This window comes from Salvelinus alpinus, chromosome 6, assembly GCF_045679555.1.
Source record: "Salvelinus alpinus chromosome 6, SLU_Salpinus.1, whole genome shotgun sequence".
Lineage (NCBI taxonomy): Eukaryota > Metazoa > Chordata > Actinopteri > Salmoniformes > Salmonidae > Salvelinus > Salvelinus alpinus.
This window is the reverse complement of record NC_092091.1, coordinates 66,893,903-67,016,604: the sequence shown is the minus strand read 5'-3', so window position 1 is coordinate 67,016,604 and position 122,702 is coordinate 66,893,903. Positions and strand designations below refer to the sequence as shown.

The following is a 122,702-nucleotide window of genomic DNA, read 5'->3' as shown; positions in this document are numbered from 1 at the left end:
AGCCTACTTGCCCCCAGAGGAGCGGATGACTCAGGACTGCCCCCAGCCCATGGACACCAACCTGATGGTCCCCGCGTTGCCCCTGGAGATCAGCAACAGGCCAGGTAATCAGCTGTGACATCACCCACTTAGAGCTGTCAGCGCCCCCACCAGCTCGTACTACAGGTGCAAGGGGGTTTCTGGGTACAAGTACGCAACCATGACACACTGCTTTTTATTTGTCGTGGTGAATCAAACTCAGTTTTAATAGGCTATGTAGTTGAAAATAACACTTGAAAAGTAGTCTGATGGTTGTTGGGGTTTGTGGTAGTGTTCATTAAAGTTCTCATGCATGCAGTAAAGCTAGTAAGAAAAACGGATGTAGGTGCTTTATCCCTCTGTTAAAATAAGGGGTGATTCATGTGATCACCTTCAAAATTGCACATCATGAGTTGGAAAAGACCAGCTAGAAAACAATTTCCTTCATATATTCAATAAAAAGAGAATTTATAGGGAATTTTATATGATCATTAATGCAGGGTAAATGGGAAAATAACATGAATGCGTATCCATGTTCAGAAAAGCAGAGTATCTCACACCATTTTGAGGCAGTAGGTTTTAGATTTTAGTATGATGAACACAAAAGCGTCAGTCTATACATGCAACCCAGAGGAAAGATCAGAGAGTCAGCCAATTAAATCTGGTCTCAGAGCAGTTTTTACGAGGCCTTTAAAAGCTTCTGGCTGACATCATCTCTGCCGGTGGTAATTAACTGAAAGCTCGTTAAGAACTTGTTAAGAATTGGCCTCACTAATTACATCCAACTTTTATACCTGCAACACTTGTTTCAAATAAAAAAAAACTTGTTGAGAACCCTTGTTTGCTACCACCTACCTCAACTGTGGTTCAGTCAATCGTTAGTTGCTGTGGAGATACTGGCATTCCTACACATCACACATCTGAACAGCCAGTCCATACGCAAAAGCCATGTATGCCACCAGTCATGCAGGCTATTTACATGGCAAAAGATAAGGTGTTAAAGGGGTTTGATTTTTTGGAAGTTCGAAGCAATTTTGAGGTGTCTACAGTTACAAAGTCTGTTGATACTTTCAGCAGCCAAGGTATTGGGCAGAATTGTACCAAACTGTTACTTAACGCTTGCTAAAACCAGTATTGCAATCTCCTTACCAATCTCCCTATATAATTGTTATGCATCCAGTCACGGTAATATCCCCACCCACACAGATGGATACTGCAATGGGTGTGGAGAAATGTCTCCCTGGAAGTGGTGATTGGGGAATTTTCTGTCCTTCCCCAAGCTGCATCCTGTGTAGTGTTCTAGAGGTCCGGGCCGTTTCCATTGTGGGCCGGGCCGATGGATCTAGGAAAAGCATAGACCAAATACACCTGATGGCCGCTACTCTCAGCAGAGGAAGTTAGGAAGGAGTATGCCGCTTGGATAAACTCTCCCTCCCTCTCCTTTAGAGAGAGGGGGCCAGCTGGCATAAAGCTCACTCAAGATACCGGGCAGAGAGAGACGGCACCAGGCGGGCATCGGCTTGGTCTATTGACTGACTGCTTGACTCAATAAATACTGATCCTAGACCAGACTAGACTGCCCGCAGTCAGTGGACAGTATTTGATCAAGACTGGCCCTGTCCAGACTGACCACAGTCAGTCTAGTGGGGTTGGATGGATTTGCCAGCATTGATTTTCTGTTTCTGTTGTATGCAAACATGACCTATAGCTCTCTGTGTGTACTCAGACTTAACGTCACATACCACACATTTCATACACCTTTCCCACGTTTTGTCATCAACATACAAATCAACATTTTTTTTCTTCTAATCCTAGTAAAGGAAGAAGGAGATGAAAGATTAACATCTGCTATATCAGACTGCAGCTCAAAGTCAGACTAGACAGACAGACTTGAACTTTATCAGAACAGAAGGCTTGATGCTCATGAGCCACTCTAGTCAATCTGCACGTGTGTGCGTGTGTGCTTAAATGTCTTACTGTGTGTGTGTGTGTGTGTGTGTGTGTGTGTGTGTGTGTGTGTGTGTGTGTGTGTGTGTGTGTGTGTGTGTGTGTGTGTGTGTGATCATACACGCATCTCACCCTTTCTGTGTGTGTTTGACATCCTGTACAGATGTTCAGCCGGTGGCCTACGAGGAGGACAAACACTGGTGCTTCATAGTGTACGACAAGCTGAACAACCTCCCTCTCATCCCTGTCTCCTCTCCTCCCTTTCCCCTCCCTGTCTCCTAGATGTTCAGCCGGTGGCCTACGAGGAACCTAAACACTGGTGCTCTATAGTGTACTACGAGTTGAACAACCGGGTGGGCGAGGCGTTCCAGGCCAACTCTACTAGCGTCCTGGTCGACGGCTTCACCGACCCGTCCAACAACCGCAACCGTTTCTGCCTGGGCCTCCTCTCCAACGTCAACCGCAACTCAACCATAGAGAACACACGGCGACACATTGGCAAAGGTAAAAATGGCCATGGATGGGAACACTCTTATATTGCCTTATATTATCCCAAATATAAGGCCATGGACACACTGTCCACAGGACTGGTTCAATTGTTAGTGTCAGTGTTTATTTTTTTTATTTCACCTTTATTTAACCAGGTAGGCCAATTGAGAACAAGTTCTCATTTACAACTGCGACCTGGCCAAGATATAGCAAAGCAGTGCGACAAAAAACAACACAGAGTTACCCATAGGATAAACAAAAGTACAGTCAATAACACAATAGAAAAATCTATATACAGTGTGTGCAAATGGAGTAAGGAGGTAAGGCAATAAATAGGCCATAGTAGCGAAGCAATTTAGCAAATTAACACTGAAGTGATGGATGTGCAGATGATGATGTGTAAGTAGAAATACTGGTGTGCAAAATATTTTTTTAAAGTAAATAAAAACAATATGGGGATGAGGTAGGTAGTTGGGTGGGCTATTTACAGATGGGCTATGTACAGCTGCAGTGATCGGTAAGCTGCTCAGATACAGTGTGTTATGGGCTGTGGCTAAAGAGGAGTGGTGCTGTCCAATCAGAATTCTAATGGATCAATTAAGAATCCAAGCAAGTTGCCAAAGGCAAGAATATTCTATTCCATTCTAATCTACTGTACTCTACTCCATTCTAGTCCCATGTAACCCTCTCTTCCCCTCTCCCCAGGAGTCCACCTGTACTACTGTACTCTACTCCATTCTAGTCCCATGTAACCCTCTCTTCCCCTCTCGCCAGGAGTCCACCTGTACTACTGTACTCTACTCCATTCTAATCCAATGTAACCCTCTCTTCCCCTCTCCCCAGGAGTTCACCTGTACTATGTGGGTGGTGAAGTGTATGCTGAATGTCTGAGTGACAGCAGCATCTTCGTCCAGAGTCGGAACTGTAACTACCACCATGGCTTCCACCCCACCACGGTGTGTAAGATCCCCAGCGGCTGCAGCCTCAAGATCTTTAACAACCAGGAGTTTGCTGAGCTGCTGGCCCAGTCCGTCAACCACGGGTTTGAGGCTGTCTACGAGCTGACCAAGATGTGCACCATCCGCATGAGCTTCGTCAAGGTAACCGTCATAGACATACATCCCATAATATAGAGAATATAATGTTAAAGGGTTCAGAATGAATGATGGGTCATGAGATGAAGACGAGAAAATTCAAAGAATAAAGGAAATACGATTGAAAGAGCCATGATGATAATACCTGTCCCTAAAGAGAATATCTCTCTTCCTCTTGCTCTCCCAGGGCTGGGGTGCAGAGTACCACCGCCAGGACGTGACCAGCACCCCCTGCTGGATTGAGATTCACCTGCACGGTCCTCTGCAGTGGCTGGACAAGGTGCTAACCCAGATGGGTTCCCCCCACAACCCCATCTCCTCCGTGTCCTAGACGAAACTGTCCCCAGGCCCCAGGGCTGTCCAAACCCAGCATTTAGGTTCCAGTGGAGGGGTGGGATGGGTGGGTTTCAGGGTGGGGGTCAATTCTAATTGAAATCAGTCAATTCAGCAAGTAAACTGGAATTTTAAGAGAATCTAAATTAAAATAGGAAATTCAGTTTATTTACTGTATTGACTGAATTGAAATGGAATTGACCCCAACCCTGGTGGGTTTGTACTTGAGGGATTATGTCTGAAATTGGGCACATTGCAGACTGGGATGTGTGGGGGGGACGAGATAGAAGCATCTGGAAGATACTTGATCTTTGTGACCAACTGTAATAATTATCAATCAGACTCAAATCATTATAAACTAATCATCAATTCAGCATTACGCAAAGTATCCTCCTCATATGGGGCCCATATTCAGAAAGAGTCTGAACGAGGATCAGTTTGGCCTTTTAGATCATAATGAATACATTTATATGGACTGGTGGGACCTGAACATAGATCAGCACTCTAATACGTGAATATGGGTCCCTGATCTTGTTCCGGCAGTTTTTCCTCTTTCTTTTCCCTTCCCCTGTTTTTTGGGTTAACATTGGAAACCCATACAGCCAGTTTCATGTGTTGCTACAACGATAATAAATGTGTACAGAATTGGAAGGATTGGAAGACAACCAATATGGATGAAAAAATGTAGAAATATTATGTTTCTTATGAACATTTTTAGAACGTATGAAAATACTGAGGTCAGTAAATACAAATGTCTCCCCCAGAACCCTAAAAATGTAATTTTTTTAGGTTTTGGGAAATAAAAAGAGTTGAAGAAAAAGACCCCTACATAAAATCCCTTTAGATTATTTACAAACCCTGTCATGAGGAGAAATCATGAGAGGGCATCAGTGGGAGCAGGGCGGGAGAGTGAGGTGGGCATTGTGGGATTGTGCTCACAGGACATAAGATTAAAAAAATTGTACATAAATAAATATTTCTCTTCTTGTGTTACACCCATGTTACAACTGAATTAAACGATTTTAATCGTGTTTTAGGCATACTCAACATTAGAGAAAAGTGCTGTGCAGTCGGTTTTGCAAACGCGTAGTTTGGTTTAGTGTAGCAAATCACCGTTTGGCTTGTTTAGGTAGTGACTGAAGAATGACACTAAACAGACAGAGATGGGCACAAGCGTATGATAGTTCAGTTTGACCCTAGCTGTGCATGGTACAGCAAAAAAAGAAAACAATCAATTGTCGAGTCACATAGAGCCCCACAGTGGAGGTGTCATAATACCCATAAAACCTAGTGGTCAAACAGGGAAATGGTTCCAATCATTTTTCCCATAGGGGATTTTAGAAACACTTCAAATAAGGGCTGTGTTTCATGTAGATTTTACCCCGGCGTGACGTTTTGATAACCATGTAAATCTCTCTTGGACAAGGTGACTTTTATCGGTATATTACGCAATTTACTCTCAGATTTGTAAATGCTAATTACCATCAAAGTAGACATCATGCAAAACTACAAATCCCTTCAAGCTCCTGCACGTCATCGCTAGCTGATACCTTTGCTAACAGGTATTGTCAATTTAGAACTTGCACAAGACACTTAACAGAATTGTTCATTTAAAGAAATGTAACCAATTTATTCATTACTGCATTTAGCTAACATTAGATAGTTAATCCAGAGTTTCTTACCTTTGCCTCGATTCGGCAGGCTCATCCAGATCATCATGGCATTTATAGTCCTTTATGATAGCCAAATTAGCAGCTAATTAGCGTTTCATTTTTGGGGGCGAATATATTACTAAAAGTCACCTTGTCCTAGAGAGATTTGCATGGTTATCAAAACGTCACGCCAGGGTAAATCTACATGAAACACAGCCCTCATTTGAAATGTTTCTTAAATCCCCTATGGGAAAAATGAATGGTGGAAAAACGATTGGAACCATTTCTCTGTTTGACCGCTAGGGTTTATGGATATTATGACACATTGTGTGGTAATCTATTGAGGATACATCTCTTCTGTTACATTCTCTGATGGCATCAACTCAGCAAAACTTACAAAAAGACAGTTAATAAAACAATGGCATCCTTCAGAACTTGTTGACTGAAAAAAAAATATTAGTTTCACTGGTGAGTGAGTTACTGATGGCCCTAATACATGATTTGATCATTTTATAAAAATGCAGACTGTTTTTTCCTTCAATTATTTTAGGCTTAGAAAACTCCATCCGCTATTACAAGTTGTATTGATTTTTGTATTTTTTTGAATATGTTTTCTTGTCGTTTCTTGTTATCTGCACTTTCACGGATTGTTGCCTCTTCTCTTTGTTTTTTTGTTTCGTTTTTTCTGTTTTTGCTGAGTAGTACTCCCAGAAAGCAGTTTTATTCCATGAATATCAAGTCTCTACTGGAAGATTCAATAAATAAAGTTGTTTCATTACCTGTGGCCTTATATTGTTTTCATTTTTTAAGAATAACAGAACGTTAATGTCAATGTCCAAACGAAATGTCCACGGATGTCAACACGTGTAATGTTGGTATCATAAGCTACATAACAGTTTCAAGTTGACGATCAAGAAAGTTCAGTATAAATATTGCATAAGAGCCAGTTTATGCTTGATCTGAAATGTGATCGGAGGCGCCGTATGGATGGTGTGGCGCAATCGCGGAGCCTCTGGAGGCACACAGAGGCCAAATTGAACTCTACCGCATCGCTGTGCGCCTCTCAAATGTTGTAACAAATGCGGAGGGCTCTGTATAGCTCCGCATTGACATGATTGGTTAATGGTAGATGGGGGCGAGAGGTCCTGTATAAACACAAACTCACTTCCTTGAAAACTTCCTTCACAACAGCTCTCCGCTGCTTGGTGAAGCCCAAGAATGCCCTGACTTCTGCAGAGGCTGTATCACCATAAATGCTGCATGGCCAATGCAGACGTCCTAATGGCCATGTAGCGCTTTTAAGCAAACAGAAGAATACACCATGATGATATTTAACCTCAAATAACATAAATCCCAAAATCATTCATATTTAGTCAAGACTGCATATTTTGCAAGTATGATTCTTTGAAGAGTGAGTTCTCATATGAGGAGAATGAGTGTGGATAGAGGAGTGGTGTGACCAGATATAGTGGAGGCTGATGGGAGGAGCTATAGGAGGACGGGCTCAAATTGTACTGGCTGGAATTAAATGAATGGAACGGATTCAAACACATCAAACAGCTCCTCCCACCAGCCTCCTCTGATATAGACTGAGGCCATGGTATTGGAAGCACACCTGTTGCAAGGCCCTTAGGTATAAAAAACCTTCGCATCACCCTTGGGGAGTTGGGACATGAAAACAACACATTTTCAATTGACACATGCAATTGACACAATTGACACAGCCATAAGACTCCTGAACAGGTAATCAAATGGCTACCCAGACTATTTGCATTGTGTGCCCCCCCCCCAACCCCTCTTTTTACGCTGCTGCTACTCTCTGTTTATCATATATGCATAGTCACTTTAACTATACATTCATGTACATACTACCCCAAAAAACCTCAACGACACCATTCTTTATACTTCTGGCCCTTCTTTGGACCTCCAGACGAGCTTCAATGCCATACAACTCTCCTTCCGTGGCCTCCAACTGCTCTTAAATGGAAGTAAAACTAAATGCATGCTCTTCAACCGATCACTGCCCGCACCTGCCCGCCCGAGACTGTAAACTCTCCTTCCAGACTCACATTAAGCATCTCCAATCCAAAATTAAATCTAGAATCGGCTTCCTATTTCGCAACAAAGCATCCTTCACTCATGCTGCCAAACATGCCCTCGTAAAACTGACCATCCTACCGATCCTCGACTTCGGCAATGTCATTTATAAAATAGCCTCCAACACTACTCAACAAATTGGATGCAGTCTATCACAGTGCCATCCGTTTTGTCACCCAAAGCCCCATATACTACCCACCACTGCGACCTGTACGCTCTCGTTGGCTGGCCCTCGCTTCATACTCGTCGCCATCTACAAGTCTCTGCTAGGTAAAGCCCCGCCTTATCTCAGCTCACTGGTCACCATAGCAGCACCCACTCGTAGCACTCGCTCCAGCAGGTATATCTCACTGGTCACCCCCAAAGCCAATTCCTCCTTTGGCCGCCTTTCCTTCCAGTTCTCTGCTGCCAATGACTGGAACGAACTGCAAAAATCACTGAAGCTGGAGACTCATATCTCCCTAACTAGCTTTAAGCACCAGCTGTCAGAGCAGCTCACAGATCAATGCACCTGTACATAGCCCATCTGTAATTTAGCCCATCCAACTACCTCATCCCCATACTGTTTTTATTTATTTAGCTTGCTCCTTTGCACCCCAGTATCTGTACTTGCACATTCATCTTCTGCACATCAGTGTTTAATTGCTATATTGTAATTACTTTGCCACCATGGCCTATTTATTGCCTTAACTCCCTTATCTTACCTCATTTGCACTCACTGTATATAGACTTTTTGTTTTCTTTTTTCTACTGTATTATTGAATGTATGTTTTGTTTATTCCATGTGTAATTCTGTGTTGTTGTATGTGTTGAACTGCTATGCTTTATCTTGGCCAGGTCGCAGTTGCAAATGAGAACTTGTGCTCAACTAGCCTACCTGGTTAAATCATTTTTTTATATATTTTTTAAAAAGAAATTAAAATTGGACCGACCAACCAGTGTTCCCGCACATTGGCTAACCGGGCTATCTGCATTGTGTTCCCTTCACCCACCACCCGCCAACCCATCTTTCACGCTACTGTTACTCTCTGTTCATTCTATATGCATAGTCACTTTAACCATATCTACATGTACATACTACCTCAATCAGCCTGACTAACCGGTGTCTGTATGTAGCCTCGCTACTTTTATAGCCTCGCTACTGTATATAGCCTGTCTTTTTACTGTTTTATTTCTTTACTTACCTATTGTTCACTTAACACCTTTTTTGCACTATTGGTTAGAGCCTTTAAGTAAGCCTACACCTGTTGTATTCGGCGCGCGTGACAAATAAACTTGGATTTGATTTTAATACATGTGTTCCTGTGTGAAATAGGACATGAACTGTATAAACACGCACAAAAATATTACAACTCAAGATACTAACAAGAAATTGTATGGCCACAATGGCTGAAAATGGAAAAATCTTGCAAAATACATGCAAAATTGTGCAAGAGTTATCCATCCCTAGATAAATGCCTTCTAAATTGATTCCCTTGAATTTTAATTTGAGTGAATTATGAAGACAAGAGCTCGACCGCGTGGCCTTGAGTAGTACTACTTTTCTAGAAAGGGGCGGTGTTCAACGTCACAGGAAGTAGGAAGTGAACGAAGCAAAAAAAAAAATACACACTGGGTTTCACTAGATAGCACAGCCACGAAGTCAAAAGATTTATGAAAATATTTTTATTTATTTTTGGTCTTACTTTAAGGTTATGTCTAGGCATAAGGTTAGCAGTGTGGTTAAGGTTAGGGTCAATGTTAGGTTTAATATCACATTTTAAGAAGATCAATTGTAGAAATGGGCAGAGTTTCTGACTGTGCTAGCTAGTGACGACCAAAACACTGGTAGGTCAACGTGTGGTTGCTTTTGAGTACCAAATGACAGAATTATCCTTATTTTCTTTATTCCAAAAAGTAATACTCAGTTATGAAAGTGTATGGAGCAATATTAGAGGACAACAGCAAAGACCAACGAAGCAGATTTATGTACAAATAGCTAGCTATCAAGGTGAGTTCTCCATTGTATGTACACGTTTTGTAACTGTTCAGCTATATGGCTACTTGTCAGTCAGTTACCGGTGTATGTACTGTATGTATGCATATGTCCATTCGTTTCTACTGGCAGAATTTGCTCCTGAATGCCACAACCTCAAACAGTCTACATAGCCCAAAGTGAGTGTCATAGAATAATCAGCATCAGCTTTGTTTTGGTTCTGTCTTGTTGAATGAACTGAAATGTGTCACAAACCTCTATTGAATGCCTGTTGTCGTCTAACGTTACATCATTATCAGACTCTCTTCCCTAGAGAAGGGACCAGTGCCAGACAATCATGGGACCGCCAGTACTCTTTCCGCTTCTCCACCGCTTGTCATACCCCTTACGAACTGTCACCCCAACATGGGGCCGATGCCTCCTCCGCCAGCTACCCCCACCATCCTGCACTCATACCCCTTGTACCCCCTCATTCCCTGGGCTTAACTCCCAACACATCCGCGGTATGTGTGTGGAATCCACCCTCAGCCACATCAAGGAGCTGAGTCCACCAGAGCAGAGGCTGTTGAATAAGCTGTATGAAGGACTGATCTCAGGTCAGCGGGCCAGTCTGGCTGAGTCCATTACCCTGGTGGAGACCCAGCACCTCAGGAAGAAAGAGCTGGCCCAGGTCCTGCTGCAGAGAGTACTGGCCTACAGGAAGGAGCAGGAGAAACAGAACGGAGGGAAACCCCTGGCCTTCAGAGTGGGTTAGTATGTGGATTTGTTATGTTCAACATTGTTGTGTCTATGCCTAGTACACAGAATGCACACAGACCTAATAATATGTTAACATTTGAACTAGTGGCTTGCAGAGTTCTTAGAGTTGGACCGCTTGAATTGGTGGCTGCAATGTGGGCTTTTTATTGAAGATTTTTGTACTCATACACTTGAGGTAGCTAAGTCTAAAATACCATATGGGGAAGAGTGTGGGCTTGGTGTACGTACATGTTTGTTCTCTGTGAGGTGACGTCTGTCTGTAGGTCTGTCTGGCCCACCCGGAGCTGGGAAGTCCACCTTCATTGAGGTGGTGGGGAAGATGCTCACAGGACAAGGACATAAAGTCTCTGTTCTGGCTGTCGACCCCTCATCATGCACTACAGGAGGTATGTTTCCACATCATTCTACATATTCATCGCTGTGTTTGTGCGTGGTATTTCATCAGTGTTGTGGGGTATATGTATTGGTTTAAATGGGTCTGTTAGAATGCCTCGTAATGCCAGACAGACTCTTGCACCGTAATATATGGGATTTTGTGAACATTGACATAACTATTCCTCCTTGTTCAATGTTGTTAAACATAATTTCCTCACAGGAGGTTGGTGGCACCTTAATTGGGGAGGACGGGCTCGTGTTAATGACTGGAGAGGAATTAGTAGAATGATATCAAACACATGGTTTCCAGGTGTTTGATGCCGTTCCATTTGCTCTGTTCTGGACATTTATTACAAGCCGTTCTCCCCTCAGCAGCCTCCTGTGTTCCTCACATATATCTTCTTCAAGCTAGGCAAAGGATTATTATTAAATATTGATAGCTATACTGATATACTACCACTTTTATACTTTATGTTGGTGTTATGCATAAATCCTCCCCCTCTCCCCAGGGTCTCTGATGGGTGACAAGACTCGTATGACTGAGCTGTCCAGAGACATGAGTGCTTTCATCAGACCCTCCCCCACCTCTGGAACACTGGGAGGAGTCACCCGGACCACCAATGAGGCCATAGTACTGTGTGAGGGGGGCGGATACGACATCGTTCTGGTAGAGACTGTAGGTGAGGAACTCAACTTTTGAGTTGACTGTTTTTAAAAGCCTCAGAAGGGACAAATCTTCACCTGGGACAGGCCACCTGCACAGTTTTTATTGAACCAGATTTAATCTCATTGTGATTCATGCTTTGCATCTTCCACATTACTTGGTTTCTAAAGTCTAAATGGCATGAAGGATAAAATGATGAAATGACATAACATAGCTCATAGTTTATTAATAAAATTCCTAAGGTAGCTAGCGTTTCATAAATACTTAGTTTCATTGTGTGTTGTGTCCTCAGGTGTAGGCCAGTCAGAGTTTGCTGTGGCTGACATGGTGGACATGTTTGTGTTGCTGATCCCACCAGCAGGGGGCGATGAACTACAGGTCAGACAGGCTGCACCTCCATCACCATCACACTCCCCTGTTACAATGCCATTAAAGAACCTGTGAAAATCTTGTGATATTTACAGACATTTTTGATCATTTAAATTAATAATATATCCATTGATTCTTGATGAATATAAATGTCTCATGAGCTTAGTTCAACTGGCTTTAAAGTACATCCCTGATTCCTCATGCCTTTCATATTTGGAAAAGAAACAAAATGGTTTCTTTCCACCCTGTTTTCTTCACTTATTCTGTCTCAGGATGCACTTAAGTATTCAAACAGGATCACAGACTGTCACACTGTCCATCAATCAGCTTAGACGTATAGACATAAGATTTACATCCAATTTCCCCGCTGGAGATCAATAAAGTTGATTCAAAGCACATCGTGTTGGTCACATACACGTATTTAGCAGATGTTATTTCTATCAAAGTGTGGACACACCTACTCATTACATTTTTAAATGATTTTTCTTCATTTTTATTATTTTCTACATCAAAACAAGTGAAAAAACACATGGAATCATGTAGTAACCAACAAAGTGTTAAACAAATCTAAATATATTTTAGATTCTTCAAAGTAGCCACCTTGATGACAGCTTTGCACACTTGGCATTCTCTCAACGAACTTCACCTGGAATGCTTTTCTAACAGTCTTGAAGGAGTTCCCACATATGCTGAGCACTTGTTGGCTGCTTTTCCTTCACTCTGCGGTCCAACTCATCCCAAATCATCTCAATTTGGTTGAAGTCAGGTGATTGTGGAGGCCAGGTCATCTGATGCAGCACTCCATCACTCTACTTCTTGGTCAAATAGCCCTTACACAGATAGGTGTGTTTGGGTCATTGTCCTGTTGCACAAACCAGGTGGGATGGTGTATCGCTGCAGAATGCTGTGGTAGCCATGCTGGTTAAGTGTGCCTTGAATTCTAAATAAATCACTTAGTGTCACCAGCAAAGCATCATCACACCACCTCCTCTATGCTTCACGGTGGGAGCTATACATGCGGAAATCATCCCTTCACCTGCTCTGCGTCTCACAAAGACATGGCGGTTGGAACCAAAAATCTCAAATTTGAATTCATCAGACCAAAGACAGATTTCTACCGGTCTATAGTCCATTGCTTGTGTTACTGTCTTATTGGTGTGCTTTAGTAGTGGTTTCTTTGCAGCAATTCAACCATGAAGTTGATGTTGAGATGTGTCTGTTACTTGAACTCTGTTAAGCATTTATTTGGGCTGCAATTTATGAACTTGTCCTCTGCAGCAGAGGTAATTCTGGGTTTTCCTTTCCTGTGGCGGTCCTCATGAGAGCCAGTTTCATCATAGCGCTTTATGTTTTTTGCGACGGAACTTGGAGAAACGTTCAATGTTCTTGACATTTTCCAGATTGACTGACCATGTCCATCATTACTTTAAGACTGTTGTTTCTCTTTGCTTATTTGAGCTGTTCTTGCCATAATATGGACTTAGCCCTATTTGGTTAAAGACCATCTTCTCTATACCACCCCTGCCTTGTCACAACACAACACAACTGATTGGCTGAAACGCATTAAGAAGGAAATAAATTCCACAAATTAACTTTTAACAAGGCACACCTGTTAATTGAAATGCATTCCAGGTGACTACCTCATGAAGCTGGTTGAGAGAAAGCTTTGCACACTCTTGGCAGTCATCAATGCAAAGGGTGCCTACTTTGAAGAATCTCATATACACTACCGTTCAAAAGTTTGGGGTCACATAGAAATGTCCTTGTTTTTGAAAGAAAAGCAAATGTTTTTGTCTATTAAAATAACATCAAATTAATCTGAAATACAGTGTAGACATTGTTAATATTGTAAATGACTATTGCAGATTTTTAATGTAATATCTACATAGGCATACAGAGGCGCATTATCAGCCACCATCACTGCTGTGTTCCAATGGCACGTTGTGTTAGCTAATCCAAGTTTATAATTTTAAAAGGCTAATTGATCATTACAAAATCATTTTGCAATTATGTTAGCACAGCTGAAACTGTTGTTCTGATTAAAGAAGTATTAAAACTCACCTTCTTTAGACTAGTTGAGTATCTGGAGCATCAGCATTTGTGGGTTCGATTACAGGCTCAAAATGGCCAGAAACTTTCATCTGAAACCCGTCAGTCTATTCTTGTTCTGAGAAATGAAGGCTATTCCATGCGAGAAATTGCCAAGAAACTGAAGATCTCGTACAAAGCTGTGTACTACTCCCTTCACAGAACAGCGCAAACTGGCTCTAACCAAAATAGAAAGAGGAGTGGGAGGCCCCGGTGCACAACTGAGCAAGAGGACAAGTACATTCGTGTCTAGTTTGAGAAACAGACGCCTCACAAGTCCTCAACTGGCAGCTTAATTAAATAGTACCCGCAAAACACCAGTCTCAACGTCAGTGAAGAGGCGACTCCGGGATGCTGGCCTTCTAGGCAGAGTTACTCTGTCCAGTGTCTGTGTTCTTTTGCCCATCTTAATCTTTTCTTTTTATAGGCCAGTCTGAGATATGGCTTTTTCTTTGCAACTCTGCCTAGAAGGCCAGCATCCCGGAGTCGCCTCTTCACTGTTGATGTTGAGACTGGTGTTTTGCAGGTACTATCTAATTAAGCTGCTAGTTAAGGACTTGTGAGCCGTATGAAATGGGTAAAACAGTATGTAAACATTACTAAAGTGACCAGTGTTCCATGACTATGTACATAGAGCAGCAGCCTCTAAGGTGCAGGATTGAGTAACCGGGTGGTAGCCGTCTAGGGACATTTTGTAAAGTTCAGGGCACAGTACTGAATGTGTGTGTGTCTTCTCCATTGCCAGGGCATTAAGCGAGGCATCATAGAGAAGGCAGACCTTGTGGTGGTCACTAAAGCAGACGGAGACCTGTTAGTTCCAGCCAGGAGAATCCAGGCAGAGTATACCAGCGCTCTGAAACTGCTCAGGAAGAAATCAAAGTCCTGGAACCCTAAGGTGGGTTGTATTGGGTTGAATGTTTTTTGTCTGAGTGGTAGTGGGAAGGGGTTTAAACCTATATATAAAAGTGCTTCAAATAGCTGCTCAGGAAGAAGTCCAAGACCTGGAACGTGGTTAGTGTTGGGTTATGTGGGTTTGTGCTCGTACTTTCATACGCACAGAATTAAGAAATACAAACAGGAAAACAAAACATGAAAAATGAGGCAATGCATATTGCCTCAAACTCCAGGTAACTGGGGGTTGGAACCTGACATTCTTCTTCATATCCTCTATTGGAGAGCTGTGTTACATTTCCCCTGAAAATCCTTTTTTGCCGCCCTTAACTCTCCACACGCACACATCACCAGAGCCGACAGGCCGTCCCACTGCACAGCGAGGTCAGCTGACCCGGGGGAGGGGGATAATGTGATGTCATCATCAGGGCACTCTAGTCTGTCGCAGTGTTCCCGGGGTGGGGGGGGGTGGGGGGGGGTGCTCTCTGCATGTCTCCCCGCCCTGGGCCGAGCGCTGTGGCGTTGTCTCTTTGTCTCAGACCGACCGTGCGCGGCCCAATGCAGCATCTGCCCACCTGGCACACTGCCAAAGTCCCCTACCGCCACCCACCCACCCTTCTCCCTCCATCCCCCTCTTCCTCTTCCTCCCCACTCTGAATAGAGAGCTGCTGTGTCATGCATTTTCCTGATTAGCAGCCCACCCACTCAGATGAAAGACTCCCAGACCTGTCTCTGGTTCTCTGTCTCTCTCTCTTCTTTCTCAAATTTTCTGTCTCTCTCTCTCTCTCTCTCTCTCTTTCTTTCACTCTCTCTGTTTTTCTGTCTTTCTCTCCACCTCTCTCTCTTCATCTCCATCTATCTAATCTCTCTCTGTTTTGCTATCTCCATTTTTCTGTCTCTCTCTCGCTCTCTGGCCCTGTTCCTCTTTCCACTAGTACCAGAGGCAGCAACACTGACTTCAGGACAGGATATATCAACCACAGTGATTTTAATGGGTCTCCACATGATTCCTCCTCTGCCATATCTCAATATTAGGTTCAGGGGAGGGTACTTTGGAAGGCTCCCTTCTAGCAGATGAATCATTTTGACTGTAGCTTTGTAAGACATTTCTACAGTATTTCCCGAAGTCAGAAACACATTTCTATTGGCACACTTGAATTGTGAATAGACCAATTTAGAAATGACTAGATAGAATACAGCTTGATAGTGTATTGTACCATTGAGATATGACTTCCCACAGTTCCCTTTTTGTAGTGCCGTCACTCTCATTCAAGCACTGGTCAATACTGAGTTGTTTAGTCCTTAAATCACTGGTGTTGTCTGAACAGGCCTGAGGTGAATATGGGAATACAGAGACCCCACTGCGTGTGTGATATCTGTGGTGTGTCACTGTGGCTGCATGGGCATATGGGGGGATTGATTACCAACTACATGGCGGTCCACACGTGTGTGTTCACATACAGTACCAGTCAAAAGTTTGGACACACCTACTCATTCCAGTGTTTTACTTTATTTGTACTATTTTCTACATTGTAGAATAATAGTGAAGACATCAAAACTATGAAATAACACACTTTGTATCGTGTAGTAACCAAAAAAGTGTTAAACAAATCAAAATATATTTTAGATTTGAGGTTCTTCAAAGTAGCCACCCTTTGCCTTGATGACAGCTTTGCAAATGCTTGGCATTCTCTCAACCAGCTTCATGAGGTAGTCACCTGGAATGCATTTCAATTTACATGTGTGCCTTGTTAAAATGTCATTTGTGGAATTTCTTTCCTTAATGCGTTTGAGCCCATCAGTTGTGTTGTGACAAGGTAGGGGGGTATACAGAAGATAGCCCTATTTGGTAAAGACCAAGTCCATATTATGGCAAGAACAGCTCAGATAAGGAAAGAGAAAAGACAGTCCATCATTACTTTAAGACATGAAGGTCAGTCAATCTGGAAAATGTCTAGAATTTTGAAAGTTTCTTAAAGTGAAGTCGCTAAAACCATCAACTGCTATGATGAAACAGGCTCTCATGAGGACCGCCACAGGAACGGAAGACCCAGAGTTACCTCTGCTGCAGAGGATACGTTCATTAAAGTTAACTGCACCTCAGATTGCAGCCCAAATAAATGCTTCACATAGTTCAAGTAAGACATCTCAACATCAACTGTTCAGAGGAGACTGCGTGAATCAGGCCTTCATGGTCGAATTGCTGCAAAGAAACCACTACTAAAGGACACCAATAATTAGAAGAGACTTGCTTGGGCCAAGAAACATGAGCAATGGACATTAGACCGGTGGAAATCTGTCCTGTGGTCTGATGAGTCCAAATTTGAGATGTTTGGTTCCAACCGCTGTGTCTTTGTGAGACGTAGAGTAGTTGAATGGATGATCTCCACATGTGTGGTTCCCACCGTGAAGCATGGAGGAGGAGGTGTGATGGTGTGGAGTTGCTTTGCTGGTGACACTGTGATTTATTTAGAATTCAAGGTACACTTAACCAGCATGGCTACCACAGCATTCTGCAGCGATACACTATCCCATCTGGTTTGCGCTTAGTGGGACTATCATTTGTTTTTCAACAGGACAATGACCCAACACACCTCCAGGCTATGTAAGAGCTTTTTGACCAAGAAGGAGAGTGATGGAGTGCTGCATCAGATGACCTGGCCTCCACAATCACCTGACCTCATCCCAGTTGAGATGGTTTGGGATGAGTTGGACCGCAGAGTGAAGGAAAAGCAGCCAAAAAGTGCTCAGCATATGTGTGAACTACTTCAAGACGGATGGAAAAGCGTTCCAGGTGAAGCTCGTTGAGAGAATGCCAAGTGTACAAAGCTGTCATCAACACAAAGGGTGGCTACTTAGAAGAATCTAAAATATATTTGGATTTGTTTAACACTTTTTTGGTTACTACATGATTCCATATGTGTTATTTCATAGTTTTGATGTCTTCACTATTATTCTACAATGTAGAAAATAGTAAAAAATAAAGAAAAACCCTTGAATGAGTAGGTGTGTCCAAACTTTTGACTAGTACTGTATGTGAGAGTATATGTATGTCTGTATGCACTGTGTGTATGTGTGTGTGTGTGTGGGAGGGAGGGGGGCCTGTATTACTATACTTGGGGGGACTGAAAATCCCCAAAGTCCACAACATGATGGTTAAACAAGGAAAATTCTCCCTTGTGGGGCCATTTCCCACATCCCCACTTGGACAAAGGCTATTTTAAGCTTAGGGGTTAAGGTTAGGGAAAATTACATTAAAATACATTTTAGGTCCCCACAAGGATAGTAGAACATGCTGTGTGCTCACTGGTCCTTAACCATATGTATGTGTGTGTGTGTGTGTGTGTGTGTGTGTGTGTGTGTGTGTGTGTGTGTGTCATCAGGTAAATTAGGATTTTCCATTGAAATACATTTTAGGTCCCCACAAGGATAGTAGAACATGCTGTGTGTATGTGTGCTCACTGGTCCTTAACCATATGTATGTGTGTGTCATCAGGTAGTGCGTGTGTCATCCCAGACTGGCGAGGGTGTAGCAGAGCTGTGGGGTACGATGGAGGCCTTCCACTCAGCCACCCTGTCCAGCGGGGACTTCCAGGACAGACGTAGGGCCCAGCACAAGGTGTGGATGTGGAGCCTGATCCAGGAGAATGTCCTGAGGCACTTCCAGGAACACCCTGCCGTCAGGGGGGAGCTACCCCAGCTAGAGGACAGGGTCACCAGGGGAGCTATATCACCGGGCCTGGCGGCTGATCTGTTACTGAAGGCCTTCACCTCTTCTTCATCATCCTCCTCCTCACAGTGACCTAGCTGAAGTGGAGATCTAATACCAACAGCATTATCCATATACTGTAATATTGATTACTCTTCTCGCCTTGTCTCTCAGATCACTGCTCTGTAAGGACAATTGATTGGTGATGAGAGAAGGGAAGGAATTCTAGGTCTTGGACCCCCTCCCAATCCCACACAACACACTGCCTTCAAATTGAAACACTGACCTACTTACTCATACCTACTTACTCAAGAGACTTGACATTGCAGTTTATTGGTTTATACTTGAAGAGTATCAATGGATGCAGTTTTATAGATGTTATCATAATCAATGAGTTGAATAAATTATGAAATTAATTAGATAGTTGTGGGTGTTTTCTGTTGCTGAAATGTTTGTGTGGGGACGTAGCTGCTGAACCAGGGCTAGGAAGCTTTGTGTGGGGGTGTAGCTGCTGAACCAGGGCTAGGAAGCTTTGTGTGGGGACGTAGCTGCTGAACCAGGGCTAGGAAGCTTTGTGTGGGGACGTAGCTGCTGAACCAGGGCTAGGAAGCTTTGTGTGGGGACGTAGCTGCTGAACCAGAGCTAGGAAGCTTTGTGTGGGGACGTAGCTACTGAACCAAGGAAGCTTCTGAACATGACAACTTTTAATACAAGCGTCATATCATTCCCGTTGTCCTGGTAAAGTTTTACATTTAATCCAGACAAAATGACCACATTTTTGCAATGATGCCTCTTGACCACCAGATGTCCCCCTAACTTCATAACCTCATCTAAACCATTATCATAATGATTGGCCTGAGAGCCAGCATCCAGTGCTCCTCCCCTCAGGATGTGCTGGGTGACAGGTCACAGAGAGGCTGCTAGGACACCAGATCCTTCTTCCCTGGAGCTCTGAGGACACCATGGTAATCCTTCACATCCATCCTCCATGCCAGTCAGAGCCTGGCTTCTAGCAGATACTAGGCTACCTACCTACCGCTGGGCAGAAGAATGATCAAAGAGACAGTAGTATTATCATAAAGCGTCCGTTACACCAGCCCAGGGCGCAGTAGGCAACAACCTCTGTAAATAAAATAAAAAAAACAGTGGGAATTGCCCTCATTGTACAGCGCCAGTGTAAAGTATGTAAAGGACAGTCTGTACATAGTGGGGGAAAAACTGCTTCTATGCTGCAGTCCATAGCCACAAACCTATGTTTGTTGTTAGGAAAGAATCCCTAGATTCTTAGTCAAATCCGTCCCAGTCCCCCCAGATTATTCCATCCACTTCAATCTTTCCCTAATCGTTTACATCTGTCTGTTCCGGAGGAGTGAGCCCCAGCCTCCAGAGTCTCTCTGCTCGCAGGTTGGCGGTCGTTTGCTCCTGTCTGCGCCTGGAGGAAGACTGCCCCCTGAATGCAGATGGATTCATTAGGCTTGAGTAACACCCTTCCCCTTCATCACGCTGTCTCTCTCTCACACACACACACACTGTACCGCTCTAGGGAACAGTCAGTTCTAGCTCAATCTCTGGACACACACACACACACACACACACAGCGTACACTAGGCTTCAGTGTAAACACCCTGATGCGGTTTCTCAGTGGAAAGATTAACTCAAATGCTGTCGTATCATGTTCAACGTTCAGCCATTTTAGCCCAAACAGACCAGTCCACATGTGTTTACCATTTAGAGACATTTCTTTAATGTAAGCACAGGACATGGACACGGCCTTTGATGGGGTTCGAGGGGGATTTTCCATTTCTCAAGACTTGGATTGATGTTTTTTCTGTCCGTCAGAGCGGCGGTCCATCCACACATTTTCATCCAACACACAAGCGTCTCTTTATTTGAAATTGTGTTTAATTACAGTCTAAACTCAGCTCCACTTGACAACATCTGCAAATGATGACTAATTACATAACAATGTACTCATTATGAATGGTTAGTAGTATAGAGCGTTGTCGTAGCGACATGACAGTCACATTCCTATGTGTATTGTTTCTACAAATAAAAACAACCAAGTCTTATTGTTAGAAATGGTAGTGTAGGAATCGTTGTGGAGACAGACCTATGCAGTCTGTTGTTGGTGTACAGAACCATGTCTTAGAATGATGAATGGTTAGTATAACGCGTTGTCGTGGTAACTTGTCGTGTGTAGCAATGGATAGAGACCTAGGGCTCTATTCAATCCGTATCGCGGAAATTCAGCACTAAAGCCCAATTTGAAATTGAAAGGTAATGTTCCCAAGTTGGCGGAGACGGTAAACGCTACATATGTCGGCTCAATCGCAAATTACCTTTCCATTTCTATCTGGAAATCTGTAATGCTTCAGTGGTAAGGATTGAAAGTAACCGCTCGGTGGTGTTTGTTTTGTTGTGGGTTCTGCTGGTGTTGTATTTGGGCATGTTGTCTGCTCTGATCAGAGAGAGTGGGATGCGTGACACTGAATGAAATGTCACCTGGGCCCTCCCACCACGCTAACGCTGGGCTCTTTCTCTGTGTGTGTGTGTGTAGTGTGGCCGCTGGTCATGGTCTGCCGATCCACAAAGCCTCTCCCTCCCTGCTGTGTTGGCTCTCTTCGTCTCCCCACAGTCCCCCCTGCTCACACACACACACACACACACACACCATCCCCACCTCCCTCTTTCATACACACAAACCCTCCACACACACATACCTCCCTCACACACACTGCCCTCCTCCTTCCATGACACACACACACACTCCTCCCGCCTGGGTCGCACCGACTCGGCTGGCTGCTCTGCCGTCTCTCTCACGTGACAGATGAGTGTGTGTGAAGCATTTCATTCAGGCTAACGGCTCAGTTTCAAGACTGCTGCAAAACGATCCAAGGACCCACAGTCACTAGTAGGGATGGAGTGGACTGGAGAGAGCAGAGAGGATGGAGGGATGGAGGGAGGGTGTGTGTGTCTGTGTGTCTGTGTGTGTGTGTGTGTGTGTGCATGTGTGAGATTTGTGCTTTTTGTTGTTTGTGTGCTCACCCTCTAAGCAACCCCCTCATTACACCATAGCATCTCTCTCTCTGCTCTAGCAGTAGAACCCTAGTGGCTGGGGGACCTGTGATATTATAAGGAGTGTAGGATGGAACGTAGGGTTAATCTATCTATAGGGTGTCTTCATATGGACGATGAGGCACTGATTGGCTAGTTTTTATTGCGTCTCACTACCAGTTTCAGTGGGGTCTAGTCATTCTACAGAACCTAGTAGGCAGATCATGGTGGTAGTGGGGTCTAGTCATTCTATTAAACCTAGTAGGCAGATCATGGTGGTAGAGTGGGGTCTAGTCATTCTACAGAACCTAGTAGGCAGATCATGGTGGTAGTGGGGTCTAGTCATTCTATTAAACCTAGTAGGCAGATCATGGTGGTAAATAGTAAAACGGGGCCTCTCAGGTGGTCAGCTAGTGTGAGTCTCCCCCTTTATTAAAGCACCTGAGGAAAACTCATTCTCATCCACACACTAATGTTCTCTTTCTCTCTTTCACACACAGACCTGTGTTTGCTGTGTGTAATTTGTTCGCCCGCCCGCCTGCCTGCTGCCTATGGGCCTGTGGATGATGATCTACATATGGAGAGGGAGAGAGAGAAGGAGCCTTCCTTGGCGCCCAGTAATTGGACTTTAGAAGCCGATTGGGGGAACTTGGTTGACCTCTGGTAATGGATTTGAGTGAATAATTATTTGTAGTTATGGTTGGAAGATGATATCGGAGGGAGCGGGAGAGAAGGATGAATCCCACTGTGTGAGTCACCACTGCTGTAAAAGAGAGAGATGGAGAGAGGGACGTTGCTGCCAGCACTCAATTAATGAAATCCAGCTGCTTAGGCTCCCCGCGCGCACTGCCTGATAAAAAAAAAAAAACGCCCTGGCTAGTCTGGTCAGGAAAAAGGGTTCTCTCACGCTGCCCCTTTCCAGCCAAAACTACAAACTACCTACCCATCACCCACCTGGATTGCATTGTTAAAATCTTAAAATCCGCCCCCACTCCAGACTCCATGTAAAATACATTATAGGGAGGGTCCATTATTTTTTTAAAGCCGGTGGTGGTGGTGCTTAGCGTTTGCGTGTGCGTGTTAGCTTATCTTAGCATAGCCAGCAGCCGCCATGATAATAGAACCTAATGAAAGCGATTCTCAAGATGGCAGCCAGCGCCAGTCCGCGCCACCTCAGGACACAGAAGGCAATCACTCTTAATCCACAGTCTAATTGGCCTGGCTGTGCCTCCTCTGGGCCTAAGTGAATTCAGCTGTTCGATTACTGCGGGCCAATAATCGGTCTCTACTACCCTGAGAATGTCTGGAATAACATCTGACCGACTGAGATGTCTTGTTTAAACAAAAGGAGGTCCGACGAGACCCGGTGGACACAGTGCATCTTTCAAAAGGTGGATGGACGTCTTGGACCCGGTCTCCTCCCTCTGGTGTGTGTATCTGTCAGTACTCAGTGTTCTCTGGCAGAGACAGAGACATCAACCCAGGCAGAGAGGTCCTGGCTTGGCAACTCACCCCCTCCCCTCTCTTCTCTCTCTGCCTCCCCTCTCTCCCCCTCCCCTCTGCCTCTCCCCTCTCTTCTCTCTCCCCCTCCCCTCTCTGCCTCTCCCCTCTCTTCTCTCTCCCCCTCCCCCTCCCCTCCCCTCTCCCCTCCCATCTCTTCTCTCTCTGCCTCAGCTATCTGCCATGAGAGGCTGTGTCCTAGATCAGTGATATGTAGGGTGAAAATTAAGCTACTAGCTCCCCCTTATTATCTCTGGCTGTACTCTCTCACTAGCCCTCATCCCCCTCTCCTCTCTATACCCTTCTCTCTCTCTCCCCTCTCTATCTCTACCCATCCCTCACTCCCCGTCTCTTCCTATCTCTCACTCCTGGCCCTTCTCTCTCCTCTCAATTCAATTCAAGGGGCTTTATTGGCATGGGAAACATATGTTAACATTGCCAAAGCAAGTGAAGTAGATAATATACAAAAGTGAATATCCCCTGTTCTCTCTCTCTCCGCCCGTCCATCTCTCCTGGTCCTGCTGCCCTCTTGCCAGTCTCTATTATCAGTGTCTTTCCAGTGGTCTCTCCAGGCTGGGAAACCAGTGGTCTATCCAGGCTGGGAAACCAGTGGTCTCTCCAGGCTGGGAAACCAGTGGTCTATCCAGGCTGGGAAACCAGTGGTCTCTCCAGGCTGGGAAACCAGTGGTCTCTCCAGGCTGCGAAACCAGTGGTCTCTCCAGGCTGTGCTCCAGTGGTCTCTCCAGGCTGTGCTCCAGTGGTCTCTCCAGGCTGTGCTCCAGTGGTCTCTCCAGGCTGTGCTCCAGTGGTCTCTCCAGGCTGTGCTCCAGTGGTCTCTCCAGGCTGTGCTCCAGTGGTCTCTCCAGGCTGTGCTCCAGTGGTCTCTCCAGGCTGTGCTCCAGTGGTCTCTCCAGGCTGTGCTCCAGACAGACCATGTTTTGAGGCAGTGCTGGACTACACTCCTTCACTTCTCCCTGGCTGCATACGGAGGTCAGCCTGTCACACCTGTCCACAGCTACACACACACTGTCTCTCTCTGCTGTGTAGGGAAAACTACCAGACAGCTCCCTGCACGCCACAATCCCAGACTCCGCTAAATTGATTCATGTAGAGAAGCAGAAGAAGAACGGTACAATCTTGTATTTTATTCCACTGTGCTTTGAGCCCAGTGTCTTTTATGATGAAGAAATTAATGCTACAGCACTTAAAGCCTTGGCAACCAGTAAAAAGTGTTCTAGACCGCGTCCCAAATGGCACCCTATTCCCTACATAGTGTACTACTTTTGACCAGGGGCTCTGGATCAAAAGTAGTGCACTATATAGAGAATATGGTGCCATTTGGGATGCAATCTAGTTTTTACTTTCTGGAACGGAGGAGGTTTATATTGGATAGTTGCTATTAACTACCGATAGACTGCACTCTGCCTTGCCCTCTCCTTGGCCATATGTTAATGACCACTCAGTGCTGCTGCCCTGGGGTAACCCTGCCCGCTGCTGGACTGGGTCAGCCAAGCACCAGACCCTCCAAACGACTAGGCTACCACTCAAACCTGGTTAAAATAACTGCACATGCTTGTTTCCCTGGATTTTTGATTAACATAATCTGAAAATTGGGCTATATGAAATGATAAAAAAAGATTTGTATTCCTAGAAATGCACCTTTTAATATGCGATATAAAGGGGTGTGTTTTGATTTGGTTCACTAATGGCCGGTAATGGATACAGCCCATTCTCCACCCTGCCCTAAGCCTACCAGGGTCGTATTCATCAGGGTATACCGTATCAAAACGTTTTACAACAGAAAATAGAAACTAGTGCTTCCTATTGGACATGGTTCAACTGGTCCATCCCTGTTTCAGTCCATTTTTGTTCCGTTTGATGCCTAATGAACACGACCCTGTTCTACCCACTGAGGTAACAAGATGGCAGCTGAGCTCTGCTCCCTGGTAGTTGATCACTGGCCGTTTTACTGCCCTGGCATGTTCCTGGCTCCTCTCTCTGCTCCGGGGGCAAAGCGGACACGGCCCACAGTAAAAGGCCTGTGAGGCGGGCAGGAAGCTGTGGCCGTGGCTGGCGAAGCTGGCTTCATCACGTCACGTTGACATGTCAGGGAGCCGTGCCAGGGCAGTGGGCACCGCCGTGACTCATTGTTCCCGTCACTTCCCGCTCTCCCCAGACAAGTTGCGTGGGAGCAGATAGAGCGGGCGACGGGGCGAGTTAGCGCCTGGTGGCAGATGGGCAGGGTAACGGGTGCCAGCCACACTGGACCACTGGTCTGGCAACTGGACACAGACTGACTGGACAGCCGGACGTGGCGTTTTTCTGGCACAAGGATATGGACCAGGTGTCTCCCTCCAGCAGCAAGCTGTGTGTGTGTCAGAGAGAAGGAGAGGAATGTGCTAGTATGCATCATTTAACATGACCACCTAAATGAATCCATGCTAGCAGTGTGTGTTTATGAGGGAGGGAGAGAGATTGCCCCATTTTATACTGCAAACCAAAGCCAACTTTACTGTACAGGCAGGACATTAATCTTAGGGAAACAAAATAAATCAAGATTGGTTTAGAAAAGAGCTGTCAGTCTAATTGTTGTGATAACCATTCCTGTGGTACTCTCAGGGCGTCTGTTGAAAGTCGGTGCCATGGAATGCATGCTCATCGACATCCAAACATGCTATGGCCCTGAGAACTGACTGAGAGAGCGCTCTTGTGTGGTGGAGGAAGGTCTCCCTATAGGATGGCCTCTTCAGATCCTACATGCCCTACTTGTATTATTCTGCCTCGATTTCATGGTGGACTGCAGTGAGAAACGAATGAGATGAGAGTTTTGAAGTCCGGCCATTCCTGCTATTGACCTTAGTGGTGTAACTTGCTCTTTTATGTTTCCAATAGAAGTGATTATCGTTGTTTCTCGCAAATAGCCTAAATCACACCCAAAAGCAGAATGCAGGCTTCTTACTGAAATGAAAGAGCATGGCTGGCATTTGCAGATGACAGAAATCCCTCTAAAAATCTGTATTTATCTGTTATACGACAGGGGAGATATTGAGAATGGAAAGAGCCCAGTTTGAAAAAACGAATTTGCCCTTCAGCTTGTGTGTCTCTCCACCAATGAGGGTTAAATGACTATCTGGGCACCTTGGCAACCATCGCTGTGCTGCTCCTGAGTCGCTACCTACATCTGGACTGGCTGAACTCAAGACTGTAGAGTAAGCTTTTGTTTATTTGTTAGTTGTACTGTGCCAGTGCCTATCTGTCTGTCTTGGTAAAGAAACTGATGTGTTATCTGACATTGGTACATGATCTTTTCAGAACAAATGCTGGTATAATCATGTTCTGTTACTGTAGTCATGGTGATATGTGACGTGTGTGTGAGTGTAATTGAGAATCTTATTAACCAAGATATGTAAACCTTTGAGGCAAAGACAGTACAGTATGAAGATAGGCAGAAACTGCTTCTCCAATAGAAATCCCAGATAAGTTGTTTTTGATGAAAATGAACACGTCAGTTTGTCACTTTCACAAGGTTGGAGTACTAACATGCTTGACTAGAGCAGGGGTAATATCTGACCAATGCAGGGTTGATGCTTCAGGCTTTCGCAAACTCGGTCCTGGGCCCCCCCGGGTGCATGTTTTGGTTTTTGCCCTGGCACTACACAGCTGATTCAAATGATCAAAGCTTGATGATGAGTTGGTTATTTGAATCAGCTGTGTAGTTCTAGGGCAACAACCAAAACGTGCACCCACAGGGGGCACCAGGACCGAGTTTGGGAAAGCCTAGACTAGGGGAGGGTTGAGGAGGAGGGATGACACTTGACTAGAGGAGGGTTAACGCTTGACTTGTGCAGGGTTGATACTTGACTAGAGTAGGTCTGAGGAGGAATGAGGAAGTTCCTAATATGTATTCCGTACAGTAAGCTTGTATTCCGGTTGACGTTTCCAACTGGGCACAGACGTCAATTCAACGTCTATTTCACGTTGGTTCAACATCATTTCATTGAAATGATGTGGAAACGACGTTGATTCACCCAGTGTTATTGTCCTGAGTCTTGCCTGGAGACCAAAATTGGGTTTATTGTAAAAATACATAAGTGCTTTTTTGTCTTAATTTAAGGTTAGGGTTTGGCATTAGGGTTAGCAGTGTGGTTCGGGTTTGGCATTAGGGTTAGCAGTGTGGTTAGGGTTTGGCATTAGGGTTAGCAGTGTGGTTAGGGTTTGGCATTAGGGTTAGCAGTGTGGTTCGGGTTTGGCATTAGGGTTAGCAGTGTGGTTAAGGTTAGGTTTATATTGTGGCTGTGCCAGCTAATGACCACTTTGCATAACTGCCTCCACAACAACGCTATCTTGCCTTGTAAGCTGCTGTATAATGATCCGGATGGTGGACATGAAATACTAATTGATGATATCTCCACACTCCACAGCAGTCTTATATGATATATAAGTCGTTTATTCCAAGATGGGAATACAAGATGTCCGACATGCCCAAAAATGTGTTTTATCGTGTAGTAGTAGCCACGTACAACGACTAGACCAGACATCTGGATGGATGCGATCCAAGTTAATTTGTTTGACCCGCTCTCCTCTTAAATGAGAATTGATGGTAGGATTCCCAATGTCTTGATTGGAAGACAAACGAGTATGGGGCGGTCCCGTAATTGATTGAAGACCGCAATTGGATTAGGCTAATTGAAATGCATTGTAGAAATCGTTAGATGCTCAAGTACATGGAATCATTTAAAACACTACTAACCAGGCAGTGATCAGGTCTCAACACAAATAGGAAGGATTCTATTAAAGATGGTGGTTTCTGTGTCTAAACATGTCTGTTCAACGCACTGGTGGTACGTGGGTAAAATCACTGGGGAAGCCAATCCAGAGAAAAAAGCCACATTACAACCTGTGTGTTGTGATAATTGTGTTGTTTGCTTCAACTTCAACATTTCAACATCTAATCACCTCTGCTTAGTCTAATACAGTGACAACTAAAAGATACCAAAAACAATTTAGTCCAATCAACGTAAGCTAAATAAAATGTGGCTGTTCGTGGTTCTGATTTGTGTCTGTGTGTGCGTGTTGGTGCAAGTAGAAAAACATTCTGTCAAAGACATATGCTCTCAATGCGATTTGACAGGAGAGACGACAAATCCAAACGGGCTTCCCATGACACTTTTTTTTTGGTGTGCCAAGACCATTCACAGTTGAGCTCACTCAGTTTAGCTCAATGCTGATTGGCTATTTGATGCTTTTTTTAATCAAGGGAGGCCAAATGCTCGCTGGCTTCCCATGCATTCAATGCTACGGGCGGCACGATGTCATACTCTTTTGGACCAGACAGCATCAGATAGATGGCCACTGTTTCGCTTGCTCGAATGCTTTCTCCGGTTAGATACATTCAGCCTCTTGCGAATTGAAGGACAATTATGAAACATTATTTTGTGTTTGTTTCTTAGAAATGTTTTGGGAAAGACTGGCTTCCCTTGGCATCCATGAATACACACCACTGGTTCAATGTCACATTGGATATTGTGGTGGATTTGAAAACATGGAGAATGATACCCTTATGTTTCTCTGTGTGGTTTCCTCGGTAAACAACCGCTGTACCTGGTTTTACTGTATTTCCAAACCAAGAATAAAGTACAACTGTCTCCAGATCAGTTTTTCACCTGGCCAGCCGGAGCAGATCGTTGGGGGTGAGACTGGGGTCAGTGTTACACTTCATTACTTCACCAGGGGAATGAGGAGCAGGATTAGCTCGTCTCTGACCTTGGATCTGCTCTTAAAAAGAAGCCACACGCACAAAAACCTGCCAGCCTCAGATCTCTACGGACCTGAATCATTGAAATCAGTGCTGGTCTTGTAATAGACAGAAATGGTGAGGAATATAAATATAAAGCAGCAATAGATCTAAAGATAGAATAGAGTAGAATGGCTAATTAGAAGAGATACATTTTAGATTGCATTTGATGGCAGCTGATTGATGCTGGAAATGACCACATTTTAAAAGACTGCACATACTATCATGTTCTAAATGTCAACAAAAACAAACCAGAAGATGATGCCAGTATCACTGAGCGTGATGTCCAATAGGAAAATGAAAAGACCTATTCATGCCATTGTGTTATGACCGAAGAGCTCATATCCATAGAAACCAAGTAACCTATGGCTGGTCAGTGTCCCGTAGTGCCATGGTAACAGTCTAGCCCTGACAACAGTCATGAGATTTACTGGGTCTCCATTTCAGATGACTCTTCCTAGCTAAGTGGTATGACCCCCCATCTGCTTCACCAAGTTACAGTATATCCCTCCCCCTTATATACAGTAAACATGCCTTCCTTGTCCAATCAAAATCACCCAGCTTATGTTTGGGGTTGTGTAGTGAGGCAGTGTGTGTGTGGCTATACGATCCATCCCCCTATAATGTTCCGGGGCGGCCCCAAGTCTGGATACGCCAGAGCCCGGTGGCTTCTTGGTAATCCCTCTTCCTCGGTGGCGATGGTACCCCCTGTGGATCTTCCTGAATCAGATTGTCGCGGACCCCCTCCGCCTCTACCGAGCGATGTCTCACCCCTGCGATTAGGAGCTCACACCGCATGGGGTGGTTGGCTAGTGATGGTGACGTCTGGCCCTGGTTGGTGGGATTGGCTGCAGAAGGACAAGCAAGTAAATGCATGTCCTCTCTGTTGCCTATTCTGGACAGGCAAATGAGTGATACACCACAGGAGACTGCAGGGCTCCCACATAGAACCCTATTCGCTATAAAGTGCACTACTTTAGACCAGGATCCATAGAGCTCTGGTCAAAAGTAGTGCACTTGGGACCTAGCCCAGACTACAGATCATCCCCCTATCCCTTTTTTACTTGGCTAGATCCCAGCTCTTGATTGGATAAGAGGTGTTTTTCTCACCTGAGGTGGAAGCTGTCCAGTCGTAATAGAACGACGTGATTATCAACGAATGGATAAGGTTGTAGCACATTGGATATCATTGAACTCTATCTGAAATTGCATTAACTTTATAAAATAAGTTTGGTTTGGAAACTAGTCATTTCTGAAAAGTTGCATTAGTGCTGGTATACCCCATGCTAAATCAAATCCAGAGTTAGTTTCCCCCTTATTTTTCTCTGCACCAACAATCCTCTCTTCTCCTAGTACCACAGCCTCTCTGTTGCAGGCCTTCTCTTTGTCTCTCTGGTTATGTACAAAATGGCAACCTTATCTTTATAGTGCACACTACTTTTGACCAAAGCCCTATGGACTCTGGTCAAAAGTAGTGCACTATATAGGGAATAGGGTGCCATTTTGGACACAGCCTCTGTTTTCCCCCTCAGTTTGTTTTCTCTATGGAGGGGAGAGAGGATCTGTCTTTACTTAGCATCAGCTCCTTCTCCTTCACATGCTAAGACCTCAAACCCACCATGGACAGACAGGGGTGAAGAGAGGGAGCCTGGGAAGTACTGATGCTTCAGGGCAGACAGGAGAGTAGAGGGAGGAGAGAAAGGGGGAATAAGAGGGAGGTGGAGAGAGTGAGATGGAGAAGGGAGAGAAAAGGAGGGTAGGGGAGGAGTGAGAGAACAGGGTAGGGGAGGAAGTGAGCGGGAGAAATAAAGTGGGAGAGAGAGAAAGGAGTGGAGGGAGCGAGAAAGGTAGATAGAGGGGTACAGTGAGAAAGAAAAAGGGTAGATAGAGAGAATCACCATACTACAGAGAAAGTGGAAAAGAGGGAGAAGTGGAAAGACAGAGGGAGGCAGGCCACTGGGTGGCAGCTCCCTCCTGCCGACACACACTTCTGTCTAAGCAGCTTTCCTCTCAGGGCGGGGTCAGCCCAGGTCACAGTGGGATTACACTTTTGGCAAACAAGAGGGAGCTCCTCTCGCTCTCCCTCTGTCTCTTTCTCTCTCCCTCTGCCTGCAAAGCCGCGCCGCTGCGACTCCCCCGTGACTCGAACCAGCTGTAATAAAGCCAAGGCAGCCTGAACCTACAAACAAAAAGCTAACACGCTATCGATCGGTGCCGGCCAACTTTCGCGAGGTGGTGTCGAAAGGTCTTCGCTGTGCAGACAGCTTGAGCCCAGGGGTGGAGGGATATTATTATAAATATATATACACCTTTTTGTGAGGAAGGAGAAATTCTACATTTTGGACAATAGCATTGTATAGTAATATAAGGTGCTATAGGCATGAGCTAAATATGAATGGAAGTCAATCTTTAGACGTCTATATACCCTCAAATCAATACTGTCCTGCCGTGTGTGTGCGAGTGAGTGTGTCTCCACTAGTGTGTATGTAAGTTGTGCTAGTGTCTCCATCTCCACTTCCTAATCAACACTTCCACTCATAGGGAGGTCAGCTGAGCAGGCCCCTAGTGACCCTGGCACTGCTTTGAACTTAATTAAGCAGCTTTAAACACACTGGAGAGAAGACTCATTAATACCACGGTATGGCAAACGGCCAGATCTAGACGCCAACATTTGAACTACATAGAGAAGAGAGAGGAGTTTCAGACTTGAACACGGGTGAACTCTGTAAAGGTTAAGATCCAGGGCAGTGAGATGACCAGTTGGTCTAGCATCGCCGAAGCTCCATACTTTACTCTGAGCAACACTGAAATCCTGTGGATGAGGTACTGTAGATACAGATCATTGGCTAATATGAACAGATAACATTACTGCATAATACACACTGACTTTCAACTGAAATAGTGCATATCATATAAACAGCCATATGTAACTGTCAATACTTGAGGGGGGTCTCTCACCCATTCAAAGTATTGACAGTTACATATGGCTGTTTATATGATATGCACTATTTCAGTTTGAATTAGACATGTCTTTAATTGTTTATTTCCCTTTTGTTTATTATCTACTTCATGTAAACATGTTTCCCATGCCAATAAAGCCATTGAATTGAGAGAGAATGGGGATAGATAGAGGGAGAGAGTGTGTGTGTTTGGGATACTGACTGTAGGCCTGTTAAGGAGAACTTTAGACCAAGGTGTTCTATAGCTCGGGGCCTAACGGTGATAAATGAGTCCCTTAATTTCTGCAAACACTTTATCTCTGCTTCATCTGTTTTCATTAGGCTGGCCCCAACCTCTGGCTGGGTGAGAACGTGCTGCTGCTGTCTGCTGCCTCCATTACAGCACTGTGGACACGCCCCAAATTGCACCCTATTCCCTATGTAGCGCACTACTTTTGACCAGGGCAGCAAGGCAGGTTGGTTGTTTAGCAACAAAACCGAGGCGTGCCAAACTATGGGGCAAAACAAACGGTGTTGGCATAGATTGTTGACAACGTGTAAACTATACTTAGTCTCTAATGTTTATTGAAATCATAAATAATAAATACATTTTCACAATCAGCACTTGTTTCTCAAATACATTGTTACTGTTGTTGGTTAGCTAGCTAGCTAATTTTTGCCATATTAGCATAGACGTGACATGAGTCAAAACACCTCAAAACAAGACATGGTATCAAGAACAAACTAACTGAAATGAGCCACTTGCGATTCACTACATGGCAGCTTCTTGTTACTGTTGCTAACTATCTGGCCATCCAGAATCATAACAACTCACGGCCTTCTGCCCCATTGAAGCGCGTGCACCGTGTTCGTCGTTGTCAGTTCACCCTGTCGGGCCCTGGTCAAAAGTAGTGCACTATATAGGGAATAGGGTGCCATTTCAGATGTCACAGCCTATGAAACGTATAGAGAGCTGCGTCGCATCAGAAAGAGTCCTCCGCTGTCTCTCATACGGCCTGAGTGTTGGCCGGTTAGATTGCTTTGAGGTATTCCATAATTAGATTTTTGGGATGATCCATTGCTGCTCTTTTCTTTCCCGGTGTAAACGTCTCCACCGGTATAGCAGCTATACCTGGAGAGAGGCAGTTTCAACTATATACAATCAAGACAACATGACATTGAAAATCACATTATAGAATCGAAAGAAAAACCAGACCTGAGGTGGAATATCTGTTGTAAGCTTTACTTTCAAATCCTGTTACATTTAGATCTGGCAACTTTTGAACATAAAATAATGCCAAAACAAAAAACAAACGAATACAAAAAACAAAAAAGTACAAATGATCTATTTACCAGTTATTGTCACAAACAACCCTGTACAGCCTTAACAATGAACTAATCAAAAAGCTTTATACAGCACATACCAATTTTTACTGAGTGCCAAAAAGATGAACGAAAACACACAAAAAAGAAGATAGTTGAGTCTTGTCGAGTCATAAAATAGAGAGAGAGATGTCATGCGTACTCCGAAGTGCTCAGAAAGGTAGTCACCCGACATAACATTTAACAAAAAAAATCACCTTCTGCAGCTTCTTTACAATTAGGCAAAAAATGATAAGCAAACGATAAGTGCTTAAAAATACTGGGTTTGGAAAGGACAGAGAAGCGATCCCTGTCGGCCTTTTCTTCTCCTTAGACACACCAACCAGACCAAGGGGCCGTTTTATAAGAAGAAAGAACTGCAGCCATTCTTGATTACATAATGATTATGCGGTAGCTATATATATATAAAAAAAGGCATACAGTCAGTCGTAAAAAGACGGGCACATTCTTTTTTGTTCCTCTTAGTTTTTGTTTTTAGATTTGGACCCTGAAAATCAGTTTGACTCATTCTCAGTGGTCTCAGGCGGTTCCCTTCCACCAAGTGGCACTAGAGTATTACATATTAGAGGATAGATAAGGAGCTGGAGCTGACCTAGGAGTGTGTGTGTGGCAGGGGTGGGGGCTCCTTGTACTATAATGTAGCAGCGACCAGCGGACAGCATGCTGAACATTGCTATGTTGTCAAAGGGAACTAAAAGAAAACCAACCACGGGGGAGAGATTTAACTGTTACACCCCTCTGTTACCAGGAAGTGACGGATTTAATCCTAGCATCACAACCTCGTTTTTAAGTTTCATTTGGTCTTAACAATGCATTGTTCTCTCAATATTTTTGTTGTCATTACAAAGAAATAAAAAATATATATATAAAAAAAAAAAATCACAAGAAAATGAAAGAACAAGAAACAAGCAAAACAATTAAGAAAAAAAATAAAATCCCTTTACAAATAAGAAACCATTTTGGCTTAAAGACCACTTGGGAATGCGAGCAAGGTCAATTAAATGGGTAATGCTTTTGAATAAAAAAAAACAAAATGCCTTTATTATGCTGCCTGGTCTCATGTACACTCTCATTGTTGAGCATCTCCATCTGTACAGATAAATACATTTTTCATGTTCAAAAAGTGCAGCACTGTGCAAAATTGGCTTTGACAATTTAGCCTGGGCCCTTTGGGTCTCCCAGCGTAGTTTAGTTCAACCTCGACTGTCTAATTCATGCAATTTGTGTTCATCTGCACTCTGCAATTTTACAGAGGTAAAAACCCTCCGCACTAAACCAGAAAATGTCTACACAACAAAAATCAGGAAATCCCGGTTTTGATTCAGATCGTTCACAGCAAACATCTTAAAAAGATAATACGTCTGTTTCCGGTGATATCCTATCGGACCGACAGCTCAAACGTTTGCACTATAACAACATGAACTAGGTAAGTGCTTTTGGTTTTGAAATGGGACTAAGCTAAGTGCAATTACAACTGAGAGATGGAGCGAAGGGGGAATAGAAAGCAGTACCATGTCTTCTCACTGAGATAGAAGCGACACCACCAAAACCTAACCAATGGCTGCTTCCTCGTCAACAACATTGGACCTATCGGAGCCTTCATCAAAATGGCTTCATAATAGCGATGCACGTTAGTAGAAAACGCTCATCGTCCTACGTTTAAAAGGCTCAGTAAAAAAGAGAAAGACGAATGAAAAAAACGAATGAACAACCTAAAAAGACACAGAAGGCCACCGACCTACAAAACCAACCCCTTGCTTTCTGTCATATAAGCAACGGTACCCAACAGTCCCTGCCTGCAACTACACCGCACATCTGTATCACGTTCGCATCACGTACATCAACAAAGACAAATACATTCATTCAAGTCATTTTGGAACAGTTTCTTTCTGTTTTTTCTTTTACACAAAATTACAAAAGAGCTCCAAAAAGCACCATTGAATCGGCCTGTGGTGACCGGAGCTGTTGAGGGTTTTAAAACCCCGTCAGCTGGTCACCTCCACAAAACAGGTATCTCTTACAGCTTATCTAACGTAATGGTGCGCCAGTCCATACATAGTTCTACACATGATGCTGGACCGAACAACACCTGGGTCATATTCATTAGGGCGCAACGTAGCATAACGACAAGTTCTGGTGATTCAGTCCTTTTTCTTCCGTTTGGTGCCTAATGAATAGGACCCTGGTCTCAGGGGTTACAGGTGTCCTCATGGAACCTTTGATGTGGGCTGGTGGGGTAAAACTAATCTGGTCCCAGATCTGTTTGTGGTGTCTTGCCAATTCCTACGGTCATTGTCACGACAGCACAAACACATCTGGGACGAGGCTACGGTTACACAAGGGATAAGTTGGGGAAAGCAAAGACTATAGCATGAGGCTATAATGTGTGTTACATTGATTTGAAAACCGTTTGAATTGGCAAAGGGCCTTGAGTAGAGAATGTCACTTGTTCTGTCCACCCCACCGCACAACGTCAAACAACGTACAAGATGTCACCTGTGTGTATGGGTTGCCAAGACGACCGCCACCTGAGACAAAGGTGAGTTCAGTCGACGTTTGATGCATATGGTTTCACCATTACACAAAACTAAACAGATAAAGTCAAAGCTTAGTTGTGGGGGAGATTGAAGGCTACAAAACTATGTACAGTACACATTTGTTAAATAATTCATTAAGTGCGTGGTTTGAGGCGTTGCTTTGGAAACGAGACTTTTGAGAAAAAGCGTTCCGTTTCATTGGTTCTTGTTCGCGGCGCATCACAATTTAACATCCTGGGGATTGGTTCATCATACCCTATTAAATGACGTGCATCAAAGCTAGCGGAAACAAAGAGGCAGGCATGCTATTCTGATGCGTAGTAGCCAAAAAGACAAAAATGCACTAAAAATGTCAGAGCACTTGTTTTGTTTCTTCTTCTTTTTCGACTTTTCTAACAAAAACAAAAAGAAAACACGGATCCGTTTTACAGATAATGCAGTTGGGTCCTGGTCATTCAAAAGTCCAAAAAACAAACATTAGAAAATAAAAAGTAGAGAGAGAGAGTAATAATTCATTCGATATAACAGATAAGAAAAGCAGCTTTTGATATAAATGCATTTTTTAGCACATACAGCCTTTTCTCTGATAAATTCTTTTTTTTCTTCATTGTCTACAATAACTACTTGTCTGTCTCTGTCCAGCTTATTCAGCTGGCTTGATTGGAAAGTTTTCCCCATCGCAGTGGATAACAATCATTCACACCACTGTCCAGGGAGAGGGATGGAGAGAAAGGGGAACGAGAGGGAGGGGGAAGAGATAGGGATGAGAAGGAGGAGAGGAGAACAGTCACACAGTCTTGGCTCTCTCCGTCAGTCCCAGTCCTAGGTAAGCCAGGAAGGAGTGTTTGAGTGAGGTGGGCGAGGGAGGAGAGGGGGTGGAGGAGAGGAAAGGGGGGGAAGAGGAGGAGGGCGGCCTCTGGAGTCTGGAGAGGGGCGAGTGGAATGTGGAGCGGTGGCGGTGGGTGAACAGGGTTGTGAGGGGGATCAGGTGCGCCCGCTCGCAGTTTCCCAACTGCTCGTAGACGTGGCGTGGGGAGGGGAAGAAGAGGGAGGGGCCTCCGCCATTGGTTGTGGTCGCTGTCAGGTAACGCTGGGCTGGGGGCGGGAGTTCCTGTTGACGGTGGTGTTGTTTCCCTGTGATGAGTGACAGGGCGACAGACTGCAGGGCCTGGGAGGCAGAGAGAATCATGAGGGGGCTGCTGCTACCGCTCCCCCCGCTACTCCCATCCCCACCTCCACCTACCCCCAGGAGGAAGGGCTCCTCGCCCCGCAGAGACCCCACCAGAGAGCCCCCTAGCTGGGCCTGGAACTCCTCCTCGCCGGCCTCCTCCCCTTCCCCTCCATCCTGGTGCTTCTTGAGGTGGCGGCTGAAGATGAAGGGGTGGGTGGTGGTGAAGGGGCACTCCGTGCAGCCGAAGGTCTGGCGCGGGGCGTGCTTCAGCTTCTTGTGCAGGTTCAGGTTGTCCTTGCGCTTGCAGCTGTAGCCGCAGCGGTCGCAGTGGAAGGGCCGCTCGCCCGTGTGCACGCGCACGTGCTCGATCAGCTTGTTGGCCGTCTTGGACAGGTAGCCGCACTGCTCACACTTGTAGTGGTTGCCGAGGCGATGCTCGCGCACGTGCCTCTCCAGCGCGGGCTGGTCGCACCACACCGACTGGCAGATGCGACACTTGTACTCCATCTTGTAATGGGTCTTCAGGTGGCACTCCATGGCCGCCGGTCGATTGGTGGAATAAATGCAGACGGGGCACCTGGGAAACAGGAAGGAGGAAGTGGAAGGGGGCAGGACATGGGAAATACACACACAATAGCGAGGGGAGGTTTAACGAAGAAAGGACTTAAATACACGATGACTAAAATACACACCTTAAGACTTCAACACAAGGGAGGATGAAGAGGGGGAAAGGTGAAGGAGGAAAGGTGTGTGTGATGTGTCCTGAATATTTTACCCTAAGGGAATGATTGGTGGGTGTGTGTGTGTGGTGGAAAGTGTGTGTGTGTTGTTGAAATTTTAAAGTGTGTAGGGTGGGTTGGGGTTGAAAGTGTGTTTGGAGTGGGTTGGTGGTAGGTGGGTGGGGCATGTAGAACTGGGCAGAGACAGGTTGTGGAAAGAGAACAGGATTGGACGGAATTAGGAATGGAAGGATAACTGAAATAAATGGAAATGTGGCACTTACATTTAAATAGCACCATTCATCTGCTCTGGGCCCCAAAGCGCTTCACAAACCCTGCAGAACAGAATCACCTCAGAATACAACCAGCCACGTGGTGAAGACCCTACACACGCCTTCTCTCTCCCATACACTCCTGAATGAACACTTCTGAGTACACTAAGGATGCACTGGTAAAGGGAGGCCCTTCTCTGTCCTAGACACGCCTCAGTACACACTCCCCGAGTGCACAGTCTTTAGTACACTCCATACACTCTCCTCTTTGGTACACACTACAGCCTCGTCTCTTTTCTCCATTGTCTGCAACTTCTCGTCTGTCTTTTGTCCAGCTTATTCAGCTGGCTTGATTTGAAAGTGTTCTCCATTGCAGTGGATAACCATCACTCAGTCACCCCACCGTCCACTGCTGAGCACACACTACTTAGTACACAATCCTGTCTGGACACACTACTCTAGAGTCTAGACTAGAGATACCCTCTTGAACTGGACTGAGGGGGCAGCTGTGTTTGGGCTACCTGCTTTTAATTCTGACCTATCAAACCTTAACCGCACAGCTAATGTGGACTGTCTGTCTGGTTTTAAAGTCAGGATAGAGGATGGATTTTTAACAAACATTAAAACACTCTACTATAATGACTGAACTAATTGCACCCTTGAACATTTGAAATGTGAAATAAATACATTCCCATGTACCTAAAATTGACTAATACTGTTAGCAGTGTTGATGGTGTGTGTGTGTGTGTGTTCCTGTATTGACCAATGAACGTGGAGAGAATCGGTGGTTCCGTATTGAGACCTCAACCGTGCCTCTACTCCTTGTAACAAGACAATAACAGATACCTCAGTAAACTACGACCCTGACTCTCTCACTCCAAACACAAACCAACATCTGATCTAATGCTACCGATGGCTAGACAATGGACAGTATCTGGTGAATAGTGGTGACAGCTTGACATTAAACATGGTCAAGTGACCGAGTAGGCCGATCAGTTAATGGCGAGATGAGTTCAATGGCGTCTGATTGATATCGATGGCTCTACACGTGCATTGACTGACTGCGTATCATGGCAAACAACTTCGACAAATAGATACAAACAAAAAAAAGAAACACATAAAAATGACAGTGACTGTTGTGTGTTAACTAACAATCTGTTTCTACTGCGCTTAAATATTTTCCTAGATGTCTGCTCAGATTTCCTGTTAAGTGATTGCATGTGAATGCATGTACTACTTTCAATCCAGATGGTTTCAAATGCAATCTGGGAAAATAGAACATCTATGTGGTATTAAATATGCATCTGTGTGTGCAGGCTTTAAAAGCACAGCGCTAGGCTAATGTCATTAGCATGTTGTTGCGTGTGTGTTGGAGGAGCTTCATGGCTAGGCTAATGTCATTAGCATGTTGTTGCGTGTGTGTTGGAGGAGCTTCATGGCTAGGCTAATGTCATTAGCATGTTGTTGCGTGTGTGTTGGAGGAGCTTCATGGCTAGGGTAATGTCATTAGCGTGTTGTTGCGTGTGTGTTGGAGGAGCTTCATGGCTAGGCTAATGTCATTAGCATGTTGTTGCGTGTGTGTTGGAGGAGCGTCATGGCTAGGCTAATGTCATTAGCATGTTGCTGTGTGTGTGTTGGAGGAGCTTCATGTACTGGCAGCGTTGGTTTAACATGAACAGACGGGCTAAATGGCTATGTATGGTTTACTGTGTGTGTGTGTGTGTGTACATCACACAGTACAACAGAGGCTCCTATAGGGGTATAGGAGCATTGGGTCAGAGGGGGACAGTGTTTGGTATCTAGGGCTGTGAGTGTAATAGGGGTTTATATATACTCTGTGGATGTCTTAATAGCTTCAGTGAGCTAGATGTCCTATGCATGTAAAGGTGTATGTTGGACAGTGTCTGTGTGTTGACGTCATCTAGTTTGAAAGTGTGGCTGAATGCATGCACACATTTACAGTTCAGACTGCGTGTTTATGCATGTGGTCTTACACGCGTGTTTTCGACTTAATGTGCATACTTAATGTGCATGCTATAGTCAGTCGGTCAGTGGGTTACCGTCTGGCTGCGCGTCTGTACGTGTGTGAGGGAGGAGTCGGGGTAGGGTAGGGTGGGGGGGTGGTGGAGTAGGAACCTCTGTCTGTACTTGCTTTCCTTACTTGAGCCCTCCGGTGGGGACGGTGTGGCACTTCTTGTGCTCCAGCAGCTGCTCGGGCGTCTTCAGGAACTTGTGGCACACGTCGCACTCGAACATGCGTGTGATCAGGTGGATCTGGAGGTGGCGCTCGTACATGGTCCGCGTCTTGCACACAAAGTTGCAGAAGACGCACTCGAAGCCTGGTGGGGGGGGGAGAGGGAGTTAGCATGACTGCAGTGCTCCTCGTCCTCTAAATTAAACATCACCCCCGTGATATCCTTGTGTGTGGCTCAAATTATTGCTCGTATTTTACCTCACATTACGGACACATCACACACACCTTTACGTCACTGCATAATTTACGTGAAAAAAGTCTGTGCTTTTGCATGCTAGCTGTTCGAGGAGACTTCCAGTCATTGCGCTAACGCTAGTTAGCAATAGCATGCGAAACTACATCTAACTTCCTGCATACTGGACGCAGAGACGTAAACATGGTATCCATGAGTTCATCTGACTCTGGGGAAGTAGATAAAGGGGTGGGCTTACACTATCTCTTTAAAGGCCCAGTGCAGTCAAAATTCTGTTTTCTGTGTTTAATATCATATTGTACAACAGCTGATGAAACTAATACTGTAAAAGTGTGAAGAAATGTGATCAGTGTTATTTCCTGATAGCTGCTGGTTGAAAATACAACCTACACAGAACCTTCTAACCAGCAGGTTTGCGTGAGCAGGAGTTTCAGATTTTCATGGTGACATCACCAGGTGGTCAATTAGTTAATAGACCAATAACAAAGAGAGTTCCAAACCTCTCTGCCAATAACAGTTAGTTTTCAGTTTTCCCCTCTCCACTCAGACCCCTCCCAGACAGTCCTAGCAAAAATCTTGCTTGAGAAGTAGTTTTTTGCACATTTGTAATGGAATCTATTACAGCAAGGTACTTATTGTTACCCAGAAATGATTTGATATTGAGATAAAAACGGCTGCATTGGGCCTTTAAGGATACAGAATTGTAAGTAGATTAAATTAACTGTAGTTCTACATAATGTTCCAGCCTATACATCCCAGAACTCCTTGCCTTTTTCAGACTTCTCTTCAGTTCCTGATCCCGAGTGGCTGCTGGAGCTGGATTGGCTGCCTGCAGAGGAGGGAGGGGCCAGCAGGTTCTTGAGCTCCTCATTGGCATGGGTAAGTTCTCCACCCTCTGAGCTGTTCAGCGAATCGCTGAGGGCCGACAGGGAGGAGGAGGTGCTCTTAGTCTCACTGAGGGGGCTCCGCGAGTTCAGACCTAGGAAGAAGAGACGCCAAGAGTCAATCATCATCAACATCATCAGCATTGTCATCACCGTGACAATCATCATCATCGAATTCAGAAAATGTACCATTGTAATTACATTTCACTTCACTTCCTGAATGATTAAGTAACATACCCCAATTCTGTCACTACCAGCACTGCCACCGTCATCATAACTGGTTTCTCAACATTAGACAGGGTACCTCAACCCAATAAAAGGAGGAAAAGCACTAAACTACAGTCAAAACCACACACACCACACACACACACACACACACACACACACACACACACACACACACACACACACACACACACACACACACACACACACACACACACACACACACAAACACAAACACACACACAGTTGAATACAAAATGAAAATCACACACACTGAAGGCAGGCAGGCTCAGCTTCAGGGCCATGTCCTCTGACTGGAGCCCTGCTGCCAGTCCAATCAACAGCCAGTATGCTTTTATTGATCTCTCTTTTTTCTCTCTCTCTCTGTGTTTGACCGCACTTCTCTGGGATAGAGGGAGAGAGAGTATGAGAGAGAGAGAGAAGAGGGGAGGAGGGTCACGGCTAAGGGAGCTAAGATGGCGGGAGCAACTCAGGGCACAGCTCAACAAAGGGCATTCAGTCAGGGAGAAGAAGAGGGAGGGAGGGAGGTGAAGGAGTATAGGGCTGCTGGCTGCCATGGATTGTGAAATGGCCGACGCCAGCTACCTCACACACATTTGTATGTGCGCACACACACGACACAGGCACATACACACAGAGGCATTCACACAGACACATTCAAATACACATATTGTGCATAGCCTACACACGTTATCCTTGAGAATGAGAGAATGCAGGTATAGAAACGCAGAAAGCAGAGAGTGAAATACCATTGTATCCATCTCTCTCAACGCCGAAGACCTCTAGAGGTAGATTAAAGACAAAACGAGACTCACCACTCCACTATCTAAGGGAGCTATAGAGTACATTATGCTCTGAACATTCAAAGAGTACTTGTCCCTTGTGGGAAACCACATCATTTATCATCCCTGTTGGCATATTCCTTGTTAGCTCTTTTTCCAAGGTCCAAGATGCTATTGAAGCATGTATTTAGTCAAACGCACTTCACTTTTTATGAGGGTGGAGAACGTTGTAAACTTGTGTTACACTCCCCTACGGATTGGACAGTGAAGCGAAAACTTTAAAGGTGGCTCTATACTCCACCATTTTGAATTTGAGATAAAGCGTTTTATATGATGCGACAGTACAGAATGTCACCTTTTATTTGAGGGTATTTTCATACATACCGTTCAGAAATGAAAGCACCTAATGTATCTAGTCCCCCCATTTGAAGCAGTCATATGTATTTGGACAAATTCACTTATGTGTATTGAAGTAGTTAAAAGTTTAGTATTTGGTCCCATATTCCTAGCATGCAATGACTACATCAAGCATGTGACTCTAGTAACCTGTTGGATGTATTTGCAGTTTGTTTTGGTTGTGTATCAGATTGTTGTGCCCAATAGAAATGAATGGTAAATAATATATTGTGTCATTAGAGTCAGTTTTATTGTAAAAAAAAAAATATATATGTTTCTGAACGCTTCTACATTAATGTGGATTCTACAATTACGGATAATCATGAATGAATCATGAATAATGATGCGTGACAAAAGTTACAGATGCATAAATATCTGATAATGGACCAGAATCTGGGAGATTGAATGTATCTCTGTCCTGTTCCTACTGTACCACCAGACAGTATCTCTGTCCTGTTCTTACTGTACCACCACACAGTATCTCTGTCCTGTTCCTACTGTACCACCACACAGTATCTCTGTCCTGTTCCTACTGTACCACCACACAGTATCTCTGTCCTGTTCCTACTGTACCACCACACACAGTATCTCTGTCCTGTTCCTACTGTACCACCACACACACAGTATCTCTGTCCTGTTCTTACTGTACCACCACACAGTATCTCTGTCCTGTTCCTACTGTACCACCACACACAGTATCTCTGTCCTGTTCTTACTGTACCACCACACAGTATCTCTGTCCTGTTCCTACTGTACCACCACACACACAGTATCTCTGTCCTGTTCTTACTGTACCACCACACACAGTATCTCTGTCCTGTTCCTACTGTACCACCACACACAGTATCTCTGTCCTGTTCTTACTGTACCACCACACACAGTATCTCTGTCCTGTTCCTACTGTACCACCACACACAGTATCTCTGTCCTGTTCTTACTGTACCACCACACACACAGTATCTCTGTCCTGTTCTTACTGTACCACCACACAGTATCTCTGTCCTGTTCCTACTGTACCACCACACACAGTATCTCTGTCCTGTTCTTACTGTACCACCACACACACAGTATCTCTGTCCTGTTCCTACTGTACCACCACACACACAGTATCTCTGTCCTGTTCTTACTGTACCACCACACACACAGTATCTCTGTCCTGTTCCTACTGTACCACCACACACACAGTATCTCTGTCCTGTTCCTACTGTACCACCACACACACAGTATCTCTGTCCTGTTCCTACTGTACCACCACACACACAGTATCTCTGTCCTGTTCCTACTGTACCACCACACACACAGTATCTCTGTCCTGTTCCTACTGTACCACCACACACACAGTATCTCTGTCCTGTTCCTACTGTACCACCACACACACAGTATCTCTGTCCTGTTCCTACTGTACCACCACACACAGTATCTCTGTCCTGTTCCTACTGTACCACCACACACACAGTATCTCTGTCCTGTTCCTACTGTACCACCACACACACAGTATCTCTGTCCTGTTCCTACTGTACCACCACACACACAGTATCTCTGTCCTGTTCCTACTGTACCACCACACACACAGTATCTCTGTCCTGTTCCTACTGTACCACCACACAGTATCTCTGTCCTGTTCCTACTGTACCACCACACACAGTATCTCTGTCCTGTTCCTACTGTACCACCACACACACAGTATCTCTGTCCTGTTCCTACTGTACCATCACACACAGTATCTCTGTCCTGTTCCTACTGTACCACCACACACACAGTATCTCTGTCCTGTTCCTACTGTACCACCACACACACAGTATCTCTGTCCTGTTCCTACTGTACCACCACACAGTATCTCTGTCCTGTTCCTACTGTACCACCACCACCACACAGTATCTCTGTCCTGTTCCTACTGTACCACCACACACACAGTATCTCTGTCCTGTTCTTACTGTACCACCACACAGTATCTCTGTCCTGTTCCTACTGTACCACCACACACAGTATCTCTGTCCTGTTCTTACTGTACCACCACACACAGTATCTCTGTCCTGTTCTTACTGTACCACCACACACAGTATCTCTGTCCTGTTCTTACTGTACCACCACACAGTATCTCTGTCCTGTTCCTACTGTACCACCACACACAGTATCTCTGTCCTGTTCTTACTGTACCACCACACAGTATCTCTGTCCTGTTCCTACTGTACCACCACACACACAGTATCTCTGTCCTGTTCTTACTGTACCACCACACACACAGTATCTCTGTCCTGTTCTTACTGTACCACCACACACAGTATCTCTGTCCTGTTCTTACTGTACCACCACACAGTATCTCTGTCCTGTTCCTACTGTACCACCACACAGTATCTCTGTCCTGTTCCTACTGTACCACCACACACACAGTATCTCTGTCCTGTTCCTACTGTACCACCACACACACAGTATCTCTGTCCTGTTCCTACTGTACCACCACACACACAGTATCTCTGTCCTGTTCCTACTGTACCACCACACACACAGTATCTCTGTCCTGTTCTTACTGTACCACCACACACACAGTATATCTGTCCTGTTCCTACTGTACCACCACACACACAGTATCTCTGTCCTGTTCTTACTGTACCACCACACACACAGTATCTCTGTCCTGTTCTTACTGTACCACCACACACAGTATCTCTGTCCTGTTCTTACTGTACCACCACACACACAGTATCTCTGTCCTGTTCTTACTGTACCACCACACACAGTATCTCTGTCCTGTTCTTACTGTACCACCACACAGTATCTCTGTCCTGTTCCTACTGTACCACCACACACACAGTATCTCTGTCCTGTTCCTACTGTACCACCACACACACAGTATCTCTGTCCTGTTCTTACTGTACCACCACACACAGTATCTCTGTCCTGTTCTTACTGTACCACCACACAGTATCTCTGTCCTGTTCCTACTGTACCACCACACACACAGTATCTCTGTCCTGTTCTTACTGTACCACCACACACACAGTATCTCTGTCCTGTTCTTACTGTACCACCAAACAGTATCTCTGTCCTGTTCCTACTGTACCACCACACACACAGTATCTCTGTCCTGTTCCTACTGTACCACCACACACACAGTATCTCTGTCCTGTTCCTACTGTACCACCACACACACAGTATCTCTGTCCTGTTCCTACTGTACCACCACCACACATTATCTCTGTCCTGTTCCTACTGTACCACCACACACACAGTATCTCTGTCCTGTTCCTACTGTACCACCACCACACAGTATCTCTGTCCTGTTCCTACTGTACCACCACCACACAGTATCTCTGTCCTGTTCCTACTGTACCACCACACACACAGTATCTCTGTCCTGTTCCTACTGTACCACCACACACACAGTATCTCTGTCCTGTTCCTACTGTACCACCACACACACAGTATCTCTGTCCTGTTCCTACTGTACCACCACACACACAGTATCTCTGTCCTGTTCCTACTGTACCACCACACACACAGTATCTCTGTCCTGTTCCTACTGTACCACCACACACACAGTATCTCTGTCCTGTTCCTACTGTACCACCACACACACAGTATCTCTGTCCTGTTCCTACTGTACCACCACACACACAGTATCTCTGTCCTGTTCCTACTGTACCACCACACACACAGTATCTCTGTCCTGTTCTTACTGTACCACCACACACAGCATCTCTGTCCTGTTCTTACTGTACCACCACACAGTATCTCTGTCCTGTTCCTACTGTACCACCACACACACAGTATCTCTGTCCTGTTCTTACTGTACCACCACACACACAGTATCTCTGTCCTGTTCTTACTGTACCACCAAACAGTATCTCTGTCCTGTTCCTACTGTACCACCACACACACAGTATCTCTGTCCTGTTCCTACTGTACCACCACACACACAGTATCTCTGTCCTGTTCCTACTGTACCACCACACACACAGTATCTCTGTCCTGTTCCTACTGTACCACCACCACACAGTATCTCTGTCCTGTTCCTACTGTACCACCACACACACAGTATCTCTGTCCTGTTCCTACTGTACCACCACCACACAGTATCTCTGTCCTGTTCCTACTGTACCACCACCACACAGTATCTCTGTCCTGTTCCTACTGTACCACCACACACACAGTATCTCTGTCCTGTTCCTACTGTACCACCACACACACAGTATCTCTGTCCTGTTCCTACTGTACCACCACACACACAGTATCTCTGTCCTGTTCCTACTGTACCACCACACAGTATCTCTGTCCTGTTCCTACTGTACCACCACACACAGTATCTCTGTCCTGTTCCTACTGTACCACCACACACACAGTATCTCTGTCCTGTTCCTACTGTACCACCACACAGTATCTCTGTCCTGTTCCTACTGTACCACCACACACAGTATCTCTGTCCTGTTCCTACTGTACCACCACACACACAGTATCTCTGTCCTGTTCCTACTGTACCATCACACACAGTATCTCTGTCCTGTTCCTACTGTACCACCACACACACAGTATCTCTGTCCTGTTCCTACTGTACCACCACACACACAGTATCTCTGTCCTGTTCCTACTGTACCACCACACAGTATCTCTGTCCTGTTCCTACTGTACCACCACCACCACACAGTATCTCTGTCCTGTTCCTACTGTACCACCACACACACAGTATCTCTGTCCTGTTCTTACTGTACCACCACACAGTATCTCTGTCCTGTTCCTACTGTACCACCACACACAGTATCTCTGTCCTGTTCTTACTGTACCACCACACACAGTATCTCTGTCCTGTTCTTACTGTACCACCACACACAGTATCTCTGTCCTGTTCTTACTGTACCACCACACAGTATCTCTGTCCTGTTCCTACTGTACCACCACACACAGTATCTCTGTCCTGTTCTTACTGTACCACCACACAGTATCTCTGTCCTGTTCCTACTGTACCACCACACACACAGTATCTCTGTCCTGTTCTTACTGTACCACCACACACACAGTATCTCTGTCCTGTTCTTACTGTACCACCACACACAGTATCTCTGTCCTGTTCTTACTGTACCACCACACAGTATCTCTGTCCTGTTCCTACTGTACCACCACACAGTATCTCTGTCCTGTTCCTACTGTACCACCACACACACAGTATCTCTGTCCTGTTCCTACTGTACCACCACACACACAGTATCTCTGTCCTGTTCCTACTGTACCACCACACACACAGTATCTCTGTCCTGTTCCTACTGTACCACCACACACACAGTATCTCTGTCCTGTTCCTACTGTACCACCACACACACAGTATCTCTGTCCTGTTCTTACTGTACCACCACACACACAGTATATCTGTCCTGTTCCTACTGTACCACCACACACACAGTATCTCTGTCCTGTTCTTACTGTACCACCACACACACAGTATCTCTGTCCTGTTCTTACTGTACCACCACACACAGTATCTCTGTCCTGTTCTTACTGTACCACCACACACACAGTATCTCTGTCCTGTTCTTACTGTACCACCACACACAGTATCTCTGTCCTGTTCTTACTGTACCACCACACAGTATCTCTGTCCTGTTCCTACTGTACCACCACACACACAGTATCTCTGTCCTGTTCCTACTGTACCACCACACACACAGTATCTCTGTCCTGTTCTTACTGTACCACCACACACAGTATCTCTGTCCTGTTCTTACTGTACCACCACACAGTATCTCTGTCCTGTTCCTACTGTACCACCACACACACAGTATCTCTGTCCTGTTCTTACTGTACCACCACACACACAGTATCTCTGTCCTGTTCTTACTGTACCACCAAACAGTATCTCTGTCCTGTTCCTACTGTACCACCACACACACAGTATCTCTGTCCTGTTCCTACTGTACCACCACACACACAGTATCTCTGTCCTGTTCCTACTGTACCACCACACACACAGTATCTCTGTCCTGTTCCTACTGTACCACCACCACACATTATCTCTGTCCTGTTCCTACTGTACCACCACACACACAGTATCTCTGTCCTGTTCCTACTGTACCACCACCACACAGTATCTCTGTCCTGTTCCTACTGTACCACCACCACACAGTATCTCTGTCCTGTTCCTACTGTACCACCACACACACAGTATCTCTGTCCTGTTCCTACTGTACCACCACACACACAGTATCTCTGTCCTGTTCCTACTGTACCACCACACACACAGTATCTCTGTCCTGTTCCTACTGTACCACCACACACACAGTATCTCTGTCCTGTTCCTACTGTACCACCACACACACAGTATCTCTGTCCTGTTCCTACTGTACCACCACACACACAGTATCTCTGTCCTGTTCCTACTGTACCACCACACACACAGTATCTCTGTCCTGTTCCTACTGTACCACCACACACACAGTATCTCTGTCCTGTTCCTACTGTACCACCACACACACAGTATCTCTGTCCTGTTCTTACTGTACCACCACACACAGCATCTCTGTCCTGTTCTTACTGTACCACCACACAGTATCTCTGTCCTGTTCCTACTGTACCACCACACACACAGTATCTCTGTCCTGTTCTTACTGTACCACCACACACACAGTATCTCTGTCCTGTTCTTACTGTACCACCAAACAGTATCTCTGTCCTGTTCCTACTGTACCACCACACACACAGTATCTCTGTCCTGTTCCTACTGTACCACCACACACACAGTATCTCTGTCCTGTTCCTACTGTACCACCACACACACAGTATCTCTGTCCTGTTCCTACTGTACCACCACCACACAGTATCTCTGTCCTGTTCCTACTGTACCACCACACACACAGTATCTCTGTCCTGTTCCTACTGTACCACCACCACACAGTATCTCTGTCCTGTTCCTACTGTACCACCACCACACAGTATCTCTGTCCTGTTCCTACTGTACCACCACACACACAGTATCTCTGTCCTGTTCCTACTGTACCACCACACACACAGTATCTCTGTCCTGTTCCTACTGTACCACCACACACACAGTATCTCTGTCCTGTTCCTACTGTACCACCACACACACAGTATCTCTGTCCTGTTCCTACTGTACCACCACACACACAGTATCTCTGTCCTGTTCCTACTGTACCACCACACACACAGTATCTCTGTCCTGTTCCTACTGTACCACCACACACACAGTATCTCTGTCCTGTTCCTACTGTACCACCACACACAGTATCTCTGTCCTGTTCCTACTGTACCACCACACACACAGTATCTCTGTCCTGTTCCTACTGTACCACCACACACACAGTATCTCTGTCCTGTTCCTACTGTACCACCACACACACAGTATCTCTGTCCTGTTCCTACTGTACCACCACACAGTATCTCTGTCCTGTTCCTACTGTACCACCACACACAGTATCTCTGTCCTGTTCCTACTGTACCACCACACACACAGTATCTCTGTCCTGTTCCTACTGTACCATCACACACAGTATCTCTGTCCTGTTCCTACTGTACCACCACACACACAGTATCTCTGTCCTGTTCCTACTGTACCACCACACACACAGTATCTCTGTCCTGTTCCTACTGTACCACCACACAGTATCTCTGTCCTGTTCCTACTGTACCACCACCACACAGTATCTCTGTCCTGTTCCTACTGTACCACCACACAGTATCTCTGTCCTGTTCTTACTGTACCACCACACAGTATCTCTGTCCTGTTCCTACTGTACCACCACACAGTATCTCTGTCCTGTTCCTACTGTACCACCACACACACAGTATCTCTGTCCTGTTCCTACTGTACCACCACACAGTATCTCTGTCCTGTTCCTACTGTACCACCACCACACAGTATCTCTGTCCTGTTCCTACTGTACCACCACACACACAGTATCTCTGTCCTGTTCCTACTGTACCACCACACACACAGTATCTCTGTCCTGTTCCTACTGTACCACCACACACACAGTATCTCTGTCCTGTTCCTACTGTACCACCACACACACAGTATCTCTGTCCTGTTCCTACTGTACCACCACACACACAGTATCTCTGTCCTGTTCCTACTGTACCACCACACACAGTATCTCTGTCCTGTTCCTACTGTACCACCACACACACAGTATCTCTGTCCTGTTCCTACTGTACCACCACACACACAGTATCTCTGTCCTGTTCCTACTGTACCACCACACACACAGTATCTCTGTCCTGTTCCTACTGTACCACCACACACACAGTATCTCTGTCCTGTTCCTACTGTACCACCACACAGTATCTCTGTCCTGTTCCTACTGTACCACCACCACACAGTATCTCTGTCCTGTTCCTACTGTACCATCACACAGTATCTCTGTCCTGTTCCTACTGTACCACCACACAGTATCTCTGTCCTGTTCCTACTGTACCACCACACACAGTATCTCTGTCCTGTTCCTACTGTACCACCACACAGTATCTCTGTCCTGTTCCTACTGTACCACCACACAGTATCTCTGTCCTGTTCCTACTGTACCACCACACACACAGTATCTCTGTCCTGTTCCTACTGTACCACCACACACACAGTATCTCTGTCCTGTTCCTACTGTACCACCACCACACAGTATCTCTGTCCTGTTCCTACTGTACCACCACACAGTATCTCTGTCCTGTTCTTACTGTACCACCACACACACAGTATCTCTGTCCTGTTCCTACTGTACCACCACACACACAGTATCTCTGTCCTGTTCCTACTGTACCACCACACACACAGTATCTCTGTCCTGTTCCTACTGTACCACCACACACACAGTATCTCTGTCCTGTTCCTACTGTACCACCACACACACAGTATCTCTGTCCTGTTCCTACTGTACCACCACACACAGTATCTCTGTCCTGTTCCTACTGTACCACCACACACACAGTATCTCTGTCCTGTTCCTACTGTACCACCACACACACAGTATCTCTGTCCTGTTCCTACTGTACCACCACACACACAGTATCTCTGTCCTGTTCCTACTGTACCACCACACACACAGTATCTCTGTCCTGTTCCTACTGTACCACCACACAGTATCTCTGTCCTGTTCCTACTGTACCACCACACACAGTATCTCTGTCCTGTTCCTACTGTACCACCACACACACAGTATCTCTGTCCTGTTCCTACTGTACCATCACACACAGTATCTCTGTCCTGTTCCTACTGTACCACCACACACACAGTATCTCTGTCCTGTTCCTACTGTACCACCACACACACAGTATCTCTGTCCTGTTCCTACTGTACCACCACACAGTATCTCTGTCCTGTTCCTACTGTACCACCACCACACAGTATCTCTGTCCTGTTCCTACTGTACCACCACACAGTATCTCTGTCCTGTTCTTACTGTACCACCACACAGTATCTCTGTCCTGTTCCTACTGTACCACCACACAGTATCTCTGTCCTGTTCCTACTGTACCACCACACACACAGTATCTCTGTCCTGTTCCTACTGTACCACCACACAGTATCTCTGTCCTGTTCCTACTGTACCACCACCACACAGTATCTCTGTCCTGTTCCTACTGTACCACCACACACACAGTATCTCTGTCCTGTTCCTACTGTACCACCACACACACAGTATCTCTGTCCTGTTCCTACTGTACCACCACACACACAGTATCTCTGTCCTGTTCCTACTGTACCACCACACACACAGTATCTCTGTCCTGTTCCTACTGTACCACCACACACACAGTATCTCTGTCCTGTTCCTACTGTACCACCACACACAGTATCTCTGTCCTGTTCCTACTGTACCACCACACACACAGTATCTCTGTCCTGTTCCTACTGTACCACCACACACACAGTATCTCTGTCCTGTTCCTACTGTACCACCACACACACAGTATCTCTGTCCTGTTCCTACTGTACCACCACACACACAGTATCTCTGTCCTGTTCCTACTGTACCACCACACAGTATCTCTGTCCTGTTCCTACTGTACCACCACCACACAGTATCTCTGTCCTGTTCCTACTGTACCATCACACAGTATCTCTGTCCTGTTCCTACTGTACCACCACACAGTATCTCTGTCCTGTTCCTACTGTACCACCACACACAGTATCTCTGTCCTGTTCCTACTGTACCACCACACAGTATCTCTGTCCTGTTCCTACTGTACCACCACACAGTATCTCTGTCCTGTTCCTACTGTACCACCACACACACAGTATCTCTGTCCTGTTCCTACTGTACCACCACACACACAGTATCTCTGTCCTGTTCCTACTGTACCACCACCACACAGTATCTCTGTCCTGTTCCTACTGTACCACCACACAGTATCTCTGTCCTGTTCTTACTGTACCACCACACACACAGTATCTCTGTCCTGTTCCTACTGTACCACCACACACACAGTATCTCTGTCCTGTTCCTACTGTACCACCACACACACAGTATCTCTGTCCTGTTCCTACTGTACCACCACACAGTATCTCTGTCCTGTTCCTACTGTACCACCACACACACAGTATCTCTGTCCTGTTCCTACTGTACCACCACACAGTATCTCTGTCCTGTTCCTACTGTACCACCACACACACAGTATCTCTGTCCTGTTCCTACTGTACCACCACACAGTATCTCTGTCCTGTTCCTACTGTACCACCACACAGTATCTCTGTCCTGTTCCTACTGTACCACCACACAGTATCTCTGTCCTGTTCTTACTGTACCACCACACACACAGTATCTCTGTCCTGTTCCTACTGTACCACCACACACACAGTATCTCTGTCCTGTTCCTTCTGTACCACCACACACACAGTATCTCTGTCCTGTTCCTACTGTACCACCACCACACAGTATCTCTGTCCTGTTCCTACTGTACCACCACACACAGTATCTCTGTCCTGTTCCTACTGTACCACCACACACACAGTATCTCTGTCCTGTTCTTACTGTACCACCACACACACAGTATCTATGTCCTGTTCCTACTGTACCACCACACACAGTATCTCTGTCCTGTTCCTACTGTACCACCACACACACAGTATCTCTGTCCTGTTCCTACTGTACCACCACACACACAGTATCTCTGTCCTGTTCCTACTGTACCACCACACACACAGTATCTCTGTCCTGTTCCTACTGTACCACCACACAGTATCTCTGTCCTGTTCCTACTGTACCACCACACACACAGTATCTCTGTCCTGTTCCTACTGTACCACCACACACACAGTATCTCTGTCCTGTTCCTACTGTACCACCACACACAGTATCTCTGTCCTGTTCCTACTGTACCACCACACACACAGTATCTCTGTCCTGTTCCTACTGTACCACCACCACACAGTATCTCTGTCCTGTTCCTACTGTACCACCACCACACAGTATCTCTGTCCTGTTCCTACTGTACCACCACACACACAGTATCTCTGTCCTGTTCCTACTGTACCACCACACACACAGTATCTCTGTCCTGTTCCTACTGTACCACCACACACACAGTATCTCTGTCCTGTTCCTACTGTACCACCACACACACAGTATCTCTGTCCTGTTCCTACTGTACCACCACACACACAGTATCTCTGTCCTGTTCCTACTGTACCACCACACACACAGTATCTCTGTCCTGTTCCTACTGTACCACCACACACACAGTATCTCTGTCCTGTTCCTACTGTACCACCACACACAGTATCTCTGTCCTGTTCCTACTGTACCACCACACACACAGTATCTCTGTCCTGTTCCTACTGTACCACCACACACACAGTATCTCTGTCCTGTTCCTACTGTACCACCACACACACAGTATCTCTGTCCTGTTCCTACTGTACCACCACACAGTATCTCTGTCCTGTTCCTACTGTACCACCACACACAGTATCTCTGTCCTGTTCCTACTGTACCACCACACACACAGTATCTCTGTCCTGTTCCTACTGTACCATCACACACAGTATCTCTGTCCTGTTCCTACTGTACCACCACACACACAGTATCTCTGTCCTGTTCCTACTGTACCACCACACACACAGTATCTCTGTCCTGTTCCTACTGTACCACCACACAGTATCTCTGTCCTGTTCCTACTGTACCACCACCACACAGTATCTCTGTCCTGTTCCTACTGTACCACCACACAGTATCTCTGTCCTGTTCTTACTGTACCACCACACAGTATCTCTGTCCTGTTCCTACTGTACCACCACACACACAGTATCTCTGTCCTGTTCCTACTGTACCACCACACACACAGTATCTCTGTCCTGTTCCTACTGTACCACCACCACACAGTATCTCTGTCCTGTTCCTACTGTACCACCACCACACAGTATCTCTGTCCTGTTCCTACTGTACCACCACACACACAGTATCTCTGTCCTGTTCCTACTGTACCACCACACACACAGTATCTCTGTCCTGTTCCTACTGTACCACCACACACACAGTATCTCTGTCCTGTTCCTACTGTACCACCACACACACAGTATCTCTGTCCTGTTCCTACTGTACCACCACACACACAGTATCTCTGTCCTGTTCCTACTGTACCACCACACACACAGTATCTCTGTCCTGTTCCTACTGTACCACCACACACACAGTATCTCTGTCCTGTTCCTACTGTACCACCACACACAGTATCTCTGTCCTGTTCCTACTGTACCACCACACACACAGTATCTCTGTCCTGTTCCTACTGTACCACCACACACACAGTATCTCTGTCCTGTTCCTACTGTACCACCACACACACAGTATCTCTGTCCTGTTCCTACTGTACCACCACACAGTATCTCTGTCCTGTTCCTACTGTACCACCACACACAGTATCTCTGTCCTGTTCCTACTGTACCACCACACACACAGTATCTCTGTCCTGTTCCTACTGTACCATCACACACAGTATCTCTGTCCTGTTCCTACTGTACCACCACACACACAGTATCTCTGTCCTGTTCCTACTGTACCACCACACACACAGTATCTCTGTCCTGTTCCTACTGTACCACCACACAGTATCTCTGTCCTGTTCCTACTGTACCACCACCACACAGTATCTCTGTCCTGTTCCTACTGTACCACCACACAGTATCTCTGTCCTGTTCTTACTGTACCACCACACAGTATCTCTGTCCTGTTCCTACTGTACCACCACACAGTATCTCTGTCCTGTTCCTACTGTACCACCACACACACAGTATCTCTGTCCTGTTCCTACTGTACCACCACACAGTATCTCTGTCCTGTTCCTACTGTACCACCACCACACAGTATCTCTGTCCTGTTCCTACTGTACCACCACACACACAGTATCTCTGTCCTGTTCCTACTGTACCACCACACACACAGTATCTCTGTCCTGTTCCTACTGTACCACCACACACACAGTATCTCTGTCCTGTTCCTACTGTACCACCACACACACAGTATCTCTGTCCTGTTCCTACTGTACCACCACACACACAGTATCTCTGTCCTGTTCCTACTGTACCACCACACACAGTATCTCTGTCCTGTTCCTACTGTACCACCACACACACAGTATCTCTGTCCTGTTCCTACTGTACCACCACACACACAGTATCTCTGTCCTGTTCCTACTGTACCACCACACACACAGTATCTCTGTCCTGTTCCTACTGTACCACCACACACACAGTATCTCTGTCCTGTTCCTACTGTACCACCACACAGTATCTCTGTCCTGTTCCTACTGTACCACCACCACACAGTATCTCTGTCCTGTTCCTACTGTACCATCACACAGTATCTCTGTCCTGTTCCTACTGTACCACCACACAGTATCTCTGTCCTGTTCCTACTGTACCACCACACACAGTATCTCTGTCCTGTTCCTACTGTACCACCACACAGTATCTCTGTCCTGTTCCTACTGTACCACCACACAGTATCTCTGTCCTGTTCCTACTGTACCACCACACACACAGTATCTCTGTCCTGTTCCTACTGTACCACCACACACACAGTATCTCTGTCCTGTTCCTACTGTACCACCACCACACAGTATCTCTGTCCTGTTCCTACTGTACCACCACACAGTATCTCTGTCCTGTTCTTACTGTACCACCACACACACAGTATCTCTGTCCTGTTCCTACTGTACCACCACACACACAGTATCTCTGTCCTGTTCCTACTGTACCACCACACACACAGTATCTCTGTCCTGTTCCTACTGTACCACCACACAGTATCTCTGTCCTGTTCCTACTGTACCACCACACACACAGTATCTCTGTCCTGTTCCTACTGTACCACCACACAGTATCTCTGTCCTGTTCCTACTGTACCACCACACACACAGTATCTCTGTCCTGTTCCTACTGTACCACCACACAGTATCTCTGTCCTGTTCCTACTGTACCACCACACAGTATCTCTGTCCTGTTCCTACTGTACCACCACACAGTATCTCTGTCCTGTTCTTACTGTACCACCACACACACAGTATCTCTGTCCTGTTCCTACTGTACCACCACACACACAGTATCTCTGTCCTGTTCCTTCTGTACCACCACACACACAGTATCTCTGTCCTGTTCCTACTGTACCACCACCACACAGTATCTCTGTCCTGTTCCTACTGTACCACCACACACAGTATCTCTGTCCTGTTCCTACTGTACCACCACACACACAGTATCTCTGTCCTGTTCTTACTGTACCACCACACACACAGTATCTATGTCCTGTTCCTACTGTACCACCACACACAGTATCTCTGTCCTGTTCCTACTGTACCACCACACACACAGTATCTCTGTCCTGTTCCTACTGTACCACCACACACACAGTATCTCTGTCCTGTTCCTACTGTACCACCACACACACAGTATCTCTGTCCTGTTCCTACTGTACCACCACACAGTATCTCTGTCCTGTTCCTACTGTACCACCACACACACAGTATCTCTGTCCTGTTCCTACTGTACCACCACACACACAGTATCTCTGTCCTGTTCCTACTGTACCACCACACACAGTATCTCTGTCCTGTTCCTACTGTACCACCACACACACAGTATCTCTGTCCTGTTCCTACTGTACCACCACCACACAGTATCTCTGTCCTGTTCCTACTGTACCACCACCACACAGTATCTCTGTCCTGTTCCTACTGTACCACCACACACACAGTATCTCTGTCCTGTTCCTACTGTACCACCACACACACAGTATCTCTGTCCTGTTCCTACTGTACCACCACACACACAGTATCTCTGTCCTGTTCCTACTGTACCACCACACACACAGTATCTCTGTCCTGTTCCTACTGTACCACCACACACACAGTATCTCTGTCCTGTTCCTACTGTACCACCACACACACAGTATCTCTGTCCTGTTCCTACTGTACCACCACACACACAGTATCTCTGTCCTGTTCCTACTGTACCACCACACACAGTATCTCTGTCCTGTTCCTACTGTACCACCACACACACAGTATCTCTGTCCTGTTCCTACTGTACCACCACACACACAGTATCTCTGTCCTGTTCCTACTGTACCACCACACACACAGTATCTCTGTCCTGTTCCTACTGTACCACCACACAGTATCTCTGTCCTGTTCCTACTGTACCACCACACACAGTATCTCTGTCCTGTTCCTACTGTACCACCACACACACAGTATCTCTGTCCTGTTCCTACTGTACCATCACACACAGTATCTCTGTCCTGTTCCTACTGTACCACCACACACACAGTATCTCTGTCCTGTTCCTACTGTACCACCACACACACAGTATCTCTGTCCTGTTCCTACTGTACCACCACACAGTATCTCTGTCCTGTTCCTACTGTACCACCACCACACAGTATCTCTGTCCTGTTCCTACTGTACCACCACACAGTATCTCTGTCCTGTTCTTACTGTACCACCACACAGTATCTCTGTCCTGTTCCTACTGTACCACCACACAGTATATCTGTCCTGTTCCTACTGTACCACCACACACACAGTATCTCTGTCCTGTTCCTACTGTACCACCACACAGTATCTCTGTCCTGTTCCTACTGTACCATCACCACACAGTATCTCTGTCCTGTTCCTACTGTACCACCACACACACAGTATCTCTGTCCTGTTCCTACTGTACCACCACACACACAGTATCTCTGTCCTGTTCCTACTGTACCACCACACACACAGTATCTCTGTCCTGTTCCTACTGTACCACCACACACACAGTATCTCTGTCCTGTTCCTACTGTACCACCACACACACAGTATCTCTGTCCTGTTCCTACTGTACCACCACACACAGTATCTCTGTCCTGTTCCTACTGTACCACCACACACACAGTATCTCTGTCCTGTTCCTACTGTACCACCACACACACAGTATCTCTGTCCTGTTCCTACTGTACCACCACACACACAGTATCTCTGTCCTGTTCCTACTGTACCACCACACACACAGTATCTCTGTCCTGTTCCTACTGTACCACCACACAGTATCTCTGTCCTGTTCCTACTGTACCACCACCACACAGTATCTCTGTCCTGTTCCTACTGTACCATCACACAGTATCTCTGTCCTGTTCCTACTGTACCACCACACAGTATCTCTGTCCTGTTCCTACTGTACCACCACACACAGTATCTCTGTCCTGTTCCTACTGTACCACCACACAGTATCTCTGTCCTGTTCCTACTGTACCACCACACAGTATCTCTGTCCTGTTCCTACTGTACCACCACACACACAGTATCTCTGTCCTGTTCCTACTGTACCACCACACACACAGTATCTCTGTCCTGTTCCTACTGTACCACCACCACACAGTATCTCTGTCCTGTTCCTACTGTACCACCACACAGTATCTCTGTCCTGTTCTTACTGTACCACCACACACACAGTATCTCTGTCCTGTTCCTACTGTACCACCACACACACAGTATCTCTATCCTGTTCCTACTGTACCACCACACACACAGTATCTCTGTCCTGTTCCTACTGTACCACCACACAGTATCTCTGTCCTGTTCCTACTGTACCACCACACACACAGTATCTCTGTCCTGTTCCTACTGTACCACCACACAGTATCTCTGTCCTGTTCCTACTGTACCACCACACACACAGTATCTCTGTCCTGTTCCTACTGTACCACCACACAGTATCTCTGTCCTGTTCCTACTGTACCACCACACAGTATCTCTGTCCTGTTCCTACTGTACCACCACACAGTATCTCTGTCCTGTTCTTACTGTACCACCACACACACAGTATCTCTGTCCTGTTCCTACTGTACCACCACACACAGTATCTCTGTCCTGTTCCTACTGTACCACCACACACACAGTATCTCTGTCCTGTTCCTACTGTACCACCACACACACAGTATCTCTGTCCTGTTCCTACTGTACCACCACACAGTATCTCTGTCCTGTTCCTACTGTACCACCACACACACAGTATCTCTGTCCTGTTCCTACTGTACCACCACACAGTATCTCTGTCCTGTTCCTACTGTACCACCACACACACAGTATCTCTGTCCTGTTCCTACTGTACCACCACACAGTATCTCTGTCCTGTTCCTACTGTACCACCACACAGTATCTCTGTCCTGTTCCTACTGTACCACCACACAGTATCTCTGTCCTGTTCTTACTGTACCACCACACACACAGTATCTCTGTCCTGTTCCTACTGTACCACCACACACACAGTATCTCTGTCCTGTTCCTACTGTACCACCACACACACAGTATCTCTGTCCTGTTCCTTCTGTACCACCACACACACAGTATCTCTGTCCTGTTCCTACTGTACCACCACCACACAGTATCTCTGTCCTGTTCCTACTGTACCACCACACACAGTATCTCTGTCCTGTTCCTACTGTACCACCACACACACAGTATCTCTGTCCTGTTCTTACTGTACCACCACACACACAGTATCTATGTCCTGTTCCTACTGTACCACCACACACAGTATCTCTGTCCTGTTCCTACTGTACCACCACACACACAGTATCTCTGTCCTGTTCCTACTGTACCACCACACACACAGTATCTCTGTCCTGTTCCTACTGTACCACCACACACACAGTATCTCTGTCCTGTTCCTACTGTACCACCACACAGTATCTCTGTCCTGTTCCTACTGTACCACCACACACACAGTATCTCTGTCCTGTTCCTACTGTACCACCACACACACAGTATCTCTGTCCTGTTCCTACTGTACCACCACACACAGTATCTCTGTCCTGTTCCTACTGTACCACCACACACACACAGTATCTCTGTCCTGTTCCTACTGTACCACCACACACACAGTATCTCTGTCCTGTTCCTACTGTACCACCACACAGTATCTCTGTCCTGTTCCTACTGTACCACCACCACACAGTATCTCTGTCCTGTTCCTACTGTACCACCACACAGTATCTCTGTCCTGTTCCTACTGTACCACCACACAGTATCTCTGTCCTGTTCCTACTGTACCACCACACACAGTATCTCTGTCCTGTTCCTACTGTACCACCACACAGTATCTCTGTCCTGTTCCTACTGTACCACCACACAGTATCTCTGTCCTGTTCCTACTGTACCACCACACACACAGTATCTCTGTCCTGTTCCTACTGTACCACCACACACACAGTATCTCTGTCCTGTTCCTACTGTACCACCACCACACAGTATCTCTGTCCTGTTCCTACTGTACCACCACACAGTATCTCTGTCCTGTTCTTACTGTACCACCACACACACAGTATCTCTGTCCTGTTCCTACTGTACCACCACACACACAGTATCTCTGTCCTGTTCCTACTGTACCACCACACACACAGTATCTCTGTCCTGTTCCTACTGTACCACCACACAGTATCTCTGTCCTGTTCCTACTGTACCACCACACAGTATCTCTGTCCTGTTCCTACTGTACCACCACACACACAGTATCTCTGTCCTGTTCCTACTGTACCACCACACAGTATCTCTGTCCTGTTCCTACTGTACCACCACACAGTATCTCTGTCCTGTTCCTACTGTACCACCACACAGTATCTCTGTCCTGTTCTTACTGTACCACCACACAGTATCTCTGTCCTGTTCCTACTGTACCACCACACACAGTATCTCTGTCCTGTTCTTACTGTACCACCACCACACAGTATCTCTGTCCTGTTCTTACTGTACCACCACACACACAGTATCTCTGTCCTGTTCCTACTGTATCACCACACACACAGTATCGCTGTCCTGTTCCTACTGTACCACCACACACAGTATCTCTGTCCTGTTCCTACTGTACCACCACACACACAGTATCTCTGTCCTGTTCTTACTGTACCACCACACACACAGTATCTCTGTCCTGTTCCTACTGTACCACCACACACACAGTATCTCTGTCCTGTTCCTACTGTACCACCACACAGTATCTCTGTCCTGTTCCTACTGTACCACCACACACACAGTATCTCTGTCCTGTTCCTACTGTACCACCACACACACAGTATCTCTGTCCTGTTCCTACTGTACCACCACACACAGTATCTCTGTCCTGTTCCTACTGTACCACCACACACACAGTATCTCTGTCCTGTTCCTACTGTACCACCACACACACAGTATCTCTGTCCTGTTCCTACTGTACCACCACACACACAGTATCTCTGTCCTGTTCCTACTGTACCACCACACACACAGTATCTCTGTCCTGTTCCTACTGTACCACCACACAGTATCTCTGTCCTGTTCCTACTGTACCACCACCACACAGTATCTCTGTCCTGTTCCTACTGTACCATCACACAGTATCTCTGTCCTGTTCCTACTGTACCACCACACAGTATCTCTGTCCTGTTCCTACTGTACCACCACACACAGTATCTCTGTCCTGTTCCTACTGTACCACCACACAGTATCTCTGTCCTGTTCCTACTGTACCACCACACAGTATCTCTGTCCTGTTCCTACTGTACCACCACACACACAGTATCTCTGTCCTGTTCCTACTGTACCACCACACACACAGTATCTCTGTCCTGTTCCTACTGTACCACCACCACACAGTATCTCTGTCCTGTTCCTACTGTACCACCACACAGTATCTCTGTCCTGTTCTTACTGTACCACCACACACACAGTATCTCTGTCCTGTTCCTACTGTACCACCACACACACAGTATCTCTATCCTGTTCCTACTGTACCACCACACACACAGTATCTCTGTCCTGTTCCTACTGTACCACCACACAGTATCTCTGTCCTGTTCCTACTGTACCACCACACACACAGTATCTCTGTCCTGTTCCTACTGTACCACCACACAGTATCTCTGTCCTGTTCCTACTGTACCACCACACACACAGTATCTCTGTCCTGTTCCTACTGTACCACCACACAGTATCTCTGTCCTGTTCCTACTGTACCACCACACAGTATCTCTGTCCTGTTCCTACTGTACCACCACACAGTATCTCTGTCCTGTTCTTACTGTACCACCACACACACAGTATCTCTGTCCTGTTCCTACTGTACCACCACACACAGTATCTCTGTCCTGTTCCTACTGTACCACCACACACACAGTATCTCTGTCCTGTTCCTACTGTACCACCACACACACAGTATCTCTGTCCTGTTCCTACTGTACCACCACACAGTATCTCTGTCCTGTTCCTACTGTACCACCACACACACAGTATCTCTGTCCTGTTCCTACTGTACCACCACACAGTATCTCTGTCCTGTTCCTACTGTACCACCACACACACAGTATCTCTGTCCTGTTCCTACTGTACCACCACACAGTATCTCTGTCCTGTTCCTACTGTACCACCACACAGTATCTCTGTCCTGTTCCTACTGTACCACCACACAGTATCTCTGTCCTGTTCTTACTGTACCACCACACACACAGTATCTCTGTCCTGTTCCTACTGTACCACCACACACACAGTATCTCTGTCCTGTTCCTACTGTACCACCACACACACAGTATCTCTGTCCTGTTCCTTCTGTACCACCACACACACAGTATCTCTGTCCTGTTCCTACTGTACCACCACCACACAGTATCTCTGTCCTGTTCCTACTGTACCACCACACACAGTATCTCTGTCCTGTTCCTACTGTACCACCACACACACAGTATCTCTGTCCTGTTCTTACTGTACCACCACACACACAGTATCTATGTCCTGTTCCTACTGTACCACCACACACAGTATCTCTGTCCTGTTCCTACTGTACCACCACACACACAGTATCTCTGTCCTGTTCCTACTGTACCACCACACACACAGTATCTCTGTCCTGTTCCTACTGTACCACCACACACACAGTATCTCTGTCCTGTTCCTACTGTACCACCACACAGTATCTCTGTCCTGTTCCTACTGTACCACCACACACACAGTATCTCTGTCCTGTTCCTACTGTACCACCACACACACAGTATCTCTGTCCTGTTCCTACTGTACCACCACACACAGTATCTCTGTCCTGTTCCTACTGTACCACCACACACACACAGTATCTCTGTCCTGTTCCTACTGTACCACCACACACACAGTATCTCTGTCCTGTTCCTACTGTACCACCACACAGTATCTCTGTCCTGTTCCTACTGTACCACCACCACACAGTATCTCTGTCCTGTTCCTACTGTACCACCACACAGTATCTCTGTCCTGTTCCTACTGTACCACCACACAGTATCTCTGTCCTGTTCCTACTGTACCACCACACACAGTATCTCTGTCCTGTTCCTACTGTACCACCACACAGTATCTCTGTCCTGTTCCTACTGTACCACCACACAGTATCTCTGTCCTGTTCCTACTGTACCACCACACACACAGTATCTCTGTCCTGTTCCTACTGTACCACCACACACACAGTATCTCTGTCCTGTTCCTACTGTACCACCACCACACAGTATCTCTGTCCTGTTCCTACTGTACCACCACACAGTATCTCTGTCCTGTTCTTACTGTACCACCACACACACAGTATCTCTGTCCTGTTCCTACTGTACCACCACACACACAGTATCTCTGTCCTGTTCCTACTGTACCACCACACACACAGTATCTCTGTCCTGTTCCTACTGTACCACCACACAGTATCTCTGTCCTGTTCCTACTGTACCACCACACAGTATCTCTGTCCTGTTCCTACTGTACCACCACACACACAGTATCTCTGTCCTGTTCCTACTGTACCACCACACAGTATCTCTGTCCTGTTCCTACTGTACCACCACACAGTATCTCTGTCCTGTTCCTACTGTACCACCACACAGTATCTCTGTCCTGTTCTTACTGTACCACCACACAGTATCTCTGTCCTGTTCCTACTGTACCACCACACACAGTATCTCTGTCCTGTTCTTACTGTACCACCACCACACAGTATCTCTGTCCTGTTCTTACTGTACCACCACACACACAGTATCTCTGTCCTGTTCCTACTGTATCACCACACACACAGTATCGCTGTCCTGTTCCTACTGTACCACCACACACAGTATCTCTGTCCTGTTCCTACTGTACCACCACACACACAGTATCTCTGTCCTGTTCTTACTGTACCACCACACACACAGTATCTCTGTCCTGTTCCTACTGTACCACCACACACACAGTATCTCTGTCCTGTTCCTACTGTACCACCACACAGTATCTCTGTCCTGTTCCTACTGTACCACCACACACACAGTATCTCTGTCCTGTTCCTACTGTACCACCACACACACAGTATCTCTGTCCTGTTCCTTCTGTACCACCACACACACAGTATCTCTGTCCTGTTCCTACTGTACCACCACCACACAGTATCTCTGTCCTGTTCCTACTGTACCACCACACACAGTATCTCTGTCCTGTTCCTACTGTACCACCACACACACAGTATCTCTGTCCTGTTCTTACTGTACCACCACACACACAGTATCTCTGTCCTGTTCCTACTGTACCACCACACACAGTATCTCTGTCCTGTTCCTACTGTACCACCACACACAGTATCTCTGTCCTGTTCCTACTGTACCACCACACACAGTATCTCTGTCCTGTTCCTACTGTACCACCACACACCGTATCTCTGTCCTGTTCCTACTGTACCACCACACACACAGTATCTCTGTCCTGTTCTTACTGTACCACCACACACACAGTATCTCTGTCCTGTTCCTACTGTACCACCACACACAGTATCTCTGTCCTGTTCCTACTGTACCACCACACACACAGTATCTCTGTCCTGTTCCTACTGTACCACCACACACAGTATCTCTGTCCTGTTCCTACTGTACCACCACACACAGTATCTCTGTCCTGTTCCTACTGTACCACCACACACAGTATCTCTGTCCTGTTCCTACTGTACCACCACCACACAGTATCTCTGTCCTGTTCCTACTGTACCACCACACACAGTATCTATGTCCTGTTCCTAATGTACCACCACCACCACACAGTATCTCTGTCCTGTTCCTACTGTACCACCACCACACAGTATCTCTGTCCTGTTCCTACTGTACCACCACAGTATCTCTGTCCTGTTCCTACTGTACCACCACACACACAGTATCTCTGTCCTGTTCCTACTGTACCACCACAAACACAGTATCTCTGTCCTGTTCCTACTGTACCACCACCACACAGTATCTCTGTCCTGTTCCTACTGTACCACCACACAGTATCTCTGTCCTGTTCCTACTGTACCACCACACAGTATCTCTGTCCTGTTCCTACTGTACCACCACACAGTATCTCTGTCCTGTTCTTACTGTACCACCACACACAGTATCTCTGTCCTGTTCCTACTGTACCACCACACAGTATCTCTGTCCTGTTCCTACTGTACCACCACACAGTATCTCTGTCCTGTTCCTACTGTACCACACACACAGTATCTCTGTCCTGTTCTTACTGTACCACCACACAGTATCTCTGTCCTGTTCCTTCTGTACCACCACACACAGTATCTCTGTCCTGTTCCTACTGTACCACCACACACACAGTATCTCTGTCCTGTTCCTACTGTACCACCACACACACAGTATCTCTGTCCTGTTCCTACTGTACCACCACACACACAGTATCTCTGTCCTGTTCCTACTGTACCACCACACACACAGTATCTCTGTCCTGTTCCTACTGTACCACCACACACACAGTATCTCTGTCCTGTTCCTACTGTACCACCACACACACAGTATCTCTGTCCTGTTCCTACTGTACCACCACACAGTATCTCTGTCCTGTTCCTACTGTACCACCACACAGTATCTCTGTCCTGTTCCTACTGTACCACCACACACAGTATCTCTGTCCTGTTCCTACTGTACCACCACACACAGTATCTCTGTCCTGTTCCTACTGTACCACCACACACACAGTATCTCTGTCCTGTTCTTACTGTACCACCACACACACAGTATCTCTGTCCTGTTCCTACTGTACCACCACACACACAGTATCTCTGTCCTGTTCCTACTGTACCACCACACAGTATCTCTGTCCTGTTCCTACTGTACCACCACACACACAGTATCTCTGTCCTGTTCCTACTGTACCACCACACACACAGTATCTCTGTCCTGTTCCTTCTGTACCACCACACACACAGTATCTCTGTCCTGTTCCTACTGTACCACCACCACACAGTATCTCTGTCCTGTTCCTACTGTACCACCACACACAGTATCTCTGTCCTGTTCCTACTGTACCACCACACACACAGTATCTCTGTCCTGTTCTTACTGTACCACCACACACACAGTATCTCTGTCCTGTTCCTACTGTACCACCACACACACAGTATCTCTGTCCTGTTCCTACTGTACCACCACAAACACAGTATCTCTGTCCTGTTCCTACTGTACCACCACACACAGTATCTCTGTCCTGTTCCTACTGTACCACCACACACACAGTATCTCTGTCCTGTTCCTACTGTACCACCACAAACACAGTATCTCTGTCCTGTTCCTACTGTACCACCACACACAGTATCTCTGTCCTGTTCCTACTGTACCACCACACACACAGTATCTCTGTCCTGTTCCTACTGTACCACCACACACACAGTATCTCTGTCCTGTTCTTACTGTACCACCACACACACAGTATCTCTGTCCTGTTCCTACTGTACCACCACACACACACAGTATCTCTGTCCTGTTCCTACTGTACCACCACACACACAGTATCTCTGTCCTGTTCCTTCTGTACCACCACACACACAGTATCTCTGTCCTGTTCCTACTGTACCACCACCACACAGTATCTCTGTCCTGTTCCTACTGTACCACCACACACCGTATCTCTGTCCTGTTCCTACTGTACCACCACACACACAGTATCTCTGTCCTGTTCCTACTGTACCACCACACACAGTATCTCTGTCCTGTTCCTACTGTACCACCACACACAGTATCTCTGTCCTGTTCCTACTGTACCACCACACACCGTATCTCTGTCCTGTTCCTACTGTACCACCACACACACAGTATCTCTGTCCTGTTCTTACTGTACCACCACACACACAGTATCTCTGTCCTGTTCCTACTGTACCACCACACACAGTATCTCTGTCCTGTTCCTACTGTACCACCACACACACAGTATCTCTGTCCTGTTCCTACTGTACCACCACACACACAGTATCTCTGTCCTGTTCTTACTGTACCACCACACAGTATCTCTGTCCTGTTCCTACTGTACCACCACCACACACAGTATCTATGTCCTGTTCCTAATGTACCACCACCACCACACAGTATCTCTGTCCTGTTCTTACTGTACCACCACACAGTATCTCTGTCCTGTTCCTACTGTACCACCACACACACAGTATCTCTGTCCTGTTCCTACTGTACCACCACCACACAGTATCTCTGTCCTGTTCCTACTGTACCACCACAGTATCTCTGTCCTGTTCCTACTGTACCACCACACACACAGTATCTCTGTCCTGTTCCTACTGTACCACCACAAACACAGTATCTCTGTCCTGTTCCTACTGTACCACCACACAGTATCTCTGTCCTGTTCCTACTGTACCACCACACAGTATCTCTGTCCTGTTCCTACTGTACCACCACACAGTATCTCTGTCCTGTTCCTACTGTACCACCACACAGTATCTCTGTCCTGTTCTTACTGTACCACCACACACAGTATCTCTGTCCTGTTCCTACTGTACCACCACACAGTATCTCTGTCCTGTTCCTACTGTACCACCACACAGTATCTCTGTCCTGTTCCTACTGTACCACACACACACAGTATCTCTGTCCTGTTCTTACTGTACCACCACACAGTATCTCTGTCCTGTTCCTTCTGTACCACCACACACAGTATATCTGTCCTGTTCCTACTGTACCACCACACACACAGTATCTCTGTCCTGTTCCTACTGTACCACCACACACACAGTATCTCTGTCCTGTTCCTACTGTACCACCACACACACAGTATCTCTGTCCTGTTCCTACTGTACCACCACACACACAGTATCTCTGTCCTGTTCCTACTGTACCACCACACACACAGTATCTCTGTCCTTTTCCTACTGTACCACCACACACACAGTATCTCTGTCCTGTTCCTACTGTAACACCACACAGTATCTCTGTCCTGTTCCTACTGTACCACCACACAGTATCTCTGTCCTGTTCCTACTGTACCACCACACACAGTATCTCTGTCCTGTTCCTACTGTACCACCACACACAGTATCTCTGTCCTGTTCCTACTGTACCACCACACACAGTATCTCTGTCCTGTTCCTACTGTACCACCACACACAGTATCTCTGTCCTGTTCCTACTGTACCACCACACACACAGTATCTCTGTCCTGTTCCTACTGTACCACCACACACACAGTATCTCTGTCCTGTTCCTACTGTACCACCACACACACAGTATCTCTGTCCTGTTCCTACTGTACCACCACACACACAGTATCTCTGTCCTGTTCCTACTGTACCACCACACACACAGTATCTCTGTCCTGTTCCTACTGTACCACCACACACACAGTATCTCTGTCCTGTTCCTACTGTACCACCACACAGTATCTCTGTCCTGTTCCTACTGTACCACCACACAGTATCTCTGTCCTGTTCCTACTGTACCACCACACACAGTATCTCTGTCCTGTTCCTACTGTACCACCACACACAGTATCTCTGTCCTGTTCCTACTGTACCACCACACACACAGTATCTCTGTCCTGTTCTTACTGTACCACCACACACACAGTATCTCTGTCCTGTTCCTACTGTACCACCACACACACAGTATCTCTGTCCTGTTCCTACTGTACCACCACACACACAGTATCTCTGTCCTGTTCCTACTGTACCACCACACAGTATCTCTGTCCTGTTCCTACTGTACCACCACACAGTATCTCTGTCCTGTTCCTACTGTACCACCACACAGTATCTCTGTCCTGTTCCTACTGTACCACCACACACAGTATCTCTGTCCTGTTCCTACTGTACCACCACACACAGTATCTCTGTCCTGTTCCTACTGTACCACCACACACAGTATCTCTGTCCTGTTCCTACTGTACCACCACACACAGTATCTCTGTCCTGTTCCTACTGTAAAACCACACACACAGTATCTCTGTCCTGTTCCTACTGTACCACCACACACACAGTATCTCTGTCCTGTTCCTACTGTACCACCACACACACAGTATCTCTGTCCTGTTCCTACTGTACCACCACACACACAGTATCTCTGTCCTGTTCCTACTGTACCACCACACACACAGTATCTCTGTCCTGTTCCTACTGTACCACCACACACACAGTATCTCTGTCCTGTTCCTACTGTACCACCACACAGTATCTCTGTCCTGTTCCTACTGTACCACCACACAGTATCTCTGTCCTGTTCCTACTGTACCACCACACACAGTATCTCTGTCCTGTTCCTACTGTACCACCACACACAGTATCTCTGTCCTGTTCCTACTGTACCACCACACACACAGTATCTCTGTCCTGTTCTTACTGTACCACCACACACACAGTATCTCTGTCCTGTTCCTACTGTACCACCACACACACAGTATCTCTGTCCTGTTCCTACTGTACCACCACACAGTATCTCTGTCCTGTTCCTACTGTACCACCACACACACAGTATCTCTGTCCTGTTCCTACTGTACCACCACACACACAGTATCTCTGTCCTGTTCCTTCTGTACCACCACACACACAGTATCTCTGTCCTGTTCCTACTGTACCACCACACAGTATCTCTGTCCTGTTCTTACTGTACCACCACACAGTATCTCTGTCCTGTTCCTATCCCTAGCAGCAGCCAGGCTCCCTGCTGTGGGGCCACCAGTCTGACCCCTTGCCCATGTGGCTGACACACATCTTAGCGAGGGCCAGCATCAGACGTAACACCTGCTGAGTTCAGCCGTTTCCATGTCTGTCTGGGGCCTGGCTGGGGGAGATGTGCTGTCCAAACACTATCAGCTGACAAATAACACCCAGCAGTCTTTTCTACAGCCCCAATGTGGTGTGTTTTCAGCAGCCATGTTTGCTAGTGGGTGGAGGCTAGCCTAAATGCCAAGCTACGATATAGACTCACCACTCTGTGTCTGTGTGAGTGAGGGTAAGAATGTGTGTGTGTGTGTGTGTGTGTGTGAACCCTGGCCTGCCTCTGAAGGACCAGAGGGCCTATTGATTTTTTCCCCTCAGGCACGATAAGGGGTAGCCATCGTAGATAAACAAGGTCGCTCCCCGGCCTCCGTGAGGACCCCTCAGCTGTCTGCAACACTACCGGACAATCCCACACACACACACTGCCACGGAAGGGCAAGACGGGCAACCGCGTCGGACGATAAACCGGACAAAGCCGCTACGGACCGAAAAAATCTATTGACAGGCTGGGTTTTGGACCAGTGGCTTTAAAAAGTCCAGGGAAGGTCGAGGGAGGGAAAAGAATCTACATGTTTTATTATTCAAAGCGGAAGTTGTTTCTGTTTGGGGGTTTACAGAGGTACAGTCTCCTCTCTCTCCCGGGAAAGGACTCGTTTTATGAAGCTTTACTTTATTGTCACTTCAGTTCCGTTTGTTGAGACTGAACATGTTGGTCCCCTCTACTATAAATGGCTGTAAACTAAACTATCTGTTTCTACTCTGAGCAGTCAGCAGTAGCACCTCAATCTGCAACACTCCCCCAACAGCTCCCTACCAATAACATGTTACAGCTGATCTGACAGTCTGCAACACTCCCCCACCAGCTCCCTACCAATAACATGTTACAGCTGATCTGACAGTCTGCAACACTCCCCCAACAGCTCCCTACCAATAACATGTTACAGCTGATCTGACAGTCTGCAACACTCCCCCACCAGCTCCCTACCAATAACATGTTACAGCTGATCTGACAATCTGCAACACTCCCCCACCAGCTCCCTACTAATAACATGTTACAGCTGATCTGACAGTCTGCAACACTCCCCCACCAGCTCCCTACCAATAACATGTTACAGCTGATCTGACAGTCTGCAACACTCCCCCACCAGCTCCCTACCAATAACATGTTACAGCTGATCTGACAGTCTGCAACACTCCCCCACCAGCTCCCTACTAATAACATGTTACAGCTGATCTGACAATCTGCAACACTCCCCCACCAGCTCCCTACCAATAACATGTTACAGCTGATCTGACAATCTGCAACACTCCCCCACCAGCTCCCTACCAATAACATGTTACAGCTGATCTGACAGTCTGCAACACTCCCCCACCAGCTCCCTACCAATAACATGTTACAGCTGATCTGACAGTCTGCAACACTCCCCCACCAGCTCCCTACTAATAACATGTTACAGCTGATCTGACAGTCTGCAACACTCCCCCACCAGCTCCCTACCAATAACATGTTACAGCTGATCTGACAGTCTGCAACACTCCCCCACCAGCTCCCTACCAATAACATGTTACAGCTGATCTGACAGTCTGCAACACTCCCCCACCAGCTCCCTACTAATAACATGTTACAGCTGATCTGACAGTCTGCAACACTCCCCCACCAGCTCCCTACTAATAACATGTTACAGCTGATCTGACAGTCTGCAACACTCCCCCACCAGCTCCCTACCAATAACATGTTACAGCTGATCTGACAGTCTGCAACACTCCCCCACCAGCTCCCTACCAATAACATGTTACAGCTGATCTGACAGTCTGCAACACTCCCCCACCAGCTCCCTACCAATAACATGTTACAGCTGATCTGACAATCTGCAACACTCCCCCACCAGCTCCCTACCAATAACATGTTACAGCTGATCTGACAGTCTGCAACACTCCCCCACCAGCTCCCTACCAATAACATGTTACAGCTGATCTGACAATCTGCAACACTCCCCCACCAGCTCCCTACCAATAACATGTTACAGCTGATCTGACAGTCTGCAACACTCCCCCACCAGCTCCCTACCAATAACATGTTACAGCTGATCTGACAGTCTGCAACACTCCCCCACCAGCTCCCTACCAATAACATGTTACAGCTGATCTGACAATCTGCAACACTCCCCCACCAGCTCCCTACCAATAACATGTTACAGCTGATCTGACAGTCTGCAACACTCCCCCACCAGCTCCCTACCAATAACATGTTACAGCTGATCTGACAATCTGCAACACTCCCCCACCAGCTCCCTACCAATAACATGTTACAGCTGATCTGACAGTCTGCAACACTCCCCCACCAGCTCCCTACCAATAACATGTTACAGCTGATCTGACAGTCTGCAACACTCCCCCACCAGCTCCCTACCAATAACATGTTACAGCTGATCTGACAGTCTGCAACACTCCCCCACCAGCTCCCTACCAATAACATGTTACAGCTGATCTGACAATCTGCAACACTCCCCCACCAGCTCCCTACCAATAACATGTTACAGCTGATCTGACAGTCTGCAACACTCCCCCACCAGCTCCCTACCAATAACATGTTACAGCTGATCTGACAGTCTGCAACACTCCCCCACCAGCTCCCTACCAATAACATGTTACAGCTGATCTGACAGTCTGCAACACTCCCCCACCAGCTCCCTAACAATAACATGTTACAGCTGATCTGACAGTCTGCAACACTCCCCCACCAGCTCCCTACCAATAACATGTTACAGCTGATCTGACAGTCTGCAACACTCCCCCACCAGCTCCCTAACAATAACATGTTACAGCTGATCTGACAATCTGCAACACTCCCCCACCAGCTCCCTACCAATAACATGTTACAGCTGATCTGACAGTCTGCAACACTCCCCCACCAGCTCCCTACCAATAACATGTTACAGCTGATCTGACAGTCTGCAACACTCCCCCAACAGCTCCCTACCAATAACATGTTACAGCTGATCTGACAGTCTGCAACACTCCCCCACCAGCTCCCTACCAATAACATGTTACAGCTGATCTGACAATCTGCAACACTCCCCCACCAGCTCCCTACCAATAACATGTTACAGCTGATCTGACAGTCTGCAACACTCCCCCACCAGCTCCCTACCAATAACATGTTACAGCTGATCTGACAATCTGCAACACTCCCCCAACAGCTCCCTACCAATAACATGTTACAGCTGATCTGACAATCTGCAACACTCCCCCACCAGCTCCCTACCAATAACATGTTACAGCTGATCTGACAGTCTGCAACACTCCCCCACCAGCTCCCTACCAATAACATGTTACAGCTGATCTGACAGTCTGCAACACTCCCCCACCAGCTCCCTACCAATAACATGTTACAGCTGATCTGACAGTCTGCAACACTCCCCCACCAGCTCCCTACCAATAACATGTTACAGCTGATCTGACAGTCTGCAACACTCCCCCACCAGCTCCCTACCAATAACATGTTACAGCTGATCTGACAATCTGCAACACTCCCCCACCAGCTCCCTACCAATAACATGTTACAGCTGATCTGACAGTCTGCAACACTCCCCCACCAGCTCCCTACCAATAACATGTTACAGCTGATCTGACAGTCTGCAACACTCCCCCACCAGCTCCCTACCAATAACATGTTACAGCTGATCTGACAGTCTGCAACACTCCCCCACCAGCTCCCTAACAATAACATGTTACAGCTGATCTGACAGTCTGCAACACTCCCCCACCAGCTCCCTACCAATAACATGTTACAGCTGATCTGACAATCTGCAACACTCCCCCACCAGCTCCCTACCAATAACATGTTACAGCTGATCTGACAGTCTGCAACACTCCCCCACCAGCTCCCTAACAATAACATGTTACAGCTGATCTGACAATCTGCAACACTCCCCCACCAGCTCCCTACCAATAACATGTTACAGCTGATCTGACAATCTGCAACACTCCCCCACCAGCTCCCTACCAATAACATGTTACAGCTGATCTGACAGTCTGCAACACTCCCCCACCAGCTCCCTACCAATAACATGTTACAGCTGATCTGACAATCTGCAACACTCCCCCACCAGCTCCCTACCAATAACATGTTACAGCTGATCTGACAGTCTGCAACACTCCCCCACCAGCTCCCTACCAATAACATGTTACAGCTGATCTGACAATCTGCAACACTCCCCCACCAGCTCCCTACCAATAACATGTTACAGCTGATCTGACAGTCTGCAACACTCCCCCACCAGCTCCCTACCAATAACATGTTACAGCTGATCTGACAGTCTGCAACACTCCCCCACCAGCTCCCTACCAATAACATGTTACAGCTGATCTGACAGTCTGCAACACTCCCCCACCAGCTCCCTACCAATAACATGTTACAGCTGATCTGACAATCTGCAACACTCCCCCACCAGCTCCCTACCAATAACATGTTACAGCTGATCTGACAGTCTGCAACACTCCCCCACCAGCTCCCTACCAATAACATGTTACAGCTGATCTGACAGTCTGCAACACTCCCCCACCAGCTCCCTACCAATAACATGTTACAGCTGATCTGACAGTCTGCAACACTCCCCCACCAGCCCCCTAACAATATCATGTTACAGCTGATCTGACAGTCTGCAACACTCCCCCACCAGCTCCCTACCAATAACATGTTACAGCTGATCTGACAGTCTGCAACACTCCCCCACCAGCTCCCTACCAATAACATGTTACAGCTGATCTGACAGTCTGCAACACTCCCCCACCAGCTCCCTACCAATAACATGTTACAGCTGATCTGACAGTCTGCAACACTCCCCCACCAGCTCCCTACCAATAACATGTTACAGCTGATCTGACAATCTGCAACACTCCCCCACCAGCTCCCTACCAATAACATGTTACAGCTGATCTGACAGTCTGCAACACTCCCCCACCAGCTCCCTACCAATAACATGTTACAGCTGATCTGACAATCTGCAACACTCCCCCACCAGCTCCCTACCAATAACATGTTACAGCTGATCTGACAGTCTGCAACACTCCCCCACCAGCTCCCTACCAATAACATGTTACAGCTGATCTGACAGTCTGCAACACTCCCCCACCAGCTCCCTACCAATAACATGTTACAGCTGATCTGACAGTCTGCAACACTCCCCCACCAGCTCCCTACCAATAACATGTTACAGCTGATCTGACAATCTGCAACACTCCCCCACCAGCTCCCTACCAATAACATGTTACAGCTGATCTGACAGTCTGCAACACTCCCCCACCAGCTCCCTACCAATAACATGTTACAGCTGATCTGACAGTCTGCAACACTCCCCCACCAGCTCCCTACCAATAACATGTTACAGCTGATCTGACAGTCTGCAACACTCCCCCACCAGCTCCCTAACAATAACATGTTACAGCTGATCTGACAGTCTGCAACACTCCCCCACCAGCTCCCTACCAATAACATGTTACAGCTGATCTGACAGTCTGCAACACTCCCCCACCAGCTCCCTAACAATAACATGTTACAGCTGATCTGACAATCTGCAACACTCCCCCACCAGCTCCCTACCAATAACATGTTACAGCTGATCTGACAGTCTGCAACACTCCCCCACCAGCTCCCTACCAATAACATGTTACAGCTGATCTGACAGTCTGCAACACTCCCCCAACAGCTCCCTACCAATAACATGTTACAGCTGATCTGACAGTCTGCAACACTCCCCCACCAGCTCCCTACCAATAACATGTTACAGCTGATCTGACAATCTGCAACACTCCCCCACCAGCTCCCTACCAATAACATGTTACAGCTGATCTGACAGTCTGCAACACTCCCCCACCAGCTCCCTACCAATAACATGTTACAGCTGATCTGACAGTCTGCAACACTCCCCCACCAGCTCCCTACCAATAACATGTTACAGCTGATCTGACAATCTGCAACACTCCCCCACCAGCTCCCTACCAATAACATGTTACAGCTGATCTGACAGTCTGCAACACTCCCCCACCAGCTCCCTACCAATAACATGTTACAGCTGATCTGACAGTCTGCAACACTCCCCCACCAGCTCCCTACCAATAACATGTTACAGCTGATCTGACAGTCTGCAACACTCCCCCACCAGCTCCCTACCAATAACATGTTACAGCTGATCTGACAATCTGCAACACTCCCCCACCAGCTCCCTACCAATAACATGTTACAGCTGATCTGACAGTCTGCAACACTCCCCCACCAGCTCCCTACCAATAACATGTTACAGCTGATCTGACAGTCTGCAACACTCCCCCACCAGCTCCCTACCAATAACATGTTACAGCTGATCTGACAGTCTGCAACACTCCCCCACCAGCTCCCTAACAATAACATGTTACAGCTGATCTGACAGTCTGCAACACTCCCCCACCAGCTCCCTACCAATAACATGTTACAGCTGATCTGACAGTCTGCAACACTCCCCCACCAGCTCCCTAACAATAACATGTTACAGCTGATCTGACAATCTGCAACACTCCCCCACCAGCTCCCTACCAATAACATGTTACAGCTGATCTGACAGTCTGCAACACTCCCCCACCAGCTCCCTACCAATAACATGTTACAGCTGATCTGACAGTCTGCAACACTCCCCCAACAGCTCCCTACCAATAACATGTTACAGCTGATCTGACAGTCTGCAACACTCCCCCACCAGCTCCCTACCAATAACATGTTACAGCTGATCTGACAATCTGCAACACTCCCCCACCAGCTCCCTACCAATAACATGTTACAGCTGATCTGACAGTCTGCAACACTCCCCCACCAGCTCCCTACCAATAACATGTTACAGCTGATCTGACAATCTGCAACACTCCCCCAACAGCTCCCTACCAATAACATGTTACAGCTGATCTGACAATCTGCAACACTCCCCCACCAGCTCCCTACCAATAACATGTTACAGCTGATCTGACAGTCTGCAACACTCCCCCACCAGCTCCCTACCAATAACATGTTACAGCTGATCTGACAGTCTGCAACACTCCCCCACCAGCTCCCTACCAATAACATGTTACAGCTGATCTGACAGTCTGCAACACTCCCCCACCAGCTCCCTACCAATAACATGTTACAGCTGATCTGACAGTCTGCAACACTCCCCCACCAGCTCCCTACCAATAACATGTTACAGCTGATCTGACAATCTGCAACACTCCCCCACCAGCTCCCTACCAATAACATGTTACAGCTGATCTGACAGTCTGCAACACTCCCCCACCAGCTCCCTACCAATAACATGTTACAGCTGATCTGACAGTCTGCAACACTCCCCCACCAGCTCCCTACCAATAACATGTTACAGCTGATCTGACAGTCTGCAACACTCCCCCACCAGCTCCCTAACAATAACATGTTACAGCTGATCTGACAGTCTGCAACACTCCCCCACCAGCTCCCTACCAATAACATGTTACAGCTGATCTGACAATCTGCAACACTCCCCCACCAGCTCCCTACCAATAACATGTTACAGCTGATCTGACAGTCTGCAACACTCCCCCACCAGCTCCCTAACAATAACATGTTACAGCTGATCTGACAATCTGCAACACTCCCCCACCAGCTCCCTACCAATAACATGTTACAGCTGATCTGACAATCTGCAACACTCCCCCACCAGCTCCCTACCAATAACATGTTACAGCTGATCTGACAGTCTGCAACACTCCCCCACCAGCTCCCTACCAATAACATGTTACAGCTGATCTGACAATCTGCAACACTCCCCCACCAGCTCCCTACCAATAACATGTTACAGCTGATCTGACAGTCTGCAACACTCCCCCACCAGCTCCCTACCAATAACATGTTACAGCTGATCTGACAATCTGCAACACTCCCCCACCAGCTCCCTACCAATAACATGTTACAGCTGATCTGACAGTCTGCAACACTCCCCCACCAGCTCCCTACCAATAACATGTTACAGCTGATCTGACAGTCTGCAACACTCCCCCACCAGCTCCCTACCAATAACATGTTACAGCTGATCTGACAGTCTGCAACACTCCCCCACCAGCTCCCTACCAATAACATGTTACAGCTGATCTGACAATCTGCAACACTCCCCCACCAGCTCCCTACCAATAACATGTTACAGCTGATCTGACAGTCTGCAACACTCCCCCACCAGCTCCCTACCAATAACATGTTACAGCTGATCTGACAGTCTGCAACACTCCCCCACCAGCTCCCTACCAATAACATGTTACAGCTGATCTGACAGTCTGCAACACTCCCCCACCAGCTCCCTAACAATAACATGTTACAGCTGATCTGACAATCTGCAACACTCCCCCACCAGCTCCCTACCAATAACATGTTACAGCTGATCTGACAGTCTGCAACACTCCCCCACCAGCTCCCTACCAATAACATGTTACAGCTGATCTGACAGTCTGCAACACTCCCCCAACAGCTCCCTACCAATAACATGTTACAGCTGATCTGACAGTCTGCAACACTCCCCCACCAGCTCCCTACCAATAACATGTTACAGCTGATCTGACAATCTGCAACACTCCCCCACCAGCTCCCTACCAATAACATGTTACAGCTGATCTGACAGTCTGCAACACTCCCCCACCAGCTCCCTACCAATAACATGTTACAGCTGATCTGACAGTCTGCAACACTCCCCCACCAGCTCCCTACCAATAACATGTTACAGCTGATCTGACAATCTGCAACACTCCCCCACCAGCTCCCTACCAATAACATGTTACAGCTGATCTGACAGTCTGCAACACTCCCCCACCAGCTCCCTACCAATAACATGTTACAGCTGATCTGACAGTCTGCAACACTCCCCCACCAGCTCCCTACCAATAACATGTTACAGCTGATCTGACAGTCTGCAACACTCCCCCACCAGCTCCCTACCAATAACATGTTACAGCTGATCTGACAATCTGCAACACTCCCCCACCAGCTCCCTACCAATAACATGTTACAGCTGATCTGACAGTCTGCAACACTCCCCCACCAGCTCCCTACCAATAACATGTTACAGCTGATCTGACAGTCTGCAACACTCCCCCACCAGCTCCCTACCAATAACATGTTACAGCTGATCTGACAGTCTGCAACACTCCCCCACCAGCTCCCTAACAATAACATGTTACAGCTGATCTGACAGTCTGCAACACTCCCCCACCAGCTCCCTACCAATAACATGTTACAGCTGATCTGACAGTCTGCAACACTCCCCCACCAGCTCCCTAACAATAACATGTTACAGCTGATCTGACAATCTGCAACACTCCCCCACCAGCTCCCTACCAATAACATGTTACAGCTGATCTGACAGTCTGCAACACTCCCCCACCAGCTCCCTACCAATAACATGTTACAGCTGATCTGACAGTCTGCAACACTCCCCCAACAGCTCCCTACCAATAACATGTTACAGCTGATCTGACAGTCTGCAACACTCCCCCACCAGCTCCCTACCAATAACATGTTACAGCTGATCTGACAATCTGCAACACTCCCCCACCAGCTCCCTACCAATAACATGTTACAGCTGATCTGACAGTCTGCAACACTCCCCCACCAGCTCCCTACCAATAACATGTTACAGCTGATCTGACAATCTGCAACACTCCCCCAACAGCTCCCTACCAATAACATGTTACAGCTGATCTGACAATCTGCAACACTCCCCCACCAGCTCCCTACCAATAACATGTTACAGCTGATCTGACAGTCTGCAACACTCCCCCACCAGCTCCCTACCAATAACATGTTACAGCTGATCTGACAGTCTGCAACACTCCCCCACCAGCTCCCTACCAATAACATGTTACAGCTGATCTGACAGTCTGCAACACTCCCCCACCAGCTCCCTACCAATAACATGTTACAGCTGATCTGACAGTCTGCAACACTCCCCCACCAGCTCCCTACCAATAACATGTTACAGCTGATCTGACAATCTGCAACACTCCCCCACCAGCTCCCTACCAATAACATGTTACAGCTGATCTGACAGTCTGCAACACTCCCCCACCAGCTCCCTACCAATAACATGTTACAGCTGATCTGACAGTCTGCAACACTCCCCCACCAGCTCCCTACCAATAACATGTTACAGCTGATCTGACAGTCTGCAACACTCCCCCACCAGCTCCCTAACAATAACATGTTACAGCTGATCTGACAGTCTGCAACACTCCCCCACCAGCTCCCTACCAATAACATGTTACAGCTGATCTGACAATCTGCAACACTCCCCCACCAGCTCCCTACCAATAACATGTTACAGCTGATCTGACAGTCTGCAACACTCCCCCACCAGCTCCCTAACAATAACATGTTACAGCTGATCTGACAATCTGCAACACTCCCCCACCAGCTCCCTACCAATAACATGTTACAGCTGATCTGACAATCTGCAACACTCCCCCACCAGCTCCCTACCAATAACATGTTACAGCTGATCTGACAGTCTGCAACACTCCCCCACCAGCTCCCTACCAATAACATGTTACAGCTGATCTGACAATCTGCAACACTCCCCCACCAGCTCCCTACCAATAACATGTTACAGCTGATCTGACAGTCTGCAACACTCCCCCACCAGCTCCCTACCAATAACATGTTACAGCTGATCTGACAATCTGCAACACTCCCCCACCAGCTCCCTACCAATAACATGTTACAGCTGATCTGACAGTCTGCAACACTCCCCCACCAGCTCCCTACCAATAACATGTTACAGCTGATCTGACAGTCTGCAACACTCCCCCACCAGCTCCCTACCAATAACATGTTACAGCTGATCTGACAGTCTGCAACACTCCCCCACCAGCTCCCTACCAATAACATGTTACAGCTGATCTGACAATCTGCAACACTCCCCCACCAGCTCCCTACCAATAACATGTTACAGCTGATCTGACAGTCTGCAACACTCCCCCACCAGCTCCCTACCAATAACATGTTACAGCTGATCTGACAGTCTGCAACACTCCCCCACCAGCTCCCTACCAATAACATGTTACAGCTGATCTGACAGTCTGCAACACTCCCCCACCAGCCCCCTAACAATAACATGTTACAGCTGATCTGACAGTCTGCAACACTCCCCCACCAGCTCCCTACCAATAACATGTTACAGCTGATCTGACAATCTGCAACACTCCCCCACCAGCTCCCTACCAATAACATGTTACAGCTGATCTGACAGTCTGCAACACTCCCCCACCAGCTCCCTAACAATAACATGTTACAGCTGATCTGACAATCTGCAACACTCCCCCACCAGCTCCCTACCAATAACATGTTACAGCTGATCTGACAATCTGCAACACTCCCCCACCAGCTCCCTACCAATAACATGTTACAGCTGATCTGACAGTCTGCAACACTCCCCCACCAGCTCCCTACCAATAACATGTTACAGCTGATCTGACAATCTGCAACACTCCCCCACCAGCTCCCTAACAATAACATGTTACAGCTGATCTGACAATCTGCAACACTCCCCCACCAGCTCCCTAACAATAACATGTTACAGCTGATCTGACAGTCTGCAACACTCCCCCACCAGCTCCCTACCAATAACATGTTACAGCTGATCTGACAATCTGCAACACTCCCCCACCAGCTCCCTAACAATAACATGTTACAGCTGATCTGACAATCTGCAACACTCCCCCACCAGCTCCCTAACAATAACATGTTACAGCTGATCTGACAGTCTGCAACACTCCCCCACCAGCTCCCTACCAATAACATGTTACAGCTGATCTGACAATCTGCAACACTCCCCCACCAGCTCCCTACCAATAACATGTTACAGCTGATCTGACAATCTGCAACACTCCCCCACCAGCTCCCTACCAATAACATGTTACAGCTGATCTGACAATCTGCAACACTCCCCCACCAGCTCCCTACCAATAACATGTTACAGCTGATCTGACAATCTGCAACACTCCCCCACCAGCTCCCTACCAATAACATGTTACAGCTGATCTGACAATCTGCAACACTCCCCCACCAGCTCCCTAACAATAACATGTTACAGCTGATCTGACAGTCTGCAACACTCCCCCACCAGCTCCCTACCAATAACATGTTACAGCTGATCTGACAATCTGCAACACTCCCCCACCAGCTCCCTACCAATAACATGTTACAGCTGATCTGACAATCTGCAACACTCCCCCACCAGCTCCCTACCAATAACATGTTACAGCTGATCTGACAATCTGCAACACTCCCCCACCAGCTCCCTACCAATAACATGTTACAGCTGATCTGACAATCTGCAACACTCCCCCACCAGCTCCCTACCAATAACATGTTACAGCTGATCTGACAATCTGCAACACTCCCCCACCAGCTCCCTACCAATAACATGTTACAGCTGATCTGACAGTCTGCAACACTCCCCCACCAGCTCCCTACTAATAACATGTTACAGCTGATCTGACAGTCTGCAACACTCCCCCACCAGCTCCCTACCAATAACATGTTACAGCTGATCTGACAATCTGCAACACTCCCCCACCAGCTCCCTACCAATAACATGTTACAGCTGATCTGACAGTCTGCAACACTCCCCCACCAGCTCCCTACCAATAACATGTTACAGCTGATCTGACAGTCTGCAACACTCCCCCACCAGCTCCCTACCAATAACATGTTACAGCTGATCTGACAGTCTGCAACACTCCCCCACCAGCCCCCTAACAATAACATGTTACAGCTGATCTGACAGTCTGCAACACTCCCCCACCAGCTCCCTACCAATAACATGTTACAGCTGATCTGACAATCTGCAACACTCCCCCACCAGCTCCCTACCAATAACATGTTACAGCTGATCTGACAGTCTGCAACACTCCCCCACCAGCTCCCTAACAATAACATGTTACAGCTGATCTGACAATCTGCAACACTCCCCCACCAGCTCCCTACCAATAACATGTTACAGCTGATCTGACAATCTGCAACACTCCCCCACCAGCTCCCTACCAATAACATGTTACAGCTGATCTGACAGTCTGCAACACTCCCCCACCAGCTCCCTACCAATAACATGTTACAGCTGATCTGACAATCTGCAACACTCCCCCACCAGCTCCCTAACAATAACATGTTACAGCTGATCTGACAATCTGCAACACTCCCCCACCAGCTCCCTAACAATAACATGTTACAGCTGATCTGACAGTCTGCAACACTCCCCCACCAGCTCCCTACCAATAACATGTTACAGCTGATCTGACAATCTGCAACACTCCCCCACCAGCTCCCTAACAATAACATGTTACAGCTGATCTGACAATCTGCAACACTCCCCCACCAGCTCCCTAACAATAACATGTTACAGCTGATCTGACAGTCTGCAACACTCCCCCACCAGCTCCCTACCAATAACATGTTACAGCTGATCTGACAATCTGCAACACTCCCCCACCAGCTCCCTACCAATAACATGTTACAGCTGATCTGACAATCTGCAACACTCCCCCACCAGCTCCCTACCAATAACATGTTACAGCTGATCTGACAATCTGCAACACTCCCCCACCAGCTCCCTACCAATAACATGTTACAGCTGATCTGACAATCTGCAACACTCCCCCACCAGCTCCCTACCAATAACATGTTACAGCTGATCTGACAATCTGCAACACTCCCCCACCAGCTCCCTAACAATAACATGTTACAGCTGATCTGACAGTCTGCAACACTCCCCCACCAGCTCCCTACCAATAACATGTTACAGCTGATCTGACAATCTGCAACACTCCCCCACCAGCTCCCTACCAATAACATGTTACAGCTGATCTGACAATCTGCAACACTCCCCCAACAGCTCCCTACCAATAACATGTTACAGCTGATCTGACAATCTGCAACACTCCCCCACCAGCTCCCTACCAATAACATGTTACAGCTGATCTGACAATCTGCAACACTCCCCCACCAGCTCCCTACCAATAACATGTTACAGCTGATCTGACAATCTGCAACACTCCCCCACCAGCTCCCTACCAATAACATGTTACAGCTGATCTGACAGTCTGCAACACTCCCCCACCAGCTCCCTACCAATAACATGTTACAGCTGATCTGACAGTCTGCAACACTCCCCCAACAGCTCCCTACCAATAACATGTTACAGCTGATCTGACAGTCTGCAACACTCCCCCACCAGCTCCCTACCAATAACATGTTACAGCTGATCTGACAGTCTGCAACACTCCCCCACCAGCTCCCTACCAATAACATGTTACAGCTGATCTGACAGTCTGCAACACTCCCCCACCAGCTCCCTACCAATAACATGTTACAGCTGATCTGACAGTCTGCAACACTCCCCCACCAGCTCCCTAACAATAACATGTTACAGCTGATCTGACAATCTGCAACACTCCCCCACCAGCTCCCTACCAATAACATGTTACAGCTGATCTGACAGTCTGCAACACTCCCCCACCAGCTCCCTACCAATAACATGTTACAGCTGATCTGACAATCTGCAACACTCCCCCACCAGCTCCCTACCAATAACATGTTACAGCTGATCTGACAATCTGCAACACTCCCCCACCAGCTCCCTACCAATAACATGTTACAGCTGATCTGACAGTCTGCAACACTCCCCCAACAGCTCCCTACCAATAACATGTTACAGCTGATCTGACAGTCTGCAACACTCCCCCACCAGCTCCCTACCAATAACATGTTACAGCTGATCTGACAGTCTGCAACACTCCCCCACCAGCTCCCTACCAATAACATGTTACAGCTGATCTGACAGTCTGCAACACTCCCCCACCAGCTCCCTAACAATAACATGTTACAGCTGATCTGACAATCTGCAACACTCCCCCACCAGCTCCCTACCAATAACATGTTACAGCTGATCTGACAATCTGCAACACTCCCCCACCAGCTCCCTACCAATAACATGTTACAGCTGATCTGACAATCTGCAACACTCCCCCACCAGCTCCCTACCAATAACATGTTACAGCTGATCTGACAGTCTGCAACACTCCCCCACCAGCTCCCTACCAATAACATGTTACAGCTGATCTGACAGTCTGCAACACTCCCCCAACAGCTCCCTACCAATAACATGTTACAGCTGATCTGACAGTCTGCAACACTCCCCCACCAGCTCCCTACCAATAACATGTTACAGCTGATCTGACAGTCTGCAACACTCCCCCACCAGCTCCCTACCAATAACATGTTACAGCTGATCTGACAGTCTGCAACACTCCCCCACCAGCTCCCTAACAATAACATGTTACAGCTGATCTGACAATCTGCAACACTCCCCCACCAGCTCCCTACCAATAACATGTTACAGCTGATCTGACAGTCTGCAACACTCCCCCACCAGCTCCCTACCAATAACATGTTACAGCTGATCTGACAATCTGCAACACTCCCCCACCAGCTCCCTACCAATAACATGTTACAGCTGATCTGACAGTCTGCAACACTCCCCCACCAGCTCCCTACCAATAACATGTTACAGCTGATCTGACAGTCTGCAACACTCCCCCAACAGCTCCCTACCAATAACATGTTACAGCTGATCTGACAGTCTGCAACACTCCCCCACCAGCTCCCTACCAATAACATGTTACAGCTGATCTGACAGTCTGCAACACTCCCCCACCAGCTCCCTACCAATAACATGTTACAGCTGATCTGACAGTCTGCAACACTCCCCCACCAGCTCCCTAACAATAACATGTTACAGCTGATCTGACAATCTGCAACACTCCCCCACCAGCTCCCTACCAATAACATGTTACAGCTGATCTGACAGTCTGCAACACTCCCCCACCAGCTCCCTAACAATAACATGTTACAGCTGATCTGACAATCTGCAACACTCCCCCACCAGCTCCCTACCAATAACATGTTACAGCTGATCTGACAATCTGCAACACTCCCCCACCAGCTCCCTACCAATAACATGTTACAGCTGATCTGACAGTCTGCAACACTCCCCCACCAGCTCCCTACCAATAACATGTTACAGCTGATCTGACAGTCTGCAACACTCCCCCAACAGCTCCCTACCAATAACATGTTACAGCTGATCTGACAGTCTGCAACACTCCCCCACCAGCTCCCTAACAATAACATGTTACAGCTGATCTGACAATCTGCAACACTCCCCCACCAGCTCCCTACCAATAACATGTTACAGCTGATCTGACAATCTGCAACACTCCCCCACCAGCTCCCTACCAATAACATGTTACAGCTGATCTGACAGTCTGCAACACTCCCCCACCAGCTCCCTACCAATAACATGTTACAGCTGATCTGACAGTCTGCAACACTCCCCCAACAGCTCCCTACCAATAACATGCTACAGCTGATCTGACAGTCTGCAACACTCCCCCACCAGCTCCCTACCAATAACATGTTACAGCTGATCTGACAGTCTGCAACACTCCCCCACCAGCTCCCTACCAATAACATGTTACAGCTGATCTGACAGTCTGCAACACTCCCCCACTAGCTCCCTACCAATAACATGTTACAGCTGATCTGACAGTCTGCAACACTCCCCCAACAGCTCCCTACCAATAACATGTTACAGCTGATCTGACAATCTGCAACACTCCCCCACCAGCTCCCTACCAATAACATGTTACAGCTGATCTGACAGTCTGCAACACTCCCCCACCAGCTCCCTACCAATAACATGTTACAGCTGATCTGACAGTCTGCAACACTCCCCCACCAGCTCCCTACCAATAACATGTTACAGCTGATCTGACAGTCTGCAACACTCCCCCACCAGCTCCCTACCAATAACATGTTACAGCTGATCTGACAATCTGCAACACTCCCCCACCAGCTCCCTACCAATAACATGTTACAGCTGATCTGACAATCTGCAACACTCCCCCACCAGCTCCCTACCAATAACATGTTACAGCTGATCTGACAATCTGCAACACTCCCCCACCAGCTCCCTACCAATAACATGTTACAGCTGATCTGACAATCTGCAACACTCCCCCACCAGCTCCCTACCAATAACATGTTACAGCTGATCTGACAATCTGCAACACTCCCCCACCAGCTCCCTACCAATAACATGTTACAGCTGATCTGACAATCTGCAACACTCCCCCACCAGCTCCCTACCAATAACATGTTACAGCTGATCTGACAGTCTGCAACACTCCCCCACCAGCTCCCTACCAATAACATGTTACAGCTGATCTGACAGTCTGCAACACTCCCCCAACAGCTCCCTACCAATAACATGTTACAGCTGATCTGACAGTCTGCAACACTCCCCCACCAGCTCCCTACCAATAACATGTTACAGCTGATCTGACAGTCTACAACACTCCCCCACCAGCTCCCTACCAATAACATGTTACAGCTGATCTGACAGTCTGCAACACTCCCCCACCAGCTCCCTAACAATAACATGTTACAGCTGATCTGACAATCTGCAACACTCCCCCACCAGCTCCCTACCAATAACATGTTACAGCTGATCTGACAGTCTGCAACACTCCCCCACCAGCTCCCTACCAATAACATGTTACAGCTGATCTGACAATCTGCAACACTCCCCCACCAGCTCCCTACCAATAACATGTTACAGCTGATCTGACAGTCTGCAACACTCCCCCACCAGCTCCCTACAAATAACATGTTACAGCTGATCTGACAGTCTGCAACACTCCCCCAACAGCTCCCTACCAATAACATGTTACAGCTGATCTGACAGTCTGCAACACTCCCCCACCAGCTCCCTACCAATAACATGTTACAGCTGATCTGATAGTCTGCAACACTCCCCCACCAGCTCCCTACCAATAACATGTTACAGCTGATCTGACAGTCTGCAACACTCCCCCACCAGCTCCCTAACAATAACATGTTACAGCTGATCTGACAATCTGCAACACTCCCCCACCAGCTCCCTACCAATAACATGTTACAGCTGATCTGACAGTCTGCAACACTCCCCCACCAGCTCCCTAACAATAACATGTTACAGCTGATCTGACAATCTGCAACACTCCCCCACCAGCTCCCTACCAATAACATGTTACAGCTGATCTGACAATCTGCAACACTCCCCCACCAGCTCCCTACCAATAACATGTTACAGCTGATCTGACAATCTGCAACACTCCCCCACCAGCTCCCTACCAATAACATGTTACAGCTGATCTGACAGTCTGCAACACTCCCCCACCAGCTCCCTACCAATAACATGTTACAGCTGATCTGACAGTCTGCAACACTCCCCCACTAGCTCCCTACCAATAACATGTTACAGCTGATCTGACAGTCTGCAACACTCCCCCACCAGCTCCCTACCAATAACATGTTACAGCTGATCTGACAATCTGCAACACTCCCCCACCAGCTCCCTACCAATAACATGTTACAGCTGATCTGACAATCTGCAACACTCCCCCACCAGCTCCCTACCAATAACATGTTACAGCTGATCTGACAGTCTGCAACACTCCCCCACCAGCTCCCTAACAATAACATGTTACAGCTGATCTGACAATCTGCAACACTCCCCCACCAGCTCCCTACCAATAACATGTTACAGCTGATCTGACAATCTGCAACACTCCCCCACCAGCTCCCTACCAATAACATGTTACAGCTGATCTGACAGTCTGCAACACTCCCCCACCAGCTCCCTACCAATAACATGTTACAGCTGATCTGACAGTCTGCAACACTCCCCCAACAGCTCCCTACCAATAACATGTTACAGCTGATCTGACAGTCTGCAACACTCCCCCACCAGCTCCCTAACAATAACATGTTACAGCTGATCTGACAATCTGCAACACTCCCCCACCAGCTCCCTACCAATAACATGTTACAGCTGATCTGACAATCTGCAACACTCCCCCACCAGCTCCCTACCAATAACATGTTACAGCTGATCTGACAGTCTGCAACACTCCCCCACCAGCTCCCTACCAATAACATGTTACAGCTGATCTGACAGTCTGCAACACTCCCCCAACAGCTCCCTATCAATAACATGCTACAGCTGATCTGACAGTCTGCAACACTCCCCCACCAGCTCCCTACCAATAACATGTTACAGCTGATCTGACAGTCTGCAACACTCCCCCACCAGCTCCCTACCAATAACATGTTACAGCTGATCTGACAGTCTGCAACACTCCCCCACTAGCTCCCTACCAATAACATGTTACAGCTGATCTGACAGTCTGCAACACTCCCCCAACAGCTCCCTACCAATAACATGTTACAGCTGATCTGACAATCTGCAACACTCCCCCACCAGCTCCCTACCAATAACATGTTACAGCTGATCTGACAGTCTGCAACACTCCCCCACCAGCTCCCTACCAATAACATGTTACAGCTGATCTGACAGTCTGCAACACTCCCCCACCAGCTCCCTACCAATAACATGTTACAGCTGATCTGACAGTCTGCAACACTCCCCCACCAGCTCCCTACCAATAACATGTTACAGCTGATCTGACAATCTGCAACACTCCCCCACCAGCTCCCTACCAATAACATGTTACAGCTGATCTGACAATCTGCAACACTCCCCCACCAGCTCCCTACCAATAACATGTTACAGCTGATCTGACAATCTGCAACACTCCCCCACCAGCTCCCTACCAATAACATGTTACAGCTGATCTGACAATCTGCAACACTCCCCCACCAGCTCCCTACCAATAACATGTTACAGCTGATCTGACAATCTGCAACACTCCCCCACCAGCTCCCTACCAATAACATGTTACAGCTGATCTGACAATCTGCAACACTCCCCCACCAGCTCCCTACCAATAACATGTTACAGCTGATCTGACAGTCTGCAACACTCCCCCACCAGCTCCCTACCAATAACATGTTACAGCTGATCTGACAGTCTGCAACACTCCCCCAACAGCTCCCTACCAATAACATGTTACAGCTGATCTGACAGTCTGCAACACTCCCCCACCAGCTCCCTACCAATAACATGTTACAGCTGATCTGACAGTCTGCAACACTCCCCCACCAGCTCCCTACCAATAACATGTTACAGCTGATCTGACAGTCTGCAACACTCCCCCACCAGCTCCCTAACAATAACATGTTACAGCTGATCTGACAATCTGCAACACTCCCCCACCAGCTCCCTACCAATAACATGTTACAGCTGATCTGACAGTCTGCAACACTCCCCCACCAGCTCCCTACCAATAACATGTTACAGCTGATCTGACAATCTGCAACACTCCCCCACCAGCTCCCTACCAATAACATGTTACAGCTGATCTGACAGTCTGCAACACTCCCCCACCAGCTCCCTACAAATAACATGTTACAGCTGATCTGACAGTCTGCAACACTCCCCCACCAGCTCCCTACCAATAACATGTTACAGCTGATCTGACAATCTGCAACACTCCCCCACCAGCTCCCTACCAATAACATGTTACAGCTGATCTGACAGTCTGCAACACTCCCCCACCAGCTCCCTACCAATAACATGTTACAGCTGATCTGATAATCTGCAACACTCCCCCAACAGCTCCCTACCAATAACATGTTACAGCTGATCTGACAGTCTGCAACACTCCCCCACCAGCTCCCTACCAATAACATGTTACAGCTGATCTGACAATCTGCAACACTCCCCCACCAGCTCCCTACCAATAACATGTTACAGCTGATCTGACAATCTGCAACACTCCCCCAACAGCTCCCTACCAATAACATGTTACAGCTGATCTGACAATCTGCAACACTCCCCCAACAGCTCCCTACCAATAACATGTTACAGCTGATCTGACAATCTGCAACACTCCCCCACCAGCTCCCTACCAATAACATGTTACAGCTGATCTGACAGTCTGCAACACTCCCCCACCAGCTCCCTACCAATAACATGTTACAGCTGATCTGACAGTCTGCAACACTCCCCCACCAGCTCCCTACCAATAACATGTTACAGCTGATCTGATAATCTGCAACACTCCCCCAACAGCTCCCTACCAATAACATGTTACAGCTGATCTGACAGTCTGCAACACTCCCCCACCAGCTCCCTACCAATAACATGTTACAGCTGATCTGACAGTCTGCAACACTCCCCCACCAGCTCCCTACCAATAACATGTTACAGCTGATCTGACAGTCTGCAACACTCCCCCACCAGCTCCCTACCAATAACATGTTACAGCTGATCTGACAATCTGCAACACTCCCCCACCAGCTCCCTACCAATAACATGTTACAGCTGATCTGACAATCTGCAACACTCCCCCACCAGCTCCCTACCAATAACATGTTACAGCTGATCTGACAATCTGCAACACTCCCCCACCAGCTCCCTACCAATAACATGTTACAGCTGATCTGACAATCTGCAACACTCCCCCACCAGCTCCCTACCAATAACATGTTACAGCTGATCTGACAATCTGCAACACTCCCCCACCAGCTCCCTACCAATAACATGTTACAGCTGATCTGACAATCTGCAACACTCCCCCACCAGCTCCCTACCAATAACATGTTACAGCTGATCTGACAGTCTGCAACACTCCCCCACCAGCTCCCTACCAATAACATGTTACAGCTGATCTGACAGTCTGCAACACTCCCCCAACAGCTCCCTACCAATAACATGTTACAGCTGATCTGACAGTCTGCAACACTCCCCCACCAGCTCCCTACCAATAACATGTTACAGCTGATCTGACAGTCTGCAACACTCCCCCACCAGCTCCCTACCAATAACATGTTACAGCTGATCTGACAGTCTGCAACACTCCCCCACCAGCTCCCTAACAATAACATGTTACAGCTGATCTGACAATCTGCAACACTCCCCCACCAGCTCCCTACCAATAACATGTTACAGCTGATCTGACAGTCTGCAACACTCCCCCACCAGCTCCCTACCAATAACATGTTACAGCTGATCTGACAATCTGCAACACTCCCCCACCAGCTCCCTACCAATAACATGTTACAGCTGATCTGACAGTCTGCAACACTCCCCCACCAGCTCCCTACAAATAACATGTTACAGCTGATCTGACAGTCTGCAACACTCCCCCACCAGCTCCCTACCAATAACATGTTACAGCTGATCTGACAATCTGCAACACTCCCCCACCAGCTCCCTACCAATAACATGTTACAGCTGATCTGACAGTCTGCAACACTCCCCCACCAGCTCCCTACCAATAACATGTTACAGCTGATCTGATAATCTGCAACACTCCCCCAACAGCTCCCTACCAATAACATGTTACAGCTGATCTGACAGTCTGCAACACTCCCCCACCAGCTCCCTACCAATAACATGTTACAGCTGATCTGACAATCTGCAACACTCCCCCACCAGCTCCCTACCAATAACATGTTACAGCTGATCTGACAATCTGCAACACTCCCCCAACAGCTCCCTACCAATAACATGTTACAGCTGATCTGACAATCTGCAACACTCCCCCAACAGCTCCCTACCAATAACATGTTACAGCTGATCTGACAATCTGCAACACTCCCCCACCAGCTCCCTACCAATAACATGTTACAGCTGATCTGACAGTCTGCAACACTCCCCCACCAGCTCCCTACCAATAACATGTTACAGCTGATCTGACAGTCTGCAACACTCCCCCACCAGCTCCCTACCAATAACATGTTACAGCTGATCTGATAATCTGCAACACTCCCCCAACAGCTCCCTACCAATAACATGTTACAGCTGATCTGACAGTCTGCAACACTCCCCCACCAGCTCCCTACCAATAACATGTTACAGCTGATCTGACAGTCTGCAACACTCCCCCAACAGCTCCCTACCAATAACATGTTACAGCTGATCTGACAGTCTGCAACACTCCCCCACCAGCTCCCTACCAATAACATGTTACAGCTGATCTGACAATCTGCAACACTCCCCCACCAGCTCCCTACCAATAACATGTTACAGCTGATCTGACAATCTGCAACACTCCCCCACCAGCTCCCTACCAATAACATGTTACAGCTGATCTGACAATCTGCAACACTCCCCCACCAGCTCCCTACCAATAACATGTTACAGCTGATCTGACAATCTGCAACACTCCCCCACCAGCTCCCTACCAATAACATGTTACAGCTGATCTGACAGTCTGCAACACTCCCCCACCAGCTCCCTACCAATAACATGTTACAGCTGATCTGACAATCTGCAACACTCCCCCACCAGCTCCCTACCAATAACATGTTACAGCTGATCTGACAATCTGCAACACTCCCCCACCAGCTCCCTACCAATAACATGTTACAGCTGATCTGACAATCTGCAACACTCCCCCACCAGCTCCCTACCAATAACATGTTACAGCTGATCTGACAGTCTGCAACACTCCCCCACCAGCTCCCTACCAATAACATGTTACAGCTGATCTGACAATCTGCAACACTCCCCCACCAGCTCCCTACCAATAACATGTTACAGCTGATCTGACAATCTGCAACACTCCCCCAACAGCTCCCTACCAATAACATGTTACAGCTGATCTGACAATCTGCAACACTCCCCCAACAGCTCCCTACCAATAACATGTTACAGCTGATCTGACAATCTGCAACACTCCCCCACCAGCTCCCTACCAATAACATGTTACAGCTGATCTGACAGTCTGCAACACTCCCCCACCAGCTCCCTACCAATAACATGTTACAGCTGATCTGACAGTCTGCAACACTCCCCCACCAGCTCCCTACCAATAACATGTTACAGCTGATCTGATAATCTGCAACACTCCCCCAACAGCTCCCTACCAATAACATGTTACAGCTGATCTGACAGTCTGCAACACTCCCCCACCAGCTCCCTACCAATAACATGTTACAGCTGATCTGACAGTCTGCAACACTCCCCCAACAGCTCCCTACCAATAACATGTTACAGCTGATCTGACAGTCTGCAACACTCCCCCACCAGCTCCCTACCAATAACATGTTACAGCTGATCTGACAATCTGCAACACTCCCCCACCAGCTCCCTACCAATAACATGTTACAGCTGATCTGACAATCTGCAACACTCCCCCACCAGCTCCCTACCAATAACATGTTACAGCTGATCTGACAATCTGCAACACTCCCCCACCAGCTCCCTACCAATAACATGTTACAGCTGATCTGACAATCTGCAACACTCCCCCACCAGCTCCCTACCAATAACATGTTACAGCTGATCTGACAGTCTGCAACACTCCCCCACCAGCTCCCTACCAATAACATGTTACAGCTGATCTGACAATCTGCAACACTCCCCCACCAGCTCCCTACCAATAACATGTTACAGCTGATCTGACAATCTGCAACACTCCCCCAACAGCTCCCTACCAATAACATGTTACAGCTGATCTGACAATCTGCAACACTCCCCCAACAGCTCCCTACCAATAACATGTTACAGCTGATCTGACAGTCTGCAACACTCCCCCACCAGCTCCCTACCAATAACATGTTACAGCTGATCTGACAATCTGCAACACTCCCCCAACAGCTCCCTACCAATAACATGTTACAGCTGATCTGACAGTCTGCAACACTCCCCCACCAGCTCCCTACCAATAACATGTTACAGCTGATCTGACAATCTGCAACACTCCCCCAACAGCTCCCTACCAATAACATGTTACAGCTGATCTGACAATCTGCAACACTCCCCCAACAGCTCCCTACCAATAACATGTTACAGCTGATCTGACAATCTGCAACACTCCCCCACCAGCTCCCTACCAATAACATGTTACAGCTGATCTGACAATCTGCAACACTCCCCCAACAGCTCCCTACCAATAACATGTTACAGCTGATCTGACAATCTGCAACACTCCCCCAACAGCTCCCTACCAATAACATGTTACAGCTGATCTGACAATCTGCAACACTCCCCCACCAGCTCCCTACCAATAACATGTTACAGCTGATCTGACAGTCTGCAACACTCCCCCACCAGCTCCCTACCAATAACATGTTACAGCTGATCTGACAATCTGCAACACTCCCCCACCAGCTCCCTACCAATAACATGTTACAGCTGATCTGACAATCTGCAACACTCCCCCAACAGCTCCCTACCAATAACATGTTACAGCTGATCTGACAATCTGCAACACTCCCCCAACAGCTCCCTACCAATAACATGTTACAGCTGATCTGACAGTCTGCAACACTCCCCCACCAGCTCCCTACCAATAACATGTTACAGCTGATCTGACAATCTGCAACACTCCCCCAACAGCTCCCTACCAATAACATGTTACAGCTGATCTGACAGTCTGCAACACTCCCCCACCAGCTCCCTACCAATAACATGTTACAGCTGATCTGACAATCTGCAACACTCCCCCAACAGCTCCCTACCAATAACATGTTACAGCTGATCTGACAATCTGCAACACTCCCCCAACAGCTCCCTACCAATAACATGTTACAGCTGATCTGACAATCTGCAACACTCCCCCACCAGCTCCCTACCAATAACATGTTACAGCTGATCTGACAATCTGCAACACTCCCCCAACAGCTCCCTACCAATAACATGTTACAGCTGATCTGACAATCTGCAACACTCCCCCAACAGCTCCCTACCAATAACATGTTACAGCTGATCTGACAGTCTGCAACACTCCCCCACCAGCTCCCTACCAATAACATGTTACAGCTGATCTGACAATCTGCAACGCTCCCCCACCAGCTCCCTACCAATAACATGTTACAGCTGATCTGACAATCTGCAACGCTCCCTCACCAGCTCCCTACCAATAACATGTTACAGCTGATCTGACAATCTGCAACACTCCCCCACCAGCTCCCTACCAATAACATGTTACAGCTGATCTGACAGTCTGCAACACTCCCCCACCAGCTCCCTACCAATAACATGTTACAGCTGATCTGACAGTCTGCAACACTCCCCCACCAGCTCCCTACCAATAACATGTTACAGCTGATCTGACAGTCTGCAACACTCCCCCACCAGCTCCCTACCAATAACATGTTACAGCTGATCTGACAGTCTGCAACACTCCCCCACCAGCTCCCTACCAATAACATGTTACAGCTGATCTGACAGTCTGCAACACTCCCCCACCAGCTCCCTACCAATAACATGTTACAGCTGATCTGACAGTCTGCAACACTCCCCCACCAGCTCCCTACCAATAACATGTTACAGCTGATCTGACAGTCTGCAACACTCCCCCACCAGCTCCCTATCAATAACATGTTACAGCTGATCTGATAATCTGCAACACTCCCCCAACAGCTCCCTACCAATAACATGTTACAGCTGATCTGACAGTCTGCAACACTCCCCCACCAGCTCCCTACCAATAACATGTTACAGCTGATCTGACAGTCTGCAACACTCCCCCAACAGCTCCCTACCAATAACATGTTACAGCTGATCTGACAGTCTGCAACACTCCCCCACCAGCTCCCTACCAATAACATGTTACAGCTGATCTGACAATCTGCAACACTCCCCCACCAGCTCCCTACCAATAACATGTTACAGCTGATCTGACAATCTGCAACACTCCCCCAACAGCTCCCTACCAATAACATGTTACAGCTGATCTGACAGTCTGCAACACTCCCCCACCAGCTCCCTACCAATAACATGTTACAGCTGATCTGACAATCTGCAACACTCCCCCACCAGCTCCCTACCAATAACATGTTACAGCTGATCTGACAATCTGCAACACTCCCCCACCAGCTCCCTACCAATAACATGTTACAGCTGATCTGACAATCTGCAACACTCCCCCACCAGCTCCCTACCAATAACATGTTACAGCTGATCTGACAATCTGCAACACTCCCCCACCAGCTCCCTACCAATAACATGTTACAGCTGATCTGACAATCTGCAACACTCCCCCACCAGCTCCCTACCAATAACATGTTACAGCTGATCTGACAGTCATTCTGGAAGGTTGGTACCGTCTCTTCAGAAGGCTTTAATACATTGTTCGGCTACGAGCCGAGGTGCAGACTTTTCCAGTCCTCCTCATGGATTTAAAAGGTATAGACTGGGTGTAAGAAATTGTATAAACACCCGTCTTTCTAGCCTATCCTTACACCGAAACAGCGCTTTAAAACCCATGAGTCCGAGCCAGCAGATAGATACACGCTTCAGGAAGGGAATCAATACAATTTGGAACAGTTCGACGACAGCAAAACCAAGTTCAGCTGGAAAAGAAATGCCATCAAGTTGGTTGTACAAGCTGACTTCGTCCTATTGCTGCCCCCAGGGACAAGAGGTGGACCAAAGTCACCTCTCCATACAATACATGCCTGAGCAGACGACAGATGATCTACCTGTGTGTCCGTGACTGACGTGGGACTTCATGTCACTCTCCTCCACACAGACGTAGTCACAGGCGCTGCAGCACAGAGAGAACATCCACTGCTCCTTGTCCACGTGGAGAGACATGTGGCTGACGAACTGGGCGTTCAGCCCCGTCTGGAAACCACACGCATGGCAGCTGGATGGACAGGAAGAGGGAGGGATGGGTTAAACACTGATCTCAGAACAGGTCACAGCTAGAGGGGGAAAGGAGAGAGGTATTGAACATAGACCAAATGCTGATCTCAGACCAGGTTATAGAGGCGAGAATAAATAATTAATTCCTAATCAAACCCTAAAGGCTGACCTCAGACCAGGTTATAGAGGGAAGAGGACATCATTAATTCCCAAAGCCTGACCTCAGACCAGGTTATAGAGGGGAGAGGACATCATTAATTCCCAATCAAACCCCAAAGCCTGACCTCAGACTGGTAAAGAAATAGGTCAGTCATGTACAGTCCATGGTTTACATTTACATCCCAATTTATGGGATCAGTAAATTGCATGTGTCAGTCTTTATACGGCTAGATCTTCTGTACACACACACACATTAACCACAGAAACTAGGCTGTTTGACATGAGAAGTTAGATCTTTGACGCCTGCTATGGATGAACATGTACTCGCCAAAAACTATAGGGACAGACCTTTATTATGGGTCTGTGTACATTAGTACAGGGATAGTTCTTGTGACTACTGCTCTGAGAACAGGTGCGTCGACCAGACTCTAGTAGAAATCCAAAATGGTGTATCTGGCCCATTCAATGTTTCTTTGGAGTATTTCTTTCATTCAGCGTAGCAGCACCTGTAGTAATAGGGGAAGGTCTTCCCGTCTCGTCCCTCAGCGGTGGTGACGGCGCTGACCATCTGCTCTGCGTCGGTGCTGACCAGCTTGACAGAGTGGATGGTCAGGTGCTGGTTGAGGTTGGCTCTGCACTTGGCTGCATAAGGACACAGGTGACACGTATACTTTCGCTCCTCTGGAAGGACAGACGGACGGACAGACAATGTCAGAGAGAGCGAGAGATGGGTCTACAGAGACACATGGGGACACACATTCGTACACACACTTATGCGTAATACGCACGCCATATACAAAACGCACGCAGGCACAAGTATGTACGCAAACAACATGCGTACACATCACGTATACACAAATACAATGAGTACGTCCCCCTGCATGAGAATGTCTGCTTAGTGGACTACACAAACAAAACACACACACAAATCCTATGACGTCAGCTACTGACTAACGCACACACACACACACACATTTTGCCCGAGGACATGAAGCCAGGGAACCTTTGTGGCCCGGGTAAACCAAAAACAACCATCATGATGACATATGCCCCCGTTTCTGCTCTCTGTGGTGTGCCCAAGCTGTTCTCAGCCAAACAACCCACTCACAGGGGGAGTGTGTGTGTGTCAGAGTGTGTGTGCGCGTGCGTGTTTTGTATTAGTGTGTGTGGACCATGCGCTTTCATGCATAAGAATATGTAGGTTTTTACATAAATGTGGGTGCATTAAAAAGACCAATTTAAATCAAATTAAAATTGAGAATGCATGATCTTTTACAGCAATGACCCTTCTTAGACTTGTGGTAATGCCAGGGGAGTGGAGATCTCGGATCTGAACCACAGAGTCAGGACCTCTGTTTGGATCTCTCATCCAATGGATCGCTTAGACGGTAGTGTGTGCTGTGTTCACATGTATTTACATGTATTTATACACTGAGTGTACAAAACATTATGAACACCTGCTCTTTCCATGACAGACTGACCAGGTGAATCCAGGTGAAAGCTATGATCCCTTATTGATGTCACTTGTTAAATTCACTTCAATCAGTGTAGATGAAGGGGAGGAGACAGGTTAAAGAAGGATTTTTAAGCCTTGAGACAATTGAGACATAGATTGTGTATGTTTGTCATTCAGAGGGTGTAGGATCAAGAAAAAAGATTGAAGTGCCTTTGAACAGGGTATGGTAGTAGGTGCCAGGCGCACCGGTTTTCGTCAAGAACTGCAACGCTGCTGGGTTTTTCACGCTGAACAGTTTCCCGTCTGTATCAAGAATGACCCATCACCCAAAGGACATCCAGCCAACTTGACACAACTGTGGGAAGCATTGGGGTCAACATGGGTCAGCATCCCTGTGGAACGCTTTTGACACCTTGTAGAGCCCATGCCCTAACAAATTGAGTCTGTTCTGAGGGCAACAGGGGGGGTGGAACTCAATATTAAGAAGGTGTCCTTAATGTTCTGTCCACTCAGTGTATGTATTTATGTGTATTAATATGTATTCATGTATATATATGTATGTAAATGTATTAATATGCATAAAAGCATGTACAGACACAGTAGTATGTGGTTTTGCATCAGATACGGTATGGCCCCATTGCGGTTACACTCTGTATGTACACCTACTGTAACTGTGTGTGTATGAATCCATCCACTCAGTGTGTGTGTGTGTGTATATATTTATTTAAATAAATACATAAACAAATAAATAAATGTGTGTGTGCGCATCCGGTATTGCGTCTGTCCATGTTTGTGTGTCCATTGTGTCCAGTGTGTGTACTGGGATGCAGAGCAGCCTTCTGGCTTGGTAATTAGGCGGGCAGTTTTCCCACTGAGACTAATCATGGTGGTAATCTCTTTAAAGGAGAGGGTAATCCAGTCTAGTAAACCTTATTTACTTTTTACAGGGTATTACACACACAGTCACACACACGCCAAGGGAACGTTGACAAGATATGTCACAACACACACAGGGACGTGTACGTAGAGATGGAAAGGGAGTGTGTGTTAGTGGACTCACCTGTGTGTAGAGACAGGTGTCTGGACAGGGTCTGCTGTCTGCCAAACACCTTGCCACATACAGGACAGGGGTAGAGGTGCTGACTGCTCAGTATCCCCTGGGACATCCCGTTCCCCCCCGGCTCTCCAGTGTCCTTCTCTGGGTCTGGAAACACACAGACAGAGTACCGTCACCATCACAGTTTACCATATTTTACTCACAACTTTCTCATAACCTCCCCCTGGGAGGCGACCTGAAAGTCCATATTGTAGGAAAGCATTCAGCAACTGAAATGGAGTCCAACCTTGTTCCATATTACTCCAACTCCACTCCAACCCTCAGCCTTGTTCCATATTACTCCAACTCCACTCCAACCCTCAGCCTTGTTCCATATTACTCCAACTCCACTCCAACCCCCAGCCTTGTTTCATATTACTCCAACTCCACTCCAACCCCCAGCCGTGTTCCATATTACTCCAACTCCACTCCAACCCTCAGCCTTGTTCCATATTACTCCAACTCCACTCCAACCCTCAGCCTTGTTCCATATTACTCCAACTCCACTCCAACCCCCAGCCTTGTTTCATATTACTCCAACTCCACTCCAACCCTCAACCGTGTTCCATATTACTCCAACCCAAAACCTTGCTCCATATTACTCCAACCCTCAACCTTGCTCCATATTACTCCAACCCAAAACCTTGTTCCAAATTACTCCAACCCTCAACCTTGCTCCATATTACTCCAACCCAAAACCTTGTTCCAAATTACTCCAACCCTCAACCTTGCTCCATATTACTCCAACCCTCAACCTTGCTCCATATTACTCCAACCCTCAACCTTGCTCCATATTACTCCAACCCAAAACCTTGTTCCAAATTACTCCAACCCTCAACCTTGCTCCATATTACTCCAACCCTCAACCTTGCTCCATATTACTCCAACCCAAAACCTTGTTCCAAATTACTCCAACCCTCAACCTTGCTCCATATTACTCCAACCCTCAACCTTGCTCCATATTACTCCAACCCTCAACCTTGCTCCATATTACTCCAACCCTCAACTTTGCTCCATATTACTCCAACCCTCAAACGTGTTCCAAATTACGCCAACCCTCAACCTTGCTCCATATTACTCTAACCCTCAACCTTGCTCCATATTACTCTAACCCTCAACCTTGCTCCATATTACTCCAACCCTCAACCTTGCTCCATATTACTCCAACCCTCAACCTTGCTCCATATTACTCCAACCCTCAACCTTGCTCCATATTACTCCAACCCTCAACCTTGCTCCATATTACTCCAACCCTCAACCTTGCTCCATATTACTCCAACCCTCAACCTTGCTCCATATTACTCCAACCCTCAACCTTGCTCCATATTACTCCAACCCTCAACCTTGCTCCATATTACTCCAACCCTCAACCTTGCTCCATATTACTCCAACCCTCAACCTTGCTCCATATTAGTATTCTCATCATCTCCATGATAATCAGACTATACCACACTGTACCCCTTGATATTCTCTCTCTCTGTGTGTCCTCCATCACCCATCAGTCCTAAGCCCTCTAGTGTGTGGTTGTCCATGCTAATCAGACTATATAGTAATACACTACCACCCAGGGATACAGCAGGGATGGAGAGAGTGAGAGAGCGAGAAAGCATAATAGAGAGAGAGAAGAGGAGAGAGAGAGAGAGAGAGAAGACAAGAGAAGAGAGAAGAGGAGAGAGAGGCACGGAGGTGTTGGGAAAGCGTGAGAGAGGAAGAGAGTGAGAGAAAAGGGAGAACATGACAAGAAGAGATATAGAATTAACCTTCTGATGAAGGCACAGCTCTCAATTAGGATTCCATGCCACTCCTCCTCTCTCTTTATCCCCCTCTCCTCCATCGGGTAAATAAATAAAGAAGTGGACAGGGAGAACTTCCGTCATTAACACAATGCAGCTAGTCTCAAATGGACGTCTGGCACCACACTACCTAGGATCATATTGTTCTCAGTGACAGGGTAAGGGGAGAGTGGACTGACTATACCGTACTCCACACAGGATGGTCTTTCACATAGGGACATTTAATAGGGATACACAGGAAATCAGCCCTTTAAGTCCACTATTTACCTGGCGTTAGCTTATCAATAATAGTAAAATGGTAAGTACAGAAATGACTGTACCCACAGTAACCAAGGGGGGGCGGGGCTTAGCAAAGGGTCAAAGGTGTTGCATTCTTCTGAAGTAGAGAATCAAAAAAAGAACCATTGTTATTGTCATCTAACATTAATCTACTGTTAAACCACAGCAAAAATATATTCTTGACTGTTTTCAGTCTGACTGCAGGTCACAGTCTGACTGCAGGTCACTACAGGCATCTTGACATTAACTGTGCGGAAGACAAAAAAAACGAAGGCTAGTGATTGGAGTCACCCTCCGCCACTAAATTCATTTGTTTTAACGAAGAGATGCAAGCTGGTTGATTGTTTGGGGGGGGGGGGGGGGGTGGAGGAGCAGCTAGGAGGCTCCATCCTTCTCTGGTATTTTAGGGGAGATTTAATGGTGGGGGCATTAAAGAATAGATGTACTGGCCTTGGAGAAAGACAGAGGGGGAGATGGAGAAGTCGTCTAGCTAGAGATGAAGGACGTCTAGCTAGAGTTGTATGCTGCTGACAGGTCTGGACTTCTCTCTCTCTGAAAAAAGAGAAGGAGAGAGACCAGAGGGAGGGATGCTAAAAGACAATTCCATCTTTATCTGTCTGGACATGTGCTGGTTGGAAGAGAGCAGAGAGCCTACTGTGTCTGTAGCTACCTGAAGTGAAGTGTGGGAATCTCTCAGTGAATGAGCACTACACACCATTATAAAACCCCTCACGTCAATGCACACCCTCATCCACACAAAACTAAACTAAACACAAGCCTGTGCCCTGATGGTATTCTACAATATTTCAGTCAAGTGGCTATACAGTAATAACACAACTAGTAATAGATTCCTTAGTTGTAATCCTTCTGCAGGGACTGAGTCACTCCTCATAAGGGCCCCTGGACCAGCCGTTCTCTGTGATTCACAACCTGACATACCAGTGGGAGTGTGTGGGTGTGGGTGTGTATATATATATATATATATGTGTCCCTGCATGTGAGTTGGCAGAGTAGAGGGGAGGGTGTGAGGGTGTGTGTGTATTTTTTTTAAATATATTTTTTTTATTTAACCTTTATTTAACCAGGTAGGCTAGTTGAGAACAAGTTCTCATTTGCAACTGCAACCTGGCCAAGATAAAGCATAGCAATTCGACACATACAACACAGAGTTACACATGGGATAAACAAAACATAGTCAATAATACAGTAGAAAAATAAGTCTATATACAATGTGAGCAAATGAGGTGAGATAAGGGAGGTAAAGGCAAAAAAAGGCCATGGTGGCAAAGTAAATAAAATATAGCAAGTAAAACACTGGAATGGTAGATTTGCAGTGGAAGAATGTGCAAAGTAGAAATAGAAATAATGGGGTGCAAAGGAGCAAAAGAAAGAAAGAAATACAGTAGGGGAAGAGGTAGTTGCTTAGGCTAAATTATAGATAGGCTATGTACAGGTGCAGTAATCTGTGAGCTGTTCTGACAGCTGCTGCTTAAAGCTAGTGAGGGAGATAAGTGTTTCCAGCTTCAGAGATTTTTGTAGTTCGTTCCAGTCATTGGCAGCAGAGAACTGGAAGGAAAGACGACCAAAGGAGGAATTGGCTTTGGGGGTGACCAGTGAGATATACCTGCTGGAGCGCGTGCTACGAGTGGGTGCTGCTATGGTGACCAGTGAGCTGAGATAAGGCGGGGCTTTACCTAGCAGAAACTTGTAGATAACCTGTGGGTTTGGCGACGATTATGAAGCGAGGGCCAACCAATGAGAGCGTACAGGTCGCAATGGTGGGTAGTGTATGGGGCTTTGGTGACAAAACGGATGGCACTGTGATAGACTGCATCCAGTTTGTTGAGTAGAGTGTTGGAGGCTATTTTATAGATGACATCACCGAAGTCGAGGATCGGTAGGATGGTCAGTTTTACGAGGGTATGTTTGGCAGCATGAGTGAAGGATGTTTTGTTGCGATATAGGAAACCGATTCTAGATTTAATTTTGGATTGGAGATGCTTAATGTGAGTCTGGAAGGAGAGTTTACAGTCTAACCAGACACCTAGGTATTTGTAGTTGTCCACGTATTCTAAGTCAGAGCCATATGACTTATTAGTACACTTATCAGTATGATCCACATGAGGACTTGACCCCTTGAATCAGTGGCTGCAGAGTGGTGATGCTCTGAGCTCTATCAAAGATTCACCAAACCCCTTGTCTGTTAAGTCGCACTGACAGGCTTCACCATGGTGATGCCCCCCCGCACGCCGGTCTTGGATTGGCTTCTCCCTTACTCTTCCTCTTACCACCTCCGTTTGTGTGGCTTAGTACTGAATGGGCACAGAGATCCTTAAGGGGCTTGTATCTCATCTCCTCAGACCACATAATCACATTAGCTGTCCTGAGGGGGTGAGCGGCTGGGCGAGGCAGGGTTGGGTGGGGGTCATCCAGGGTGACTGGAGCCCATGGACAGGGTCTAGGGGCCATCCTGGGGCCACGGTGGCCCTGCAACCCCAGCCAGAGCTCTGATAATCGGGCAATTAGAGGACCGGCGTGGGCCTTGAAGTGGTTAATGGTTTAATTAGTGTTATTAGAGCTGGAGAACGAGGGAGAGAGAGACGGACGCACGGCCTCCGAAAGGCTGGCTGGAGCTTGACCCGGGGCAGGGGGAGAGGAAGGACAGCCGCCACCATCACGACACACACACACACACACACACACACACACACACACACACACACACACACACACACACACACACACACACACACACACACACACACACACACACACACACACACACACACACACACACACACACACACACACACACACACACACACTTGCTGTAAACAGCCACAATTACCGCCACACAGAGATGGTCACATTTTGGAAATGTATGGGCAAAGTGGTACAATGCACCAGTCATTATGAAATCCAACCATGCAACTGTTTGAATTGTCATAAAGTGGTGTTTCAGTAATACAAGGGATTCTCAGAGTAACTGTCTGGATAATGAGTGGTGCTGGGGTGATACTGGGAAACTGGGTTAATGGGAGCACTGGGGAGGGTCACTACCCTTAGCACAGAACACAGCTGTGTGACTGACTGCACCCCAAAGAGAGAAACAGAGGGATAGAGAGGTACAAAGATGGAGAGATGAGAGAGAGATATGGAGAGAGGGAGGGAGGGGATAGAGGGAGCAGGAAAAGAGAAAAGTGCAACCCGAAAGCAGAGAAAAGATGGTTGAAGGAGACAAGAGAAAGAACTGGGCATCGGGAAGAGACGGAGAGAGAGGGAGAGAGAGCGAGAAAAGGTGAGAGCGATAAAAGAGAGAGAAAGAGCGAAGACAAGGGCCTGCACGTTGCACCCAGGGAAGGGAGACAGTCGGTTGGGCGAATTAACTATCAGGACACCCTTGACACGTAGAAGCCAATCAGATTTTAATTAACTGGTGGATGGTGATGGAGGGAGAGACGGGTGAGGCTGGCACAGGCTAATTACCCTCTGTATCTCTGCCTGCCTGCCGCAGGCACCACAGGGACAGCCACAGAGCATCCCCATTCCAGGGCCAGGGGAGGGGAGGGAAGGGCTGTCCAGGGCAGGGAGCCCCAAGGCTGGGTAGATGTGTGAGTGAGACGGGAGGTGGAGGCTCTGGAGGTGGAGGAATGGAGGAAGAGGGGTGGAGGAAGAGAGGGTTGGCCAGAGTTGAGTGGCTGGGTAGATGTGTGAGAGAGCGAGGAAAGCCCTGGGGAAGTGGGGATGTGGCTGAGGAGGGTGGGAGGTTACTGTAATCAGCTGTGAGGGCCAACATTCTGGCTGCATGTCTACATTATGTGTCTGTCTGGAGTGTGTGTGTGTCTTTCTGAGTGTGTGGCTCACTATAGTAGTATGCCCACTGAACTGCATCTGTCTGTCTATCTGTCTGACAGTAAGTGTGTATGTGTCAGTCTATCCATGATGTGTGTGTGTCTCACCGTGGAGGGCTGTCCTAGCAGAGGAGCTGGCCTCTGCGGGGGAGGAGGACTTGGAGCGCTGGCTGAAGGGGGATTGTCTGAAACGCTCGTCCAGGAAGGGGCTAGGAGTGGACACACAACCACACACAGACACAGTCAGAGCAGTATCATGCTTTAACAGCTCAATAACTAAAACAAATGCTTACGCTAAAATATGATAGCAATATGCAATCAATATGCAAGAGGCCTCCCAATCTCAATGCTAAACCATAAGCCATATACCAAAAAAGACAAACTGTAGAAATAGCAGCTAAGCGGAAAAGAAGCCACTATGTTCATCATGTCGAATGGTCGCTGGTTTGAATACCCGAGCCAACAAGGTGAAAAATCTGTCGAGGCACTTAACCCTAATTTGCTCCAAGGGCGCCATACTCCTATGGCTGACACTGTAAAACAACACCTTTCACTGCACCTATCCAGTGTATGTGACAAAACAACATGTTGTTGTTGTTGTTGTTGTCTTACCTGCTTATGCCCACCATGTTGCTGTCTTTGTGGTCGTTGGCTTTGCTGACTTTTTCTGCAACACAAAAAAACATCCCAACATCAAAGAGGGTCACAACAATGAGAAATCATTAACACGCCTTTTGTGGTCATGATGGAACCACGAAGCGGTTATTCAGGACATATTGATTATTCAACGTGACCGAGTGGTTAGTATTGGTCTGATACTGCTTTAAAAAGGTGCAATCTGGGATCTGGGAATCTGTTCAAAGGTCAGTCCTTGCATCTAGAGCGCCGTCTGTGAATTTGAGAGGGGTAACATTTCCCTAACCATTTTGCTGAAAGACCAATCCCAGATTGTAGCGTATAGTAACATTGTGGTCATAGTAACATGCTGTATAAAAACCCAGGGAAGTTGCATGGTTGTCCTGTTGCCTTGGCAGATACTGTTTTAAGTGGTCAAAGTCAAAGAGATCATATTAAATGACTAGAGGGGCTATGTCATAAACCCTCACAGTTCCAGAATGGTATAAAATGGCAGCCATTGTGGCCAGGGAGAAATCCAAACCAGTCTAATTGGAATGAATAGTAGTAGAGGCATAGGTGATGCATTTCCTGATTTCACTTATGCAGAAAAATAAAAGGCATGTGATTTTTTTTATACCTAAAATATTGTCATATAATTATAAAGTTTGTACAGGTTTTAGACTGTATAAATAGCCTATGAAATATATGTAAACGGACCATAAATGTCTCAATGTTTGTTTTCTTGGAAAGCTGTGAGTGTTTATAATATGATACAATATCAGTACTTGTTGCATTTACAACTTGTCTAAATCCTATCTACTGATTTCAGCCAGTGGCTGTGGATTGACTGCACTGTTAGTATGGAATGTTGGCATACTGGTTAGAAAAATTATTGGAATCATTCCACTTAAACTGGCGAACAAACATACTGTGCAGACAATCTTCAAAATGATTGTTTTACACAATATCTCATCACAGCACACTGGCTGACCAACTCCCTGACCAAAATGGCTGACCTTTTATGCTGTCATAAGAACTTTCATGTCCATTCTAGTATTCAAATTTCAAATTCTATGGTCAGAGTAATAAAACCCAGGGAAGGTGTTTGGTTGTCCCTTGGCTTCAGCAGCCTACGAGTGATGACCTCATTATAGCAGCCTCTTGCTCCCTGGGTGACACTGCTCTAGTCGCTGCCCCCCAACCCCTCCTCGCACCCCACTCCCTAACCCCTCCTCACCCCCCACTCCCTAACACCCCGCTCCGTCAAACGGTTCGCCAAGGACAGAGGTCTCTCCGCGTTGCCATGGTGATGCCACACGGGAGAAATGTAGGGGGGGGGGGGCTAGTTGAGAGAGGGGCGGGGGGGGGGGGGGGGGCTAGTGTGTGCAGCCAAGTGTGCTTGAGCCGGCATGTTTGAAAAGGAGTCGAGGAAGAGAGAGAGAAGGAGGGATAGAGAAGGAGAAGAGGAGGGAGGGACGTGGGGGAAGACAGGCACTTTGTAGACACTGTTCCCCATGGGGGCTTGTGTGTGTCTGCGTGTGTGTGTGTACGTGCGTGCTCATCGGTGTGTGCATCTCTCTCGCTGGAGAGATTTTTTTGCCACAATTTCCGAGGTGCTACTGTATAAGGCATTTAGGCGTAGCAATCAGAGCTGGGGGGATAGAGCTGGGGGGCATGGCCTAGGTCTCCTGTACCACCCCCCCCCCCCCCCCACAACCCCATCTTGGGGGATGCAGGCTCCACTTCAGTGCTCTGCCATCAGGCAATACAAACAGCTGTCTGCCGCCTCAATGTCATGGTCACAGCCAAGCAGGGAAGAAGTGTGTATAAAACCTACAGAGCACATTACAGGTAATATATAGTGTCCCCTAACCGCAGAGCCTCCAGAGGATGGAAGAGAAACATATAGCTTTTATGGCTAAGTATCACACCACATTTCAAGGTTGACACTGAGCACTGAGGTGCCAGAGAGAGGTGTGTGTGAATGTAGTCAGGGAGGTGTGTGAGGGTACATGTGTGTGTACAAGTGTGTGTACATTAGAGGTCGACCGATTAATCGGAATGGCCGATTAATTAGGGCCGATTTCAAGTTTTCATAACAATCGGAAATCTTTTTTTTTTTTTTTTTTTCACATTTATTTAACTAGGCAAGTCAGTTAAGAACACATTCTTATTTTCAATGACGGCCTAGGAACGGTGGGTTAACTGCCTTGTTCAGGGGCAGAACGACAGATTTTTACCTTGTCAGCTCAGGGATTCAATCTTGCAACCTTACGGTTAACTAGTCCAACGCTCTAACCACCTGCCTCACGAGGAGCCTGCCTGTTACGCGAATGCAGTAAGAAGCCAAGGTAAGTTGCTAGCTAGCATTAAACTTATCTTATAAAAAACAATCAATCAATCATAATCATTAGTTATAACTACACATGGTTGATGATATTACTAGTTTATCTATCGTGTCCTGCGTTGCATATAATTGATGCGGTGCGCATTCGCGAAAAAGGACTGTCGTTGCTCCAACGTGTACCTAACCATAAACATCAATGCCTTTCTTAAAATCAATACACAGAAGTATATATTTTTAAACCTGCATATTTAGCTAAAAGAAATCCAGGTTAGCAGGCAATATTAACCAGGTGAAATTGTGTCACTTCTCTTGCGTTCATTGCACGCAGAGTCAGGGTATATGCAACAGTTTGGGCCGCCTGGCTCATTGCGAACTAATTTGACAGAATTTTACGTAATTATGACATAACATTGAAGGTTGTGCAATGTAACAGGAATATTTAGACTGATGGATGACACCCTTTAGATAAAATATGGAACGGTTCCGTATTTCACTGAAAGAATAAATGTTTTGTTTTCGAGATTATAGTTTCCGGATTCGACCATATTAATGACCTAAGGCTCGTATTTCTGTGTGTTATTATGTTATAATCAAGTCTATGATTTTATAGAGCAGTCTGAGCGATGGTGGGCACCAGCAGGCTCGTAAGCATTCATTCAAACAGCACTTTCGTGCGTTTTGCCAGCAGCTCTGCTGTTTATGAATTCAAGCCTATCAACTCCCGAGATTAGGTTGGTGTAACCGATGTGAAATGGCTAGCTAGTTAGCGGGGTGCGCACTAATAGCGTTTCAAACGTCACTCGCTCTGAGACTTGGAGTAGTTGTTCCCCTTGCTCTGCAAGGGTAACGCTGCTTCGAGGGTGGCTGTTGTCGATGTGTTCCTGGTTCGAGCCCAGGTAGGAGCGAGGAGAGGGACGGAAGCTATACTTGTTACACTGGCAATACTAAAGTGCCTATAAGAACATCCAATAGTCAAAGGTATATGAAATACAAATGGTATAGAGAGAAATAGTCCTATAATTCCTATAATAACTACAACCTAAAACTTCTTACCTGGGAATATTGAAGAATCATGTTAAAAGGAACCACCAGCTTTCATATGTTCTCATGTTCTGAGCAAGGAACTTAAACGTTAGCTTTCTTACATGGCACATATTGCACTTTTACTTTCTTCAACACTTTGTTTTTGCATTATTTAAACCAAATTGAACATGTTTCATAATTTATTTGAGGCTAAATTGATTTTATTGATGTATTATATTTAGTTAAAATAAGTGTTATATTCAGTATTGTTGTAATTGTCATTATTACAAATAACTTGTACATTTTTATTTTTAAATTGGCCGATTAAATCGGTATTGGCTTTTTTTGTCCTCCAATAATCGGTATCGGTGTTGAAAAATCATAATCGGTCGACCTCTAGTGTACATGTGTGTGTATGTTTGAGAGATTGTGTGTGTCGTATGTGTGTGTGTGTTGTGTATCATAGAGAACATTGCGCACCTGAGAGTTGGAAGAGGAGCTCGGAGGCCATTTTCACCGATATGTCCTGGGAGAAGAGGTCTTGCTTCTGGGGGCGGGACAACGCCTCAGGGAGGCTGGCCATTGGCTCGCTCTTCTCACACGGCCCTAAAGTGCTGAAGGCCAGCAGGTGAGAAGAGGGCGGGGCCGGGCCGCTGGCCGGGTCCACCTCCATAGGTTCTGCCTTCACCGTCATCTTCTGGTAGTGGGCGGCGTCCTTGTTGCTTTCTGGGGTAGGGGATTGGATGAGAGGGACAGTGAGTGACAGGGTTGAATCTATGCATTCCTGTGACAAATCCTATCTACACTGAGTACACCAAACATTAGGAACACCTCCCTAATATTGAGTTGGGACCCCCTTTGCCCTCAGAACAGCCTCAATTCGTCAGTGCATGGACTCTACAAGGTGTCGAAAGCGTTCCACAGGGATGCTGACTCCAATGCTTCCCACAGTTGTGTTAAGTTGGCTGGAAGTCCTTTGGGTGGGGGACCAATCTTGATAAACACGGGAATAAGGGATCATGGCTTTAACCTGGATTCACCTAGTCAGTCTATGTCATGGAAAGAGCAGGTGTCAATGTGTATATATATATATATATATATATATATTAGTGAGGGAAGTCATTTGCCTTATAGTTTGAGAAAAGCCAGTTGTTTAATCCAAAAGGTTATAATATATTTATACGGCATACAACTCTACTGGCTTTCCTCAAAGCTGACTAGTAAGTGGATTTGATTCCCGGTAATGTCCTAATCTCTGCATTTTACAGATGATGCATGGATGTGTCTCATTCTCAAAATATAGATAGCTAAGTTAATTTATCATACAAACCCTACATAGACTTCATACTACCTCATGGATGTTCAAAGAGAAATAACCTTAAAAAACTTTGTTAATGCCTTTAACATATACCCCAAGGACATTCTGTACATTTAATCAGACACAGACAAGATCTCTCATTCCATTCATACTTCAATCTCCATCCATCAGGAGCACTCTAAACTCTGGACTGTCCTCGCTCAACCTCTTTGAAATAATACGGGTCTGAATCCAAATGGAAATGGTTGGAATTCCGAACATGTTTAATAAAGCCTGGACCATAACATCCATTCAACCCCTAAAGCGCGCCGTTCCTGAGTGGATATTGTTATGTAGGGCTAGAGGGCATCACCAAGTCACACACTGGCTCAGGGAGCTAGTACAGGGTCACTGGGGGGGGGGTGGTGTGTGTGTGTGTGTGTGTGTGTGTGTGTGTGTGTGTGTGTGTGTGTGTGTGTGTGTGTGTGTGTGTGTGTGTGTGTGTGTGTGTGTGATATAAATACAGTTGAAGTCGTAAGTTTACATACACCTTAGCCAAATACATTTAAACTCAGTTTTTCACAATTCCTGACATTTAATTCTAGTAAAAATTCCCTGTCTTAGGTCAGTTAGGATCACCACTGAATGTGAAATGTCAGAATAATAGTAGAGAGAATGATTTATTTCAGCTTTTATTTCTTTCATCACATTCCCAGTGGGTCAGAAGTTTACATACACTCAATTAGTATTTGGTAGCATTGCCTTTAAATTGTTTAACTTGGGTCAAACGTTTCAGGTAGACTTCCACAAGCTTCCCACAATAAGTTGGGTGAATTTTGGCCCATTCCTCCTGACAGAACTGGTGTAACTGAGTCAGGTTTGTAGGCCTCCTTGCTCGCACCCGCTTTTTCAGTTCTGCCCACACATTTTCTATAGGATTGAGGTCAGAGCTTTGTGATGGCCACTCCAATACCTTAACTTTGTTGTCCTTAAGCCATATTGCCACAAATTTGGAAGTACGTTTGGGGTCGTTGTCCATTTGGAAGACCCATTTGCGACCAAGCTTTAACTTCCTGACTGATGTCCTGAGATGTTGCTTCAATATATCCACATCATTTTCGTTCCTCATGATGCCATCTATTTTGTGAAGTGCACCAGTCCCTCCTGCAGCAAAGCACCCCCACAACATGATGCTGCCACCCCCGTGCTTCACGGTTGGGATGGTGTTCTTCGGCTTGCAAGCCTCCCCCTTTTTCCTCCAAACATAACGATGGTCATTATGGCCAAACAGTTCTATTTTTGTTTCATCAGACCAGAGGACATTTCTCCAAAAAGTACGATCTTTGTCCCCATGTGCAGTTGCAAACCGTAGTCTTGCTTTTTTATGGCGGTTTTGGAGCAGTGGCTTCTTCCTTGCTGAGCGGCCTTTCAGGTTATGTCGATATAGGACTCGTTTTACTGTGGATATAGATACTTTTGAACCTGTTTCCTCCAGCATCTTCACAAGGTCCTTTGCTGTTGTTATGGGATTGATTTGCACTTTTCGCACCAAAGTGTGTTCATCTCTAGGAGACAGAACGCGCCTCCTTCCTGAGCGGTATGACGGCTGCGTGTTCCCATGGTGTTTATACTTGCGTACTATTGTTTGTACAGATGAACGTGGTGCATTTGGAAATTGCTCCCAAGGATGAACCAGACTTGTGGAGGTCTACAATTTTTTGGCTGATTTTTTGGAGTTCTTGGCTGATTTTTTTGATTTTACCATGATGTCAAGCAAAGAGGCACTGAGTTTGAAGGTAGGCCTTGAAATACATCCACAGGTACACACACCTCGAATTTACTCAAATTATGTCAATTTGCCTATCAGAAGCTTCTAAATCAAAGACATAATTTTCTGGAATTTTCCAAGCTGTTTAAAGGCACAGTCAACTTAGTGTATGTAAACATCTGACCCACTGGAATTGTGATACAGTGAATTATAAGTGAAATAATTTGTCTGTAAACAATTGATGGAAAAATTACTTGTGTCATGCATAAAGTACATGTCCTAACCGACTTGCCAAAACTATAGTTTGTTAACAAGACATTTGTGGAGTGGTTGAAAAACCGAGTTTTAAATGACTCCAACTTAAGTGTATGTAAACTTCCAACTTCCAACTGTATATATATATGGTTCACAGAAGCACACAAAATACAGGAAAGGGGATAGTGTATGGTGTGTGTGTGTGGCTCAGTGAAGCACACAAAACAGAAAATATGCTACCACCATTAAATATGAAACAGTACAACAGTAACCTCATTCCAGCGCTATGGGCATTTTGAAGAGGGGGGTGTTATGATGTTGTGAACTCAAACGCTTCCTTGAAAACCTTTTGCTTCAGCTGCCGTCAAACAAAATAACACTTCTGATTCAACAGCGGTCGTTGTCTTTTCATATCTAGTTTCTCGTAAATCAGGGCATCTCTTAGGAGATTAGAAAAATCGGGGTTGAAATAAAACAACAACGTTGGTTAGAGAATCCCTAACGGAGGAAAAACCTTCCCGTAACCTCCCCATCGCTCTGGTTATCAGACAGTGTTCAAGAGGTTAGCCAAATAGCAGACGCTAAAAATAGTCCCGGTGGCCGGCAGTACACGGCATCAGGATCTCTGAGGTAACAGATTTTGACTGTCTCGTCCAGGTTGTGTGTGTGTGTAAGCGAGTGTGTAAGTGTGTGTGTGTGTGTGATGAGGAGCAGCAGGGAGCTCCAGCCATGCTGACACGGCTGCTCATGGTGATTATGGATATATGAAATTGGGCCAGTAGCGAGGGGGGAAGAGGTGGGAGGGGGGGGTCAGTAGTACAGGAGAGAGATGGGAGAGAGATAGATGGAAGGGGGAGAGAGAAAGAGTGAGAGAGGGGGGAAGGAGGGAGGGGTGAGAGGGTAGGCTGAGGTCAGCAGTGTAGGAGAAAGCGAGTGATAGATGGAGAGAGGCAGGGTAGGGTGAGGAGGCAGCGAGGCAGTAGTAACCCAGTGATGACCCTGCCCTTTCTGTGACCTCTCCTCTCCTGGATGGCTGAGCCTGGGAGGGGCGAGGCTAGTCACCGTTGTCTGAACCCGGCCTACATTGTGTGTATGTGGCGAGGTGCACGCCTGAGTGGTGCGTTTACATTCGGAGTTGAAAGTGTGTGTGTGTGCATCAAATCAAATTGTATTTGCCACATGCTTCATAAACAACAGTGTGGACCAGGTGCATGCTAGAGCACCAGTGTGTGTGTACAGTGTGTGTGTGTGTGCGGTCGGCCCAGTGTGCCTGTGTGTTTACATGATGTATGTGTGCGCGTCCATCTGAGTGCGTTCTCTTTCCGGACCCAGGTTTCAGGGGCGGTGGTAGCCTAGCCGACCCCACGTCACCCCCCCGTCTGGAGACACAACTGACAACCATCGGCCGACTAATCCCTTAATCAGGTGCCCAGAGCCTGGCAAGAGCAGAGCGGTCGTGGAGGAGGGGGGGGGGTAGAGAGCACTGCGAGGCCGGGGTCAACCAAGGGACAGGCAGTCTCACGCACGCTCCCGCCTGGGGTTCACCACCCCTGCCATCAGGGGCTGAGCAGACTGCTGAGCCACACACACACACACACACACACACACACACACACACACACACACACACACAGACACAGACACACACACACACACACACACACACACACACACACACACACACACACACACACACACACACACACACACGAAGCGAGAGAGAGCTGGGATAAGCACACTTGCGTCACAGCTGAGATTCATTGAGCGGTCAGACGGTCACACACACAAACATTTTGCCCACACACACGCTCAGAAAGTAGATAAACACACTCTCAGTGAAAACACATCAAAGTAGGGGGTCTAAGTGGTCTTTTTTTGTGTCAAATTGCGTGGCCTTCACTTGCCTATCTAGCACAAAAAAACACACACTACACACGGCACTATATGTCCAGGGTTATGACATTATGTTCTGGTGCCATAAAAAGATGAATCCTGTTCCTAAGTGTGTGTGTGTGTGTATATCGTCCCCTCTAGTGTAGGAGCAGTGGAACACTACACCAGTTCACCTCTAACAGCAAGTAGAGGGGTTGTGACCTGATAACTCCCACTACCTCTGTACTGTAGTGTAGAATCTCTCACTTGCACAGCTCTGACTGATCATATACGGTGTTGTATGGTACCATACACTGTAACGCTCTCAATGTACACAGGCAGGCTATGTACGGTCTAACGCAGGGCTCTCCAACCCTGTTCCTGGAGAGATACCCTCCTGTAGGTTTTTCCCTCCAACCCCGGTTGTAACTAACCTGATTCAGTTCATCAACCAGATATTTATTAGAAGCAGGTGCACTAGATTAGGGTTGGAGTGAAAACCTACAGGAAGGTATCTCTCCAGGAACAGGTTTGGAAAACCCTGGTCTAATGTATAGATATCACGTTAACTTGACTTTGTCATATACCTTATCCGCTCAATGTATGACACAGGTAGGTTATACATAGTCCAATGTATATTATGTTGACATTGTGTGGATTGTGTTCAAGCTACATGCTAATATATTCTGCATCTTTAGAGACAGCCATATGCTATCTAGTATACTGTAATCTCTCTATATCAGGTTAATATTAACACACTGTACATATCACATTTTATCGGACAAATACATGTCTGCTTTAACTTGACAATGCATTATTCATTTTTGAGACGGAGTGAAAATGACTGCACTGCTCTGTTTCGCTGTTCACCTTTGACCTTCGGTGTCTGCTCCAATCAGAACGTACAGCCAGTCTGACTGTGTGCGTGTACGTAGATGAGGAGAGGACTAGCAGTAAAGCCCTACAGCTAACAGCCAGAGAGCCACGCCATTACCGAGTCAACACATGTAAAGCTATCTTATCATTCTGCGAGGTATACCTTTGATGCATCGACAGAGGGGGAATAGAGAGATGAGCTGGGAGAGACACATGGATGCCGTGAGGGAGGAAGAGAGGATGAGAGGAAAGGATAAAAAAAGGGAGGAGAGTGCCAGGGAGAGGAACACCCTGAGGGTGAGAGAGAAGGAAGAAAGATGAGTGAGCTAGAGAAGGAGACGGATACGAGGAGGAGTCATAAGATGACATCCTCTCTCCTCATCCCCTCGCTCTCCCTCTCTGGTCGACCTGCTCAGAAAGGGGTGAAGAGTTCAGCTGCTTCAAAAGGATGCAGTGGTGGAAGACAACATGTCAGCTGGGGAGCGAAACAGCAGCAGCAGCAGCCTAGCCTGCAGCAGACAGAGACTGATCTTAGACCAGTTACCTCTTATTCAGCCGGGAGCGGGAGGGGTGATACTGCTGCTACATCTGTTCCCAGATCTGCTGGTACTGTAGCGTTCAATAATTCAGTACAATGATGATGCAACACTTGCACTGAGACTAATGGAGAGTGGTGTGTTTGTTACAGAGAGAGGGGGGGGGGGGTTCAAAGGCCCAATAGCCCCCTAAGGGGATGAGTGCCTAAAGATATCAGTGCCACTGTAAGACTAGATCTACCAGGGAGGGAGGAAATGAAGGAGAAAGGGAGGGAGGAGGGCACAGAGAGGGCACGGACAGGGCACTGAGGCAGAGTGGAACAGGCTTAGCATCAGGATACAGCAGTGCAGTGGTGATGAAATGAAACGGCAGGGTCATGTCCTCCCACCCACCACTTGGGCTACATTAACATGTATTCCTGCACTTCATAAATCCAATCAATTATTGTTATGCAGTACGTGTGGACAATTGATTGTCAGTGTACGGTTTAAACTACACTGAAACAAAATATAAACGGAACATGCAACAATTTCAACGATTTTTACTGAGTTACAGTTCATTTAAGGAAATCAGTCCACTGAAATAAATTCATTAGGTCCTAATCGATGGATTTCACATGACTGGGCAGGGGCACAGCCATGGGTCGGGCCTGGAAGGGCATGGGCCCACCCACTTGGGAGCCAGGCTCACTGACTGGGGAGCCAGGCAAAGTCAATCAGAATGAGTTTTTCCCCACAAAAGGGTTTTATTACAGACAGAAACACTTCTCAGTTGCACCAGCTGTCCGGGTGGCTGGTCGCACCTGCGTAATGATCATAATGTTTAATCAGCTTCTTGATAATCCATCCACCTGACAGGTGGCATATCTTGGCAAAGGAGAAATACTCACTAACAGGGATGTAAACCAATTTGTGCACAAACTTTGAGAGAAATAAGCTTTTTGTGCATATGAAACATTTCTGGGATCTTTTATTTCAGCTCATGAAACCAACATTTTTCATGTTGGGTTTATATTTTTGTTCAGTATGTATGGATGTATATATACTTACAAATACATATACACACACACATACATACAGTTGAAGTCGGAAGTTTACATACACTTTAGTTTGGAGTCATTAAAATTCATTTTTCAACCTCTCCACAAATGTCTTGTTAACAAACTATAGTTTGGCAAGTCGGTTAGGACTTCTACAGTCGTGGCCAAAAGTTTAGAGAATGAAACAAATATTAATTTTCACAAAGTCTGATGCCTCAGTGTCTTTAGATATTTTTGTCAGATGTTACTATGGAATGAATACTGAAGTATAATTACAAGTATTTCATAAGTGTCAAAGGCTTTTATTGGCAATTACATGAAGTTGATGGAAAGAGTCAATATTATCAGTGTTGACCCTTCTTTTTCAAGACCTCTGCAACCGCCCTGGCATGCTGTCAATTAACTTCTGGGCCACATCCTGACTGATGGCAGCCCATTCTTGCATAATCAATGCTTGGAGTTTGTCAGAATTTGTGGGTTTTTGTTTGTCCACCCGCCTCTTGTGGATTGACAACAAGTTCTCAATGGGATTAAGGTCTGGGAAGTTCCCTGGCCATGGACCCAAAATATAGATGTTTTGTTCCCCGAGTTATTCGCTATCACTTTTGCCTTATGGCAAGGTGCTCCATCATGCTGGAAAAGGCATTGTTCGTCACCAAACTGTTCCTGGATGGTTGGGAGAAGTTGCTCTCGGAGGATGTGTTGGTACCATTCTTTATTCATGGCTGTGTTCTTAGGCAAAATGGTGAGTGAGCCCACTCCCTTGGCTGAGAAGCAACCCCACACATGAATGTTCTCAGGATGCAGTCTTACTGTTGGTATGACACAGGACTGATGGTAGCGCTCACCATGTCTTTCCCTGGACAGCTTTTTTCGGATGCCCCAAACAATCGGAAAGGCGATTCATCAGCAGAAATGACTTTACCCCAGTCCTCAGCAGTCCAATCCCTCTCCTTCTGCAGAATATCAGTCTGTCCCTGATGTTTTTCCTGGAGAGAAGTGGCTTCTTTGCTACCCTTCTTGAAACCAGGCCATCCTCCAAAAGTCTTTGCCTCACTGTGCGTGCAGATGCACTCACACCTGCCTGCTGCCATTCCTGATCAAGCTCTGTACTGGTGGTGCCCCGATCCCGCAGCTGAATCAACTTTAGGAGACGGTCCTGCTGCTTCCTGGACTTTCTTGGGCGCCCTGAAGCCTACTTCACAACAATTGAACCACTCTCCTTGAAGTTCTTGATGATCCGATAAATGGCTGATTTAGGTGCAATCTTACTGGCAGCAATATCCTTGCCTGTGAGGCCCTTTTTGTGCAAAGCAATGATGACGACACGTGTTTCCTTGCAGGTAACCATGGTTGACAGAGGAAGAACATTGATTCCAAGCACCGCCTTCCTTTTGAAGCTTCCAGTCTGTTATTTGAACTCAATCAGCATGACAGAGTGATCTCCACCCTTGTCCTCGTCAACACTCACACCTGTGTTAACGAGAGAATCACTGACATGATGTCAGCTGGTCCTTTTGTGGCAGGGCTGAAATGCAGTGGAAGGTTTTTTTGGGGATTCAGTTTATTTGCATGGCAAAGAGGGACTTTGTAATTAATTGCTATTCATCTGATCACTCTTCATAACATTCTGGAGTATATGCAAATTGCCATCATACAAACTGAGGGCATAGCAGTACTTTGTGAAAATTAATATTTGTGTCATTCTCAAAACTTTTGGCCACGACTGTACTTTGTGCATGACACAAGTAATTTTCCCAACAATTGTTTAGACAGATTATTTCACTTATAATTCACTGTATCACAATTCCAGTGTGAAGTTTACATACACTAAGTTGACTGTGCCTTTAAAACCTCTTTGGGCTAGGGGGCAGTATTTTCACATCCGGATGAAAAGTGTGCCCAAAGTAAACTGCCTGCTACTCAGGCCTTAGAAGCTGTGAGGATATGCATGTTATTAGTAGATTTGGATAGTTTCTAAAATGTTTGAATAATGTCTGTGAGTATAACAGAATCTGATTTGGCAGGCGAAATCCCGAGCACACTCCATACCAGGAAAACATTTTTTCGGAGCTCAATCTGTTTTCCATTCGTTTTCTGATGGCAATCCCTTTTTAATAGAAATATGCTCTGAAATTCCTATGGCTTCCACTAGTCAACAGCCTTTAGAAATTGGTTGATGTTTTTCCTTTGAGAAATGAAGAAGTAGCCCGTTATTTCCATGTGTCACTCCAGGTGCACTCTAATGTTTTGGTGCGCACGACCTGGAACGTGCTTCACTTTGTTTTCGTCCGGTATTTGAGCACAGTATATCCAGTCTTAAATTTGATTGATTATTTACGTTTTAGGATACATAAATTTGGATTAGGAACGTTGTTTGAAATGTTTGGACCAAGTTTACAGGTAACTTATTAGATACTTTGTAGGCATGTTGGGCGAGTTGGAACCGGTGTTTTTCTGAATCAAACGCGCCAAATAAATTGACATTTTTGGGATACAAACAAGCAATTCATCGAAACAAAAATACCATTTGTGATGTTTATGGTACATTTTGGTAGTGCCAACAGAAGAAAATCTTCAAAGGTAAGGCATGAATTATATCGTTATTTCTGAGACATTTGTGTAGCACCTGCCTGTGTCAAATCTGATTTTCATATGTTGGTATCCTGGTCGCTGTCTCAGATAATCGCATGGTCTGCTTTCGCCGTAAAGCCTTTTTGAAATCTGACACTGTGGCTAGATTAACACGAAGTTCATCTTTAAACCGATAACACTTGTATGCTTTATGAATTCTTATGAGTATTTCTGTTTTTTGGAATTTGTCGCGCTGCAATTTCACTGGGTGTTGTCAAATCGATCCCGCTAAAGGGATTGGCGCGCGAAGGGATCCATAAGAAGTTAAAGCAGCCCTCCTAAAATTCCCCAAAATTATGTCATGGCTTTAGAAGCTTCTGATAGGCTAATTGACATAATTTGAGTCAATTGGAGGTGTACCTGTGGATGTATTTCAAGGCCTACCTTTGCTCGACATCATGGGAAAAGAAAAACAGCCAAGACCTCAGAAAAAAGACCTCCACAAGTCTGGTTCATCCTTGGGAGCAATTTCCAAACGCCTGAAGGTACCACGTTCATCTGTACGAAGAATAGTACGCAAGTATAAACACAAATCATGCACACAGCCGTCATACCGCTCAGGAAGGAGACGCGTTCTGACTCCTAGAGATTAATGTACTTTGGTGCGATAAGTGCAAATCCAATCCCAGAACAACAGCAAGGACCTTGTGAATAAGATGCTGGAGGAAACAGGTACAAAAGTATCTATATCCACAGAAAACGAGTCCTATATCGACATAACCTGAAAGGCCACTCAGCAAGGAAACAAACCAACAAGCCAACAAGAAGCCAGCAAACTGCCACAAAAATGCCAGACTACGGTTTGCAACTGCACATGGGGACAAAGATCGTACTTTTTGGAGAAATGTCCTCTGGTCTGATGAAACAAAAATAGAACTGTTTGGCCTATAATGACCATTGTTATGTTTGGAGGAAAAAGGGGGAGGCTTGCAAGCCGAAGAACACCATCCCAACCGTGAAGCACGGGGGTGGCAGGCACCGCAATGCTTTGTGGGGGTGCTTTGCTGCAGGAGTGGTGCACTTCACAAAATAGATGGCATCATGAGGAATGAAAATTATGTGGATATATTCAAGCAACATCTCAAGACATCAGTGAGAAAGTTAAAGCTTAGTCGCAAATGGATCTTCCAAATGGACAACGACCC

General features: G+C 46.7%; 3 protein-coding genes across 4 annotated transcripts; 2 read left to right on the top strand and 1 right to left on the bottom strand.

Annotated features, from left to right (window-relative positions):
* Positions 1–6: 6 nt before the first annotated feature.
* Positions 7–5,253, top strand: LOC139579148 (mothers against decapentaplegic homolog 1). Its single transcript, XM_071407477.1, has 4 exons — positions 7–104; positions 2,248–2,469; positions 3,298–3,554; positions 3,736–5,253. Exons 1-4 carry the CDS (start codon positions 26–28, stop codon positions 3,877–3,879), a joined length of 702 nt encoding a protein of 233 aa, XP_071263578.1. The 5' UTR covers positions 7–25; the 3' UTR covers positions 3,880–5,253.
* A 4,234-nt stretch (positions 5,254–9,487) lies between these two features.
* Positions 9,488–18,876, top strand: LOC139579147 (methylmalonic aciduria type A homolog, mitochondrial-like; the record flags this gene model as incomplete). The annotated part of the gene is given in 6 exon segments (XM_071407476.1): positions 9,488–10,354; positions 10,628–10,750; positions 11,249–11,419; positions 11,696–11,781; positions 14,606–14,755; positions 18,248–18,876. Coding segments are annotated over 6 exon segments (1,248 nt in total). The 3' UTR covers positions 18,554–18,876.
* A 14,098-nt stretch (positions 18,877–32,974) lies between these two features.
* Positions 32,975–112,085, bottom strand: LOC139579146 (zinc finger protein 827-like). 2 transcript variants are annotated; one of them, XM_071407475.1, is made up of 9 exons: positions 111,760–112,085; positions 107,904–107,958; positions 107,400–107,500; positions 101,333–101,476; positions 99,323–99,458; positions 98,492–98,658; positions 41,046–41,255; positions 39,991–40,168; positions 32,975–37,415 (listed from the first exon to the last, which is right to left on the bottom strand). In XM_071407475.1, exons 1-9 carry the CDS (start codon positions 111,971–111,973, stop codon positions 36,455–36,457), a joined length of 2,166 nt encoding a protein of 721 aa, XP_071263576.1. In that variant the 5' UTR covers positions 111,974–112,085; the 3' UTR covers positions 32,975–36,454. The 2 variants fall into 2 exon arrangements, with proteins under 2 accessions (XP_071263576.1, XP_071263575.1); XM_071407474.1 differs by having other exon boundaries at positions 99,323–99,497; positions 111,760–112,083.
* Positions 112,086–122,702: the final 10,617 nt, after the last annotated feature.

What these genes read in the sequence shown, in the direction of transcription:
- LOC139579148 (XM_071407477.1), top strand. Translation starts at nt 26, where the DNA reads ATGACTCAGGACTGCCCCCAGCCCATGGACACCAACCTGATGGTCCCC. An exon ending in GGAGATCAGCAACAGGCCAG is followed by an intron (nt 105 to 2,247) that starts GTAATCAGCTGT and finishes CCTGTCTCCTAG; the next exon opens with ATGTTCAGCCGGTGGCCTAC. An exon ending in ACGGCGACACATTGGCAAAG is followed by an intron (nt 2,470 to 3,297) that starts GTAAAAATGGCC and finishes CCCTCTCCCCAG; the next exon opens with GAGTTCACCTGTACTATGTG.
- LOC139579146 (XM_071407474.1), bottom strand. Translation starts at nt 111,973, where the DNA reads ATGACGGTGAAGGCAGAACCTATGGAGGTGGACCCGGCCAGCGGCCCG. An exon ending in CGTCAGTCACGGACACACAG is followed by an intron (nt 41,256 to 98,491) that starts GTAGATCATCTG and finishes TCTTCTTCCTAG; the next exon opens with GTCTGAACTCGCGGAGCCCC. An exon ending in TGAAGAGAAGTCTGAAAAAG is followed by an intron (nt 40,169 to 41,045) that starts GCAAGGAGTTCT and finishes CCCCCCCACCAG; the next exon opens with GCTTCGAGTGCGTCTTCTGC.